This window comes from Spinacia oleracea, chromosome 2, assembly GCF_020520425.1.
Source record: "Spinacia oleracea cultivar Varoflay chromosome 2, BTI_SOV_V1, whole genome shotgun sequence".
In the NCBI taxonomy this organism is placed as follows: Eukaryota; Viridiplantae; Streptophyta; class Magnoliopsida; order Caryophyllales; family Amaranthaceae; genus Spinacia; species Spinacia oleracea.
This window is the reverse complement of record NC_079488.1, coordinates 78,076,493-78,201,056: the sequence shown is the minus strand read 5'-3', so window position 1 is coordinate 78,201,056 and position 124,564 is coordinate 78,076,493. Positions and strand designations below refer to the sequence as shown.

General features: G+C 37.1%; 7 protein-coding genes across 17 annotated transcripts; 3 read left to right on the top strand and 4 right to left on the bottom strand.

Annotated features, from left to right (window-relative positions):
- The first annotated feature begins 12,737 nt into the window (after positions 1–12,737).
- LOC110780090 (deSI-like protein At4g17486) lies at positions 12,738–17,009 on the top strand. 3 transcript variants are annotated; one of them, XM_056837091.1, is made up of 4 exons: positions 12,738–13,105; positions 14,920–15,207; positions 16,118–16,198; positions 16,565–17,009. In XM_056837091.1, the coding sequence occupies exons 1-4, from the start codon at positions 12,970–12,972 to the stop codon at positions 16,696–16,698; spliced, it is 639 nt and encodes a 212-aa protein (XP_056693069.1). In that variant the 5' UTR covers positions 12,738–12,969; the 3' UTR covers positions 16,699–17,009. The 3 variants fall into 3 exon arrangements, with proteins under 3 accessions (XP_056693069.1, XP_021840214.1, XP_021840213.1); XM_021984522.2 differs by having other exon boundaries at positions 16,515–16,655; XM_021984521.2 differs by having other exon boundaries at positions 12,740–13,105; positions 16,562–17,009.
- A 2,474-nt stretch (positions 17,010–19,483) lies between these two features.
- Positions 19,484–50,962, bottom strand: LOC130467941 (DNA repair protein rhp57-like). 5 transcript variants are annotated; one of them, XR_008928059.1, is made up of 3 exons: positions 50,571–50,962; positions 24,348–24,450; positions 19,484–19,783 (listed from the first exon to the last, which is right to left on the bottom strand). XR_008928059.1 is itself a non-coding variant. In XM_056837089.1 (2 exons), exons 1-2 carry the CDS (start codon positions 50,805–50,807, stop codon positions 19,775–19,777), a joined length of 246 nt encoding a protein of 81 aa, XP_056693067.1. In that variant the 5' UTR covers positions 50,808–50,958; the 3' UTR covers positions 19,484–19,774. The 5 variants fall into 5 exon arrangements, 1 of the variants encoding a protein (XP_056693067.1); XR_008928057.1 differs by lacking the exons at positions 19,484–19,783; positions 24,348–24,450 and adding exons at positions 24,465–27,704; positions 28,010–28,109 and having other exon boundaries at positions 50,571–50,960; XM_056837089.1 differs by lacking the exon at positions 24,348–24,450 and having other exon boundaries at positions 50,571–50,958.
- Positions 50,963–52,841: 1,879 nt separating this feature from the next.
- On the bottom strand, positions 52,842–58,692 carry LOC110800704 (uncharacterized). Of its 2 annotated transcripts, none has more exons than XM_022006015.2 (10): positions 58,572–58,692; positions 58,158–58,213; positions 57,385–57,511; positions 57,019–57,055; positions 56,858–56,927; positions 55,968–56,072; positions 53,915–54,065; positions 53,735–53,814; positions 53,267–53,360; positions 52,842–53,172 (listed from the first exon to the last, which is right to left on the bottom strand). In XM_022006015.2, exons 1-10 carry the CDS (start codon positions 58,661–58,663, stop codon positions 53,094–53,096), a joined length of 891 nt encoding a protein of 296 aa, XP_021861707.2. In that variant the 5' UTR covers positions 58,664–58,692; the 3' UTR covers positions 52,842–53,093. The 2 variants fall into 2 exon arrangements, with proteins under 2 accessions (XP_021861707.2, XP_021861708.2); XM_022006016.2 differs by having other exon boundaries at positions 57,385–57,499; positions 58,572–58,688.
- A 5,471-nt stretch (positions 58,693–64,163) lies between these two features.
- Positions 64,164–68,536, bottom strand: LOC110800709 (probable receptor-like protein kinase At5g20050). The gene is made up of 2 exons (XM_022006021.2): positions 65,886–68,536; positions 64,164–64,530 (listed from the first exon to the last, which is right to left on the bottom strand). Exon 1 carries the CDS (start codon positions 67,278–67,280, stop codon positions 65,934–65,936), a length of 1,347 nt encoding a protein of 448 aa, XP_021861713.1. The 5' UTR covers positions 67,281–68,536; the 3' UTR covers positions 64,164–64,530; positions 65,886–65,933.
- Positions 66,980–72,331, bottom strand: LOC110800707 (probable receptor-like protein kinase At5g20050). 3 transcript variants are annotated; one of them, XR_008928055.1, is made up of 3 exons: positions 72,163–72,331; positions 68,980–70,758; positions 66,980–67,119 (listed from the first exon to the last, which is right to left on the bottom strand). XR_008928055.1 is itself a non-coding variant. In XM_056837087.1 (2 exons), exon 2 carries the CDS (start codon positions 70,348–70,350, stop codon positions 69,034–69,036), a length of 1,317 nt encoding a protein of 438 aa, XP_056693065.1. In that variant the 5' UTR covers positions 70,351–70,961; positions 72,163–72,330; the 3' UTR covers positions 68,687–69,033. The 3 variants fall into 3 exon arrangements, 2 of the variants coding, with proteins under 2 accessions (XP_056693065.1, XP_056693064.1); XM_056837087.1 differs by lacking the exon at positions 66,980–67,119 and having other exon boundaries at positions 68,687–70,961; positions 72,163–72,330; XM_056837086.1 differs by lacking the exon at positions 66,980–67,119 and having other exon boundaries at positions 68,687–70,464; positions 72,163–72,330.
- Positions 72,332–73,271: 940 nt separating this feature from the next.
- Positions 73,272–74,412, top strand: LOC130467019 (uncharacterized mitochondrial protein AtMg00810-like). Its single transcript, XM_056835525.1, has 2 exons — positions 73,272–73,774; positions 73,963–74,412. The coding sequence occupies exons 1-2, from the start codon at positions 73,504–73,506 to the stop codon at positions 74,052–74,054; spliced, it is 363 nt and encodes a 120-aa protein (XP_056691503.1). The 5' UTR covers positions 73,272–73,503; the 3' UTR covers positions 74,055–74,412.
- Positions 74,413–92,381: 17,969 nt separating this feature from the next.
- Positions 92,382–98,836, top strand: LOC110800706 (protein arginine N-methyltransferase PRMT10). Of its 2 annotated transcripts, none has more exons than XM_022006017.2 (8): positions 92,382–92,682; positions 93,308–93,500; positions 93,586–93,691; positions 95,275–95,464; positions 97,039–97,224; positions 97,323–97,406; positions 98,083–98,312; positions 98,416–98,836. In XM_022006017.2, exons 1-7 carry the CDS (start codon positions 92,479–92,481, stop codon positions 98,257–98,259), a joined length of 1,140 nt encoding a protein of 379 aa, XP_021861709.1. In that variant the 5' UTR covers positions 92,382–92,478; the 3' UTR covers positions 98,260–98,312; positions 98,416–98,836. The 2 variants fall into 2 exon arrangements, with proteins under 2 accessions (XP_021861709.1, XP_021861710.1); XM_022006018.2 differs by lacking the exon at positions 98,416–98,836 and adding an exon at positions 97,897–98,006 and having other exon boundaries at positions 98,083–98,283.
- Positions 98,837–124,564: the final 25,728 nt, after the last annotated feature.

The following is a 124,564-nucleotide window of genomic DNA, read 5'->3' as shown; positions in this document are numbered from 1 at the left end:
TATTTATATATCTAAATTGTTTTAATCACAAAGCTCATAATTTTAATTTTAAACGGTTGAGATTTAATACAATTATGGTGACTACCATTTTATTGTAGCAATTGAAAAATCTTCCGTTAATTAATGTCAATCTCACATTAATTTTATAATTTATATGGCTCTTACAGTTTCAACTTGTTTTTCTTTATCTTTATTTTCCTTACAAAGTTTTTAAATTTATTCATCTTGGTACAATACTCTGGTCTCTGGACGTCAAGAATCTTGGCTTCACGGTTTGACTGGATAATTGGTTGGAGAATATGGTCCAAGAATCTCTTAATAAAGCCTTGTTTTTTATGAAAACAAAATATGTTGACTTTCATTGTAACAATGGATAGAGTCAATGCGACGAAAAAAGGCTTTCAACTGTCATATTTGAAGCCTCCGACTATTCTTGATCCCTCAACTAAAAAAGTTATATCTCAAACATGATTCATCTTGATATGTACGCAAAACTCATAAGAAACATAGTTTACTTTCTTAATCTAATCGACTAAAGTGTCAATCCGATATATTGGAGAGGATAAATATGATAGAAATTTGAGGACGGACGCGGAAGTTTTGATGGACCTCAATTATATAACAAAATTGTATTTTCATCATTGATTACATTAATAAGAATTGTACAACAATATTTTCGAGAGCTCATGCCTCTCGCTTATCTCTTTGGTAGAACCCTTGTTTCTACTTTCTAGCGCTCATATTCCGTGGGAGCTCTCTTGATTAGCCCACCTCTCAATTTATGCACATACAACTTATTTATAGTGGTTGTATCATAGTTTCTAGATTTTTCTACACTTGTCATTTATCTAGATTTTTCTTAGGATAATTCTAGACATTTCCTAAGATTATTCTAGACTATAATTTACAATCATATTTCTAGATTTTTCTACACAATACATTTCACTATTATATTTTTACAAGTGTATTATCTAGATTTTTCTAGATTAATATTTTAACACTCCCCCTTAATCTTGAAAAATCTTGTACTCCAAAATGTTTATCTTTCAAAAATCTCGTTGATGCACTTGTCACCAACCACCAAACGATATAAACGTTTGAGTTCCAATGTTGGCACCCGTGTTACCAACCTTCATCTTCTCGATATGTTTTATTAGTCTTGATCATCTTCTCTTTGGAATCCATGTTACCCACTATCCCACTGATGCACATGTCACCAGTCATTTCCTGAAATTTTTCTTCAAATTTATTTTGTTATTGGTGCTCATGTCACCAACCATACCAACAATTTTCTTCTTCTTCACATCTTGCAGATTTTCAACTCTTTGTGTTGGTATCCTTGTTACCAACTTGCTCCAATGTCATTTGTTTCTCCAGATTTTTCTTTTGTTGTGGTGCTCATGTCACCACCCATCACTGCTAATGCCCGTGTCATTAGCATCCTTCAAATACTTTCTTCTTCAAAACATATTGTTAGGTTATGATACATATGACAATACATAAATCATGCGGAAAAACCATAAAGTCAGGAAAGCATATTATTTACACATAATCATTTAGCATAGTATAGATGCATACACTTTGTAGCGTGACTTCCCTAGCTGCGCCCGAACCGAACAAGAACAAGTCTTTAGGACTCCAAGTGTCGCCCCTCCGTAGATAGTCCACAGTACGTCCGGATCCGCCTCAAGATTGACCAACTAGAATCGCCCTTAAGGTGCTTAGGAATTTTCGGCTATTAGTGCAAGAGAGTGGCTGAATTTTCTTTCAAAAACTTACCCTTTGAATACTACAATCGTGCGTATAAATTATGACCCTAGGCCTTTATTTATAGAGGTTTGGAAAGGGAATTGGAATCCTAGTAGGATACGATATAATTAAACTTAGAATCCTACAAGGACTCTAATTAAATAATCCTAATAGGAATAGGAATTTAATCACACACCAAATCCTAATAGATTTAGGAATTGTGCATGGACACAAGCACACACACGCACAGAGCCACGAGGGCGCCCGCACGCGTGCGCTCGGCCCACGCAGCCCACGCTGGGCAGTCTTGCCTTGGCGCGCTGGGCCTGCCTTGCGGTTGGCCTGGCGCTGCCTTGGGCTGGGCGTGCGCGCGTCCTTGCTTGCTGGGCGATGGCCTGGCTTCGTGCTGGGCCTTCGTCCGGCAGGTCTCGTCCGATGCTTATTCGTACGATACGCTTCCGATTAAATTCCCGGTTCCGGAATTGATTTCCGATATGAACAATATTTAATATTTCCGATTCCGGAATTAATTTCCGTTTCGAACAAATATTTAATATTTCCGTTTCCGAAATTATTTTCCGATTCCGATAATATTTCCGATTCTGACAATATTTCCGTTTCCGGCAATATTTCCCATTCCGGTAATATTTCTATTTTCGAAAATATTTTCCGATACGTACCATGTTTCCGTTTCCGGCAACATCTACGACTTGGATAATATTTATATTTCCGATACGATCCATATTTCCGTTTCCGGCAATATCATCGTTTCCGGAGTATTCATTTCTTGCTTGTGACGATCTCAGCTCCCACTGAAACCAAGATCCGTCGATTCCGAATATCCATAGATAGAGTATTTAATGCCATTAAATATTTGATCCGTTTACGTACTATTTGTGTGACCCTACGGGTTCAGTCAAGAGTAAGCTGTGGATTAATATCATTAATTCCACTTGAACTGAAGCGGCCTCTAGCTAGGCATTCAGCTCACTTGATCTCACTGAATTATTAACTTGTTAATTAATACTGAACCGCATTTATTAGACTTAACATTGAATGCATACTTGGACCAAGGGCATTATTTCCTTCAGTCTCCCACTTGTCCTTAGGGACAAGTGTGCATTTCCTAATTCCTTTGTCGCTCGATGCTTGCTCTTGAACATAAGGTAAGAGTTGTCATCCTTATTATGTCCAGAGGTGTTTGTCGGTTTCAGAGTTCAACTGATCAAATAAGCAGATAATCATAGCCTATGATTCATCTGAGCACGGCCATGCATTTCACAGTTTCTAGCTCTCCGAGTGGCCTTGTACAACTTTTAAGCATCTCATCCCGATTTATGGGAGGACAATCCCAATCTTGCGATCTTGAGATTAGACTTCGTTTGATAGGTGATTACCTGAGCGTTGCCTTTATAACCTCCTTTTACGGTGCGACGGTTGGTCAACGTCAAAGCAACCAGTTCTCAAACAAGTAATCTCAAATTACTCAGGTATTGAGGATTTAGTGTCTAATAATTTTAATGAAATTTACTTATGACAGATTTTCATCTCTTACAGTAAAGTTTCATAGGTCTGCTCGATACTAGTCTTCCCAAAGTAAGTATCTATGCAAATGATTATGACATTGCCATGTCCACATAGTTCAAGAAACAGAACTACTAGTCATCTTGCATTCTAGTCGTCTAAAGTTTTCTATTCGTCCAATTTTATAGAAAACTCCGACCAGGGACCATTTTCAACTTTTGACATTCAAGTTCACTTGATAGACATTTCTTAGTCACAGGACTGGTCCTGACAGTCTATCTTGAATATATCGTCTAATTGAAGGGACTCATCATTTAATAAACCACAAATTAAATGGAAAAATGAATTCTATTCATTTATTGTGAATGATTAACCAATAATGTTTTACAAAGATTTAAACTCTAAAACTTTAAAACATTAAATAAGGATATCAAAGCCATTCTCCAATATGCTTGATTCCCATAGCTGCAGTGTGCGAGTTGTGCTTCGCCTGCGGCAGAGGTTTAGTCAATGGATCTGATATGTTGTCATCAGTTCCAATCTTGCTTATCTCGACTTCTTTTCTTTCAACGAACTCTCGTAGAAGGTGAAATCTACGAAGTACATGCTTGACTCTTTGGTGGTGTCTAGGCTCCTTTGCTGTGCAATAGCTCCGTTATTATCGCAATACAGGGCTATTTGTCCTTTAATGGAGGGGAATACACCTAGTTCACCTATGAACTTCCTCAGCCATATAGCTTCCTTTGCTGCTTCATGTGCAGCAATGTACTCCGCTTCAGTTGTAGAATCCGCAATGGTGCTTTGCTTAGCACTTTTCCAGCTTACTGCACCTCCGTTGAGGCAGAAGACAAACCCAGACTGTGATCTGAAATCATCTTTGTCGGTTTGGAAACTTGCGTCCGTATAGCCTTTAACAATTAATTCATCATCTCCACCATAGACCAGGAAGTCATCTTTGTGCCTTTTCAGGTACTTCAGAATATTCTTGGCAGCAGTCTAATGTGCCTCTCCTGGGTCTGACTGGTATCTGCTCGTAGCACTGAGTGCGTACGCAACATCCGGGCGTGTACATATCATAGCATACATTATTGAACCAATCAATGATGCATATGGAATCCCATTCATTCGTCTACGCTCATCAAGTGTTTTTGGGCACTGAGTCTTGCTTAGAGTTATTCCATGAGACATGGGTAGGTAGCCTCGCTTGGAGTCTGCCATCTTGAACCTATCAAGCACCTTATTGATATAAGTGCTTTGACTAAGTCCAATCATCTTTTTAGATCTATCTCTGTAAATCTTGATGCCCAATATGTACTGTGCTTCTCCTAGATCCTTCATCGAAAAACATTTCCCAAGCCAAATCTTGACAGAGTTCAACATAGGAATGTCATTTCCGATAAGTAATATGTCGTCGACATATAATACTAGGAAAGCAATTTTGCTCCACTAACATTCTTGTATACACAAGATTCGTCTGCGTTTTTGATGAAACCAAAGTCACTGACTGCTTCATCAAAACATATATTCCATCTCTTGGATGCCTGCTTCAATCCGTAGATTGATTTCTTTAGCTTGCATACCTTTTTAGCATTCTTTGGATCCTCAAAACCTTCAGGCTGTGTCATGAACACAGTTTCTGTTAAAACGCCGTTTAAGAAAGCGGTTTTGACATCCATCTGCCATATTTCGTAATCGTAATATGCAGCGATTGCTAACATTATCCGAATGGACTTTAGCATTGCAACTGGTGAAAAGGTATCGTAATCCACACCGTGGACTTGCCTGTAACCTTTTGCAACCAATCTAGCTTTGTAAACTTCAAGTTTCCCATCCTTGTCCTTTTTCAGTTTGAAAACCCATTTTCTTCCAATGGCTTGGTAGCCATCTGGCAAATCGACCAAATCCCATACTTGGTTTTCAGACATGGAGTCTAATTCAGATTGCATGGCTTCTTGCCATTGCTTGGAGCTAGGGCTCGCCATAGCTTGTTTGTAAGTAGCAGGTTCATCACTTTCAAGTAATAGAACGTCATAGCTCTCGTTCGTTAAAATACCTAAGTACCTTTCCGGTTGAGATCTATATCTTTGCGATCTACGCGGGGTAACATTTCTAGATTGGCCATGATTCTCACCAGATTCTTCTAAAGATCTCTCAGTTTCATCCTGAATGTCATCTTGAGCATTCTCTAGAGTTTGTTGTTCGACTCGAATTTCTTCAAGGTCTACTTTTCTCCCACTTGTCATTTTGGAAATGTGATTCTTCTCCAAAAAGACACCATCTCGAGCAACAAACACCTTGTTCTCAGATGTATTGTAGAAGTAATACCCCTTTGTTTCCTTTGGATAGCCCACAAGGATACATTTGTCAGATTTCGGATGAAGTTTGTCTGAAATTAATTGTTTGACGTATACTTCACATCCCCAAATCTTAAGAAAAGACACATTTGGAGGCTTTCCAAACCATAACTCATATGGAGTCTTTTCGACAACTTTAGACGGAGCTCTATTTATAGTGAGTGCAGCTGTATTTAGTGCATGTCCCCAAAATTCTATTGGAAGTTCGGCCTGACCCATCATTGACCTGACCATGTCTAGCAAGGTTTTGTTCCTCCGTTCCGACACACCATTCCATTGTGGTGTTCCAGGAGGAGTCAATTCTGACAGAATTCCACATTCTTTCAGATGGTCATCAAATTCATAGCTCAGATATTCACCGCCTCTATCAGACCGCAGTGCCTTAATCTTCTTGCCTAATTGATTCTCTACTTCACTCTGAAATTCCTTGAATTTGTCAAAGGATTCAGACTTATGCTTCATTAGGTAGACATAACCATATCTACTGAAGTCATCAGTGAAAGTGATAAAGTAGCTGAAACCACCTCTAGCATTTGTACTCATTGGTCCACATACATCTGTATGGATTAAACCCAATAGTTCAGTTGCTCTTTCTCCAACTTTAGAGAAAGGTTGCTTTGTCATTTTGCCAAGTAAACATGATTCGCATTTACCATAATCCTCTAAGTCAAATGGTTCTAGAATTCCTTCCTTCTGAAGTCTTTCTAAGCGTTTCAAGTTTATATGGCCTAATCGACAATGCCACAGATAGGTGAGATCTGAATCATCCTTTTTGGCCTTTTTGGTATTTATGTTATAAACTTGTTTGTCGTCATCTAATAAATAAAGTCCATTGACTAATCTAGCAGATCCATAAAACATCTCTTTAAAATAAAACGAACAACTATTGTCTTTTATTAAAAAGGAAAATCCCTTAGCATCTAAGCAAGAAACTGAAATGATGTTTTTAGTAAGACTTGGAACATGGAAACATTCTTCCAGTTCCAAAACTAGCCCGGAGGGCAACGACAAATAATAAGTTCCTACAGCTAATGCAGCAATCCGTGCTCCATTTCCCACTCGTAGGTCGACTTCACCCTTGCTTAACTTTCTACTTCTTCTTAGTCCCTGTGGATTGGAACATAAGTGTGAGCCACAACCTGTATCTAATACCCAAGAAGTTGAATTAGCAAGTATACAGTCTATAACGAAAATACCTGAAGATGGAACGACTGTTCCGTTCTTCTGATCTTCCTTTAGCTTCAAGCAATTTCTCTTCCAATGCCCCTTCTTCTTGCAGTAGAAGCATTCAGATTCAGAAGTGGGTTGACTGACCTTCCTCTTTTCAGACTTGGCGCCAGTTTGCTTAGTTGGGCTGGCCTTGTTGCCACCTTTCTTAGCATTCCTCTTCTTTCCAGATTTCTTGAACTTGCCCCCACGCACCATAAGCACATCTTGCTTATCACTTTTGAGCGTCTTTTCAGCGGTCTTTAGCATACCGTGAAGCTCAGTGAGCGTTTTGTCCAGACTATTCATACTGTATTTCAGTTTGAACTGATCATACCCGTTATGAAGAGAATGGAGGATGGTGTCTACAGCCATTTCCTGAGAGAATTGCTGATACAGCCGACTCATATTCCCAATGAGTCCAATCATTTTGAGAACATGTGGACTTACGGGCTCGCCTTTCTTAAGCTTGGTCTCAAGAATTTGCCTATGAGTCTCGAATCTTTTGACTCGAGCCAGATTTTGGAACATGTTCTTTAACTCACTGATGATCGTGAAAGCATCTGAGTTGATGAACGTTTTCTGCAGATCTGCACTCATGGTGGCGAGCATTAGACATTTCACATCCTTGTTGGCATCAATCCAACGATTGAGGGCTGCCTGAGTGACCCCGTCGCCTGCGGCTTCGGGCATCGCCTCTTCCAGGACATACTCCTTTTCTTCCTGCATAAGAACTATTTGCAAGTTCCTTTGCCAGTCAAGGAAGTTTTTCCCGCTCAACTTCTCCTTTTCGAGAATTGATCGAATGTTGAATGAATTGTTGTTTGCCATAATTAAAACTACAATTGAAAAGAATAAACAAATAAATAACCATTCACAGTTTCTCTTAATAAACTTAAATTCTAGCATACATGCATAATTCAATGTTCATTAAGCATTTTATTCAAGTTATGTGTTCCGGCAGGTGTGAATAAAATGATTCCAAGATCCTAAAATCCATTGAAGAATTAAGCACAGTTTGTCGACTTAATCCTAAAACATTTTAGGTAAGCAAAAGCCTTTTGCTAATAGTCTAGAAACTATTCTTGGTTGATAGGCACGTCTAAGAACTTATTAGGTAAACCTATCGATTTTGCCACGACATAAAAGGACTCCTTACTTATATCGTTGAGTTTCACCAAAACTAACATGTACTCACAATTATTTGTGTACCTTGCCCCTTTAGGACCAATAAGTAACACCTCGCTGAGCGAAAACTATTACTAGATTGATGTAAAGGATATCCAAGCAAGTGTATATTTTGGCATGGCACCTTTTAACTCAATTTTTAAGTTTGGAACTTAAGGCTCTTACTATGTTGGTTAGATTTTAAGTGAACTAAAATCCTTAATCATGCAACATAATCAAGCCGTAATCTCATGCATAATTAAGACATATTTAAAGCAATAAATAACTTAAAGCATGCATAAGATAAATGTGATCTAGTATGGCCCGACTTCATCTTGAAGCTTCAACTTCAAAGTCCGTCTCGAAAATCTCCGTGGGAGGCACCATTTTCTTCAAATAGGATAAGCTATAATTAAACTAATTACAACTATTTGATGGTACGCATACCATATTTGAATTGAAAAACAATTTTGGTACTTTAGACCAATTACATTCAAATTAATGGTACGCAGACCATATTTTCTGTCCTATTTGGGCCATACTAGTCACTTCATAACCTGCAAAACAGTATATATACAATATATACCATTCACCCATTCATTATCATGAATGGCCCACATAGCTGGTTAGTAAAACACATTATGCATCACATAAACATTTGCAGCAATTAATCAAGGGCACCAATAATCTACAAATTATTCAGTCCTTATTAATTCTAATCAAGTTGTTTTAACCTTAAGTATTTGTAGACCTAATCAAGAGTTTATGACTAAAAGGGCTCCCACTTAAACCAATAAATTCATATGATTTACTAATTTTAAACATAAAAATGTATTTCTAGTCTAACCGGAAACATACAAATTTAATTAAAATTTAAAGCTCATATAAATTTATAATTGAATCCGCTTATTTAATTTATTTTTCAGTCGTATTTAAATTAATTCATGATTTTAATTTTAGTAAAAGAATTAAAATAAATGAAATTTATTATAATTATAATATTCAAAATTAAAATCCAAGAAAACAATTTAAATTATTAATTTTAAAATTAATTAAAATTACGTAAACTGAAAATTTCAAATTAAAATTTAAAACTCGACAATCATGACATGACGAGCACTTGGGCTTGCGCCCAAGCCCCGTCGAGTGCACGACCCATCGATGTCCATAACACAATGTCGCAGCAGCCACGCGCAAGGCAGCAAGGCAAGCCACGCTTGCGCGCAGCCTGCCTGCCCATAGCATCGCAGCAGCTACGATGCTCCTCGCTCGCTCGCTCGCTCGCTCGAGGCCACGCGTTGTGGTGCGCAGAGTAGCGATCGCTGGGAGACCAGCTCTCGCTCGCTCGCGCGCCCACAGCGTGCCATGGCTTCGCCCCATCGCCCATCGCGCACAGCGTTCGACACAAGGCAGGGCTGCTACCTTGTGCTCGCGCGCCATCGCCTTGCTCGTTGCATTCGTACCGCGTGGGCGACGAGCTCCCTTGCTCGTCGTCGCACGCCCGCACTATACAACACCCCTTAAGGGTAACACGTAGCGTCCATTGCTTTGTGCGTGCAAGTTTTATGAGCGATTGCATAAAAATTAAAAAATTTGAATTCAAAATTATTGACGAATTAATAAAACATATTAATTTCATAATTTTAGGGCGAAAAATCGAAAATTTATTAATTAATTGATTTCCGATTAAATGGATTCAAGTCTAGGTCATAAAAATTTAAAATTTAACACAAATTTACAATTTTTATGGTGTTTTTTAATCATAGGTATCTAATTAAATTATTAACTAATTATGAAAATCAAATTAATTCTAAATTATTCCAATTTTCAACAAATTAATCATAATTACAAATTAGATTGCATAATTAACAAGGCTAGGCATTCAAACTTGTTAAACATATACAGTAGGTCAATCAAAAATTCAAGATTTATCAACAAGAATCGCAAATATTTAATTTAACATCTTAAATTTACGAAATTTTGCGTTCGAAAAACTAAAACCTCCGAAAAGTCATAGTTAGGCTTCGAATTTGAGAATTCTGGGTTCGGCCGAAAATTACTATTTTTGTCAAAAATTTAGAATGCCTTTTACACGCGGAATTGACACAAAATCACTCGATTTGGATGAGTAACAAAGAAACTGCCGAAAAACTGCGTACATATAATTAAATAAACGCAATTTGCAATTAATTAACAATTACGAAAATTAATCACCCCTTGTAATTCTTGCAAATTTGTAATATTTAACCATGTTTATGCAATTTAGATTATGAAAATAATAAGAGGCTCGTGATACCACTGTTAGGTTATGATACATATGACAATACATAAATCATGCGGAAAAACCATAAAGCCAGGAAAGCATATTATTTACACATAATCATTTAGCATAGTATAGATTCATACACTTTGTAGCGTGCCTTCCCTAGCTGCGCCCGAACCGAACAAGAACAAGTCTTTAGGACTCCAAGTGTCGCCCCTCCGTAGATAGTCCACAGTACGTCCGGATCCGCCTCAAGATTGACCAACTAGAATCGCCCTTAAGGTGCTTAGGAATTTTCGGCTATTAGTGCAAGAGAGTGGCTGAATTTTCTTTCAAAAACTTACCCTTTGAATACTACAATCGTGCGTATAAATTATGACCCTAGGCCTTTATTTATAGAGGTTTGGAAAGGGAATTGGAATCCTAGTAGGATACGATATAATTAAACTTAGAATCCTACAAGGACTCTAATTAAATAATCCTAATAGGAATAGGAATTTAATCACACACCAAATCCTAATAGATTTAGGAATTGTGCATGGACACAAGCACACACACGCACAGAGCCACGAGGGCGCCCGCACGCGTGCGCTCGGCCCACGCAGCCCACGCTGGGCAGTCTTGCCTTGGCGCGCTGGGCCTGCCTTGCGGTTGGCCTGGCGCTGCCTTGGGCTGGGCGTGCGCGCGTCCTTGCTTGCTGGGCGATGGCCTGGCTTCGTGCTGGGCCTTCGTCCGGCAGGTCTCGTCCGATGCTTATTCGTACGATACGCTTCCGATTAAATTCCCGGTTCCGGAATTGATTTCCGATACGAACAATATTTAATATTTCCGTTTCCGGAATTAATTTCCGTTTCGAACAAATATTTAATATTTCCGTTTCCGGAATTATTTTCCGATTCCGATAATATTTCCGATTCTGACAATATTTCCGTTTCCGGCAATATTTCCTATTCCGGCAATATTTCCATTTTCGAAAATATTTTCCTATACGTACCATGTTTCCGTTTCCGGCAACATCTACGACTTGGATAATATTTATATTTCCGATACGATCCATATTTCCGTTTCCGGCAATATCATCGTTTCCGGAGTATTTATTTCTTGCTTGTGACGATCTCAGCTCCCACTGAAACCAAGATCCGTCGATTCCGAATATCCATAGATAGAGTATTTAATGCCATTAAATATTTGATCCGTTTACGTACTATTTGTGTGACCCTACGGGTTCAGTCAAGAGTAAGCTGTGGATTAATATCATTAATTCCACTTGAACTGAAGCGGCCTCTAGCTAGGCATTCAGCTCACTTGATCTCACTGAATTATTAACTTGTTAATTAATACTGAACCGCATTTATTAGACTTAACATTGAATGCATACTTGGACCAAGGGCATTATTTCCTTCACATATTTTCTTCAATTCTTTCATCTTCCTTATTTTTATCATCCACTTTTATGTTCTCCATTTTCCTCCATAAATTTATTTCTTCTAGTTTAATTTCTCCATCTTTGTTATCTTCTTTAAGAAATTTTAGATTTAGAACTCACCTCTTTTCTCTTCCATATTTTCTTCAAATCTTGTAGCCTTTCATGTCTTGGGTCTTCGATCTTCAATGTAATCATTTTTTCAGCTCTGATACCATGATAGAAATTTGAGGACGCACGCGAAAGTTTTGATGTACCTCAAATCCTCAATTATATAACAAAATTGTATTTTCATCATTGATTACATTAATAAGAATTGTACAACAATATTTTCGAGAGCTCATGCCTCTCGCTTATCTCTTTGGTAGAACCCTTGTTTCTACTTTCTAGCGCTCATATTCCGTGGGAGCTCTCTTGATTAGCCCACCTCTCAATTTATGCACATACAACCTATTTATAGTGGTTGTATCATAGTTTCTAGATTTTTCTACACTTGTCATTTATCTAGATTTTTCTAACTAGATTTTTCTTAGGATAATTCTAGACATTTTCTAAGATTATTCTAGACTATAATTTACAATCATATTTCTAGACTTTTCTACACAATACATTTCATTATTATATTTTTACAAGTGTATTATCTAGATTTTTATAGATTAATATTTTAACAAAATAAATACGGCATATACCAAATTTCTACGCAACATGTGTAATATGTCAATCATGAAGCCTCTCGTCATCTTTGAGTCGTGAACCTAATTTTTATTTTTATTGAGTCGGGAACATTTTTTTTGGTCATGAACATATATGCTTCTAAATTCTAATGCTTAAACTCTTAACTAAACTTATTAGCCTTAAACCTAAAATTATAAACGGTTACTTATGTTCGGTTTGGAGACATCATCCTAACATATGATTGTATTACCATAATACCACTGGGCTCATTATATTTTTGGCTGGCACTTGGCACTTGGAAACCACTGTGTGTCTGGGTCCCAGAATAATATCCAAGCACGTTCAAGTATTCCTTCTACATTTTTACTACAATAGACTCCTAAATTTGACATTTTTATTTTGTCTAATCTCATTTTTTTTGGGAAGAACGAGCTTATCTCTCTCCTCCACATCCAGCAGCAGGGCTCATCTCAGAAGCTCTGTTTTGTTACTGTGTGTACGGGGATTTGCAGAAATCTGCATCCCCAGAAATCAAAGTTTTGTTCTTGGAGGAGGGTTTCATTATATTTTCTGAGGAATATTATAGGGAAAAGGGGGAAATTCAAAAAATGGGGAATGAAGAATCATCGGCGGCTAAAAATGGAGAAATTGAAACCGATGTGGTGATGAATGTGTATGACCTCACCCCTCTTAATCAATACACCTACTGGTTCGGTTTTGGAATTTTTCATTCTGGCATTGAAGGTTATTTCTTGTTTTTTTTTGCTTTAATTATTTGATATTTTCCTTGATTTCATTTGCTATTAAAATAAACAAATTTACTTCTCTCTATTTTTGTTGTCTCGATTGATTGTTTATGTGTTTGATCTGGGGTTTTTTTCCTTCTAGAATATGATGATTTGTTTCTCTCTAACAAATAATGGTCGTTAGGTTATTGCTTGAGAGGGGCCTTGATTTGGTTTTTGGCGAAATTGGTATTTCAGTTAGTTGAATTTTCCTGTTATGCTGTTAAGTTAATCTGTAGTTGAAGAGGACCTTAGTATTGTAAAAATTGTTGGGCAGTTATACATTTGAGTATTGATAAAATCATAAGATCATTCACTAACTTTTTAAGGGTGAAGCTCGAGCTCGCCACCGGATGAATATATTCAGATAATAGTAAGTCAGTCATTAGATGATGATTATGTAGTGATGTGTGCTAAAATGACCTAATGTTGGTGCTATAGTGAGATGGCACACTGTATAATCTTGAAGTTGTTTAGGCAGTGGAGAATAAAATATGTGTATTCTGGTTACAATGGGCCAAAATTAGGAATAGTTGTAGGTCAAGAGTTACAATAATTTGCTTAAAGTGAGTGAATTTCGCATTGGGAACCATGGATTAGAACCAGGACCTCCATAGTCTGTAAATCCAAGTTGGGGTCAAGAGTGAATCGAAGTTGGTGAGCGCTCTCTTTTACTCATTTCTGCATAATGAAACGGACACATTTTCAGGCAATGATGGTTGGAATTTACAGTCATTACACTGGAGATTAGCTATGAATCTATGATTGTGAGAGTGGCATATTGGTACTGGAGGTTTGGCTGAATTTTTTTGACCTGGAGAGCAAGTTGTCAGTATTTTTCTTTCATGTGGATCACTTATGTGAGAACCTGGGGCTGGATATTTTGGTGATATGAAGAAAAAAGAAAATTTGTTTTAGGCAAAAAATGAGTTGTGCATATGTGTCATCCCTGTTCCATATTTACACTTTGACATGACGGAGCCGACCCAGCCATCTCTCTTTAAGGTCATATAAGGAATATTGAGAACCTTCAAGAATGCTACGTATATAACTTGTAACTATGATTAGTGGTCCAGAAATGGAAAATAATTATTAAGAGTTAAATTCTACTTATTACTAGCAATTAGCCACTACTTCCCTTGTGTGGTCTCACCTGCTGATTCTTCCTATAACTATCAAAAACTTCTATGATACCATGAAATAACAGTACATTTTTAGAAGGGGGGAAGCAGTGCAATGACTGTAAAGGTTGGTGTATTTGGATTGATTTTTGTATTTAGAATACGAGTCTTCAAGCAAGATTTAATGGGGTCTAGAATACTTATGCTTACATTTTAAATGCTCTTACTTTATTAAGCTAGATTCATAATAAGATGATTTTCCTTGGACGTTGATGTTTTCTAGGTTTAATTGATTGATATCAGTGTATTAAAGGTGAACGGGTCTATTGACCTCATGGCACTAAACAAGGTGATTTTTGCAATTATTTTGGATGAAGAGAGTATATAATATGGTATAAATGATTGCATTACTATGATAACCGAATTTCTAGCTTGAGGTGATGATTACTGATTACGGGTAAATGTTCTTTGTATGAACTGTTTTTTTTTGGGAAGTGTGCACTTTGCTTTGCCTTGGAAAACACCTTCATCTCTTGCCTTATGCGTAGACCCCTATCACCTAAAATTGCTTTATGTCTTCTAAGTCATTGATTTATACCTTCCTTTAACTACCTCTAAATCAAACCCCAATTTGTGCATCCCCATACAACAGTTCATGGCATGGAGTACGGATTTGGAGCCCATGATTTCCCAGCAAGTGGGGTATTTGAAGTTGATCCAAGGAGCTGTCCAGGTTTTATTTACAGATGTTCTATTCCATTAGGTCGGACGAGTATGTCCCAATCAGAGTTTCGGTCTTTCATTGAACGAGTTGCCTCTGAGTATCATGGAGATACTTACCATCTCATCACCAAGAATTGCAACCATTTCACAGACGACCTCTCCTTTAGATTGACTGGAAAAAAGATCCCTGGATGGGTCAACCGTCTTGCCCGAACCGGTATGCCCTGACCTTTCTTTGTGTATTTGGTGAATTGGCCTTTCTCTTTTTATTTTTAGCTAAAGCATCTCATGTTGGAAAGTACTGTTTAGCTGCTGAAAGGTCTTTCATTTCGTGCATGCTTTTCTGATTAGGTCTTGATGTTTATGTTGCACAAACCATTTTGTTCTCCAAGAAAACTCTGTTATAAGGGTATCTCATGTTTTAACAATATGTTTCTATATCCTGTACAATTTTGGTTTTTTTTAATAGAAGTATAGGACTCATTTCTCTTGATGGCCTCTTGCAAATCACAAGTTGGACATGTGCTGTTTAGTTGTTGTATCACTTATTTTTCCAAAAAGTGGCCAACTTGAAGAATGTCTCGTTTGGCTCAGCTGCTAGCAATATGGAATGAGTTATGTGACAAGTGATACATACATATACTTCATATTGGGCTGTTTCATATCCATACATGCTGAAGTTTTGGTTTAGTTTCTGATGTCTCCATTTTTTGCTGCAATAACACGAACGACCACTGAGCCTTGACCAACTAGGTGAAGGTTCCAAATATAAAAACCTCGTCCTCAAGCTGTAAAGTAGAGCCTTCCATCTTCAACTTGGTGCTGAAAGTTTTTTGGGGGGTGAGAGTTTGAAACTGTTTATGAAACTTTTTTTTTGTTTAGAGTAACAGAAGATTATTTTTGGACGTACAGAAATGGTTAATAAGAATATTATTTTGGGACAGAGGGATTATTTACTATGAATAGTTATGCGGTTTATGCCATCTGCTTGAGGCAGGAGTAGTGGGACCCTCACTCTGGGGGAATTGGAGGAAATGGTCATATTTGGGATGAGCTTTGCACTTTCTACTCTTCGTTGAACAGCCATGTCTGAGCAACACTAACAAAATGCATTGGCTTGATTTCAGGTGCTGTGTGTAGCTGTCTGCTTCCTGAAAGCCTGCAAACTACAACTGTTAAACATTTGCCTGAGTACCATGAATGCATGGGTAAGTATTAAACTACATCCTTTGTTCTCTTGTTCTAGTTATAGTTATAGCTTTTCTGGATTAAAACTACTCCTTCGTTTGGTTTGTGATCTTTGAGGAATTTTGCTACAACACCATAATTATGTTTCACTATATTAATTTTAATACCATACCAATGTAATCTGTCTTTGGCTGTCGGAAAAAAAAATGAATATTTACCATTTAAGGGTAGTAACTAGTATTGGAAAGTTCAAATTTTAACTTCGTACAGTATAAATAGTGGCCGGTTAGTTTGGAACGAATTAAAGTAGTATTATGGTGTATTTTTTTGGGACAGAGGTTTTATTATTTATACTTGAGCCTTATGGGTTAATATGAATTTAGAAGATGGAATGGAATCATCGTCAGCAGACAGTCCTCGTGAGCACACTGAAAGCGAAGATACAGATCAAGATAAACTTCTGCTACAATCTCCGAGACCTGGATGTGGTGATGTTGCTTTTATAAGGGAAGCAGAATAACAGAGGTGCAACCGTTCTGTTAGCTTCTTGGATGTTCAGTAGACGAGTTCTTGCTAGCAAAGAGACCTCTAGTTGAGGAGCTCATTTAGTCCCACGATGTTCATTGATTCCTCGATTTCCTTCCCTTTTTGTATATTTTTGGCCTCTGCCTTGTTGTTGGAATTCAGTGAGTTGTATCATTGTGTATTTGTGATTTCATTATCTCATTGTATTAGTGATTTTCCTAAAGCTAATGATATTGATGGGCATACAAATGTTCTAATTGTATTATATTGTTCCGAGAGCTTTATGAACTTTTGCCCTTTATGTGACTCGTAATGATTTCAATCGATGTTTTTACTTTTTTGCGCATGATCTCCGAGTCTTTCACAATTGTTGAAGAAGTCGTTGAGTTTTTTTTTTTACACCTGAATTACTGAGCTAGGGTACATTACTGACTTTAGAATGGCCCCTCCATCTCTAAAGTAACATGTTACGTTTGAGACCAAAATTTGCCCCTTTGATAAAATTTGCAAGGGTGCATGCCGTATTGCTGTCATCTCTCTGCACCATCCCCAATGCGCGTATGGTGCAGGGGGATGCACGTACATTTACATGCACCTGCACCAAAACGCATAAATATTAAAACAAAAATAAAGCAAAAAACGAAAAAGAACGTAATAAACTAAACAAAAAGAACATAATAGGGTTAACGAAAAGAACATTAACCAAAACCTGAAAAACCACTAATGTTAACATACCAAAGAAAAGGTACAAAAATGAAAAGAACATATTCTCTATTGATAACCTATACAAAGAACAACTATTTTTCAAAAAGAACATCATGTGAAAATGCAATAGAAAAACAACATAATAAAAAATTAAGTATCGATAATATTATAAAAAATTAAAGAAAAAAGGGTAAAGAAGTTAAAAAGAACACAAAATAATTAAAGAACAACAACTTTTTCATAAAACACAAAGAACAAAATCAAAAGAATAAGAAAATAACAAAAACTCAAAATAAAAAAAATAAAAAAAAGGACAACAAAAAAAGGAAAAAATAATAACACACATGATAAAGAACAACATTTTCTCTTTCCTTATCAAACAAAAGAACATAATGAAAAGGACGAAAAGAACAACAGTTCTATGTTCTTTTATTAGTTGTATTTGTTCTTTTCAAACCATTTAGTGTTCTAATTAAAAAGACAAAAACGATAATATTTGGATGCACTTAAAACTAGATCTATATTTTTATTTAAAGGTATTTTTGTTCTTATCCCACACATCAGATCTTTGTTCTTTTATTAAATGTTATTTGTTATATTCAAACGATTTTATGTTCTAATTAAAAAGACGAAACAACGATTTTTTGATGCACTTAAAACTAAATCTATATTTTTTAGAGTATTTTTGTTCTTTTGCCACGAATCAGATTATGTTCTTTTTTAAGTGTTATTTGTTCTTTTCAAACCATTAATTATATGTTCTATTAAAATGAACGACAAAATTTTGAAGAACTTTAAACCAGATCTATGGTGTTTTTAATTTATTATTGTTCTTTTCCTATGCTTTATGTGTTCTTATTAAGAAAAGAAGACGAGACTGCAATGAAGTTGTTGAACTTAAAACCAGATCTACAATGTTGTTATATTCATTTACAAGTGTAGTTTGTTCTTTTAATAAATTGTGTTTTGATGGCTTAGGACTTAAAATCATAAAACTGTTCCTTTTAAAATCTTTTTTTTTCTTTTAATAAAAAAAAGTACAATAATTGTGTTACGAGTTAAAATAATATACTTCCTCCGTTCCGGAAATATTGCACCATTTGTTTTTTTACACTATTCACACTACGACTTTGCCCATTTTTAATGATTCGTACATAAGGAAATTTTAGTCACGTGGGGTCATGTTAGATTCGTATTGATATATATTTTCCAAATATTATTTTTTTTTATAATTTTACTTGCACACGATGTGAGATATTAAGAGTCAAAGTAAGGCTTAGAGGAGTAAAAGTCAACCATTGTGCGATATTTCCAGAAAGGAGGAAGTATATGTTCTTTTAAAAGTTGTTTTTGTACTATTAGTATAATTTATTTATTTTTTGAATTAAAAATGTGTTTTAATTTTATAAAAATAATCATTAACTATATCAAAAAAAAAATTCTAAAAATTTAAAAGAACAAACTATGTTGATTTTAAAGAACAAACTATGTTGATTTAAAAGAACAAACTATGTTGATGACACAATAAAAGTAAATTTATGAAAAGAACATCACAATTTGAAAAGAACATAAGAGGAAAGAACAAGGAAGCGTACCTTAAACACTTGATCAACATTTATCAGGAGCATCAATATCTTTTAATAAATCTTCAAAAACTGATCTCAATCCTCGGAAAATATCATGCTTTCCTATGATTCTATTGCTTCGAAAACTAGCCAAATTGAACTAGTATTTTTCTTAATTCACTCATTTTCAACTAAGGAGAAACATTCAGAAGGAATTTTAGAGAGAGAATAAGGAGAAAATGTATTTTTTTTAATCTTTCACTCACTATCTCACTCTTTCTCTCTCAAAAAATCTCTCTTATGTTGAGAGAATATAATCTTCTCCTATTTCTCTCTCTAAAATGTATTTCTAAAATTCTAAAATGACAAATGGTTATGAATCATAAGTAAAATATATATATATATATATATATATATATATATATATATATATATATATATATATATATATATATATATATATATATATATATATATATAGTTTTTCCTTTCTCCTTCTCTGTTCTTCTTTGATTCTAATTCCTATATATAGTTGCTGAAAATAGAAAGTGAAAAAATAGGAATTAGAATCAAAGAAGAACAGAGAAGGAAAAAGGAAAAATTCTTAAAGAGTGCATAATAAGAATTGTGCACGTGTTTTTATTTTGTTCGTTTAACATAATATTATAAAAAGAACAAATGAAAAGGCTAAAAGAACAAATAGAGAGACTAAAAGAACAAGTCACGTACCTTGTCCCACAATAACACATGATTCTGAATCATCATCAGCATCATTATGTTATGAATTATCGAGCACATTATTCATAATATCTGAAAAAATAATAAGTTAAACATGTATAATAACAAGAAAAAGAATGCAATCAATAGAACAAAGGACAAAAAAAGAGTAACACGAAAAATAACACAATAAAATAAAAAGAACAACGTATGAAATGCAAATGAAATTGAAAATAATAAAAAAGAAGAACACAATAAAATGAAAGAACAAATTATGTTGCGCAAAAGGTCTATTTTTCTACTATACTGAAAATGTTCTTTTAATACGATCCTATGTTCTTTAAATACGTTAAACTGTTCTTTTCTGGAGAAAAAAAAAAATCATAATTACATAATCAAAATCTTCAAAATCAACGATTTCAATGAAATCAGCGTGTTATTACATATTTTGATTCATTAAAATCATCAAAATCATCAAAGCACGATTATTACAAAATCGAAATCATCAAAATAGTCAAAATCATCAAAAACACGATTATTACAAAATCAAAATCATCAAAACATACAATTTATTATTACAAAATTGAAAAATTACCTCCCATAATCTGATTATGAGCTTCAAAATTCAGATTTGAAGAAGAAGAATCAATTTAATTTGATGTTGAAGCAGAAAAATCAACGAATTTTTGGGAATTTTCATTACTTTCTCTCGCTAAAAACCATTTTACAAAACCTAGTTCACACTTTCTCTCTCCTCTTCACTATTTGAATTCAAAACATAAAATCCAGAAGAATATATATCGCAAGAATAACAGTGAATCAAATAAAAATGCGAAAAACATAGCTGAAAAAAAGAGCCTTTGATGTTCTTTTGTTCAAGGGAATTGTTCTTTTGTTCAAGGGAATTGCTCTTTTTTTCCCGGGATATAATGAAACACGCGTGTTTTGTGTATTTTTTATGTCGTTTTGTTCCCGGTGCACCTAAAGAACGGTGCACACGCATGCACCATCAAATTTGCGCACCATCGCAGGCAACGTAGGGGTGGCTAGACATTGTCGTACACCGTCGCAACATCATGGGCCATGGGGTGTGCTAATAGCTGTCAAAAACTGACCCGACCTAAGAAACCGGCTTGAACCGTCCAATATTTTTAAGGACCCGGACCCCACCCGAGACCCGAAATGTTGTTAAAAATAGGAAACCCGCAACCCAACCGTATCCAACCCGTTAAAATCGATGTCCAATTTTCTCTCGTTATGACCCGAACCCGAATCCAGCACCCAACCAAAATATAACCGATAACAAAACTGAGTCAATTGACCCGACCGAAAAATGACCTGAACCCAATTCAACACCCGACCCAATGTGAACTCGAAATCGATTATAACCCGATGAAACCTGTTATTGACCCAACTCGTGACAACCCGTTACCTGATTTTACGCGAGCTGTTGACAATCCGTTTTGCTATTGACCTAACTAAATAATAACTTAAATCAAGTTAATATTTTTTTGTAATAACAAAATCCAAAACAAGTGAAAAGCGTTAAACCAAATTTAACCAAATTTATAAAATTTACTTATAAGGTTAAAACTTGACTAGACCTGATAGTTATCAGACCTGGTTTTAACCCGTTTCCGATAGTGAACCCGATCTGAATTTAACCGACTTGATAATTATCCGATCCGAACTTGACCCGAACCCGAAATTTACTGCTACAATCTGACTCAAATCCGACTATTTAAGACCCAAACCCGAAATTGTACCCGACTAGAAAAAGACCCGACCCGAATCCGACCTATACCGAAATGAATAAATAACCTGACATGACCCGACAAATAATCAACCTGACCGAACCCGACCTACACCCTAGTGATAAAATGACCCGGCCATATCATGACTCGATACCCGAAATGACCAGACCCGAACTCGACTTGAGTAACCGTTTTGACAGCTCTAAGTGCCATGGGTTGCATGCTTGCATGAGGTAGGCTACCCCTATAGAGGATTATTTTGAATTTACCAGAATTTCTAGTGAACACCCAGCTTATAGTAATGTAATATTGGGGTGTAACTTAGGGTCCCATGATTTTGGGCTAATGAAGATGATGGTCAGACCAAAATTTGGGTTTGAGGCCCAAAAATATGGACTGGTGCAACATCACTTCAAGTTTGGTGGTGCACCTGAAGGTTTTAGAATTCACCGATGAAGTCTTGAGCATTCTGAAGGTTGGCCAATTTATTTGTACCCAATAAATAGTTTGGTGGTGCACCTGAAGGTTTTAGAATTCACCGATGAAGTCTGTTAATACTTTACAAGAAGTCTAGTCGTTTTTTCTCTCTCTCTTCCTCCTTCAAAACCCTAATTTTCTAGGGGCTACCACCAACCATTAGGTTGATGGTAAGCCCCTTTTTTCTTGTTTTTCCTTGTTTTTTATTTCATGTTCGTAATAAAACTCCATTCTCTCCCTTTTGGAGAGCCTTTTATTGGGTTATCTGTACCCATTTATTGGGTTTTATCTCTCTCCTTGTAAGAGTTTGGGGCCATGTTTTTAATTTCACAGGAAAAATTAATTTGTTGATGAAGATTCGTGCGGTAATACAACAGATGTCATTCCTACGGCTACAATCAATTGAATCGAATTTAATTCAATACCAAAGCTACAACAGATCGAAAGACCCCCTCGTTGAAGGCTGTATCAAACAACGATGTGAAATAGGGTATTCATCAATGTAAGATCTAATCTACAACGATCGTGGTTTTGCCGGATTAGAATTTCGTTTGATCCAAATTGTTTTGTATTGGTTTGTTTTGATTTCTATTGTAGATGTCGTATGACTATTTTATTAATGAACTATTTTTTACCTTCAAAAAAAAAAAAAAAAAAAAAAAAGTCTTGAGCATTCTACCTTGGTTTTGTGTGGTTCTAGCAAGGGAAGTGTCTAGAACCCGTTGTACAAATTTTAGAAAGCTTCGGTGTACTCTAGAAGCCTACTTGTATGTACAAGTTTCTTCGGAGGTGGGAAAATTTTAGAGAGGTGTAGGCATTTCTTTGTAAGTAGCTTGTAGAATATTCTAGAGTATACTCCCTCCGTCCCGGAATACTCGACCCGGTTTGACCGGCACAGAGTTTAAGGGACTTGAATTGACTTATTTATTTTAATAGGTAGTAGTTGATAGTGGGGTATTATTTTAATGTAGTTAGTGGGAGGTGGGTTAAGAGATGGGGTTGGGGGAGAGTAGGGGTTGAATTTTTAATTATTTTTTGTATGGAGTAGGGGGTAGGTGTGTTAATAGGGGTGAAGTGAGAAATAATATAATATTGTTAGAATATTTCCATTTTTAGAAACAGGTCAAGTATTAAGGGACGGCCCGATAAGGAAAACAGGTCAAGTATTCCGGGACAGAGGGAGTAATGTTCTAGGTATTTGGGTGCCTATAAATAGATTGGCCAATTTATTTGTACAAATCAACCAACACACTTTGTAATCATTCTCAAAAAATACAAAAACCTTTCCGAAATACTCTTGCTTACAAATTTTCTTAATTACTTTGTGATTTTGGTAGCACACTTAGCATTAGGAATATCAATGGATTGAACTTGGGTCGGAGGGAGCGAGACCCTAGTCCGATCCGAATAATAATCGGACCCAAAATATGGATCCGATTCCGAATCATAAAAGTCCAAATCCGATCTGATTGTTCCAAATGGAAATCTGAATCCGACCCGTTGTGATGGAGCTCCGTTTAAGTCTGAATCAACCTCTGTTAAATATTTTGCTAGTCACTAACCCAAGCCTCAAGGGAGTACGAAAGAGAAACTAAAGCCAAAAAAATTCCATAAAAGGAGTATAATTAAAATTGAAATTATAGAGTTTACGCATCTAGAAACCTTTGGAAATATCCAAAAGTTTACACATCAAAGAATTAACTCCAAATTAACAATCAAACAAACATTAAACAAATAAATCTAATTTTGTAAATGTACTATAATTCTACAGACTAACTTCTAAAACTATATTGGATTACTTAATAATTATAAATAAATCTAACCAATTTCTAATCCGGAAAAAAATGAGTAGAGATGAGGGGAAACAGAGCTTGGATTCTTCAGATATTCATGAATTCTCCATTATTCATTCCAAAAAATGGGTTATGCCTCTGGATCTGTATCAAACACCTTATGAACGACTCATAGTTTCTCTTTAAATGAAAAACAATTATTATTTTGTGATGTATGAGTTTTTGAAATACTACTACTTAGAGAGACAGAGATTTCAGAAGAGGAAAAGATAGGTGTGAGCAGTAAAATGTAGAAATAACTTAGCAGGTATTGTGGATATAATTTACGAGTGTTTTATTATATTTAGGAAACAAGTGTTTGTTTTCCGATACAAGTTATTCTCTTGCCTAATTCATGTGTAATTAGGTATCTTGTAGAACTCAACTACCATAGCTATAAATATTGTAATGCTTTCGCAAATTAATTCAAGTCAATTGACATAATTCTCTGAAGTTTATCATGGTATCACAACCAATGGTTAATTGTGTTAGGTTATGATACATATAAAGCATATATATTTCATGCGGAAAACCATAAAGCCAGGAATCCAAATTAATTGCCATATAACAATTAGCATAATTTAGGATGCATACATTTGTAGCGTGCCCTCCCTAGCTGCTCCCGAACCGAACAAGAACAAGTTTAGACTCCAAGTGTAGTCCCTCCGTAGATAGTCCACAGCACGTTCGGATCCGCCTTAGATTTAATTAACTAGAATTCAACCTAAGGTTTTAAGTTATTCGAATATAATTTGTGGCAAATTATTAACTTTAGTTTTAACCTTAAAACTATATGAATACTTGAATTGATTGATTATAAATTGTGAATGCCATCACCTATTTATAGGGTAGGATTATCGGAACTAGAAACCTACTAGGATTCTATTAATGTAATATTATTAGAATTAGATATCAATTAAAACTATTAAGTTAATATTTAATTCAACAACTAACTCTAGTAGTTTTAGGAAATTAATCTTTAATCTAATCCTAATCGCTTAAGGATTCGATGCATGCACAAACTCAACGCACACACGCACGCACATCCCACGAGGGGCGCTGGGAGCGCGCACGGAGAGGGCTCGGCCCAGCAACTGCTCGCAGCCCACTAAGGGCGCGCGCTCTGCTGGCCTCGCTAGGCCTGGCCTTGCGCTTTGCTTGGCTAGGCCTTGCGGTGCTGGCGGGCTGCCTTGCTGCCTTGCGCGCATGGGCTTTGCTAGGCGCAGGCCTGGCTTCGTGCTGGGCCTTGCGTCTAGCAAGCTCGTCCGATGTTTATTTCGTACGACGCACTTCCGATTAATTTTCTGATTCCGGAATTCATTTCCGATTCGAACAATATTTAATATTTTCGATTTCGGAATTAATTTCCGTTTCGAACAAATATTTAATATTTCCGATTCCGGAATTATTTTCCGATTCCGATAATATTTCCGATTCCGACAATATTTCCGTTTCCGGCAATATTTCCGATTCCGGCAATATTTCCATTTCCAATAATATTGTCCGATACGTACCATGTTTCCGTTTCCGGCAACATCTACGACTTGGATAATATTTATATTTCCGATACGATCCATATTTCCGTTTCCGGCAATATCATCGTTTCCGGAGTATTCATAATTTGCCTTTTGACGATTTCAGCTCCCACTGGAACCGAGATCCGTCGATTCCGAATATCCATAAATGGAGTATTTAATTCACTTAAATACTTGATCCGTTCACGTACTATTTGTGTGACCCTACAGGTTCAGTCAAGAGTTAGCTGTGGATTAATATTATTAATTCCACTTGAACTGAAGCGGCCTCTAGCTAGGCATACAGTTCACTTGATCTCACTGAATTATTAACTTGTATAATTAATTAATACTGAACCGCATTTATTAGACTTAGCATTGAATGCATACTTGGACCAAGGGCATTATTTCCTTCAGTCTCCCACTTGTCCTTAGGGACAAGTGTGCATTTCCTAATTCCTTTGTCGCTTGATGCTTGCTCATGAACATAAGGTAAGAGTAGTCATCCTTATTATGTCCAGAGATATTTCTCGGTTTCATAGTTCAAATGATCAAATAAACAGATAATCATAGCCTATGATTCATCCGAGCACGGTCATGCATTTTATAGTTTCTAGCTCTCCGAGTGTCGTTGTACAACTTTTGGCATCTCATCATGATTTATGGGAGGACAATCTCAATCTTGTGATCTTGAGGTTAGACTTCATTTGATAGGTGATTACCCGAGTGTTGCCGTTATAGTCTCCTTTACGGTGCGATGCTTGACAACGTCAAAATAACCAGTTCTCAAACAAGTAATCTCAAATCACTCAGGTATTGAGGATTAGTGTCTAATAATATAATGAAATTAATTATGGCAGATTTTCATCTCTTACAGTAAAGTTTCACAGGTCTATCCGATACTAATCTTATCAAGTAAGTATTTATGAAAATGATTGAGACATTTCCATGTCCACATAGTTCAAGAAACAGATCTACTAGTTATCTTGAATTCTAGTCGTCTAGCGTTTTCTATGCGTCCACCTTTATAGAAAACTTCCGACCAGGGGCCATTTTCAAATTTTGATATTCAAGTTCACTTGATAGACATTTCTTAGTCACAGTCCTGACAGTCTATCTTGAATATATTGTCAAATTGAAAGGACTCATCATTAAATACTAAACCAAGATTAAATGGAATATGAAAATGCATTTCATATATGATAAATGTTCAACCCGAATGTTTTTCAACCATGGGCCTCCAGCCCATCTTTAAAAAAACTAATGGAATTCAAAGCTATGCTTGATTTCCAGTGCCATAATGTGAGTGTTTCTTCTCACTTGTACGTTGCATATGTTTAGTTATCATGCTTTGCCAATCTTAATATCCTTTTAATCGAATGTCTTTTGAGATAGGATGATAAGATCCTTTGAGTATGTTTATTTTGTGATCTAGTCTTTCTTGCTTCAATAGTGGTTCTACGCATTTTGCAATGAAGAACCATCAAGTCAGCAGACATGTGTTCCACATAAGTTAAGTGAAAAAATCTTTAACATAAACAACTCCCTTTAATTGCTTCTTAGGCAATAAGTACTTTACTTCACCTGTATAGGTTGCTAATGATGCTGTGTTTGGATTTACTTATCCAAGCAGTTCACAGATATGTGGAAAACTTTCCAGCTATATCTTAGAACGTAGAAATTAATATTTAATTTCCCACGCAACAACTCATGGTTTTCAATCCATGTTGCCATTTCAAAACACGATGCACATAGCCCGTCCTTGCCAATGGTTAACTCCAAAGGGATCTTGCTTGATCCTTTGCCAGTGTTTATGCGTGTAGCATCAATATTAGCATATCTTCATTTCCTTGAATCAAGAACTATTCCTATTTACCTTTTCAAGTACCATAGGATTTTTCTTGATCTCAATCTAGTTGATCTTTACTTTAAACAATACAGACTGGTATATGTTCGTTATGCCTAAGGCCATACGATACCTTTTTGGCAATTCGCATATTATATCATACATGATAAATTCTTTAGCGGAATTATTCTCAATTGAATTTTATTCATGTTACTTTAGCTCATCCAGTTTCAGTAGATACTGAATCCAGCTAAATTCTTTGAGATATAATATAATTTAATTTAACCTTACATCATTTACAGTATGGCAATAACATAACGCAATAACCTTACATAATTTCATTTAACCTTACATCATTTCAAATTCAGGCCGGGTTGGTGTTCGTTCTCAACGTAGTACGATATAAATTAGTAGTCTACGATCCCTGCCTCCGTTATAGTGAACTTACAAGCATCAACTTTCAGGTCTTAAGAGAATATGATATTAAAGGTTCTTGACCAATCCCGTGTGCTTGAGTTGAGGGTCATAGAAACGAATAGCATGTTCCATATGTACTTGGACCATGTCGCACCAAGAGAAGGCTTCAATTTTCTACCAGATGAGATTATATACGTCAATAAGGATGTGTCCTCATATGGGAACAAACCGACAACATCATTTACTACAATAAGATCGATGTTATACTTGACGAAAATTTTCACTAACCCATAACCCACTGCCCGTAAAAGTTATGTTCTTTTAAAATTCCCTTCACGCGTGTTTCGAAAATGTGACATACAAATATCACATATTGAGTCAACGACAACCACTCGCGTGTAGCAACAAGTGTTTAGCGATATCTCAATGATCGTCACTACCCAATCAAGGATCTAGGGTAGTTGATGAAGGGATTTTACCTCCTTTATTACTATGTGATCCAAGGGGTTTTCACTAGGGTTTTGATGTGCATCCAAAATATAAGGCATTAACTCCAACGACCTTGTAATAGGGGCAGACCTGGTGAACAAAAAATATCGTGACACATAAGCTAACTTAGTACAATGAGGTGTAAATTGACAAATAAGCTAAAACAAATAGTGACATATAAGCTAACTTAGGAACAATATAGTAACATAACATCTAAATGAAAATCAAAGTTCTTGATGTCAAGTTCTTTTTACAATTTAAATTTAGTCTTAGATCTTGTTTGCTTAAAATTATAAATTTGATAAACCCTAGAATTTTCCAAAATTTGATTTTGAGTATGTTAAACCCTATAAATTTTCGATTTATTAAATTACTGGTCGGATTAAGTAATTGATGATGAATGATGTTCAAAAATATAGATTGTTAAACTAAAATTATGTAGAACGTGAATTATGCATTTGGTTAAACCCTAGAATTTCCCCCAAAATGATTTTTCCCCAAATTGATTTAGAATTTGGGTTAAACCCTGGAATCTCAAACCCCCCCCCCCCAACCCAAATTGGTTTTTCCCCAAAATATAGAGCACTAACTCCAACAACCTTGTAACAAGGGACGTACCTGGTGACTAAAAAATATCGTGACACATAAGCTAACTTAGTATCAATAAGGTGTAAATTGACAAATTCAAGGAAATATGTCCTTCACCCAATTTGCATTAGTCTAATACCAAGGTTCAGATTAATTACGAACAATTAATTCAGTGAGATCAAGTGATAGGAACAGTTGGCTAGAGAAATTCTTCCGATCAGTGAGTTCTAATCTATATTAGGCTCACAGCTTACTCTTGATGTTAGGTTATGATACATATGACAATTCATAAATCATGAGGAAAAACCATAAAGCCAGGAAAGCATATTATATTCACATAATCATTTAGCATAGAATTGATGCATACATGTTGTAGCGTGCCTTCCCTAGCTGCGCCCGAACCGAACAAGAACAAGTCTTTAGGACTCCAAATGTCGTCCCTCCGTAGATAGTCCACAGTACGTCCGGATCCGCCTCAAGTTAGACCAACTAGAATCGCCCTTAAGGTTACTAGGAATTTCGGCTAGTGTTCGCAAGTGTATGGTTAATTTTATTTCAAAAACTTACCCTTTGAATACTTCAATCGTCACTGCAAATAATGACCCTAGGCCCTTATTTATAGAGGTATGGAAAAGGAACTGGAATCCTATTAGGATACTAATTAGTTAAACTAGAATCCTAGGAGGACTCTAATTAATTAATATTTATCCTTTTAGGATTAGGAATTTAATCATCAAACAAACCCTATACAATTTAGGTTTCGTATGTGAACACAAACTGTACACGAGCATGACCCACGAGCGTGCAGGCCATGCCCGCGCACAGCCCACACGGCCGCTCAGCCCACGCGAGCCGCAAGCCCACGCGAGCAGCACCACAGCTCGCAGCCCATTGTTGCGCGCGCTGCGCGCGCTGCCATGGCCTGCTGGGCCTGGCCTTGCGCTGGGCCTGGCGTGGCCTTGGCTGTTCGTGTGGCGCGCTTGGCTTGCTGGGCGATGGCCTGGCTTTGTGCTGGGCCCTCGTCCGGCAGGCCTCGTCCGATGCTTATTCGTACGATACGCTAGCTTCCGATTAAATTCCCGGTTCCGGAATTCATTTCCGATACGAACAATATTTAATATTTCCGATTCCGGAATTAATTTCCGTTTCGAACAAATATTTAATATTTCCGTTTCCGGAATTATTTTCCGATTCCGATAATATTTCCGATTCAGGCAATATTTCCGTTTCCGGCAATATTTCCGATTCCGGCAATATTTCCATTTCCGATAATATTTTCCGGTACGTACCATGTTTCCGTTTCCGGCAACATCTACGACTTGGATAATATTTATATTTCCGATACGATCCATATTTCCGTTTCCGGCAATATCATCGTTTCCGGAGTATTCATTTCTTGCTTGTGACGATCTCAGCTCCCACTGAAACCAAGATCCGTCGATTCCGAATATCCATAGATAGAGTATTTAATGCCATTAAATACTTGATCCGTTTACGTACTATTTGTGTGACCCTACGGGTTCAGTCAAGAGTAAGCTGTGGATTAATATCATTAATTCCACTTGAACTGAAGCGGCCTCTAGCTAGGCATTCAGCTCACTTGATCTTACTGAATTATTAACTTGTTAATTAATACTGAACCGCACTTATTAGACTTAAAATAGAATGCATACTTGGACCAAGGGCATTATTTCCTTCACTTGACTGAACCTATAAGGTCGCACCTTTGGCATGTAACAGATCACCGGAATAAATGAATAGGAAATTCATTTAATAGCTTTTCAGGAATTAGTTCGAAAAATTTAAATATACGATACGACGTTGGATCGGAATCGTATATCGTATTGCGTATATTTGTAAGCTAGGCTAAATGAATAGTCGTATATGCACGACATTGGATCGTCAAAGCACTATAAGATAATTAATCGCCGGAAGGCATTAGACGCAAATACGAGAAGGCAACACTGCCGGCCCAACGAGCCAAGCGCGCAAGCACACAAGGCCTGTCGAGGCGCAGCAGCGTGCCAGCGCCAAGCAAGGCCCATTCCCTCGGCTGGGCGCGCGCAGGGACAAGCAGCAGAAACAACGCACACGGCAAGGCCCATGGCCAAGCTCATGTGGTTGTGTGCTCGTGGGCTTGTGCGAGCAATGCTGGCCAGCTCTTGGCCTTAGTGCCTTGGCCGGTTGGTGTTATAACCTTAGGGTTATAACACCAATCCACCCTTATGTTTTCCACACACTTTTGCCTAATCAGTTTTAACCTAAACAAAAGAGAAAACCTGAACTATCTTTGTGCAAACTGTTCTTCAATTTCCAAAAGCAAATATCTTGAGTGACTTCTAAGCCATCGATCTCAAGACGGATCTAAACGTGTCGGTGAACCAAGTAGAAGAACGACATATGGAGTTCTTGTTCGTATTCGTGATACGTTGAATCTAGGGAAAACACGCTACAAACGTAAGTTTGCTTGATCTGTACTTTATACATGATTCCTGCCTTTGGGGTTGTTCCGCTATGTTAATATGTATTTAACTGTAAACCCCTACAATGGTATCATGAGCAACATGTATTTAAAGTACTTATTGGCATGTTATTACGTTTGTGATTATTGTCGAATTTTTCTGAATTTTTGGAAATTTTCTGGATTATTGGATAAGTCGTAGAAAGTATTCTGAATTCGTAAAATGTCGGAAATTCGATTTTTCTGACCCTAATCTGATTGAAAACGGCGTTTTAAGATCAACTCATGAGAACATAATCGCAAAAACAGTCCCCTAAGTTCGAGTTTTTGGGCGTTTTTGTTAATTATTGAATTAAATCGTTAAAAATGGAAACGTTTTCAATTAATTGCTCGAGCTAATGAACTCGGAATTATTTGAAATTTTTCCCTACTTTTTTTGGGTGTATTATAGACTTATGGTAATTTTTTCTTCTTCCATGAATATTAAGTATAAACCCTAATTTGATTTTTACCTAATTTAATGAATTTTAGATCGTAAATCAATTTTGTTAATTATTTAGATCTGAAAATTTATTCAGGTGAGAAGGGGAATATGATTTCATGTTTACATGGAAAATTTAAAAATTCATGGATTAAAATTTTGATTGGATTCGTTAATTTTAATCATCACCTAAACCAAATTTGATAAAAATCTAATTTTAAATGTTTAGAACGATTTAAAGTTTTGGATTTGATTATCAAAATCATTCAAATTTTTGTTGATATTTACCGTACATTAAATTTGAATAATTTTTAGCCATGATTTATTAATATCTCAAATTGGATTGTTTGCAATATAATGAAATCATTCAAAACGTTATTTTTCGTAATTAAAACGATTAATTTTGTTAATATTATGAAAAATAATTTTCGTGCAATTTCGTTTCGGATATTTAAGATCGGACAACAAGCCACTTGCACGAAGCAAGGGTTGATGCCCGTGTGCGAGATGAAAGGGAAGCACGCACAACAAGGCAGCATGGGCACTGGCCTTGTGTGCGGTGCGATGCCTGCAGCAAGCAAGGCAGTGGGTGCGCGCTGAGCTGAAAGCTCACGGCACGCCACAAGCCAAGGCCAGCAGCGCTGGGCCGAGGCATTGAGCAGCGACGAGAGCAGCATGCAGCGGGCATGGGCGACGAGCCTATGCGCTACTGCGATGCTTCGTGCCTGCGCGCTAGGCTTGCGCCCTCGCGTGGGTGCGATGCTACGATGGCACTGCGCGTCGTTGGGCTGGGAACTCGTCTAGCCCAAATTTTGGGCTTTGGGCTTAATTTTGCACGAAGGGGCTAACGGTGGACTTTTTGATTATTTTATTTTATTTGACTTTGGGGGGCCGTAAGTTTAAATATTTAAAATTAAATTCTCAAATTAAAATATTGGTTTAAGTGGGAGCCTTTTAAATGAAATTATTTAAAACAATTAATTTTAATTATTTTTCGTAGGGCACCATTATTTTAATTAAATTAAATTTTGATTAGAATAATTCTAAGGATTAATAATTCAGAATTTATTAATCTTTTAGGACGCGTTTTACGTGAAAGTGATTTTTAAATAAATCATGTAAATACTTGCATATTTATTTGGGTCATTCGTTTTAGGACACGAATGGATGAATGCATAGAAATTATTTTATGTATTGCAGGTACTGAAGGTGACTAGTATGACCAATCTAGGATAGTTAAATACGGTCTGCGTACCGTTTTTTCTTTGAATACCATTGAAGTTTTGATGTAATTAAGTTATTATTTCAAGTTCTTCTAGGATATTTAAAATTTAAGTTAGCTGTTGAATAGAGTTCAAGACGATGCCAAGCTAACAAGGTGAAGGGAAGATTGCATGCTTCAAGACCAAGTTTTTTGGGCCATACTAGTTCACCAAAGTTATTTATGCACTTATATATATTGAATGAATGTATATTATGCATGAATGTTGTTTGTATGTTTGATTAGATTTAGTTCACTAAATAATCAAACCAACATAGAAACAATTAGGTCCAAAGTAATATTGAGTTTATAATTGCCTTCCAAATCAAGCACTTACAAAAATCTAAGACCTAAGGTAGTAGGTTTCCGCCAAAGCGAGGTGCTATTTTAGTATACTTAGATGGTAAGGTATCCCAAAGGAACACGTTGATTGTGGTTTTAACTCAAACAACAATGGCATATGTTGTGGCAAAGGGATAAATTATGGTATTACTTTATTAACCAAGAGTAATTTGGAGATTACTAGCAATTGATTTTTGCTTACCTAGAATCTTAAAATACTTAAGACAAGCCAAAGCATGCTTAAGAATTTAGGACTTTTAGGGTCTTGGAATCGTTTCATTCATTATGGACCATGTTTTATTTTGCATGAATGAAATGTTTGATAGCTTTAATGATTGCATGATTGCTTTTATTTCAAAGTTATTAAAGGATTATGAATGGTTATTTATTGCGAATTCTTTTCAAATGTAGTAATCAAATGGCCGCAAAAATTAACAACTCATTCAACTTGCGTTCAATTCTCGACAAAGAGAAGTTGAATGGAAATAACTTCCTCGATTGGCAAAGGAACATGCAAATAGTTCTAATGCATGAGTAAAAGGAGTATGTCCTTGAGGATGAGTTACCGGAGGCCGCTGGGCCGGAGGTAACTCAAGCTTCCCTTAACCGTTGGATCCAGGCCAACAGGGATGTCAAATGTGTGATGCTTGCATCCATGAATCCTGAACTTCAGAAAACGTTCATTAATTCAGATTCTTATCAAATCATCTCGGAGTTGAAGAACATGTTTTAGGATCAGGCCAGAATCAAAAGATTCGAGACTCAGAGGTTGATCCTTGAGACTAAGCTCAAGAAAGGAGAACTAGTGGGCCCGCATGTTCTTAAAATAATTGGATTGTTTGAGAACATGAGAGCTCTAGATTCTAATGTCTCAAATGAAATGGCCATTGACATCATTCTCCATTCGCTTTATAGTGGATATGATCAGTTCAAGTTGAATTACAACATAAACAGTATGGAGAAAACTCTTACTGAGCTTCACGGTATGCTGAAACCCGCTGAAAAGACACACAAGCAAGAGAATAAGCAAGACATTCTTATGGTGCGTAAGGGTAAGGGTTTCAAGAAATCTAGCAAGGGAAAGGGAAAGAAGGGTAAGGGCAAGGCTTCGCCCACACCTAAGTCCAACGACATCAGTTCTGGTAAACAGAAAAAGGTGACTCGTTCTCCTGCCGACTCTGAATGCTTCTACTGCAAGAAGAAGGGGCATTGGAAGAGGGATTGCTTGAAGAAAAGGGAAGATGAGAAGAACGGGAATGTTGCTTCTACTTCAGGCATGTATGTTTTATATTGTAATCTAGCAAATTCTACTTCTTGGGTATTAGATACTGGTTGTGGCTCACACTTATGTTCCAACTCGTAGGGACTAAGGAGAATTAGAAAGCTTGATAAAGGCGAGATGGATCTACGCGTGGGAAATGGAGCACGGATTGTTGCATTAGCCATAGGATCTTATTTTATATCTTTGCCTAGTGGTTTTGTTTTGGAACTAGAAAATTGTTACTATGTTCCTAGTATCACCAGAAACATCATTTTTGTTTCAAGTTTGGATTCTAAAGGTTTTAGTTTTCAATTTAAAGACAATAGTTGTTTTTTTTCTTTGAATGGAATTTTTTATGGTTCAGCAACAAGAAAATGGTCTATATGTGCTAGATACAAGCAAACAAATCTATAACATAAATACCAAAAAGGCTAAAACTGGTGATTACGATCTCACATATATGTGGCATTGTCGATTAGGCCATATAAACACAAAACGCATGGAAAGACTTCAAAAGAAGGGAATTCTAGAATAATTCAACTTAGAGAAGATTGATCAATGCGGATCTTGTTTACTTGGAAAAATGACAAAGCGACCTTTCTCAAGGTGGGAGAAAGAGCAAGCGAACTACTAGAGTATGCATACGGACGTGTGTGGGCCTATGAGTACGAAAGATAGAGGTGATTTCAGCTACTTCCTCCGTTCTTATTTACATGAATCAATTGGGTTTTGGACACTATTCACACAAGTTCCTTTGACTTCCTTTTGTGGTTGGTACTTAAGAAAAAACATAGTCGTGTGGGGTCTTGTTGGATTCGTCTCGGCAAATATTTTTTAAATATCAAATTTTTATGATTTTTTCTTATCCATAATTGGAGATATTAAGGTTTGAAATCGCGCATTTGCAAACGTGCCTAAATAATTGTGTCATTTAAAAAAGAACAGAGGAAGTATTTCATAACTTTTACAGACGATTTCAGTAGATATGGCTATATTTACTTAATGAAACACAAGTCTGAATCGTTGGAGATATTCCGAGAATTTCAAAATGAAGTAGAGAATCAACATGGAAAGAAAATAAAAGCTCTAAGATCAGATCGAGGAGGTGAATATCTTAGCCACGAGTTTGATGACCATCTAAAAGAATGCGGTATTCTTTCTGAATTGACTACTCCGGGGGACACCTCAATGGAATGGAGTGTCGGAACGGAGGAACATGACCTTACTTGATATGGTCAGGTCAATGATGGGTCAAGCCGAACTTCATTTACAATTTTGGGGACATGCGTTGCAAACAGCAGTACTCACACTGAATCGTGCTCCGTCAAAAGCTGTTGAAAAGACTCCATACGAATTATGGACTGGGAAACTTCCAAAGTTGTCTTTTCTAAAGATTTGGGGTTGCGAAGCATATGTTAGGCGATTAATTTCGGACAATCTTGCACCAAAATCTGACAAATGTTTCTTCGTTGGGTATCCAAAAGAAACTAAGGGGTATTACTTCTACTACAAGTCAGAGAACAAGGTATTTGTTGCTCGTGACGGTGTCTTTTTGGAAAGAAATCACATTTCCAAATTGACAAGTGGGAGAATAATAGATCTCAAAGAGATTCGAGACGAACAACGAACCAAGAACTCTTTAGAATCAGTTCAAGGTGAAGAACCTCCAAGGCCTTCAAAAGAGCCAGTAAGAGTAGTTCCTCAAGACGTTGTTGCCCCTCGTAGGTCACATAGAACTAAGGTTTAGCCGGATAGATGGACATGTGTCCTCTTGACTGAAAACTTAGAAATTCTCATATTAGATAGTGATGAACCTATGTCCTACAAGCAAGCTATAACGAGCCCAAGCTCCTTAAAATGGTTAGAGGCCATGAAATCTGAAATAGACTCCATGTCTGAAAATCAAGTCTGGGATTTGGTTGATTTGTCGGATGGGTTTACACATATCGGATGAAAATGGGTCTTCAAATTTAAGAAAGACAAAGATGGAATTGTATACATATACAAGGATAGATTGGTAGCAAAAGGTTACAGGAAAGTTCATGGCGTTGACTACGATGAAACCTTTTCTCCAGTTGCTATGCTTAAGTCTATTCGGATAATCCTTGCGATTGTCGCGTTTCATGACTATGAAATATGGAAAATGGATGTCAAAACTGCCTTCTTGAAGATAATGTGTTCATGACACAGCCGAAGGGTTTTGTTGATCCAAAGAATCAAGGAAAGGTGTGCAAGCTTAAGAAATCCATTTATGGATTAAAGCAAGCATCGAGGAGTTGGAATATACTATTTGATGAAGCAGTCAATGAATTTGGCTTCATCAAGAATCAGGACGAATCTTGTGTATACAAGAAATCCAGTGGGAGTAAAATTGCATTCCTAGTCTTGTATGTAGACGACATACTTCTTATTGGAAACGACATTCCTATGCTGGAGTATGTAAAGACTTGTATTGGAAAGTGTTTCTCAATTAAAGACTTCGGAGAGGCACAATACATATTGCGCATCAAGATCTATAGGGATAGATCTAAGAGAATGATTGGACTAAGCCATAGCACTTACATTAACAAAGTGCTAGCTAGGTTCAGTATGATGGAAGCCAAGAGAGGCCATCTACCCATGTCACATGGCATATATCTAAGCAAGACTCAGGGTCCCAAGACATCTGATGAGCGTAGAAAGATGAGTGGAATTTCATACGCTTCGACTATTGGATCCATTATGTATGCTATGATTTGTACAAGGTCGGATGTTTTGTTCGCACTCAGTGCAACGAGTAGGTACCAGTCAGACCCAGGTGAGGCGCATTGGACAGCTGCCAAGAATATCCTAAAGTACCTAAAAAGGACAAAGGATCAGTTTCTGGTCTATGGTGGTACAAACGAGTTGATTGTTAAGGGTTATACGGACGCAAGCTTTCAAACTGACAGAGATGATTTCAGATCACAGTCTGGTTTTGTGTTCTGCCTTAATGGTGGAGCAGTAAGCTGGAAAAGTGCTAAGCAAATCGTTATTGCGGATTCTATAATTGAAGCCGAGTACATTGATGCCTCAGAAGCAGCAAAGGAAGCTATTTGGATTCGGAATTTCATCGAAGAACTTGGGGTTGTCCCCTCCATTAAAGGACCAATGGCTTTGTATTGCGACAATAGTGGAGCCATTGTCCAGGCAAAGGAGCCTAGGTGTAGACACCTACTTTTGTCCCCATTCCCGAAAGGGAAGGTTCGATGATGAGAACATAAATCTCCACTTGTCAACGCATCTCCTATAAAATAACGACTCTCAATCACCCTTTCATTTCAGCCAAAGTTACTATTTATAGAAACCTGCTAAGAATAGTAACTGTCGTAAAAGGTAGTTGTTAAAAGTGGCAAAGTCATAAAAGATAGAAACCTGTCAGAATTAGGTGTTGCACTCCAACATAAATCCTAAAAGAGATAGAATTTGCATTCCTGGTATAATTCGAAAATAAGAGTTACGTATTAATTAAATTCCTAACGAACCTAGAGTTCGTAACGGGCCCAGACGCATTCCTTCATAAAGTTAATACGCACTAAAAGACTCGGATAAATCTCAAAAGCTCCGTGTTCTAAGAGACCAAATCTGACAAAGAACTCGGCCCATATCCCATTTTCAACGCCTGGATCTGGGCGCCGAAATCTTCGGCGCCCAGACCTGGGCGCTGAAAATGCCTGGGGCTGTTTTATCTCCGGATTCTTTTTGGATTCGTATCTTAAAATCTATCTTTCCATACCCCCTTTTCCTATAAATACAGTCTCAAAACCGACGTGAAAGGAACAAGACAATTCCATAACCTGAGTATTGACTCTAGCCTTAAGCCTAAGCCTCACGCTGCGAAATTGATCCAGCGTTCTGTCGCAATCGACCCAAAAGTCAAACAGAACGCATCCTGCCCCTTGTAGCTTGATGAATTAAGCCTAAATACTGGAACATTGCTTAGAAACCCGAGATTCGTTCAATAAAATGAGAAATAGCAAAGCCAAGTGGTTAGTTTTCTGAGAACCACAACGCACCTCTCAAGGGTGCGTTGTAATGTGTCCCTCATATGATTTAATCGCTTTCATCACCCTTTTATAAAATTGTCAAACTATTAATTTGATTGATCTATCACGCCTAATAAGATAATACCTTGGACAATTGAATTATCATGCTAGGTACCTTAAATCAATCTAAATAAGATAATCACGATCGATTTAGTGTTATGTGTTGCATATTGCTAAAATCAATTCAGAATAGTTTAATAGTTTAACGCATGCCCCTTCAATTATTTATGCTGATCTAGTAAGGATAACCTGCCTCTGGAGTATTATCGATGAGCACTCCTCTCGGTAGCTACAGTCCCCCGAACTCTCAATCTCTGCCCTGCGGGTGTACGTTGAGCGATCCCCACACCAGGGATCACAAGGGAACCTATGGCCGTCGTGGTGAAACATAATTACACTCCCTTTATGTCACGGTAACCGGGTTTTGTCAGTTTTTCTCATTGTCATTAAAAACTGAATGGAGAATCCTATATTGCTAGTCGATTGGGTGTAAACTCACAGGAAATCCAATTACACTTGATCTGACAACGTCACGCCCATGAGGGACGAGGTCACGCATTAGCCTCGTGCTTTTTCAACCCCCTCACAGTGGCGACTCTGCTGGGGATGTTACCGAAGGGTGAAACGATCCTACCCCGCGTTTATTTCCCTATCAAGTTGGGACGACCTGAAAATCAGCATATTAATGTGAACGGACAGAACCGCATAACGAATCTTGGCTCCCTTGGCATGTTTCATCTCGGGAGTTGGGAATAAGGATACCCATCGCCACCCGTGGGGTGCATACGCTTCGAATGTTGTCCACTCGGCACTTTCGCTAGTAGTACACCTATCCCAAACCCAATCGCTCGCCCATTAGGTCCCTCTCATTGGTGCATGCCCCCTTGTCTTACATCGTGATTGGCCTCTTGGGACGAAATTCGCTCGTGAATGCACTACCTCGACCGGGGCATGTGTTGGATCGACGATAGAAGCGGTACCAAGCCGGCGCAAATATTACCCATAGAAGCCTATCATAAACTACGTGACATATTATTTTGCTTCATGTTGTAATGTTAGTTATGTGTAGCGAATTATGTGATTGTGTGTGACAAATAATGCTAGAAAACCAACGACCCTAAAAATTGCCCAAACATTCATAAACACCAATTGGCCAAGGAGTTATACCAAAATACGTGTTCCGCAGCCCCGGGCGATCGCCACAAAAATAAGCGACGCCCAGGACAGCCTGTAACGGATCCCACAAACGCTGCACAACGCGTAAAGGACATTATTAGGCGAGCACGCAAAATTAATTCGTTTATACGAAAAAAGGATACGCGAACAGAATACGAGTACCAGTCAGGGACGCATTTTCAGCGCCCCTGGCTGGGCGCCAATCATTTTCAACGCCCAGAGCTGGGCGCTGAAGTTGCTGCCTGGCCTTTTGGTCAGGCACAGCAGCCTCGGTACCCGCGCATAAAATATACGTAGCAATAAAAAAAATTCGTAACAAATTTGCTACGAGGACGTATGAAAAAAGGCACTCGATTCTAAGAACGACTTATAAAATAAATAACTCCTTGTGTCGTTGTTAGGCTTCCTATAACGACTATGTTCGGCACTAAAACCAAGCATGCTGATTAAAATAACCTTGAATGTCACATGGGCAAAGTATTCAAAAAATGATGTTCAAATAAAGTTTTCAAGGAAAAATACTGTTCAAATATAAAAAATAAATAAATCCGAGTCTAGACTAGGCTATGCCAAAGTGCAATCTAAATCCTAAGTCTTAGTTGTCTTATACATAGAATCGGTCCTAATGCTTGGTGTCGTTCTGCAAGTTAAAAGGTTAAACCATATTGAGTCTCCCTTCCTAACATTTAAATCAATAAGCACCCATATGTAATTGTCATCCCTCGCTAAGAATCTACGGCCTCAATACTCTCTCTCACCAATAAAAAGAATATATTATGTAATTCAAGTATTTGCAAAATGGAAACAGTCACATTCTGAAAATCATTCCTCCATAGTCGCACAACCCCCAAAGTGAGCCTAAGGTGTCAATACCATTGGCATAAAAAAAATTAATGGCCTCAAGGCTTATGATCACATTGGGTCACGACTATCATAGTCCTCTCGAGCCACTCGCTCCTTGAAGTACTCCTAAGTACGGACTAAAAGATTTTCCATGAATGCAACATGACGAACCATGAAAATACCCAAATCGGCATGCCATAAGGCTACCATTGGGGTAAAGCAATACACACCAAGAGGCCGCACTAATGATTCTAGTCTTGCAAAAATGAAAATTCGATCTCCCCAACTAACTACCTTGCCAACATTAAGCAAAATGACGCATGACAAATGAACACCCAAGGGTTAAAATCTAAAGTGTCAACCAACGAAAGTTATGGTCCAATTAGCCTAAGTCTGAAAGTCGCTTGGTCAAGTATTATAGGCTTACGCCGCGTCATTATTTTGAGTCTAGGCCACCTCCTTGTATTCATACACGGGTTATAATCAGAAAAATTAAAGAAAGTTCGAGTCTAAATCACAACTTCCAATTAAATCCCGGAAACTGGAATATGAAAAGAAGAAAAAAAAAAATTCGATGTAATTCTTTCGTTAAATTTCAATAAAGTAAAAACAACATTTTGAATCTACGCTATTTGCACATTTTAAGAAACGACTAAATACGCTTGCAAAGTAAGACAATTTAAAGGTCCACCCTAGGCCTACTAAAATTAAAGGTCCACTATAGGCCTACCAAACGAGGCTCACTCAGTCTCGCCTCGTGACTCAAAGACCACAACCATCTACCTTTTAGCCCAAATAAAAAGGAGGAGAAATCCCAAGCGAAAAAAAGAAAAAAGAGAAAAGGAAAAGGGAGAGCGAAAAGAGCGAGCCATGAAATACTTAGCCCGTACCTCCCAAAGTGCGAAATTTACCCAAGTAAACGAAGGAAAAGAATTGAGTCAACCAATCCAAATCATACCACAAAACTACAGAAAAGTTCTACGATCTTCTACCCTTTCCAATCCTCATGCTTGACTAATACCTATACAAATTATCCTATCTCATTCAACCCATCTTTCAAGCCATCTTGAGTCATGAATAAAAAAAACAAGACAAATGAAAAGTACATTCTACGCTTAACGTGAAAAAAAAAAAAAAGAAAAAAAAAAAAAAAACTTTGCAAAGCGCCTTTAAAGTTCGTCTAAAAAGAAAAAGAAGCATTTAGCGCACAAAAAAGATTCGCAAATATTTGGCACAAAACGAAAAGGAGCAGCACAAAAAGGCAGCCCAGAACACATTTTCAGCGCCCAGACCTGGGCGCCAAAAATAATAACGCCCAGCCCTGGGCTCCGTTCTTGCTTATCACTTTTCAACTCCCAATTCCTAAAAGTGTTCGTACATTTTCCTATATACATGCGGAAGAATAACGAACACTTGGGGGTAGAAGATCATATAAAATACGCAAAATACGCACGCTCCAAAATTTTAGTACCCTTATTTCACCCTATTTCAAACATTACGATTCCACTCGAACGTACTTGTTTAAAAATCGGCATTCTAAGAAACCATTTTCTGGCTAAGAACTACGCAAGACCTGATTCCAAATTAAATCTATTTAAGGCGGATACGTAGGCAATCCATGATTCGGTCCAACCAATTTGCAAAGATGTTAAAGTCTATAGAATAACAAGAATAAAAAATAGAGTCCCTTATTGAAATTTAATTACTTGCAATCCAAATCGAAAGAAAAATTTAAGTCAAAAGAAGAATCCAAGTCATCAAGATGCCAAAACGAGCACACATCGAAAAATAATAAGGGCACGTACCCTTGCCAGAAGGAGCACTCACACTCCTAGGCACTTAGCAAATACTCAAAAGATCGCTTTGCCTCAATTGAATGGGGGCTAGCGCGAGCGTCCATGACCTCTAAAGTACTCGACTTGACCCTCCCTAAAGCAAAGTAACTCACTTAAAGACCTTCTTTCACCACTAGACACAGTCATAATCGCCAACAAGTAGTAAAGGCAGTAAGCTTGCAATAAAGAGGATTGTTCTACGGCATCGCCCCATCGTTCCTTCGAACTCGGGGCACCCGTTCATGGTAATTCAAATGCTTGCGAATCCCCTTTGAAAAAAATCAGACATTGTCAATAGGACTTGTCACTTAACCAAGGCTCACCCTACTCAGGCATATGACACGGGCATCTAAAATCGAAATCTGAAAGCATCATTAATGAGAAGACATAATAGCAACTGGGGGCTAAAAATTGAAATGAAAGAGCCAGGGAAAGAACTAAGTATACCTTGACCTTTTGTGCAGACATACACCAAGTAAATCTAAGTCAATTTGAAAGCGGTTTATATTCCCGCAATTCTGGAAAAGATGGCCCTAAAAGCCTAAAGCATGTGCCACACGGGCACAAGTAATATCTTGACGCCTGCACCCTGGCTTCCAGCAAATCCTTAGACAGCATTCCGAAAAACGTAACAGTATTTTGATTCACTCATGTAATCCTGTACGACCCTTCTATAAGTCAACTTACTTAGGACATCTCGGATTGTACACAGTAGGACTCGGATTTCAAATAATTTTCAAAGACTTCTTCGAACATAATAAAGTGTCGTTGGTTTAAGCTAAGTATGCGTTTATCTCGATGTTGCAAGTGAGTCAAAAAGATTTTCTAAATATGATTATGGGTAAAGAAAGGCACCTAGCTTTTGGTCAAGGCACACTTCAACATGTGACTACCTTGACCATGGCAATGTCGCACAATACGACATTTACAAGAGAAGTAGTAATCACTACTCGAACGTACCTCGCACTAAACGAGTCTGGTTCAAACTATTCATGATCCATGTCACCATGCAAAGCATTATAGCACCAAGCCAATCCCGTAGCTACAATTGGGGGCTTGAGAAAAACACTTTAAAAATGCTCGAAATGACGATTTTATCGCAAATTCTCGACGCTAATGCTATACACAAGTCATAGGGGCACAATCCTAAGGTTTGATCGTGTAAAACGAACCTTAGAATGGTTACAACCCCTCCCAAATTCTAAGCGCTACTTAGAATATATAAAGTCACCCCACTAACAAGGGTAACTGAAAATCGCGAGTCACCAAAACTCCGATCAAACTACTGCACATAACGCTCACCCTACAAGCGCCCGTTACACAGTCTACGTCGTTCCAAAGCAAAAGCGAAAGAAAAATCAAGGATAAAAAAAAGAAAAAAAAAAGAAAGAAACATCTATGAATCCTCGCATCGAACGAAGTAATAAGCTGTGCACACGCAGAAGGTGCTACACTTGTTCGAGTACCTGAACGAGGGGTGATGAAGTACTCCAATGCAAAAAATAATAATGATATCCCAACACCTGGAGGAATGTTCTAAGACACGCTGTTAGGCCACACAAGCCTACGTCGCACCATAAGTTCAACCATCCCACGGTACAAGTCTAAAAAAAAGAGTAAGGGATATTGCACTAATGCGGGCACGACCAAGAGTATGAGGCAAAGACTGCTTATCGCCCAAATTCAAAATGCAAGCCACACGACTTCTACATTAAGGATTAAAGGTAGCAAAACATTACCTACCACGGAAGGGATAGCTCGCACCTACACGAGCGGAACCCCAAGGAATCTTTCTCGAAAGAACCTACAAAAATCGTACGCCAAAAGGAAGCATCCCAACATGCATGCTTGGGGGCTCCAAGCTATGAAACGACCATAGCAAAAAAAAAAAAAGTCTCAAAGCAAATGTTTGAAAGGGCACGATGCCTGAGCCCACTTCATGAATGGGCCTGAACCCTATCAAGCTTCTAAGAAAACTATTCAACATCCGTCATTGCTCAAAAAAAAATGATTCAAGCGAACTGATTAATGGACCGCACGCAACGGCCATTCTATGAACGCTCGTTCGCACATACGTCTCATCATCCTAAGTATCGAACATTCACGAACGCGTTCAAAAGAAAAAATATACGTTCAAAATAACAACAAGAGCGATTAAAGTCTTACGCCTCAAGGTATGTTCCTCGGGCCATATAGACGCGGCCAACTATTGCAATAACTGCACGCCTTAAATTAAGAGTGAGAGTTCCTTTAAATAATCGCCCCAAAGCGACAAACACCGTAGTCCACCAATCGGCTACGGCTTCTCGAGAAATCATCACGATCACTCAACTCATTGTGATCTCCAATAAAATTCTACGTTCCAAAAATAAAGAAAAACAAAAGAGAAGAGAATACGTAGAATTTCCAAGTGAAATAAGCGAACGGAAAAGAGGCAGATCTGCCCAATAATCAACTCCAACGCCAAATAGCTAGGCGTTATTGTAATCCCACGCCTGACTTTGGGCGTTGAAAATGAATCCCACAATCGTTCTAAGCCAAGAAATGGCGAACGAATAAGGAAATAATAAACACCGTTGGTCCACTATTAGGCTACGGTTTCTCGAGAAATAATTGTTATTCACCAATCAACGGTGATCTCAAATGAACGGCTCGTTCCAAAAATAGAATCTCTAGACGAAAAAAAAACGAACGAACAAGAGGCCAACTGTGTCATCAAAAGACCAGCCCAAACAATATTTTCAACGCCCCACCCGGGCGTGAATTATTTCTAACGCCCAGGCTTGGGCACCGAAAATGAGCCCAGGCCCAAAAGAAGCCCTGACTTCTATAGGGTCCTGTCGTATCCATTCGACTCGAAAATTACCGATTTCTTTACTGAAAGTCGCACCTCACGGCTTTGTTAAGAGTAGCACACCACTACAAAGATCGCTCGCACTTACGAGCACGATCCCAAACACGATCAAGGACATTACAAAATGTGTATCCCCAAGGAACCTCTTTGACAAGAAATGACCGTCAAGCACGAATGCTTGGGGGCTCGAAAGAAAATATATATTTCAAAAGAGAGTATGCAAAGTTAAAACAATATTCCCAGACTACGTTGTACGAAGTCCCGTGTTTGGATAATCTCGAAAGATAAAACCGGATTACGACCTCAAGACAAAGGTCGCCGTTGATACTTATACATAGTCCCCTAATCAAGGACCCATGTAGTGGCAAAATTGAGCCGTAAAGACTAGCTCAAAACCATGAAAGATGATGACCACAAGACAATGGTCCGTCTAAAGCACGTTGTTAACCCACATTCAGGTTGCAACTAAATCCGAGCATCCCTCGAAAGAATTCGCTCTTACAAGAATGAATAAAAAGAAATTCTCAAAAGAAATCACAAGAACAAATAAAATAGGGACTTGCCCACCTCAATCGGGCAAGATCGCGGCACGCGAGTCCCAAATCGAAAAGACGAATTCAGGTTCGCTCATCTCCAGCGGGCGGGGCGTCCACCCTTAGCGGACAGGGCTCGCCCACCTTCAGTGGGCGGGGTCTGCGTCACTAGCCGCACAGGTCCTCAGTTTTCGAAAATGAAAAGGAAATAAAATCTTCAAAAACAAAAACAGGCTCGCCATCTTCACCCGGCGGGGTCTACGTCACAAACCGCGTAGGTCCTTATTTTAAAAACATCAAAACAGATTCGTCCACTCCTATCGGACAGGGCGTCCACCCTCAGAGGACAGGCTCGCCCACCTTCAGCGGGCGGGGTCTGCCCTACTAACCGCGCAGGTCCTTAGTCGCTGCAGCGATAACTTTTTCCGGTTTATCCTTTTCCAAAAATCAAAGGATGGTTTCCCTTTTCCAAAAATCAAAGGATGGTTTCCCTTTTCCAAAAATCAAAGGATGGTTTCCCTTTTCCAAAACTCAAAGGATTGGTTTTCCGCTTTTCCAAAAAAAGAGCGATGTGCTGGATTTTCCTTCGTTTTATGTCCTATAAAAACAAGGGGTTTTCTCGTTTAGCTAACCCTGAAAATGAGAGTCTTTAAAAACGTTTTACCTCGTAATTGGGCTTGGCCAGGCCTAGTTACACTTTATAGCTTTGATTTCGAAAACATCTTAGATACTTCCAATGACAAAGTGAGGGAGTTTCTATACTATCAGTTAACAAATTCCAATGACACGTGAGGAATGTGTTAACACTTCAAGTGATGACCCTTAAGTCAAATGTTATCACTCGGGGGATCGTGAGACCCTCGCAAAACAGGTCACCTACGCCATGGCTTGTATGACGCACTCCGTCTAGTACTTTGACCATCGTCTCATCTCGAGACTCAGTCAAAGTGGGGGCTAACTGTAGACACCTACTTTTGTCCCCATTCCCGAAAAGGAAGGTTCGATGATGAGAACATAAATCTCCACTTGGCAACGCATCTCCTATAAAATAACGAATCTCAATCACCCTTTCATTTCAGCCAAAGTTACTATTTATAGAAACCTGCTAAGAATAGTAACTGCCGTAAAAGGTAGTTGTTAAAAGTGGCAAAGTCATAAAAGATAGAAACCTGTCAGAATTAGGTGTTGCACTCCAACATAAATCCTAAAAGAGATAGAATTTGCATTCCTGGTATAATTCGAAAATAAGAGTTACGTATTAATTAAATTCCTAACGAACCTAGAGTTCGTAACGGGCCCAGACGCATTCCGTCATAAAGTTAATACGCACTAAAAGACTCGGATAAATCTCAAAAGCTCCGTGTTCTAAGAGACCAAATCTGACAAAGAACTCGGCCCAGATCCCATTTTCAACGCCTGGATCTGGGCGCCGAAATCTTCGGCGCCCAGACCTGGGCGCTGAAAATGCCTGGGGCCGTTTTATCTCAGGATTCTTTTTGGATTCGTATCTTAAAATCTATCTTTCCACACCCCCTTTTCCTATAAATACAGCCTCAAAACTGACGTGAAAGGAACAAGACAATTCCATAACCTGAGTATTGACTCTAGCCTTAAGCCTAAGCCTCACGCTGCGAAATTGATCCAACGTTCTGTCGCAATCGACCCAAAAGTCGAACAGAACGCATCCTGCCCCTTGTAGCTTGATGAATTAAGCCTAAATACTGGAACATTGCTTAGAAACCCGAGATTCGTTAAATAAAAGGAGAAATAGCAAAGCTAAGTGGTTAGTTTTCTGAGAACCACAACGCACCTCTCAAGGGTGCGTTGTAATGTGTCTCTCATATGATTTAATCGCTTTCATCACCCTTTTATAAAATTGTCAAACTATTAATTTGATTGATCTATCACGCCTAATAAGATAATACCTTGGACAATTGAATTATCATGCTAGGTACCTTAAATCAATCTAAATAAGATAATCACGATCGATTTAGTGTTATGTGTTGCATATTGCTAAAATCAATTCAGAATAGTTTAATAGTTTAACGCATGCCCCTTCAATTATTTATGCTGAGCTAGTAAGGATAACCTGCCTCTGGAGTATTATCGATGAGCACTCCTCTCGGTAGCTACAGTCCCCCAAACTCTCAATCTCTGCCCTGCGGGTGTACGTTGAGCGATCCCCACACCAGGGATCACAAGGGAACCTATGGCCGTCGTGGTCGAACATAATTGCACTCCCTTTATGTCACGATAATCGGGTTTTGTCAGTTTTTCTCATTGTCGTTAAAAACTGAATGGCGACTCCTATATTGCTAGTCGATTGGGTGTAAACTCACAGGAAATCCAATTACACTTGATCTGACAACGTCACGCCCATGAGGGATGAGGTCACGCATTAGCCTCGTGCTTTTTCGACCCCCTCACACTAGGAGCCACCAGAAGTCCAAGCACGTACTGCGGAAATTTCACATATTTCGAGAAATCGTTGAAAGGAAAGAAATCGAGATTTGCAAGGTTGGAACCGACGACAACGTCGCGGATCCATTGACTAAATCGTTGCCACAAGTGAAACACAACGCACATGTAGCAACCATGGGAATCAATCATGTTGGAGAATTGCTTTGATTTTCTAAGTTTTGTTTTAGAACATCTGTTAGATATTTGTTTAAAACAATTGGTTTAACCATTTCATATTTATGAAATTCTTTATTTCATATTCATTTAATTTTGGTTTAGTATTAAATGAAAAGTCCAAGTGATTAAAAACATTCAAATGGGATGTCAAGATGGATTCTTTGACAAAGAAACACCCATAAGTGAACTTGAATATTGAAGTCACAAAGGATCCCTAATCCAGGTCATTGAAAGGTTGGACGACCAATGACTAATGAATATTAGATTACAAGTAGATTTATAGTTCAGTTTCTTGAACTAGATGGACATGTTATGTCAGAAATCTTTTGCATAGATACTTATTGGATCTTGTATCAGATTGACCATTAGAACACTTTAAGAGATTAAAGTCATGTCATAAGTAGTTCTCATTAATGGTGATTAGAACCATTCCTCAAAACATGAGTAATTATGATTGCTCGTTTGAATATTAGTTCGCTTTGATGCTCGCTAAATGTCGCACCGTAAAAGGAGACTATAAAAGAAGTTATTGGGCCTACTATGAATCAAAGTGACATAGATTGCAAGATTGGATTGTCCTCCTATCCTTGATAGGATATGGTGTTGTTGTGTAACAAGGCCTCGGAGAGTTAGATACTATGAAAATGCATGGCCATGCTCAGAATGGTTAAGGCTTAACCTTCTGCAAAAGTTTAACAGTTGAACTCAGTAATCCGAGAAACACTTCTGGACCTAATAAGGATGGCTTGGATCTTACCTTATGTTCAGCAAGTAACACTAAGCGACAAAGGAATGTGAATGCACACTTGTCTGAATGACAAGTGGGAGACTGAAGGAAATATGTCCTTCACCCAAGGTGCATTAGTCTAATACCAAGGTTCAGATTAATTACGAACAATTAATTCAGTGAGATCAAGTGATCGGAACAGCTGGCTGGAGCAATGCTTCCGATCAGTGAGTTCTAATCTATATTAGGCTCACAACTTACTCTTGACTGAACCTATAAGGTCACACCATTGGCATGTAACAGAGCACTGGATTAAATGAATCGGAAATTCATTTAATAGCTTTTCGGGAATTAGTTCGGAAAACATAAATATACGATATGACGTTGGATCGGAATCATATATCGTATTGCGTATATTCGTAAGCTAGGCGAAACGAATAATCGTGTATGCACGACATTGGATCGTCAAATCACTATACGATAAATAATCGTCGGAAGGCATTAGACGCAAATACGAGAAGGCAACACTGCCGGCCCAACGAGCCAAGCGCACAAGCACGCAAGGCCCGTCGAGGCGCAGCTGCGTGCCAGCGCCAAGAAAGGCCCATGCCCTTGGCTGGGAGCGCGCGGGGACAAGCAGCAGCAACAGCGCACACGACAAGGCCCACGACCCAGCTCGTGTGGCTGTGTAGCTCTTGGGCTTGTGCGAGCAATGTTGGTCGGCTCTTGGCCTTAGTTCCTTGGCCGGTTAATGTTATGACCTTAGGGTTATAACACCAATCCACCCTTATGTTTTCCTCACACTTTTGCGTAATCATTTTTAACCTAAACAAAAGAGAAAACCTAAACTCTCTTTGTGCCTCCATTACAAACTGTTCTTCCCCAAAGCAAATATCTTGAGTGACTTCTAAGCCATCGATCTCAAGACGGATCTGAACGTGTCGGTGAACCAAGTAGAGGAACGATATCTGGAGTTCTTGTTCGTGTTCGTGATACGTTGAATCTAGGGAAAACACGCTACAAACGTAAGTCTGCTTGATTTGTACATGATTCTTGGCTTTGGGGTTGTTCCGCTATGTTAATATGTATTTAACAGTAAACCCCTACACAAATAAGCTAAAACAAATCGTGTCATATAAGCTAACTTAGTAATAATATCGTAACACAGCATCTAGAAGTACGCAACCTTACCCCTGCAATTGTAGAAAGGTTGTTTTCAATTGACCCAAAAGCGATTACGGGACGACCATCTTCTACTGATGGAAAGGAAGCGAAGAGGTTTTAAGAGCCATTTTAATTTATAATCTAGACATTACATTCCTAAACTATAATAACGTCACTATAAACCTATAATAGACATAGGACTCTTAACATTTTTTGTTCCTAAACTAACACACTCTAGTTTCCTAAACATACTAGAACCCTAGATATACCATAACGTACTCTAACAAATAAACAACTTCAATAAGCAAGCCATAGGGGACTGACCTGGTGAGTGGATGTAGATTGAGGATGCATAGAGTCCTCCCAGTGAAGGGGGAGTTGAGTTGCTAGTAGTGATTGTAGAAAAAATTGAGTTTTTCCAGTCTCATTTTCCACGCATATTTCTGTCACTTTCCCGGTTTTAAATCCTCCCTGCAAAACTGTGTCTATTGCATTGCACCTAGTTGCAGTGTTTTTAGAGTTATTACTAGAGTCAGGCGCTTGGTTTAGAGCTTGTAACATGATTGTTTCACTGAAAATATAAAATGATGGAAGAAGTGGGAGTATGAAGAGGATGAAGCCAGCCGAGGGTTCAATTATTGGTGTGGTTTGGGGTGGGAGGACTAGTCAATATACAAACATGTGAATTTTCTTTATCGTCCTTATCTTTGCAGGGTGATCAGACTTACCGATCAATGTGCATAAAAAACATAAAAGTTACAAGTATTTATCAATTAGTAGATAGATAGTATATAAAATTCATAAATGGTTACTCTGCTACTAAATAATTAACTGAGTATCCTGTTACAATTACAATCATGGAAAAATAAAACTAGTGTCCTTGAGTGCTGCCATACCAACTTGAATAAAGATCACCTCGCGGTGACATGTGTTGGGCCATGTTTCTTTGAGAGGAAGAAGAGGGAGTGTAGTTGCTTTGAATGAACCCTTAACTTCCACCGTAGTTGCTTTGATTGAATCTTTGAATTCCAACGTAGTTGCATTGATTGAACCCTTGACTTCCACCATAGTTGCCTGGACTGAACCCTTGAGTCCTTGACTTCGACCGTTGTGGCTTTGATTCAACCCTTGACTTCCACCGTTGGGGCCATGATTTCTTAAAGGATAAGGATTGAATGCTTGAGGTGCAGCTGTTCCTACGATGTTGCTTTGATTAACCCTTGACTTCTTAAATGTTAAGGATTGGAGCCACGAGGAGGTGCAGTCGTGCCAGGGTTAATGCTGGTATGTTGAAAATGCGGCGTTGAATGGCCAAGGATGACAAGTATTGGTGCCTTAATGATATCTATGTCTTGGTTTGAACATGTGTTGATTCCTCGGGCATAGTATGATACCTTTATGCCCTCGTAGTCCCTCACCACATCTTTCCTCCATCGTCTCAGCACGTATTTCTCAGGGATGAAATCTATATCCTCCACCTCAATAACGCACATTATGTGCCAGCACAAAATCCCAACAAAGTCAAAAAGTTTGCCCTCGCAGCTTAGTTCTCCTTTGGTTTTGTCTACCATCACCACATACTTCTTCCACCTTTTCCTCCATATGGGGGATACCAACTTTTCTTCAGCTGAGTAATTATTAACTGTTCCTAGGTTGTCGTTCCTGTGGACATTAGTGTGTATCATGTCATTACCCTCTTCCTTCACCCGCGTAAACTTCTTAGTTGTGTAAGCCTTATGAAATACATATTCGGCAAGTACTTTCTTGTTAACATGACGACATTCGTAGACTGATTTATAGTCTAACTTCGCCTCTTTTTCAGCTTTAATCTTGTTATATGAATAGTGTCAAAGTCCAAGTACCTCAGTACAGAATTTGGTTTCAAGCCAAGTACTTCAAAAGACAGAGTATTATAAATAACCAAAGAATGTTGTTTCTGTAGACCAAAGGAAGACTAGAGGAGGAGGGACCAAAGGAGAAGTGGGGAAGGCCAAGAGACCACCGAAGATCGGGCAGGTTGTTGTGATGGTAGGGGAAGTAACAACTACTACTAGTAAGAAATTGATTCAGGGACTCGCATGTTATTCTGATGATATTGAGCTGCATCCTACTGATAAAATCAAACTTTATTGTTTTTATAACCCAAAAAAAAAATTGTATTTCAGGGCATAGAGATTTTATGATTTGTTAGTCAAGTAATATTATTGATTAAATTACGAATTTCATGTTCAAGTTCCGAAACTTTTTAGTTTTGATTGAAATACCAAGTATATGTTCAAGTTCTGAAACTTTTTAGTTGTGATTACTTTGGTAATCTGTTATTCCACCTTCTACAACCTCCATTTTTATTTAGTCAATTTATGTTGAGTTTGAAGGAAAGTTGAATGTGCACCAAAGAAAAATGAGGCAAGTTGCAATTCTTAATTGATTGTTTGTTTGTTTTTCAATCTCATATACAAGGTGGATAAGCTTCTTTTCTTGTTCAGAATCTCATCCCTAAAGATCTCTCTTTAAAGAATTAAAGATTGTTAGTAAGATTGAAAAAAAGGTGATGATTGAGCAATTTATACATAAATTATTGAGCAATTTCACATCTTTTTCTCCACCCACAAAAAAATGCATCACTAAATTATCATATAAGCTAACAAATCAAAGTGCAAATTTGGTTAGTTCACCAACACCGTCGGTCCAGATACAAACTAACATGTAAAACAATCAAAACAGAGAAAACATGGGTAAAACTCTGAAGCTAACACCTATGATCTCTCACTGTAAAAGAGTAAAATGAAATCCCCCGATCTTTTATCAGTTTCCCATGCCCGCTGCGTTGGGCATGCTAAGTGCTCATTAACCATCAAGATTCAATTTTGTTTTGAGCCAACTACAAATATCTTGCATCTCTTCAGGGTGTGTGTAATGGCCAAGCCTGCAAGTCAAAGCCAACAAAATGTGGAGTTTTAAAAGGCAAAATATAGCCACCTAAAGACGACAAAAGGGTTGCACGAAAAATGTATCTATACCCAGCATATGACTTGAATGTGACGTCACCAAAGCCACTAGAAGCCAACGCTTTCGAAGACTTCTCTCCGAACTTGTATTGAACAACATCGTCAGCTGCAATTACAAAATGCTTTGCGTTTATAGTTTCTAAAAGTGTTGGTGTAATCCATGAAGGAAGGAATAAAGCAAGCAAATAAAGTATTCATAGGTACGATCAATAGATGCATTGGTAGAGCTGTCTTGTAACGGTTTCTAGTCTCTTCGCCCTAAGGCTCCTAGCTTTAGCTATTACATCCCTTAAGCATAGCTTTAGCGTGTAAACAAAAGCTTCTCTTTAGCGAGTCAACTTCCTTGAATTGATGATGTCTGAATTGGGTTTTCCACAATGGGATTGTTCTATTCACAAGATCATTTAGAATTCTTGATACTCCAAACTTTTGTTAGCATAATCTTTTTTCTTAACCCAAACTTTCAAATCTAAATCATACCTTTGCCGTGACAAAGCAATATAGGTAAAGATGCAGCACGATTTGGAGCCTCGTTAGCAGATAGCTTGTTGCTCAAGCTCCTGAGAAAATGTCCAAATGAGGATTAGAACTGTAGGAAGTGAGAAAAATCATCAAAAACGAGAGGAACGGGGGAAAAGGTGTATGTAGAAGAAGCCAAACTTAGCACAAGGAAGCCAGCCACTTAGCCCAACAACTGCACTTAGATTGACTGGAAACTCGTTTCCATTAGAATATTTTCCAGACACGTGACACATAGCAGTATGGAGGGCGGCTGCTGCACCCATACTGAAGCCACCAACAGCAAGTTTAACTGCATTATCAAACATCATGCACATTAAACTACAGTTCAAAAACTTGTGCAGTCATGCTACTTATTTGCAAAAGCCAGCTGTATCACATATTCACATTGTCAGTTCACATGCCTTTTTTTTACGGAGTAGTTTCTTAGGGGATGGCGGGAGGATATAAGTATATAACATCAACCAAAGAACGAAGGAAAATAGATACTATGTCTACCCAAAATTAACGGTTAGGGTTTAGGGTTGGCATACTGTTGTAGAGTGTCTCGGAAAATCTATCACATGATTTTGACTTTCTCATTCTATCTTCACTTGAAAGGAAAACTCATACCAAATCCCATCAAATGTTAAAGGAAGCCTTACATCTCAAGTGTTGTTTAGTTTCTGAACTTAGTTGGAACAGTTTTAATGATTGTAAAAGAACACAAACACAAACGCAAATGTGAGCACATTAGCTCAGCAAAGGGGATTTAGAGATTTTAGACAGTAATGAGAAGGAATCTCTTACAGAAGAATTGCATTCACCAATGAACAAGGTATTGCCTAATCTTCACTAATCACAATTAACAACAGAAAGGATCTTAAAAAATGGCAGAGGAAAGTACACTGCAATATGTTTACTATTGTTCCCACTATCATGCTCTATTAAGGCAATGACTAAGGGTTCTTCCCAGTTTTCACGAGGAATAACAATGGATCCAACCTAAGAATAAAAGTAAAACTGACACTATTATATTCTGATTAACAGAAAACTGGCGAAGGCCTACGACTCCAGTTAGAAATGCTGTAATACCAAGTACCAAAACTAGCGGAAACCAGTTATATAACTGACTACAGCGACAAGCCGACAAATGTGGATAGAGTTTAACTATTAGTTTTTGAGAACGAAAGGTCATAACATAAATTTCAATACTTTGAAAATAGTTTTGAAACAAATTTCAAATACTGGAATGATGGAATCTGATGAGGTGATTTTGTGATGAAACACAAAAATCCTCTTCCTAAGGTTTTGTCACCAGATTCTATTATTTTCCCATCTCACTCTTTCCTTACTCTCTCCCCACCGATAGCCAGCTGATTCAACTATCCACTCCCATGGCTCTAATAGGTGTTTTTCCTCCATTAGTTATTTCATCAAAATAAAACTAAAAATCAATGCTTTTGCAAGAAAATATTTTAAGCTAATCTGGTGGGCTAACACAGGTCACAATTTGGCTAAGTATCCTACAAAGAGACTCCCGAAAGCCAGAAATATCAAAGGATTGACCAGCGTAACTTAATTCCATAGTTAGCGGCAATGCGAAGAAATGACGCTTTGAGGCCTTTATCCATCTGTTAGAGTGGAGGTTCGGTACATGTACGGATGTACCTTCTCAAATCCTGCAAATAAAAGGAATCTATATCAAGAGATGGCGGTTGTATCAAAATGCCATTTGTTTCTCCGACAACATTTGACCCACCGCCATTCAGGTCAATCAACCAAACTAAGAGACTAGAGAGGCATATTTCTCAAATTCTAATCCAGAATACTGCATGCAAGGATGGTTCATACAAGTCCAAACAGCTAGCATGTTAATCTGCCACCACTAAACACCACCAAAAGATGATTAAACTGTGTGTCAATTAATCTCAGCAAGAATTCAGCAGCGACATTAATGTTCTTGACAATTTCGCCATGTTGATTAATAAAATCTCCAGTCACACAGACAGCTCTTGGATTCCAAGAGAACTGTGGCAAAGTGAGAAAAAAAATCCCATTCGTATGCTTAAACTTCTTTTAGAAGTACAGGCTCCCAAATTGCCTATGATTATGAAACCTAATAATAATAGTCATCCTTTGATCATCTAAATGATACAGACAAGCAGCTAAAAACATGTCAGTGAAATATACAAATAAGGAGAGAGGAACTTACTGTCAGTGGGCTCAGTAGACAGTAAATTTACCACATGCGCTACTGTAGCATCCAGTCCCTCCTGATCATCTGGAGCATCTTCAGATAGCTCTTGTACATCAAACCCTGATTTAATTCGCATTGCAACCGACTATGTCAGCATTCAAAACTGCAAAGTTTCAGCTCTGGTACATAAAAGCTAATTCCCAGTTTTATTATGAAATTAAATTGACATATCAAATATAGAGAGAATTACACAAAGTGGGAGCATGCACATAAGCCCCCATTGTGCACAACTAGACAAGGTAAAAGACCTTGTTCAACCCACTTCACAACATATTTGACCATAAAATCCCAGATATACTAGAAACAGATACACACTTCGGACACTGAAAAATATAGCAATTTTATTTTTGGCATGTCATCAATGCATTGAAGATGGATTACAACATCTTATAATTAAAAAAGGTAAGTAATACATATTCAGATTCTCTGGAGCAGTATATAGCAATTCCTCATCATGAAAATCAGTTATTTATGTCTTATTCTAACAAATAAGTATACCTGATTGATTATGTTCAACATGTTAAGAAAGTAGCACTCACACACTAAAGCACATTACATAAACCACCAACAAGGCCTGCAAGTGCATATGACCATAGCATCATATGCGCATATATAAAGTCCTCATCCCCTGGGGAACTCAAATACACTACATGTCTATACATATAGATAATTAAATAAGGAATACATATCCTTCTCCAACCAAAAGCCTTCAAAATGATTTTCCAAATGCAATTACATAATCCATCTAGATTTCTGCAAAGAACGATTTCTCAGAGCTTGATAACAGCTCGAAAAGCTATTGCACATAGGAAAAACATTAAGTACGATCAGGGTGACCAACTCACAAGCAGTAGAAGGAAAGCCACCAAATAAACTAATGGGCCGTGAAGGAGCAGTTGGACATATCCATTTAATCTGCATTACAGAAAAGTACAACAGAAAAAAATTAGAAGATAACTAGAAAAGTGAACGTAACATAAAATCATGTTCAAATTCAAATTCTCACATTAGGCAAAGGAATTGTCTCCAAAATTTGAAACCAGCTGCCAAAAAGAAATAAATAACAAAGTTAAGCAATTTTTCATCATCTAGAACATGATAACTAGTTAACTGATCACAACAACCAGTATGACAACTAAGCCACCCCCCAAAAAGACAAGAGAGGAAAAATTACACCATATAGTGCTGATAGCTTGGATTTCTTTTCTAATTAATCCAAATAGTTAAAAAGAAAAAAAAATCGAGTGGAAGCAAATTCTGCCAGTAGAGCAATTAGGGTATATAAAAATAAGAGAAATCTGAAAACTTACAAAAGAAAAACAAATGATAACAGCTAGAAGCAACAAGATATCATCATATGTAATAGAATTACCTTCCCCCATTATCACCAAGGCCATGCAGCCAAACTACAGTTGTCTGGTGCTTGCCTTTGGGCCTAACCACATAAGTCCGTCCAAACTCGTATGCCTTTCTTGCAGCATTTCCACCTAAAAATTGAACTAACAGAAAATCAAGTAGATAACTACAAGAACTTAGCTAATCCTGGAGAAAATTGAAATTTTCAAGACTAACTTTGTCTAATATGATAACTTAAACCACCACCAGTTCTCAATCTTCTCATCTCAGCCGCTCAAAGCTGGATGATTCAAAAGCTGATTCAAAAGCTCACTCTACGTTTGGTAAACATGACTGATAGTTTTATACAACAAAAACACCAGCTCTGATTCATCATTCTCGAAAAATTTCCATGTATTTGGGAGACACCCTTTAATTCTTACTAAAATGAGAAGATCACCCATTCACCCACACGAGTATACTAATTTTAACTTTTAAGACAATATTCAATAGTGAGGTACTTTACGGATTTTATCACTTGGGTTGGCTTCACTAAAGTTCCACTTCAAAATCCAAATGTCAATATTCAGTCCTCCTAACCCCCAAAATCCACATGTTCAAAAATTCCCCCAATAGTCGGATGAAATAATACTATATAAAACTATCCCCAATTCCATTTCCATAAATAAAGCATAAAATCAGCTGTAGTGGCAAAGTGGCAATAGGTTGCATTACATAATTATTAATATTAAACTCTAAAAACTAAAATCATCACAAGAATTGGAATGAGAAAGTGGCAAAGCAACTAACCTGAACCAGCAGAAGCGCCACTGAAGCTCATACTTGCAAAAAAAAGTTTGCAGATTCTGCAGTATTAAACCAAAATAAATTAAAAATCCAGTAAATTGAAAGCAATACTAGGACATCAATGCAACAATCTCGGTAGTCAACGATGAAAATACTGGTATTTCTGCCATTCAAATAAAAAATAAAAAGATTGAACTTTCTAGGGAAAAAATCGGGAAAATCTAGTGGATGGCATATCCAGATTGAGTAAATTCCAGGAAATGAGATTAAAAAAAAGTGTCAATTTTTGCAGACGCAATCGAATCAAAAGAGATCAAAATTGAAATTGAATGATGAAGATCGTGGTATGATTAATCGAAAGAAGAGAAATGCAGAAATTAGGGTTTAAACGACGATTTTAGTGGTGGGGGGAACAACCTGATGAAAGGAAGGACGGAGAAACGGAGAGCCGAGAGTTGAAGAAGAACGTAATGTGTGTGTGTGAGGTGAGACAATTTCTGGCGTGGCATCCGTTCGTGTGTGCTTGTCCTTTTATAACGTCCACTTTTATTCCCTGTTCAACGGATATCCACTCAGTTTTCGTTTCCGCGCACGTATTCTTATTTACAAGATGTGTACAATAAATATTGTATATTAAAGTAGAGTTAATTCAAAATACTTCCTCCGTCTCGGAATAGTCGACCCGGTTTGACCGGCACAGAGTTTAAGGGACTTAAATTGACTTATTTAATTTAATAGGTAGTAGTTGATATTGGGGTATTATTTTAATGTAGTTAGTGGGAAATGTGTTAAGGGGTGGGGTGGGGTTGGGGGAGAGTAGGAGTTGAATTTTTAATTATTTTTTGTATGGAGTAAGGGGTAGGTGGGTTAATAGGGGTGGAGTGAGAAATAATATAATATTGTTAGAATATTTCCATTTTTAGAAACAGGTCAAGTATTAAGGGACGGCCCGATAAGGAAAACAGGTCAAGTATTCCGGGACGGAGGGAGTAATTACAAGTTATTCTTTATGTATAAATTATCTATTTTATGGTGATAATGTTTTTTATTTTAATTAAAATATTTCTTCAAAATAACTAAGGGGGCGTTTGGTTGGGGGGTTTCAACAAAGGGAAAGGGAATCAACTGCCTTGATTCCCTTTGTTGTTGTTTGATAGACCAATTCAATCATTCCCTTTACCCTCATGATTCCCCCATTTCCCTCTACTTTGATTCTCCACCCTACCCCAAGGAATCATCCTTACCCCCAAACTCTTCTTCATCCAACCAACTTAACTACCAACCGGACAACCAGACCACCACCTAACTCACTGCTCAAACCACCCACGCCGCCCCACCAGACCACCGACCACCACCTAACCCACTGCTCCAACCACCGGCGCTACCCCACCAGACCACCGACCACCACCCAACCCCTACCAGAACCACAGATCAACACCGAAATCACCCTAGCACCACTGAAACCAACAATTCTACCCCCGAAATTCACCCCAACCACCCTAAAAATAAACCCTAAACTTGCCGGAAACCATCTCAATCACCTCTAACGTAATTCTAACCTCGTGAAATCGCATAACTACCCAAACTACAACCTCAATCATAAAAAGTTCCACAAAATAATAGATCCAACGGAATTGAAATTAAAGGAAAAGAGAGAGGAGGAACGAATAGCGATGGCTGGGGAAGTAGAGGCGGCGAAGGATAGGAAGCAGCGCCGCACAAAAGGACTAAGGGAGGGCAACGCCGCTGCGCAAAAGGTAGATCGAGGCGACAGAGGACAACGGAGCGCGGAGGGAGTTCTTGAAGAGGAGGGAGACGGCAAAGAAGGGAGGCGGCAGGAGATGGGAGGTGGTGGTGGTAGATAGAAGGAAAGGGGTGTGGGAGTAGTACGACTTTCTTTTGATTTTTACAAAACAAACAACTCATGACTAGAAAGGGTATGTCATTCCATTCTCCTTCTTTCCCTTTCTTTATGTCATTCCCTTTCCCCTTTGCGAACCAAACGCACCCTAAGTGGTGTTTGGTTGAACAATTTGGAATGGTTGGGACGGAGACAATGAGACATGGAGCTAGAATACATTCAATCCTCTTTATTGTTTGGTAAGACATTTATACTATTATTAAATCTCCAAGGCAAGTAATATCACGTTGCCATGTGTCATTGTGATTTGACAAGTGAAATGATGATGTAGCATGTCATGTGCACACAAGCATTACTCAAATTTATGATCACAAAAAATGTTAGTATCAACGTACGAACCCATGACCTCTAATTCATAATGTAAAGTTTTAACCATCTCCATAACATATGACTTTAAAGTAATTAAAAAAGGCAAAATTTATTCTTAATAAATATCAAAACTTTAACGCCCAATATTTATTTGAATAATAATTAACTTATTATAAATTCGTTACTTAATCTTTCTCAATTACTCATATCATACTTTTGAAAAAAAAAGTTGAATATCACACCAATTTGTACTTCTTTAGCTATTACAATTGTGTGTTTTTCCAAAAGTATATATTTTTGTTATTTAATTTATAATAATTAATACTTTAAGAAATTTATTATGTTTATATTTTACTGAATTATTAAAAAAAAAAAGAGGAAACTTTATGTTTTACCACCTAAAAAAATCCTGATTTGTGTTTTACCAACTAAAAATCTCAAACTTTAGCACCTAAATAAAATAAAATAATCATTTTACCACCTTTTAACGGCAAAGTTAACGACACCGTTAGTGAATCTCACAAATTGAGCTTCCCCAATTCTTTATCCAGTTTATGCGATTTTGTTCTTTACGTACTCCTCCTTCTCATTCAATTCTTTAACTTATTCTTTACTCCTCTTCCATTCTCACCACCCATTTTTGCACTTCAAATCTCCAAATTAATAAATCATATATGAATTTTACTATATATACAGTTTAAAAATAAAATTGGTTAACCGACAATCGGTAAACTAAATTTTTCAGTAATTTACATTTTTGGATAAAACTTTAGTTTATGTACTATTTTATGTATAAATTAGAAACTTTTTAAGTTACAATTGTACATTGAGTCAAAATACATTTTGAAGGGAAAAAACGCATTTGATTAGCTAAAAGAAGCGCAACAATATTTTTTTTCCTACTATTTTCTCTATTAATTTAATAGTTTTATGTTTATAATGAGTAATGATGAAAAAAAAATTATTATCATAAGTTGTTACTCAAGTACATAAATTTAGGCATTAATAAAATTTTATACATACATAAACATAAATTTGGGCATTAAATGTTATACGCATATAAGAATGAATTTTCTCTTTTTAATGGTTTTAAAATCATAAGTTGTATTGTTGGAGTAATGGATAAAATTTTGCATTAACATATGAGAGATCATGAGTTCGAGGATGCATAACAACATTTTTTTAATGATGAGAGAATAAGAAATTAACGTGTGTCTATGACATGGTGTGATGACGCCATGTCACTTGCCAAGTTATCGCTAGATATAGATGTCATGCTAGCCGTTGAAGTGGGTTCAATGACGATTTAGTTAACTTTGCTATTAAAATGTGGTAAAACGATTTTTTTTTTTAATTTTTAGGTGGTAAAATAAATGTTTGAGATTTTTAGGTGGCAAAACACAAATTTGGAATTTTCTTAGGTGGTAAAACACAAAAAAATAAATCCTAGAAAAAAATAAATTTTTATACGGAGTACCAATCAAGTAAGACTTGAAAAAAATAAAGTATACGAACTTAAGGATTATTATGGAAACCCTCATATATTTAGAGGACATTATGTAATATGACAATTAAATAAAATACATAATGTAATGCAAGGAAAACAATCATTAACCGGACAAGACCGAATAACAAAAACAATAAAATTCGGGGCGTCGCCCGGGTCACTAACTAGTTTTGGTATGGAACCTCATACCTAAGGGTTCTAATTCCACCCCATCCCCATGCAATCTCATACCCACCTCACCCCTAGGATTCATAATCCATTCGACCCAAGATACAAACTCTAATAAAAGAAGAGGAGAGAGATATACGACAACTCAACAAGGTTGACGTCGCCTCACTACTTTGGATTTGAGCGGCAACTCTCCTTCTCCGGCAACCTTGACCGACAACATGTGGGTGATGCTCGTTATTTTTTTCCAGATATCGATTGTTGGCTTGGTTTGGTTAGCTGATCGACTTGTTGTGAGAACTATTATTATTGGTGATTTGGTGAAGTATTTTTCATTTCTTCCTTCTAGATGCATATTCCAACAATTGAATTTGAATTTTCTTCCTTATTGCTTCCTCTATTACATGAAGGTCGCTTCTTTCTTTCTTCTGTTCTAAGGGTTTGATTGACTCTCCCTTTTTATTTTTTTTGTTTTTGAGATTTTTAATTTTGTGATTTTATTATTTTTTTATCTACAATATACAAAAGATATGTTATGTTTGGATATCTATTACTAGATATTCAATTCAAAAAATAAGCCAAACATTATAAATATGATATAGAATCAATTCCAAAATTAAACCAAACAACTTCAAGCTGGTATGGGAATTTGAACCCCCATGGTATGAGGTTCCATTAGGGATGGCAATATTAAATGTATATCTATTAATCCGATCCACCCACAATTATTAAATGGATAGATACCTGAACTAAACGGATGAGATGCGGGTGACGGATGAAGCGGGTGACTAATCGGATCGGATATAGATGATGATCTCTCCATCCGTTAATCATCTATTCACCCGAACAAACTTTTTCAAACTATGTAAATCAAAAATTTTCAATGACTACCTTTGCTCTCTATGCTCCCGGACACTAACTTAAAAAAAAAAAAAAAAAGAGTTTACTATAAAAATAGTTGGGAAAATTCTCGATATAATTTTTTGGTATGCCAAAAGTTATTGACTGCTTTTTTGGATTAGACCAGTTGTTTTTAACTAATTGTGACAAGCCCTTGTTCAATACATTAAACAACTTAATTTGACTAGTAAGTAGTGTGTGGCTCGGGCGATGCCCTGATTACTACATTGAATAGTTAAAATTTTAGATTTTTCTTGAGTAAAATATTTGATAAGATATATGTATAGCATTAAGTGAAAGCATTCATCAAGTTCGTCAACTACACAAACACACTAAGTCATTTATCATGAGAAATAATTTTTCCATTGCATCGTCTTACAATTTATAATTTGTTTTCTAGTGGAAATAAGTGATTCAAAATTAACAAACACCAAATTAGACATGTGCAGTCATGCAAGGCATTTCTATAGTTGATGCTTATGAGACTTATGACATCATGCTTATTCATGGTTGTCCTAATTATTTAATTATTGTTTTTTTCCAAAATAGTCAATAGAAAATAAGAAGTCACATAAAAGTTTAGTTGTTGTAAACTTCATGTTAACATTCATTTATAAATTAATGTGAAGAGATATACCATAAATGGTTGTTGGTTAAGATGATAATGAGAGTTATCTTCCACACTTGAGGTCAGGGGTTCAAACCCCATTGTACGTATTGATTTTTGGTTGTCCATGATATGACATATCATTTGGTGAGTGGATGATGTGGCGCAAAGGGAAGAGTACTATGTGCCACATGGGCATTTTTCTCAACGCCTTTTAATATATTAGTATAGATAATTTGTTTTTTTTTTTAATCTCATACTTGATTCCATGATCTGGTCGATGAGGTCACAATATCATATACTTCATCTGTCATAAATACTCACAACGTTTGACATTTTTACAATATTTACATATTTCACTTTGACTATTGTTGGTGATTTATATGTCAAATAAAATATAGTTATGTGGGATCTTGTTAGATTCGGCTCAAAACGTATTTTCAAAATATCAACTTTTTATAATTTTTGCTTAGAGAGAATTTGAGATATTGACGATCTAAATTGTACATTGGCATACGTGAAAGTGACAAACGTTGCAAGTATTTATGAACGGAGGAAGTACTTGTTTACACAATTTCTAGCAAATTGGTGTCAAAACAATAATTATTCTAGCAAGAAACTCTATTGATTTCTTGATTAAGTCATGAATGAATAATGGAGTACAAATTTTGCCAAAAAACAAATTTCTTTAAGATCTAATTACATTAGGTTATGTCAAACTTACACCACTATTGTGACTCAATTGAAGTAAAAAAATCTAAATGTACAAAGAAAATATAAAAATATCAGGTAAATGTATAACAAAAAACACATTAATCAATATTGTGATCAATGTTCAAGGAAAGAAGTAACAATATGCTTTACGGTGATGAAAATCTGAGATCCACCCCGAAACTTTTAGGGCTACATCAAGAAAAGTAACGACATCCTGATAAACGTATTAGCACCATCTGAACAGCATCACCTAGATACAAAACCAAAAATTTCGACATTAAAATTTCTTCGATCTATATTAAGGAGTACAATAAAACAATAATTAGCCAATTTCCTGAGGAGAAATTATAACAATATACCAATAACTGAAATCTGAATGTTTCGATAAAGAAAAGTTATCCAAGTATCCAACTAATGAACTTTGAAATAATTAAGAATCCAAATTCTATTGCGCTACTTGTTCATAACAGAGTTTGATTAACCCAAGTTCATATAATTTCATCAAAATTGCTACAACTTTTTTCTCGTCGTTCCTTTTCTAGTTTCTTGTGACTTTGTTCTAGGGTGATACCTTAGAGTTACACACCATGACGAACAGCGATAAAACACTCCTAGCAGTCCTAGACTCCTAGGGATCGACATAATCCCCGGGCAACTTTTGTTACTTTCACGGCCCGTTTGATAGTCGGTAATAAATGGCAGGAATGGGAATAAATCCTAGTGTTATTTGGCAAAAAATTAACATCATGAAGCCCATGGTAATGAAATTTTGTCTCAAGCTTGGTGTTTTTTTTCATAGATTTGCATTCCCATCCAGTACCACTCCCCATATGGTAATGGATGGTAATGGAAATTTATAAAGAAAAAGGATAATTTTAAGTGAATTAGCATTACCATGGAAATGGATGTTGATTTTCCGTACAAATTTACATACAAATTCATTCCCATTGACACCATTTATGGCCGGATACCAAACGGGCCGTCAGTATATGTAAGGGTATTTAAGGTCAAAAGAAGCAAGGGATAGTATTCAGTATATGTAAGGGTTATGTAAACACTAAACAGTATTCTCAAGCTACAATAATCAACTCAACTTGTAAAATGTTCTTCCTTACAAGGAAGTAGGAAGCCACTAAATGGCATATTCTGTATCATTACAGTTATTATGAAGTTTGTATTTAACAGCTGACTTTTGGGAATGAAAAATAAGAAAAACTAGCTGTCATACTAACTGAGTCAAGGACTTTATATATATGGTATGATGTAAGCCAAGGACCAAAGAATTTCTTGTCAACACAAAGTGCTAATAAAGAATGATTAATATGGATTCCCCTCCAACCGTGAATCCAACTTCTCATATTCTTCCCCTTTTTGCGTATCTTTCTGAAAAACTGTCTGTTACTGCTGTTCAGTATCAGATATTCAGATCCGTGACTCGACAATAACAGATGCTACAATCATATCATATCCTATATGATATCTCAAGTTTAGATTCCTCTCATTACTTATAAGACATTATGCAACAATCATAACAAATGTGTGGAAGTGGAATTAATAAAGAACCTAAACATTAAGAGTTAAACACAGATAAACAGAAGATAATACCTTTTTAAGCTGCATATGAGTCGAGTTTCTGCACCAAATCCTGATTAGTTATCTCCCAGACAAAAGTGTACCAGCCCCATCCTCAAATGCTGATGAGCTAGCAGCTGGATTGCAATCTGATAGTACTACTCCAGTAGCCTTTAGCCTGCACTTACCAGGGCCGACTTTATCCGTGTCAATGGATAACAGATCAACAATTATCATTTCAGTTTCCGGTGGCTCGTCCACGTGCATATGTCCTTCAAGCATATCAACCACTTGAGCCATTGTAGGCCTACGCCTGACCTTCTCTTGAATGCACCATAATGCTGTATACACCAATGTCCTTACCTGTCTCTCATCAATATGCCTTCCTTCTAATAGTCTCTGATCAACCACTGACATAAATTTCCCTTCTTTTGACTTTTCCACCACAATTTTTGGAAAATACTCATATTTTCTAAGGGATCTATCCTTGCTATCATCAATCACACGCATGTTTCTCCTCCCTCCGATCATCTCAAGAAGCACCAATCCGTAACTATAAACATCGGACTTTGCAGATATCCCGTTTTCTAAAAGCCACTCAGGTGCCAAGTATCCCATAGTCCCCCGTATATTAGTAACTATCCTGCTCTCACCTCTTCCCATCAATTTCGCCAGCCCAAAATCTGACACGACTGCTCGATAATTATCATCCAGCAATATATTCTCGGGTTTTACATCAAGGTGTAAGATTCTTGACCGGCAATCATGGTGCAAGTAAGAAAGAGCCTTAGCCACATCGATTGCAACACCGTATCTCAAATGCCACGGAAGACAACCCGCGGGTCGGTTTCTCTTGTCTCTTCTCGGGAAAATCCAACCATCCAACGATCCATTTTGAATGAACTCATAAACAAGAAACCGTGGCCCCCCAGGAACAATGCAATAACCATACATTCTTACTAAGTTAATGTGCTGCACACTTCCAATTGCAGCAACTTCTGAGAGAAATTCTTTCTCCCCACGTTCTTGACCTTCTATCCGCTTCACAGCAACACAGGTACCATCACCTAGGATTCCTTTGAAAACGCTTCCAGATGCCCCCCGACCAATCAATGCATTGAAATTGTCGGTAGCCAACTCGAGCTCTTTCTGACGGAACTTTGTAGGAACACCTGCCACTTTTCTGAGGAAGCTGCAGGGGACTGAAAGTTCCCTGGACATCACATGTTTCTGTGGCAAGATAAGAGCTGCTCCCTTGGACCTGCGCCTGATTAACCATATGAAGATAGCAAAAATAACTATAATACAACCAGAAAATATAGAAAAGAATTGCCATGAAGATCCAAGATACAGAGCAGATACAGTAATCAAGGAGATGAGAGTCACCACCAGTACCAATGCAAGTATCTTAGATCTCTTGTCATCCATCGTAAACTCGAAGCTATAATCAGATTTATTTTCAGGAAGAAAGTAATCTTCCTTCTCCTGTCCTCATATTTTGACAGACAATTAAAACAAGTACAACCATATTATACAATACAATGTTGTACAAGTCAATGATACATATTCTTCCCTTGTATCAGCTCCTTTGATCCAATCTCTTTAGCAATAACTCAAACATCCACATCAATCCCATTAATTTTGTTTATTATTTAAGTTGTTGTTGATGGAAATATTCCGCAGCGTAAACTTCAAATATTGGGGCAAGTTGACCTAGTCAATCCACATAGTGCAAGTCATGAATAGTAATTGCATACGAGTAAGATCCAACTCATCCAAAATCAATACCGTTCTATATCTTTATGATACTGAAAGATCTCCAACTAATAATCAAATGCAATGCCGTCTTCATAAAAAAAGGACAATGATCATGCTAACAAATAAGTCATCGCCAACCTAAATCAAGGCAAACATACCAAATATGGAAAGAAAAAAAAAGTGAACAAAGAGAGAAGAATTTATCCTGTCACCTCTCACTTTCCCCTCTCGTAGTCAATGCTTCTTCTGCTTCTAATCTAGACTACCCGGACATGAAGACGCTTCAAGTAAGATTAATAAAAAGTCAAGAAAACTCCCTGAAAATTGGGTGATTCAACTCATACTTATATTAGAGCCCGAACAACATGGGCCGTAATTAGCACACACTTTGACTTAAGTGCAGCACAAAAAAAATCTCAGTTTGAGCATCATTACCTATACATGCCGTTGAAACACAGCACATACAATCTATTACGTCGTGTACCGAGTCTGAAATGATAAAAACCTAGCAACAGTATTATTTTTTTCTCAGTCCGTGTGCTACCATATTGAATTCTAAGACAAGGGTGTCACTGAAGTACAAACTAACGCAACGAACACACCCCAAAGCTGATTGCTCAGATAATCCAGGTTCATACCCAAAGAGAGACCGGTTCCAGTATCAGTGCCTCAAACAAGCATTCAAAGGGGATAAAGATTGAAATCTTGTTATTGTTACCATCACAAAACCACGTCTTCCTCTAACCAAAGTAAAATTATAAAATCTGCAAAATGCCTTTGAAATTTATATGATTGCAGCAGTGCAGTTGAGCCTCGTGCCCTTGTCACAATAACATTAGCATTAACACCAGTCTGAATCAACATGTATACGTTAGGAAATGTATACAAAGACTAATTAGGTACATTTTCTAAATCTACAAGACTACAAGTTATCATTCCATTACATACCTATTAAAGAGGGAATTAACTTCTGATACGCTTCTTTGGCCAAGTTTGGATAATGGATGAAATTCACAAGACAACTTGACAATAAACATAAATTTTGAACTAAAATGTACATGTATAATCCATGTATATAAAAGATTTCAAATTTCTGTTTTTTCTTGTGAGAGAGAAGCCTTTACAATTCATTAAATAAACAAGCAGTACCTTCTGTACTGAAACATTCCCTTTTTCGGGACGAAAAGGAATTTATTGTAAACAGTAATGAGAAAGGTATAATGTTTCGCGGGATAAGTGAAACATCAGCTCTAGATTACTGTTAGCAAGAAAATGTTGATGAGATTCAGAGTAAAAGAGGAAAAAAACAAACAAAGACAGGGAATGAAAAAAAAGATTTAACAAAAAAGAAAATAGTTAAAATATTTACCCAATGCAATTCCTAAGCTACTTGTATGACAAAACTTGGTTATAAGCTCGGCTCTCAATTGCACATTAATGATGTTGTAGCAGCCGTTGGAGCTTTACCGTTGGGAGGTTGAGAAATTTGCAAAGCTGTAGCCATTATGTTATTCCGGCCTTGCGTCTTTTCTGCCTTAATCAACAAAAGATCGTGGAAGAACATTTCGGTTTCAGGGGGCTCATCTACAGGCAAACGACCTTCAAGCATGTTAACCACCTGACCCATATTAGGCCTAATATTAACCTTCTCCTGAATGCACCACAGGGCTATGTAGACCAGTCGTCTAACCTCCTTTTCATCAATACTTGTTCCTTCTTCCAACAGTCTTTTATCAACCACTTCCATGATCTTCCCTGCTTTCATTTTCTCAAAGACAATTTTTGGAAAATAATCCCATAATTTCATATCAGGCATTGTGGACTTTCCTTTACCATCTCTATCAGACAACATAAGGGTGTTCCTCCGGCCTCCAATCATTTCGAGAAGCAACATTCCATAGCTGTATACATCAGTTTTTGCAGAAACTCCTTTCTCTAGAATCCACTCAGGAGCCAAGTACCCTCTAGTACCACGGATTCTTGTAACAACCATACTTTCATCCTTACCCATCAACTTTGCTAGCCCAAAGTCTGACACGAGTGCTCGATAATTATCATCAAGAAGTATGTTTTCCGGCTTAACATCGAGGTGCAAAATCCTTGACTGACAATCATTATGGAGGTAATTGAGAGCCCTGGCCACATCGATGGCAACCTGATGCCTTAGTTTCCAAGGCAAGCAACCACCTGGCTGCTGGATTTTCTTGTGTTCCTGAGTGAAAATCCAGCGATCCAATGAGCCATGTCGGACAAACTCATAAACAAGGAAGCGCGGTCCTTTTGGAATGATGCAATAACCATACAGGCGTACAAGGTTCGTGTGCTGCACACACCCAATTGCAGCCACTTCAGTTCGGAATTCCCTTTCTCCCCTTTCCTGGCCTTCAATCCGCTTCACAGCAATAGAAGTCCCATCCTTGAGCATTCCTTTAAAGACACACCCTGATCCTCCTTGGCCCACAATCAAGCTGAAATTCTCTGTTGCCAGCATGAGTTCTTCATGAAGGAACTTTGTTGCAAGCCCTGACTCTTTCTCAAAACTAGAAAGTTCCTTATTCTTGGACAGCTTCTCTTGTTGGATAAAAACCCATATTATGACGCCATAGGCCACAATTATAGCAATTCCAAGAACAGTGAAGAAAATCCAGGTTGTTTTCAAGAAAACAACAGCAACAATGACCAAGATGAGAATGGCAGTAAGCAACGAAAAAGCAAGCAGCCTCATTTTCTGCTCTTCCATAGTTGCTAAAACAGCACTCTCAAAATTTTCTCTGGAAGTTGAACGCTTACTTTGGCATCGTACAGACTATAAACGAAGCAAGCTCCCAAGTTTCCATCTTACAAAGATTTGATCCTAGAACGAAGTTTACCAATCATTTCAGGTTTTAAATAAGACCTTTTTCTGTCAAAACAAGGAAACAAGGAGAGAAGATACTAGTAGATATTCCACTTGGTTTATGCCTTTTCACGGCATTCAGAAGATTGAGTCATGCTCAAGGGGATACCTAAATCTTGTCTTGTAGCTGTGACAAGCTCATCAGATAATATTTAACTAGTTTCCTCTAACCAAAACATGCCTTAGTCCATCTTCTAATGTCCAAGATTCTCAAAAATTATCCTTATTCTTCCTTCTAAGCATTCTAATTAGCTGCCATGAGTCAATCAAACATATGACATCAGGTAGAGGTTTGACCATTCACTTAATGCAGAGAGATATAAACAAAAGAATATGATTCATGGCACCAACCACATTGACTTGATCAAATTAACAACCTTATCTCGCATAAAGAACTATTTCTCACAATTAAATCATGCAGGCATTTGTGTCCAGATACCTAGATTTACCAGGACCTAGTTAAAACACATCAAGCATTAGTCATCTTGTTGAGTATACATTGTAGAATAAAGTTCTATATGGCTTAAGAGTCTTATACTGGTTGAAGTTAAGATGTTTTTTCAGATCAAAGTAACTGACATGATCTACTCTAAACTTCCCCTGATATGGTGCAAGGGGGGGAAAGGATATGTAACCGCTCATGTGGATGGAGACAAGTTGAACATGTTACAAATTATTATTGGTAAAATAAAAAAATTGGTTGGCATAAAACTAGTTAGTACTCAGTAGTGGGTCAGTAATCTAAACACACCATCAAGTGTATATGCTCCTGTAAACCCGATTTCTTCATATCATTTTTAACACCATCCATCCAAGTCATGTGCGGCCTCCCTGGGCATTTTGTAAAATACCCATAAACACAAATTTCAAATTCGAGCTTATCACTTCTAAAATCCTGAAATCGCACCTCCCATTTCTTCCCAAAATACCCTTATTTGGTCCGAGAAAACCTCATTCAACCCCTAATATACCAAAACTTCCAGAAAATGCCATCGGATCCAGACACAATGCTAGCCTGCTCGGGTTGTACCTCTTCCTTCCCCGCCCAACCACGCCACACACCATAGACATTTAGTTTATTAATAATGTGGACCATGTGGTAAGTGATGGACTGATGAGTGATGATAATACTCAGAGAAGTCTAAATTCTAAACCATCCTAGCATAATGGCATCCAAATACCCCCAATAAAATTTCTTAATCTTAATTTTCCTAAAATGCAATATGATTGGGGCAAATCTTGAGATGGGCAATTGAATTCATCAACAGTCACAACTTTCAGAAAATTTAGTCTTTTCTTTGCTTCTCTAAATTCTATCTGTCCCATTCCCATTCTTCTTCTTAGTTGTTCAAATCCTTGACCTAACCCTAGCTGATTATTGATTAACATATAGTACAAGTATTTATTATTCCTCCCACCCTAATTTAATTTAAGTATTTCTCGCAAATAAAACCCAACATTTGACTTCTTCCTGGCACAAATTCATAGTGAAATAAGAACAACAAACAAAAATTGAATGAAATAATACAATTTTAAAGTTTTAAAAAAAGGCATTGTATACAATTGTTGTTGAATTTTACGCGAATTTTATTGTAAATTTACAATTGCCATTTGAAAATGGAAGATTAAGAAGAAAAAAAAAGTAAGAATTTTTACCTGATAGTAACAGCCTAAGCTGCTGCACAACAAGCGCAAATGTGACGAGCTTGTAAAAATCGGAACTTTTGTAGAATGTTCATTTTTGCATTTATGATTTCGAATGTTCTACTCATCCACATGCTTGAATGTTTACGAATCTTCCGTACTATTGAAAATGAAATATTTGCTCGGTACGGACAATATCCTTTTCCTTCCTTTACTAAACTAGTTGTTGGACCGCAAGATATCAAAATCAAATGGCAAAACGAACTAAACAAATAGATAGAACAATTAATATAACAATAAGCTATTAGTTGAGTTTCAAGAGTCCTATTTGCAAAAGGCATTAGTAAAGAACATATATGTAGCATATAGCTACTTATTCTTATAGAAATTCTCAAAACTAAAGAAATTTTATACACAACAATTAGTTCGTGGTATACTAAACAAATGGAAAGGTTTACTGACGTTCCAAAATGCTCTTCTGCTTCTTCATGAACAAATGTCTTGAGGCGCAATTGCAGAACAATGTTCCTAGAAAGAGTCGTCGCTAGGTTAATTTTGATTAGGAAGTAGAACGTGCCTAGTGTTTCGAGCACATCTTTGAAGTCGTTTTGATCAACCTGACAATAGACATGCTTCACCAGTTGGTAAGTATATCACAAAATTAAATTTTAGAAGTAAATTGAAAGTATAAGTTCGAGAATAGGTTAGAGGGCAGATCTTGTATATTCTAAATATTTTTTTAGAATTTTTAGAGAACGTGTTAAAAAGGCATTGTGTCGGTATGCCAGTTCCATCACAGAATCGAAGTTCAAAGTATCTTCCCTTTCTTATGTCTTGTGTGGGTTGACAAGTTTTAAAGGTTCTTTTTAATTGCTTGAGAAATAATTGTTTTTGGATAAATAATAGCATACTAAAAGCTCTTATCCTAACTTAAACTGGTATCCCTATACCCCCCCGCCCCCCCCCCCCCCCCCCCCCCTAATTTTTAGATCATATCACAGTGAGATGAGATTATACACTTCCTTAATTTGTTCCCAAAGGAGTTTCAATATATCTGTTTTCAGGGATTCCAACGAATATATACCAAACTATAATTTCATTCCTTTCTATCTCTCCCTCTCCTTCCCAATCCCCTTATCTTCTTCTCTATTTGTGTTTTATGGTTTGTGAATTCTGAAAGGTTTCTTCAGAATTGCCTATGCGTTTTGGTTATGTATGCATTGAGGTTGCGAGGAGTGATTCAGGATTATTTTTGTGTCAACGGAAGTATACTCTTGATATTATTTCGGAAGCAGGTTTTGCGGCTTTACCATTGAACAAAATCATCGTCTTGGCCTAGCTGATGGGTCGTTAATGAAGGAGCCTGAGGCTTACCGCCGGCTTGTAGGCCGCCTGGTCTATTTAGTTGTGACTCTTCCGGACCTTGCTTATTCGGTCTATATCTTATCACAATTCATGCAGGAGCCTCGAGTTGACCATTGGGATGCAACATTGAGAGTTGTTCGGTACTTGAAGGGTACACCAGGGCAGGGTATCCTATTACGTGCTGATAGTAATTTAACTTTGCAAGGATGGTGCGACTCAGATTGGGCAGTGTGTCCCATCACTCGTCGTTCTTTAACAGGTTGGTTTGTGTTTTTAGGTCATTCGCCTATTTCATGGAAGACAAAAAAAACCAACACACTGTTTCTCGCTCTTCCGCAGAGGCAGAATATCGCTCCATGGCCGCGATTACATGTGAATATGGTTAAAGGGATTGTTGTTGAGTTTAGGAGTTCATCATCCTAAAGTTATTCCATTATTTTGTGACAGTTAGTCCGCTTTGCACATGGCTAAGAATCCGATTTTTCATGAGCGCACAAAGCACATTGAGGTTGATTGTCATTTTGTTCGTGATGCTATAGTAGATGGTGTAATTGAACCATCTTATGTATCCACTTCCTCACAGCTCGCTGACATGTTTACTAAAGCTCTTGGGAAGCAACAATTTGATTTTCTTTTTTCCAAGTTGGGCATTTTTAATCCCCACACATGCTCCAACTTGAGGGAGGGTGTTACGAAAATTAAATGTTATACCTAATTAATTAAGAAAGTAATAATGTTCTAGCTGTTATGTAAGTTACAAAGTATTAAAAGTATTAATGTTGTAGTTGTTACGTAAGTTAGAAAGTATTAGGAAGGTTAGTGGGTTTAGGAAACTCTTTGATTTTCTTATCCTAGTTGTTTCGTACGCCCTGCTTGGAAATTGTGGGTGTATAAATACTCTTGTTCATAAATCACTACTGATATCTCATCAAACAATGACCCAAAATGCTTAAAAGTTAAGCTTATATATGTAAAAGTTATCTATTTTTAAGTGATAAATTTTTTCATTTTAGTAAAACTTATTTCTTCAAAATCACTAATAATATATAAAATTAATCATTTAACCCTTTAAAATATTTATCTATCAATTTTTTTTTACTAATATAAAAGTTAATCAAAACTAGATTAAAGTTACAAAGAAAAGGGTTAAAGTTATATTGCTCCCATAAGTCCTTACAAGAAAAGGCTATGATGAAAAAGTAGTTATCACATTGGTTGACTCAAATTGATTAAGAAGGTGCAACTCAATTAGTTATTTACGTCCCCATGAGATTGTGTCTATTATATACTTTTTTTAATTAACGTTTTCAAAACATTCATATTCCTATTAATTTGCATTTTTTTGGTCACTTACATTCGTTGATATCATCACTTTTAGAAAATGCAAGTTTTATGACTATTGATAATTTTCTCTGCTTAATTTTTATGACTTTGAAGAGCACGTATTCTTTATAGAATATTAAAAGCCACGACCTGATCGAAAGTATGTTCTATACTTCATCTGCATTGAAATGTTAAGTTCTTTAAATGGATTTTAGTTATTTTCTTTGTGCTATTTGTTTGGCGCGTATGTTTCATGTCCTTATGTAGTGTTCCCATCATTTATCATACTTGCATACACTCTTGAAAGTGAAAGTTTAAAAGATAATATACCCCATCTCCTTGTAAAATTTTGGCTCAAGTCTTATCCTATTTTCTCTACAAGGCAAACAAATAAAGATGCAGCGAGGGAGTATGCTTTAATAATGTAGTTCCCTGATTCATATTTTATTATCTCTTTGATTGATGATACTACATATTACACTTTAAAATAAGAAAATAACAAAGATATCGATAGAAGGATTATGCTTCTCTTTGAGTGCAAGATATACACGAACAATGTGAAATTAAGTAACAACAACCTTATAAGATGATGAATTTTATTTTTAAAATTCTTTAAAGTTGTGATTAATTTGACATAGGTACGTAACATATAACATTTCATGTAGGACAAGACCATGATGGTCTCTCTTGTAGCCGAGAAAACAAAGTAATGGGAAATATTCAAGAAGATTACTATCATTAGACAGTAGGCACTGATGATTTAGTTTCATAATATGTAAGTACATAATGGGTATTTTAATTCAATTTTTACCCATTTAATTCAATATCAATACCTAGTCAATACCTAGTATTTAAAAAAAAAACCAACTCCAATTTAAGGACACGTAAGCAACGTTATTTTGAAGACACACATGGCGGACACATAATCATCATGCATTTTACTTTGCCATGTGTCATTACCTTATTCCAATCCTTTTTACTAAGCCACGTGCATGTACAATAACCACATTGTTCAATGCTTCCACCTTTTCATCTTCCTTCAATATTGAATGCATAACTTCAATGTTACAGAAATATGAAAAGAAAAAAACTTCAATGTTACAACTTTAATGATTCCACCTTTTCATCTTTCTTCAATATGAATTGAAAATTCAACATGTTATAAAAAACAACCAATGAGCCATTTAATACATAATTGAAACGACATCGGGTTTTAATGGATTTTGCAGTTAAGTGCTCGGTATTTATCAGACCACATCCAATCTTTCATTTTCTTTTCAATTACGTTCCCTATTCTATGATCTTCATCCTCTTTTAATTTTGTAATTTAAGACGATTACATAGTTATATATTCATTTTGGTTTGCTTATAATTATCCCATCTACATCACATGTAAGCATAACTCCGATCTGTAAATTTTTTGTTGTTTTGACCTCAGGTATTATCCAATAATTCGTGTATACTCAAGATGGTTAAGAATTACTCTGTAATTTTTTTCGGTTCTTGAACTCATTATAACCAAAGTATTTCCCTAATTCGTTCACTGTAACGTTTTTTATTTGCTCATTTAAACGGTTCAATCTTCAATCATTTGATTACTGCATCAATTTTGCGAAAAATCGGGCAAAATTGCCTTCAAAAAATTTCTTCTTACTGCGTTACATCCTTTAAAATTTGGTAATTTGTGTTCTATTTGTTGTATAATTTTTACAGGGTAATAAGTTCAAATTTACCAGAGTAATCATTTTTTTCCCATTCAATGATGGTATATAATTTTAATATTTTCCCTGATTATGTTATACTTTGTATTGAATTGTTTTATGTTTTTACCAAGTTAGAAATTTCTTATGAGAACATTTTTGTGTAAATTTATGGGAATTGATAATAATTTCAATATTGTGGAAATTATATATGTAGTACGACTTATTTAAAAAGTTTTACTTTTCTTATGAGAATTTAGGTTCACGGTCAACAGTACTTCAACGAACAAAAATAGTGGTCCCTTCCTTTAGAATTATAGGTGACGGCGTGACGTGTTAGTACATTCAAACAGTCAACAATACTTCAATTAACAAAAATAGTGTTCTCTTTCTTTAGAGTTATAGGTGACGGGATGACGTGTTAGTACATACTCCGTACTCTGCAAATGAGTTTTAGATGGAAGATCTATTTGAAAGAAATAGTGTATCTATGGAGTAAATTCTATCCGTTTGTTACCAAAAACAAGGAAAAAGAATCCTGACACCAATGAACACCCCTAGTAGTACTGGACTAAGTTTTCAATCGTGGTACAATTACCGACTTCCCCTATTACTCAGTAATTAGTGCAGTATCAGCTAATGCATCTACAACTAGTCAACTAAAATAGAGATGACTTTTGAACTTCTATGACTTTGAAGAGCACGTATTCTTTATAAAATATTAAAAGCCATGACCTGATCGAAAGTATGTTCTATACTTCATCTGCATTGAATACTTTGTGTTAAGTTCTAGTTATTTTCTTTGTGCTATTTGTTTGGCGCGTATGTTTCATGTCCTTATGTAGTGTTCCCATCATTTATATTACTTGCACACACTTCTGAAAGTGAAAGTTTAAAAGACAATATACCCCATCTCATTGTGAAATTTTGGCTCAAGTCTTATCCTATTTTCTCTACAAGGCAAACAAATAAAGATGTAGCGAGGGAGTATGCTTTAATAATGTACGTAGTTCCCTGATTAATATTTTATTATCTCTTTGATTGATAATACTACATATTACACTTTAAAAGTAGAAAATAACAAAGATATCGATAGAAGGATTATGCTTCTCTTTGAGTGCAAGATATACACGAACAATGTGAAATTAAGTAACAACAACCTTATAAGATGATGAATTTTATTTTAAAAATTCTTTAAAGTTGTGATTAATTTGATATAGGTACGTAACATATAACATTTCATGTAGGACAAGACCATGGTGGTCTCTCTTATAGCCGAGAAAACAAAGCAATGGGAAAAATTCAAGAAGATTACTATCACTAGACAGTAGGCACCAATGATTTAGTTTCATAATATGTAAGTACCTGAATGGGTATTTTAATTCAATTTCTACCCATTTAATTCAATATCAATACCTAGTCAATACCTAGTATTTAAAAAAGAAAACCAACTCCAATTTAGGGACACGTAAGCAACGTTATTTTGAAGACACATGGCGGACACATAATCATCATGCATTTTACTTTGCTATGTGTCATTACCTTATTCCAATCCTTTTTACTAAGCCACGTGCATGTACAATCACCACATTGTTCAATGCTTCCACCTTTTCATCTTCCTTCAATATTGAATGCATAACTTCAATGTTACAGAAATATGAAAAGAAAAAAACTTCAATGTTACAACTTTAATGAATCCACCTTTTCATCTTTCTTCAATATGAATTAAAACGGAAATATGTTTTAAAAAACAACCAATGAGCCATTTAATACTTCCTCCATTTTTTATTATTGCACCATCTACATTGGGCACAAGGATTAAGAAATGAGATAAAAGTTGAGAAATTTACAAAAATACCCATGTGATTAAGTACAAATTTTGATGTAAAGAACAAGTCCCCACTACACATATAAGGATAAAAATGTCAATTTATAGGGTAAACTTACTAAAAAAGGAAATGGTGCAATTAATATGCAACTTCCTAAAAAGGAAAATGGTGCAATAATAAAAAAAATGGAGGAAGTACATAATTGAAACGACATCAGGTTTTGATGGATTTTGCAGTTAAATGCTCGGTATTTATCAGACCACATCTAATCTTTTATTTTGTTTTCAATTACGTTCTCTATTCTATGATCTTCATCCTCTTTTAATTTTCAATTAATATGCAACTTCCTAAAAAGGAAAATGGTGCAATAATAAAAAAAAATGGAGGAAGTACATAATTGAAACGACATCAGGTTTTAATGGATTTTGCAGTTAAATGCTCGGTATTTATCAGACCACATCTAATCTTTTATTTTGTTTTCAATTACGTTCTCTATTCTATGATCTTCATCCTCTTTTAATTTTGTACTTTAAGACGATTACATGGTTATATATTCATTTTGGTTTGCTTATAATTATCCCATCTACATCACATGTAAGCATAACTCCGATCTGTAAATTTTTGGTTGTTTGGCCTCAGGTGTTATCCAATAATTCGTGTATACTCGAGATGGTTAAGAATTACTCTGTAATTTTTTCGGTTCTTGAACTCATTATAACAAAGGTATTTCCCTAATTCGTTCACTGTAACTTTTTATCATTTGCTTATTTAAATGGTTCAATCTTCAATCATTTGATTACTGCATCAATTTTGCTAAAAATCGGGCAAAATTGCCGAACATTCTTCAAAAAAAATCTTCTTACTGCGTTACATCCTTTAAATTTTGGTAATTTGTGTTCTATTTGTTGTGTAATTTTTACAGGGTAATAAGTTCAGCTTTACCAGAGTAATCATTTTTTTCCCATTCAAGGATGGTATATAATTTTAATATTTTCCCTGATTATGTTATACTTTGTATTGAATTGTTTTATGTTTTTACCAAGTTAGAAATTTCTTATGAGCAAATTTTTGTGTAAATTTATGGGAATTATTTATAATTTCAATATTGTGGAAATTATATATGCAGTACGACTTATTTTAGTTATTTTCTTTGTGCTATTTGTTTGGCGCGTATGTTTCATGTCCTTATGTAATGTTCCCATCATTTATCATACTTGCATACACTCCTGAAAGTAAAAGTTTAAAAGATAATATAAACAAATAAAGATGTAGCGAGGGAGTATGCTTTAATAATGTAGTTCCCTGGTTAATATTTTATTATCTCTTTGATTGATAATACTACATATTACACTTTAAAAGTAGAAAATAACAAAGATATCGATAGAAGGATTATGCTTCTCTTTGAGTGCAAGATATACACGAACAATGTGAAATTAAGTAACAACAACCTTATAAGATGATGAATTTTATTTTTAAAATTCTTTAAAGTTGTGATTAATTTGACATAGGTACGTAACATATAACATTTCATGTAGGACAAGACCATGATGGTCTCTCTTGTAGCCGAGAAAACAAAGTAATGGGAAATATTCAAGAAGATTACTATCATTAGACAGTAGGCACTGATGATTTAGTTTCATAATATGTAAGTACATAATGGGTATTTTAATTCAATTTTTACCCATTTAATTCAATATCAATACCTAGTCAATACCTAGTATTTAAAAAAGAAAACCAACTCCAATTTAAGGACACGTAAGCAACGTTATTTTGAAGACACACATGGCGGACACATAATCATCATGCATTTTACTTTGCCATGTGTCATTACCTTATTCCAATCCTTTTTACTAAGCCACGTGCATGTACAATAACCACATTGTTCAATGCTTCCACCTTTTCATCTTCCTTCAATATTGAATGCATAACTTCAATGTTACAGAAATATGAAAAGAAAAAAACTTCAATGTTACAACTTTAATGATTCCACCTTTTCATCTTTCTTCAATATGAATTGAAAATTCAACATGTTATAAAAAACAACCAATGAGCCATTTAATACATAATTGAAACGACATCGGGTTTTAATGGATTTTGCAGTTAAGTGCTCGGTATTTATCAGACCACATCCAATCTTTCATTTTCTTTTCAATTACGTTCCCTATTCTATGATCTTCATCCTCTTTTAATTTTGTAATTTAAGACGATTACATAGTTATATATTCATTTTGGTTTGCTTATAATTATCCCATCTACATCACATGTAAGCATAACTCCGATCTGTAAATTTTTTGTTGTTTTGACCTCAGGTATTATCCAATAATTCGTGTATACTCAAGATGGTTAAGAATTACTCTGTAATTTTTTTCGGTTCTTGAACTCATTATAACCAAAGTATTTCCCTAATTCGTTCACTGTAACGTTTTTTATTTGCTCATTTAAACGGTTCAATCTTCAATCATTTGATTACTGCATCAATTTTGCTAAAAATCGGGCAAAATTACCGAACATTCTTCAAAAAATTCTTCTTACTGCGTTACATCCTTTAAAATTTGGTAATTTGTGTTCTATTTGTTGTGTAATTTTTACAGGGTAATAAGTTCAACTTTACCAGAGTAATCATTTTTTTCCCATTCAAGGGTGGTATATAATTGGAAAAATTGATATTATCGGTCCCAACTATGGCCGATTTACTTTAAAAGGTCCCAACTTTTGATTATGTCAGGGTGGTCCCAACTATAGAGAGTGTTTTCCAAAAATGGTCCCTTAGTTAAAATTAAGTGCTAAATAACAAACACTCATATCTCTCGTGCAATAATCATATTTTTTAATTAAATGAAGTAAATGGAACAGTATGATATGCTTAAATCAACTTAATTAATAGTTTAATAAACCAAAGGACCATTCTTGGAAAACACACCTTAAAGTTGAGACCACTCTAGAATAATCAAAAGTTGGGACCTTTAAAAGTTAAACGGCCATAGTTGGAACTGTCAATATCAATTTTTCCTATATAATTTTAATATTTTCCCTGATTATGTTATAATTTGTATTGAATTGTTTTATGTTTTTACCAAGTTAGAAATTTCTTATGAGTACATTTTTGTGTAAATTTATGGGAATTATTAATAATTTCAATATTGTGGAAATTATATATGCAGTACGACTTATTTAAAAAGTTTTACTTTTCTTATGAGAATTTAGGTTCACGATCAACAATACTTCAACTAACAAAAATAGTGGTCCCTTCCTTTAGAGTTATAGGTGACCGTGTGACGTGTTAGTACATTCAACCAGTCAACAATACTTCAACTAACAAAAATAGTGGTCCCTTCCTTTAGAGTTATAGGGGACGGCGTGACGTGTTAGTACATACTCCGTACTCTGCAAATGGATTTTAGATGGAAGATCTGTTTGAAAGAAATAGTGTATCTATGGAGTACATTCTATCCGTTTATTACCAAAAACAAGGAAAAAGAATCCTGACACCAATGAACACCCCTAGTAGTACTGGACTAAGTACTCAATCGTGATACAATTACCGACTTCCCCTATTACTCAGTAATCAGTACAGTATCAGCTAATGCATCTACAACTAGTCAACTAAAATAGAGATGACTTTTGAACTTCTATGACTTTGAAGAGCGCGTATTCTTTATAGAATATAAAAGCCATGACCTGATCGAAAGTATGTTCTATACTACATCTGCATTGAATACTTTGTGTACGTGTATTTAAATTTTTATGTTTTGTATATGCAGTTTTAAATTTTCTACTTATCTATCTATTACATTATACTAAAACAGACACCAGGAAGTGACAAGCAATATTTTCCAGCAAATTGAAACATGGAATCTACCAATTTCGAAGAAGAATGATAACTCGATCTGCACCCAAAAAATGGTAATACATCAAATACAAACCTTTTCCAACACATCAAGTACTACAGGTCTACGGCTACAGGTACATCAACTAAGCACTGCAGATACATCAACTTAACATTGTAGATACATCAACTAAGAATTACAGATACATCAACTGATTAAGGATCACAGATACATCAAAAATTAATTACAAATACATCAAAAATCTATTGTGGATACACTAAATATTATGGGTAAGTTTCAACCATCCTTCGTCTCGTCTTCCACATTATATTTCTCTCTCATTTACAAGAATTGTGACAACAAAAAAGTTACAATTGAAATATAAAATTTACTCTACGAATTGATTGAATTTTCTGGGCGACATTATTAAGCTCCACAACAACAAAAAGTAGATAGGGAAGACAGAAACAGAGAGATAAATGGGAGGAAAACAAATGGGTTTGGAAAACAGAAATCATAGTGAAATAAATCAGAGGAAGACAAATGGTTTTGGAGTTTGCATCAACATCATTTAAATTGACAGTGAATTAAGAGGGAGAGGTGAGAGAGAGAAAAAAAAAGGGAGGTTCAATCACGTGGAAGTGACAGTGGATGACCATCGAGGGCTTCTCAATAATTAGCAGATTTAACGTCCTCTGTTAGATAAGCAATCCAACGGTTCAAAATGCTTCAATATATATATACATATATATATATACATATATATATATACATATATATATATATATATATATATATACATATATATATATATATATATATATATACATATATATATATATATATATATATGTGTGTGTATATATATGATATGTCAGTAGTAGTAGAAGATTTAGATAATATTTTAGTCAAATCGTCATATCAATAATAATAAAAAATTATTCAAAATAGGTAAAAATAACTATTAAGCCTATCAAATATTTTGGTCAAACTATCATATTAAAAATATATAATATATAATACGTTGTAGGATAGTTTCAAATTAATTTTAAAAATCATACGTAGTAGGAAGGAAATTGCATATTAGATTATTAAATGAATATGTTCATGATTTATTAACTATGCATTAACTTTAATGGATAAATATTTTAGTTAAATATTTTACATAAAAGATTGTCGCATAATAATTTTAGAATATCCGGGCATGCACGAGACCTAATCTTGTACTCCCTCCGTCCCTTAATACTCGACCTGTTTTGACCGGACACGCTTGCCAATGCACAACTTTGACCGCAAATTTCTTTAACTACATATTATAAAAATTTATGAAAATATTAATATTTTGAAAATATATATTAAGATGAAGCCAACAATATATTATATACTAACATTTTTTTTCATATACCAGAAATAAAATAGAGTCAAAGTGAATTATGTGAATAGTGAAAAAAATCAAAATGGGTCGAGTATTAAGGGACAGAGGGAGTACTTGATATAGTCTTTTAATTAGACTGATTTAGGTTGTGTTGTTACGTCGCAGCTTTTGGAATGAGTAAAACTCTTGATATGAAGTCGCTTTTACGAAGCCCTCTGAATTGAGGTTTTTCTTTTTTTGTTGTTGTTGTTGTTGTTGATGATGATGATGTTGTTGTGTGTGAGAGAGGTTGAGGTTTTTCCCCACAAATGACATTCCACGGTGATTGCAAGAATATTAAAGAAAAACTAGCTTTTGATCCCGTTCATAGAACTGACAGTTATATAGTGGTTGTTCAGATATGTCTTTTGAAGTTTTAATTAGTGAGTACTTGCGATTTTTGGTAATATATGAATTAAATAGAGGTATAATTTGAAGGTTGGAAAAATATAAAATTATATGTTGAATAAATATTGGATGTTAAAGGGGTGGAGTGGAAGAGACTAACGAGTATATTAGACTATTAAAAACTTGATGTTGAACAAGGAAAATGGAGTGGAAGAGGCATTAGAAGTTGTAAATCATAGAAACAATAAAGAAAAATTGAAAAAAAAAAATGATGGATGAAAGGAGAGATGCCACATGACTTATAATAATGAGATGCCACATGGCTTCTAATAACTTATGGTGTTCCTTTTTAAATATCAGGTATAGATGTCATTAAATTAATTTAGATAAGGATAATTAAAACTAATGAGACTTTTTTTTTTGAACTTATTTTCATTATTTTGGTTATCTTAGTTCAATAAGGGTCCAATAAGTTCAGCTCAATTTTCATTTCAGTTCAGTCAAGTTCTGTTTAGTTCAATTTAACCTATATTTTTGTTATGTTTAGTTCTTTCAATTTAACAATACAAGCCAGTTTGGTTCAGTTCAATTTAACAATATAATTCAATTTAATTAGCTGAGTTCAATATATCACTATAATTCAGTTAGTTAATTCAATTTAACATTAATTCGTATGTTTTAGTTGATTCAGTTTAATTCAATTTAACATTACTTTGTATGATTCAGTGCGTTGATTCAGTTTTATTCAGTTCATTGCAAATGAACACGACCTCAAGAGGTTGTTTGATTAACTAAAATTGATGGAATGGTATGAAGTTTCATGACATGAATGTATGGGTTAAAAAATGCATGCTACTCTTTATATGTTTGGTTCAAATGTGAATTTAATTTTATACTCCCTCCGTTCTTTAATGTTCTTCCCGCTTGCAATCGCGGAGGGGATTAAGAAAAATAGATTTTTGGTATTATTGAGTGTAAGAGTAATGATTGAGTGTAAGAGATTCTACTTTTTGGAATAAATGAGAGCGAGAGAGAATCATAAAGAAAGAAAGGAAAGAGAGATTTTTATTAAAATAATCATAAAATAAGGTAGGTGAATGAATTGGGGTTGTGAATGAATTGGGGGTTGTGAATGAATTAAACTAGTTTTTAACTCGTCCGATGTACGAGTTCACTCTTACTTCAAAAATTTGGTTCAAATTTTCTTTGTACACGTAAAAGGAGAGAAAGAATGAGAAATAAAAACATTGAATAATGGTTGATGATGGGTTTGTTAAATACAAATTATTCAATTGGAGTAGGAATGTGAGCTACTAAAAATAAGAATGTAATTAAATAAACTATTACGAAGTACTCCGTATTTAATCAATACCTAGTATTTAAAAAACATAACCATCTCCATTTCAAGGACACATAAGCTACATCATTTTGAAGACATGTGGCGGACACGTAAGCAATAACATTTTGAAGACACGTGGCCTTCAATCCTCCCTTTCAGCTTCTATAACCTCCAAATTTAATTCAATTTAATTAAATGAATTAATTTCTTCAATACCTAATCTTCTCTTCTTCTCCCTCCACCTTCCCTTCTAATGTAACTGAAATGAGTTTGTCATTTAACTCATGAAATCCCCTACAAATTCAACATCCCTTATAAGTACCTCACTTTCAGATACTCACTTGGATTGCATTTCTCATCCCAAACTATCAAGGCACAATTGAACGTTGTCGACTGCCTCAAGATCTATGGTGACTTTCTATCTCTTTCACTCAATTTTAAGTTGAGTTCCATTTATATGTATATATGAGCTGTTGATAGTTGATAATTATTATTGAAATCAATGTGCAGAATTCAACAATAAGATATTCTATCAAAGGATTGGATTATAAGGTGAAAAGGGACCATGTTAAGAAAGGGGGTGATGAGAGACTATTTTAAATTTTTGGAAAATGGTTTCAGTTATGAGAGACTATTTTCTACAATTTTAGACAGCAAAATTATTGATCCGTCTTAGATGAAACCATTCTTTTGCGGGTTTAAATTGGCATTCTCTTTGTAAATATATGCATTCGTTTAGATTATTATAATAGCAGCTTGTGCAATTGTGCTTAATGTAACTTATCATTTGTTTTGTTGGAAAAATTGTAGTTTCTCCCTAAAAAAAATAATTTCAAGTTTCAAGTGAGTAAAAGCCCGTGCGAAGAACGGGCCTAAAAGCTAGTTAAGATGAATCTATACTAATATATTAAAAGGCGTTGTGAAAAACGTATATGTGCCACGTAGTACTCCTCTCATTATGCCACATCATCCACTCACCAAGTGTTATGTCATGGACAACCAAAAATCAATATAAGAAGGTTCGAACACCAGACCTCAAGTGGGGATGGTAACTCTCTTTACCATCTTAACCAACCACCAATTGTGGTTTATCTCTTCATATAATTTATAAATAAATGATAACGTGAAGTCTAAAACAAATAAATTTTATGTGACTTTTTTAATTTCTATGGACTATTGAAAAAAAAAAATTAAAGCATTATGTCAACCACGAAGAACCATGATATCATAAGTTTCATAAGCATCAACTATAGGATTGTCATACATACCTGCATATATATCTAATTTGGTGTTTATTAATTTGACACACTTAGTTCTACGAGAAAACAAATTATACAAATTGTAAGATGATATGATTGAAAACTTACTTGCCATGACAGATTACGAACTTAACATATATTTTTAATTCTATAGAATACAAGTATTTTAATCAAATATTGACCTTAAGAAAAATCTAAAATTTTAATTAGTCAATGTAGCAACCGGGGCATCGACCGGGCCACACACTAGTTTATAAGGAAATGCATGATGGTTTTAAGGGGGGGGGGGGGAGGGAATGCCAGGGGAGAGGGGACATGTGGCATCATGATAACAAACTATTGTGTTTTAAAATATTAGTATAGATAATGTGTTGGGGAAATCAATGAGAATAATTGGGTAGGTGGATGAAATAAAGGTAGAACTAGCATTTGAGCCCCGTGCAATGCACGAGAGCATTTTTAAGGTGTTATACGAACTTGTATTGCTCAACATACAATATTTTTAGGTATTATGATATAAATATATAATTAAATAGAACCACATTAATAAATTAATCTAACAACATTTAGAAGGAACAATCAACGATAGTGATATATAATATGATGTCAATAGAAAAACAAACGGTTAATAAAATAATCATAATACATTGACGAAAAATCAAACTTAGCCATAAAAATAAAATAAAAAAAGAATAGACACACAAAGTAAAATACACATTAACTCTGAAAATGGAATGATGATATAGAGTGATTGTGTAAGTGATACAACGTAAATGATTGTTAGTCAAATTATTTATAAGAGGATGCATGGAAGATGAGAGGTTGATGAAGAAGGTGTTTAGTTTATTATGATTTAATTTGAGTTAATTTTTTTTTAAAACTATTAACTCATACGTAGTAAATACTAATGTTTATTGTTATTGTTATGGAATATTAATAACAAAGTAAGTTAGCTCATTAAGTTTTGATTATTTATTTTTAGTGGTGTATTTTAAGTGTTTTTATGGGAATTCTTTTGGGTTTTCCTTCTTTTAATACAAGTACACATTAATATTAATGTCTTTTTAGTTTTTTATTTTAATTATGGAAAAAAAAGAAAAAAAAAATGAGAGATTGATGAGGTGAGGACACATGTCTCCTTATCACCTATGGTTTTAGTTTTTAAATACTAGGTATAAATATGGTAGGAAACTAGTTTTAACCTCGTGCGATGCACAATTTTTGTTTTGTTTTTAATTTTAATTCTATCAAATGACCAAAAATTTATACACAGAAATGAAAGGGGAAGATACATACTTCGTACAACAATTAGTCGATATCAGATATGGGGTAAAACTTAGAGTTTAAGCATCGCTATATTATCAATACATATTAATACATATATCATCATTATCTTATCAATTAACTCCAACAACTCATGACCTTTACATTGAAATTCCTTTTATGTCATCTCTATTTCTTACCTCACTTGTACCTGTCACTATTTCACTTGGCCCTTTGTATAAATAGTTGAAGAGATACTTATTTGCTTTCGTTTCATCACACTTCTCAGCATCTTTATTCAGTAACAACCTATTATGAGCGTTGTCAATATTCTTTTCCAACGACATCACCTGCTGAATCTTGAAGTATGTAACACAATCAAACCTACACAAAATTTAGTTAATATCATCTCACAAAATTGCAACATTAAGATCCCCATGTTTCAACCTTCTCATACCGAATTTGTATTGCTTATTTAACCAGAGGAAACTGACAAAAGGAGTCTAAAGATCTATGTATTTAATTAATTTAATGTCCTTCGCTTTTCTATTTCAAGATGATTTTTAAAATTTAAACTTTGATCCATTTAAAATAAATGCAGAACAAAACATCAAGGTAGAACTCCCTTTAATTCTCGAATATATTTTAAATGCAGAACAAACATCAAGGTAAAACACCCTTTAATTCTTGAACCTATTTCAAATTGTTAAAAAAAAGGAAAATTTCAAGCTATGAAATGACCAGCAAGTTGAAAGAGAAAAAAATAAAACTGATTCCTTTAATTCTAACTCCCCACAAAATAAAGATCGAAGAAACTTGAAGATCAAAAGAGACTTATTTTTCACTTATCTAAGTTTTTACTTATTTTTCAGGTATCCAAGTTTTTAGTGGTTGCGAATGATGATTTGTAAGCAGACTGTCATGTGAAGCAATTGATCCGAACATAGAAATATATCAATTAAGGTCGTAATTTTCTTTGAATCATACATAGTATAATCCCAAATTTCGTGCATGCAAATCAGAAACCGAAATTTCTATAATTCGAAATTCAATCAAACTTAGAAAAAACAAATAAACCACAAACTTAAATACCCAATACAACAAATTAATAGATGCCTCAAACAAACCATGGAAAATAAAAAATTGCTAATAGAATAATGGTAACCGGTATCAAATATCAAAATAATTACGTAATAACATTCCTAAAAATCAAAAAAAAATTAAATAACACGATTAATACAAAATGTAAGCATGTTACCAATATATTTTACAAAGTATTTAATAATAGAAAATTTAAAGAAAATCTAGAGTGCCACTTACAAAATTGTTGAGTCTGTAGAACACGGTTTGCACTCTGGAAAAGTTAATTCAATTACAGAGATTTCGAAAATACGTACTGGGATTAGTTTATAAGATTCCTTAAATTCATCTGAAAGTTTAAAACAACATAAATTCACAAATCTAATTAATTGAACTCAAAATCCAAGCGAACGCGTAGGAGAAGGAAAAAAAAGGACCCATGGTTCCAGATAGCAAATTGAACATTTCCAACAGAAAAAATAGAATTCGTGATAAGATTGGAAAACTATGAAAATGACAATTTAAATGCCGGATTTAAGTGGTACATGTCAAATAAATTACTCATAATAATCAACAGAATTGCATAAAACAATAGAGGAAGGAATATAACCAAAAAAAATTAGATCAGAAGATAAAACTGTTTTAAAAATTCCTAATTTGTAATTGAAAAAAACCAGAAATAATAATATCAACAATTGTTTACTCCTAAGTTGATTATTCAATCGAAAATATAAAAGAACCGTTCTAAGAGTTTGATTTGGAATAATGTATTTTGATTCTTGATAAACTTTGAGAGGGATGACCTTAGTAAAAAAAAAAAAGGAATTTGAGGGGTTAGTTTTGGGGAAAGTGAAGAGATTTTATTATGTGGATATGAGATGTAACTGCAACTTGACGGAAAAGTAAAATCTTAGTTACACCATTGTAATCTAGATTTTAAATTTGAAGAATAATTAAATAAAGTTGCATAATCAATCAGAGAAACATATCTTGATTTTGCCAAACTAATAATGAAATTTAGCGAATTTGCATACAATTTTTCTAAAACAAACTCGAAAGCAGAAGGAAGATAATGGGGGTGTTTGGTTAGGAGAGATTTGAGAAAAAAAATAGCTTTTTGGGGTGAATTAGAGGTTTGACCTTTAGAAAAAGCTAATTGGGAGTGTTTGGTTAGGAGAGGATTGGAAGAGAGTTTTGGGGTGAAAAGGCTAATTTTGAAAAAGCTCAATATACGAGCCTTTTGCAATTAGAGGTTTGAGAAAGTGGATGAAAATGACTATTTTGTCCTACTATTGCCTATAAGTACAACCACTATCAACCTTGGTACCCTACATATTCTTCTCTTAAAAACATTACTCACACTTTCTCATTTCACCTTATTTAGTAGATTCGTTTTTTGTTGTAATAAATTTTATATTAGTACTTTGAAGCAATTAAAGTATATTGCAATCATGCTTGAAATATCATTAATTAGTAATATTTCTCTATTTGAAAAATATATATTATTAAAAAAATTAAATTAAGAATCATTTTTTTAAAAAAATAAATTTATTTTATTTAGTCAATGTTTATTAGAAAAATATAAAGAGAAAAAAATTAACACAATAAACTATTTGTCTAATATTAAGAGCAAGATTAGCGCTAGTATAAGCTAAGACTTCCACATCATATTTTTATTAATTTTTATTTATTTTCAAATTCTCAGATTCTTGTTGAGACCCTTTGAGACTTACTTAATTTTTCCACTTCACCCTCGTACTCATTCAAGACTCCTCAAACTTAAGAAAATAATAAAATAATAAAATAATAATAATAATTAAGATTGAATTTACTGTTTAAACGTCTTAAGTAGAGTCTTGAAATTCCAAGACTCGTGCTCAGACTTTTGTCATACTCTTCTACTTAAATGGGAGGTCTTAGGTTAATACTCAAAAAGATCACTGCTCAGACTATTGCTCAGACTAGCGCTAATCTTGCTCTAATAAGAAACAAAGTATGTCAATTTCCTTAATGGTCATTTTACATATTAAACAGCTAACATCTATCAGCTAATTTACCAAACACTCTTTTACACAAACAACTAATGCAACCAGCTAATGCAAACAGCTAACCGCTAACAGTTAGACCATCTATCAACTAACAGTTAACAGCTCCTAACCAAACAGGTGCAATATTAAAGATCGAAGAGAATTGTAGATAGTTGTTTTTAAAGTTGAATTGCATATGAAGTATTCTGTTTTCTGGGCAAGAGAATATAATGAAACAAGATGAAAGTCTCTCAAACGACGTGACAGATAGAAGAAACAATTTTTATTTTTATTTTTATAATAAAATACACGAATTTGTAAAGAGAAGCCACGTGGCACTCTAAATTTCTTTTAAATTGGCCTGCTATTAAATAGTAGAATAGATTAAATAGTAGAATGAGGGTATTTTGGGGATAAAATATGGCAAAAATAGTGCAGATTCCAATTGGGAAGAACAATTAGGAACGCCAAAAATAGAAACGGGAAGAACATTTAGAAAAGGAGGGAGTAAGATATTATTGAATGTAGAAGGAATGAAGTTAGAATTACAAGGGAGGTACATTACCTAATCTAACATGTCCAAACATGTCAATTCGAATAAGTACAACTCAAGGCTAGTGAGTTTAAAAAAAAAAGTTACATTCAAGACAAATATGTTATCAATTCGACCAATCAATTCGTATTAGTTAAAGAAAATTAAATTAGGATATACTATAATTCAAATTAATTTAGATGGTTAAATATATACCTTAGAAAAATGCACCCGGTTTTGCAAATGTATGCTTAATCGTTTGAGATACTTTTTAATAGCTCGGTTCGTCTCATAAGCAAAAATCAGTTGAAGAGAATCGGGACGAAAATTTGCCAATTACTACCTAGGTTGTTAGAGAGTATGTCCATTACTACCCACCATTCTAACAATTTATGTCAAATGCTACGTTAATCCATATTTTTACCAATTAGTCTACTACTGACATCATAATTAATTCTTAACTAGTCTTCTGGCCCGTGCAAGGCACGAGTTTTACATACGACATAGGGAAATGTAGTAAACCCAAAAGTGTTAAATTACATAATTATAATAAATCTGAAGAAATATGTGAAAATCACTAAATTTAATTTGTTTGGCTAATTATTGTGGAAAATGTAAGATGGAGTACTACACAATTTTCCCTTGTTTAAATTTATTTTCTTTGGTTTTTTCTATCACTTCTGGTGAAAAAAGTATGAAAATAAACAGACAAAATATAACTACTCCGAAATTTATTTTCACACATTTTATTTTCCTCACTTTTCCATATAAATGAACGAACAAATTAAAATTAAGAAATTATTTTACACACTTTATCCGTTTATAATTTGATTTCATTTTCAGAGAAAAAGATAAAGATACAACAGGACCCACATAAAATCACCTTGAGGAATTAAAGAGTATAAAACCCTTTGCCCTAAATTTCTCTACCCCCTCCCCTCCTCCAGTCTCCCTCTAATTTTCTCTCTCTTCAGTCCTCCGCACCTCCACTAGACTCCACCAAGAAGCGAAGAGAGAAAAAGATGGGAAGCCCATTTGCAAATGGCGGCGGAGAGCGAGGACTCGGCGGCGCAGCCAATGGCTCGGTGGACAAAGGGGTGGATTACGCCAACTACTTCTGCACTTACTCTTACTTGTACCACCAGAAAGAAATGCTCTCTGATCGTGTCAGAATGGATGCTTACTACAACTCCATCTTCCAGAACACACACCACTTTCAAGGAAAGGTTTATCTCTTCTCTTTCTTTACTAAGTTAATGTCTTTATCAAAGTTTCCAATTTCTTGTTGCAATTTTTGGGTTTATGGTGCTTTTTTCGGGACCCAATGCGTCAAAATTTGTACAATTTTGATTGGTAATTGGGGCTTGTTTGGGTTAAAATCTTGGATTTCTGTTTTTGATGTCATTTTGTTAGTTAAGAGCTGCTTGTTGGCGCACGTTGTTTGCTGTGAATTTTCTGATCATGTTGGTTTTGTGGATTTCTGCTGTAAGGCTTTTATAGTTGTATGTATGAAGTATTACTGAGTATTTTCGAAACGTCTCGAAAAACGTTTCCTGTCTTTACATGGAATTGAGAGATAGAGAGAGTATAACAATGATAGTTTTACGACATTACTCGGAATTGATAGATGTAGAGTGTGAACTGTGAAGATTGTATTTCACTATTTCTTTTTTATAAATGGTATTTTTGCAAGGGAATTCATGTCATATCCTTAGTTATTAGGGTTTGGGATGATGTGACGACCATTTCCTAATGGAGTTATCATCTTTTTCAGTGATTGGCTTTTGATTGCTCATTGAGGTTTGGTCCTGTTCTGATTTCTGTTATCTGTTTGTGTTTGTGTGGAAAAAGACTGTGTTGGATGTAGGAACTGGTAGTGGTATTCTTGCAATTTGGTCAGCACAAGCGGGTGCAAGAAAGGTCTATGCAGTGGAAGCTACAAAGATGTCTGAGCATGCTCGTCTTCTTGTTAAAGCGAATGGCCTTGAGGATGTTGTTGAAGTCATTGAGGGTTCCATGGAAGATATAACTCTTCCGGAAAAAGGTTTTTATTACTTCTTACTCTGGTTTCTATCCCTTCAGTTGTAATCAGTGAAATTTTGTAACCCTTGATGCTATTGGCTGAACAGTTGATGTAATTATATCTGAGTGGATGGGATACTTCCTACTGCGCGAGTCCATGTTTGATTCTGTGATATGTGCACGAGATCGATGGCTGAAGCCAACTGGAGTTATGTAAGTCATATATAAGTTTATGGCGTTTTCTTTCCGATTCCAATCTCTTTGCTTATGTGTAGTCTGGAAATTCCTTCTTCTTTTATTATTTGTAGAGAATTGTAAGGGGCTGGCTTTATTAACCGAGAATACATTGAAATGTATTGGCCCTGCCTTAATATCCTTGTTACTTTTTTTAATGGAACTGTAGAAGTGAAAGAAGTAAGTTTGGGTTATTTTGACATTTTACTACCAGTGTTACTTTTTGAACATGAAACAAAAAGGATTAGGATTTTAAATTAGTGACTCTTTTGAATGGTCACTTATATTCCTTTATGTTATTGCGAGGGGTTATGGGGGCTGAACTAGGATGCCAGGACATACCTTTGAAACAACTGCTAAATAGTCTTAGGGGACAAGGATGTTGTTCCCTTGGTTTGCATAGAGATCCCATATAACTTTTTCTGTTATTAAATTCAAAGAAACTTACCCGTGGGAGCCACACCCAGACTATCAAATTTCTTAGTTGTCTAACGTAATCAAGGCTTTAACACCGGGTATAATATTTTGAGAAATTGTTGACTTGAAGTTCCACCTTGAGCACTTTGTGTAAGGGTTATTTGGTGAGGTAAATATGTTTTGGTAATATTTCAATATGAAGTTGAAATTAGGTGTAATTTTAAGTATCACTGTTGCAAACTTGCAACTAATAAGCTGTTTTCTCTCTAATGTCCATTTCCTCTCTATGACTCTGTAACAATCAAATAACATATGGTTTAGGATAGCATTTATAATTTCTTTGCTCAACTGATAGACCAGTATGCAGAAGACAAACTAGTTGAGGTTTGAAAATGTAAATGAAAGTAATCTAGTGGATGTGGCATTGCTTGTTAGGTGAGAGAAGGCTATTAGTTAGGATGCATGGCCTTGGTAAAATCTCTGGTGAAGGGAACAGTCCAAGAAGTGATTGTTTCATCCATTGTAGACAACTTTGATGCTTGTTAGCTTTTTGCTTGAGATAAATTGTTGCAACTTCGGTAGTATGATAAAGTGACGACTTAAGAATTAAGATGGTAGATGGTTGGACCTTTAGGAAATTCACATACTGAATTTGGAGTAAGTTCGAAACTTCAAATGCCTTTCCGTTAGAAGTTATCGATGAGCCAACTGGTACCTTAAGGTCTTAGTGTCTTACCAAGCAGATTTAAGGTTTTGGTGCTTGAAGCAACCTGAATATTTTCTCAGGTCAATTTTATGTTTTTTTTGCTGACAGATGAAGTAGAAGAAGTTAGTTGCTTCGATTTTTTGGGAATTTTAGCAAGCTTTTTGCTGTATGGTTTATGAGAAGTAATTGACACTTATTGATAGTTGTTTCTCATTTGATGGCTTCTATTCCAGGACTGCCCCTTTATCAAAGGGGAAGGATATGTAGAAATGTATTTAACTATTTAGAAGCTGAAAATAGGGCGATGCTTCAGATCACATTGTTGTGCATTTAATAGTATCTTGTAGACGCCTCTCCTCAGATAGATTGTTCCTATTTGGTGTCATGACATTGTAATGACACATCTGTTAAATAACTGGAGGAAATTTGGGACATGCAGGTATCCAAGTCATGCACGCATATGGTTGGCTCCTATAAAGTCTCACTTGATAGATCAGAAAAGGGATCACTTTGATGGAGGTATGGAAGAATGGCATGGTTTTGTTGATGATACTAAGAACTCCTATGGTGTAGATATGAGTATTCTCACAGAGTCCTTCACTGAGGAGCAGAAGAAATATTACCTACAGGTCAGTGCTCATTTTTTGCCCTTAATTGCAATAGAGCAATGATAAAAAAATACTATGATGTTTTCCTTTTTGAGATTTGTTTCTCTTCTACTCTGTTTGGAATTTTTTTCTTTCTCTTCAAACCCTGTTAACAATTTCGTGTATGGGTTCAGCATCTCATTTTACAGATCTGTTGGCTAATTTACATCTTTCTAAAAGTGTATGTTCAGGAAATTAAACTTCATTAAATTTATAGTGAGGGTTTTCTGTATTTTCACCCCGACAAGTACTTTTTTGGCGTCTGTGAATGTGTGCATATCTTATTTTTTTGTGAAAGGTGTATGTGCGTGTATGTTTGCTTGAACGCTTTCTCTCCTTCTTTATTATAGCTTCATGTCAAGTTGTTTTTGTACGCTTTTGTGTGTTCTTGGGGGCACAATCTTGGCTTCTTTCCAACTTTTTTGCAACTTCCCAAAGAAGTACGATGTGAATAAAAGAGAACAGATGAAGTACAATACACACCCTTATGTTTTGTTTAGGTGCTGTTCGGCACCACAGTTGTTTCTTGTTTTTCCGTTTTTTACCCCAAAGAAAAAACCAAAACCTGTTCGGCTAAATGGTTTAATAAAACAAATAACTGGTGGTTTTCAGGAAACAAAAACGATAAAGTAGAAACTACAAAGAGTGGTTTTAGAAAATTAGTTTTTAAAAACACGCATCATCTCTGACATTCATCTCAATGCCTCTCATTTATATCTCCTCCAGAAAATTAGTTTTCAAAAACACGCATGATCTCACTCATTCGTCTCTATGCCTCTCATTTATATCTCCTCCAGAATCACAATTACCCAAAATTCAATTCAGACGACATAGATCACTCCGTCTTGTGAGGAGGCGACGCCGGCTACTCATCTATCAGTTATAGAACTTGGGTGGATAAGTCCATTACCAAAAATTCAATTCGCACTGTTTGAAGTAATAATCCCCAAAACTCAATCACATCTACCAAACCAGACAACAACACAAACAAAAGAAAATCAACCCCAACAATGGATGAATCCCATAAAAGAGATTACATGCATCCTATTAGTACATACTCCGTATACACCACCACGGCTCCGCCGCCTTCTGCACCACCTAACCGTAGCCGATACCACCCACACCTGCGAACACCATCCAGGTTCCACCTCAGTGATAATGGTGGTTGGAAGCTTGGAACGACAAGAAGATACAGATGGTGAAATTTATCATTTTTATTTGAATATTTTAAGTTGTGATACTTTATCTAGGTAAGGATGATAAATAACATGAGAGGAAAAAAATGGTGGTATTAGATTAAGATTTGATTTGATAGGAAGCCATGGCTATAATTTGGGCGAGAAAAAAGAACGAAGGTAACAAGTGAAAATGAACATGACAGAGTATCCCCTATGAAAACAAAATGTTGTTTTAAATCAGTTTTATAAAAAATAAAAAATAAAACTCAAATCAGCTTTCAGTTTTTAAAAAACGAAAAACTCAAAACAGGAAATAATACCGAACAGACCCTTAGCTTTTATTATATATTTTATTGAAGTCGGCAGTTATGATTTCAGACTTCATTGTGGAACAACCTTCGTCCTGAACAAGTCATCGGGACAGCTGCCATCATCAAGGAGATGGATTGTTTAACTGCTACAGTTGATGATATTCTTGTCATTAAAACTCAATTTTTCTCATCAATCTTGGAGGAGGATACAAGGTTCTCTGGGTTTGGAGGCTGGTTTGATGTTCATTTCCGAGTAAGTTGAACTTTTCTATGTCCATAGCATGCTTGATATTTGCTAAGAATTTCCTTGATTATTTATTTCCTTGATTATTTATTATTCTGGTATCTCAGGGAAGAAGCGAAAGTCCAGCTAAATGTGAGATTGAGCTGTCAACAGCCCCCAGCGTTGAAAATGGCACGCATTGGGGTCAGCAAGTAAGTAGAGCACATACAAATACAGCATGTTGGAACTTTGTTTATACTTGTATTATTAAGAACGTAGAATAGACTGCCATATTTTTAACTCTAGGCAGTGATTAATCCTTGATAGTAATCTTCATCTTCATGTCCTTAATAGCAAGAAATGTTATTGATTCTGGGGATGGGTATCACTTTTTAACTTTCATTAAAGAAAGTACAGAGTAGATAGAAAGAAGAGAATACATTTAGTTGGCTTTCATGTGTTATTTTTGCTGTCAAAGTGATACTTATATATAGGTAAGACAACTACGATGACCTTCAGGAAGTAGAAAACTTCAGCAGCAGTTGAATACCATTCTCAACTTGCAGATATTTTTGTTAAGTTTTTATTTGAAATTAGGATAGCTGTACATTAAGTGGTCTTGCATGGAAATATATTGTATGTGATCCTCCCTATATTCTGAAATAAATGCCAACTTGTTACTTCAAATGTTGTGATTCGCAGCGTGTACGCCGTGTAGTAAATCACAAATGTTAAAATAGGCAAATATTTTATGATGGGATAAATCAGGGACCATGTGGATGAAATCTATCGTCGATTGCCGAATTCTCATGGTATGCTTGATAATGATACTAAATGATGTCATTGCAAGTTGGCCACTGTTGTGATATATTTTTGGGTCAATCTCAGGTCTTTCTCTTAAATTCTCCTATTCGTAGCAACAAAGGAGACAATATGAGTATTTCCTTTGTGATGAACCGTTCTAAAGAAAACCATCGACTGTTAGAAGCTGAGTTTGGGTGTGAGTTCAAACTAGCGTCTGGCCAGCCGCTTCAGCCATTCAGGAAGAAGTTCTTCATAGAGTGAGGAAGAAAACTAATGAAGCATTCTTCTCTGGAGTCTTACTACAGCAAAATATGGTATGGTTTCAGCATTGCAGCTTTTCTCGATTCAGAAACATTTAGCTGTATAAAAACATTGTGAAAATTATGTTTTTCATAATCTTTTGCTTTGTTTCCCCAGAGCTGCTATGACTCAGAAGACATAAAGCAGAAGTCTGGTACGCTGTTGAAACTTGTCAGGATATGGTCAAGTCTATTTGGATGTGGTGACCCTTCTTTAAACGTACTCTCGAGCTTTTTCTGCTGGTTTAATTGTCGGATATACCAATTTCTGTGTTAACCTGAATGACTACAAGGATCTTACTTTGGTACGACAAATGGGTTTGAGTTCATCTGTATTGACTGAAACAGAGCTCATGGCGAGGCAAATATGATTTTGACGTTGAATGATGTAATACGTAACAGTAGAAAATAGTGGTGAAATGAACAAATATTTATTGATGTTTCCAGTAATTTTGCATTTGTTTTTGTTGATTTTTTTTCCTTCAGAACTTTTGCAATTCCTAGGGTCATCATTATATACTGATGAATGTTCCTCTGTACCAGTTTGCCACTATTGATGCTCTTGTTGACATTTTTACCTCTTAAAAAACCTCCAGTCTTAGAATAACTACTTATCAAACTCCAAATTTTTCGAGAAATCAGGTTGATTTGCTGTGACTAGTATATAAAATCTGTTCAGCCACTAATAAGAAAGAGAATGATAAGAACGCTGGTGTAAAAAACCGATATTGACTGGTCCATATGATTAAAACACTTAATGATGATTGATTAATTGTACGAAGCATATAATCTTTCAAAATCATAAAACCATGTCGATATGATATAACAAGCTGGCCTTTGTGATATGTACTACAATTATGGTGTGATCCTATTCACCTGATTTTTACTTATTTTTTCCAATCTGATTTAATAAGTGATTTTCACTTATTTTTTATGATCTGGTTTAATAAGTGAAAATAAGGTGAATATAAGTATTAATACTCTTATGATGCAATGTTAATTAAATTAAGAGAACGTTTAGAATGGTCTTTTATCTTACCTTCTCAAAAAAATAAATAAAATAAATTCAAAGTTGTAATCTTCAAAAGCATTATCATGTAGATTATTTACAACAGGCTGGATTTAGCAAGTACTCCGTAGCAACGTTACGTGAATGCAACTAAAAATCGTGTGTACAGCGTTAATGTAACTTAACTGAATGAGTGAATGTTAGTTAATCCAATTAGATTTCCCTCCAAAACCAGTTGTTCCGGTGTTGTAAAGGTGGAAACAATGGGCTTCGAATGAAGGCCCTTTCGTATGTGTTGAAGATCTTGCTTGCTTGAATGAGTCGAGTCCGAATTCACCTGCACAAGAGTAAAGTCACTAGCCTCGGGGGTGTTTCCGAGGAAAGCCCATCCGATGCCTAAGTAAGAACGATGCTCGGATTCTAGAGAGAAGTTCTCTAGAAGAGTAGTCTTAAGGCGATAAATTGGACGTACCTTGAGGTGTGAGCCTTGACGGCCTATTTATAGTGTTTGCATAATAAATGCCCATAGGTCATTTATTGCTATTGGGCCTTGGGCCTTAATGGATGGCTGAACAACCATTGTGGTAGGTTTGATGCTGTTGTTGAGAGCCATTGGGCTTTGGACTTAGTGACCCAATTGAATATCAATTGGAAGCCCAAACAACATGCCCCCCAAACCCGGTCCATTTAGAATTAAATGGGTGGGTTTCCAGCTGTCAGAAGTCCAAAAGTTCCCTCTCTTTTTGAAAAGGGATGATTTGCATTGATGACAAGTGTTGGGACTTGTATTGTGTCATGGAGATCGTGGGTTGAAAAGAAGTTGGTGCGCCTTTTCTCCCTATAAATACTGGGCGCAAAGCTTCCTTCAAACCTTTACTTTCTCTCTCTTTTACACAAACTTCCTCTCTTTTTCCGGTGATCGCAGTTTTCGAGTTTCTTCAGATCTACGGAATTCAGTCAGCTTTTAACTTCGGGAACTTGTGTCGTTCGCTTTGTCGGCGAATTCCGCTTCGGAAAAAGGTAACTTGTTTCTGAATTTTCCTTACTTTTTCGTTCTTTCCTCTACTCCTCAATCTAAACCCTAGACCGAGAATTTGCAACCATGGCGAAGAATAAGGGCAAGAGTAAGTTCGTCGTTGGCTCTTCTAGTGAGAGGGAGGATGTGCCTTCGGGAAGGGTACAGAAAACTTCGAGGGGCTGGCCTTCGGAGAAGCCGATGGAGAAACGCTCGACTGGTTGGGACGCCTCCAAAGATGGCGCTGTTGGAGGGTCTGGTGTGTCTGAAAGCGCTGCTTCTGGTAAGAAGGCTGGTTCTTCGGGTGTCCGCCGTCCTTACCCTGAGTTTCCAGTTCATTGGACTGAAGCTGATCCGAAGGGTAAGTATGCTCCGATTTTGCATGAGACCACCAAGATTGATGGTCCGTTGGAGAAATCAGTCAGTGGTGACTGGTTAGTGGAGGCGAAGCTGGGGAACTATCATCGGAAGGCCGAGGAGCTATACAGAATCCAGCATGCCTTGGGGTACTGGTGTGAACTTCCCGACCAGGAGCGTCCTCGGGTGACTCATCCGCCGAAGGGGTTCATCTCTGTGTACACTCATCACTTGGAGAATGGCCTCCGCTTTCCCTTGGATTCGTTCATTTCCGAGCTCCTGGTGTCGTACAACATCAGTTTGGCCCAACTTACACCCAAGTCTATGAGGCACATCATCGGATTTAGATGGGTGTGCAACTTCGTTAACTTTCCCTGTTCTGTCTCCGTTTTTAAGGATCTCCACGATCTGTCTTTCAATCATGCTTCCAAGGGTGATGGGTATGGTTGGTGGACCATCATCAACAAAAAGTCCCGAAGGAGAGGGGAGCCGAACTACATTACGACATACCCTTACCTCAGCTCCGACCATAAATGGAAGACGGAGTGGTTGCTTGTTCGCGTGCCGACGGATCCGAAGCACCCCAATTTCTATCGCCCTCCAAAGTGGTTCGTGATGCCTGATCCTGATATGGGGGGGGGGGGGTGGCTGCTCCGGATCAGAACCATCAGCACTACGTGGATCTCCTCCAGTGGTTTTTGGCTCGGGAGGATAACTATAAACTGCCGTCTAGCTGGCTCCCGAACCTTAACTACATCTTGCGGGAGGACATTCTTGCTGTCGCCGGTCTCAGCAGGATTTTTGACAGGGGTAGGTGTCTTTCGGCTGGGACCGTGTTTCAGTGAGTTTGTCCTCCTCTTTTTCCTTCGTTTTATTGATTCGTTTTGTAATTTTGTTTTTGCAGAGTACGGCTTTAGCTGTCTTGATCCTGAGATTTTGGGCATTTCTTTGGATCTGCGAACTATTCACGACTCGGCTCCTGATTACAAGTTCGGGAAAGAGAATCCTCGTAATCCTCGTCTGAAGGATTACGTGTTGTCTCCTTCGGGTGTTGCTCGGATATCCGAAGTTCGAGCCGATCCGTGGGATTCTGCCTCCTCTCCCGAAGCTGTTCCAGTGAAGTGCTTCCTCTTTTAAGGACAACTTCGGATCCAGTGAGTGTTTCTATCGGATTGGTTTTTATTTGTCTTTACTTCTTCTTTGGTTGGCCGTCGGCTAACGTCTTGGTCCTGGACCATCTTTTTAGGGTCCTGGGACTGACGCTATGCCGCGCGCCGTTCCTTCGGTTTCATCCCCGGCTCGGATAGATATCTCTTTATCTAGGAACCGGGTACTTCGCCTTTTTTCTTTATTTCCTCTTTTGTCTTCCTCTGAATTTATTGATCCTTGGTCTTCTTTTCTTAGGATCAAAGGAAAAGGAAGGGTAGCACCCTTCTGAAGTCTTCTGCGCGTCCGAAGAAGGCGGAGGTTTCTCAGCCCTCGAAGAAGGTATTTGCTCTGACTTAGGAGCTTTCTTGTAGTCCGTCTTTTTCTTTTCCGAAGCTGATCCTTGAATGCTTGTTTTGTAGGAAACAGCTTTGGAAGACATGCCTCCTCCTAAGAACCTTCTTCACTTCATGCCCTTGCCAGGGAAGAAGTTAAAGAGTGTGGTGGTTGCGGAACCGCCGCCCGTGGATCAACCGTTGGCTGAGGAAGATACCATCCCCTCTCCGCTGAAGCCGTCTACTGCTTTAGGGGTCGAGATCCAGGATATCACCAAGGTGGTGGAGGCGATCGAGACCGACTCTGTTCCTGGCTCGGATGTCCCTATCGTGGCCGAGGAGAAAGAGGAATCTGCTGACGTTCCTCTCGAAAGAGAGAGAAGTCCAGATAAGGAGATGGTGGATCTTACGGGCCCTGATGTTGAGATCCCCGAGGCTGAGAAGGATGTCCCTTCTGCTGAGGAAGAGCAGCCCGAACAGGGTCTGACGAGGAAGAGGCGCCACTCAACTTTGGGTTCTACTTCGACCTCGGCCCTGGATAGGTTGATCCATGCTGACCCTTGCTCGGATGTTCCGCTGAAACGAATCCCCGAGGAAGTAAGGGAGGCGATGGCTCGCTTTGCTAGGGCTCCGGTTTTGGGGGAGAATCCCCTGGCTCACGTGGGTTCTTTGGTGGGTCCCGAAGCTGCTCGGGAGAATCTACTTCGGGCCAATCCGCAGTGGAGGGTTCCTGGAGCTGAAGAGAGGAATCCGGCTATGATGGCCCAGTACTACCTGAATGAGGTAAGTGTTGGATTTCTTTTTGATTTGTCTCTCTGTTTTATGCTTTTCCTACTTTTGCTTATCCTTTCTTCGCTCCCAGGCTGTCTTCTAGTCCTCGTTCGCTTCCGAGTGCAGCTCGGTTGAGGAGAGACAACTGAAGAAATATCAGAAGGCTTATGCTCGTGATATTCCTATCTTGGACCAGAAGGCTGGGCAGCTCTTCTCCGAGCTTGTGGAAGTCAAGCAACTGTATCTTAAGTACAGTCGCGAGGCTAGAGTTATTGCTGAGGAGATCGGGACCGAAGTTGGTAAGCTCACCTTCCGAGTCGAAGAGGATGCTGAAAAAATAGCTTCCTTCGACAAGGAGAAGAAGGACATGGCCGCCAAGTTTGCGAGCGAACTTGAAGAAAAAGACAGACTTCTCAAGGAGATGACGTCTAAATTTGAGGCGGCTTATAAGGTGAGCAAGGATGCGGAGGCGAGGCTTCAGCAGTTTGTCAAGAATCGGGAGATGATTCAGAATCAAGCTGACAAGGTGCCTGTTCTTCAGCTTAAGATCCGAGAGAAGGATGAGACCATTCGGAAGCTGGAGCAAGACCGAGCTGACCTCTATACTTCTGATCAGTGTAGAGAGCAGTATTGGAATGGTATCCTGGGTGCTCGGCGCATGTTTGCGAAGCACATGCCTCATTTCCCTTGGAATGAGAAAGTTCCTCTCTGGATGCGGGCTCAGGATCACTTGGTGGAATGTCAGGCTGATCGAGACGAAGCTGAAGCTGAACGCCAAGCTGCTCTTGCAGAGGCTCGGGCCCAGAAGGCGATTTTCGAAGGTGATACTACTGCTGGGGGTTCTTCGAAGGATGCTCCCCTAGGGGCTGTTCCTGAGACTCCCAAGAGTTAGGGATTCGGGCAGTCGTCTTCTTCAGAGTCGGTCGGTTCCAGTTGAGGACTTCCGAATGTGTGCTTGCCCTTCCCCCTTTTGCCTCGGCGTGGCGTTGTACTTGTTTCTTTTTGCTTTTTAGTACTTCGGTAGGCCGGTATTGTCTGTTGATGGGTGCCGATTTTAACTGTTTCATTTTGTTTTCAATTTTTGAGGGTCCTCGGGTGTGTCCCGAGTTGTTTGATGTATTTGTACTTCCCCCGAATATTGAATAAAAAATGAATGTTCGTTACTTGGCCGCTTCTTTTCAACTTTTTGCACTTTCCGAAGTTTTAAGTCTGCCTTTGAGTCTGTAATTCTCGAGCTTTTCTTTTCTTCGCGGACTTGTTGAGAAATCCTTTGATTTCTGTGAGTTCTTCAAATCCGTAGATCTGCTAAGAGACTCTTTAATTTTACGAGTTCTTCCAATCCGTAGATCTGCTAAGAGACTCTTTAATTTTACGAGTTCTTCAAATCCGTAGATCTGCTAAGAGACTCTTTAATTTTGCGAGTTCTTCCAATCCGTAGATCTGCTAAGAGACTCTTTAATTTTGTGAGTTCTTCAAATCCATAGATCTGCTAAGAGACTCTTTAATTTTTAGACTCTTCAGATCCGTCGATCTGCTAAGAGGTCTGAATTGTTCTTCCGATCTCTTGTGGTTCGGAAACCTGGGAAAGAGATCGCTAGCCTGCCTCTTAGTTATGACTTTGGCGATCCGGGGATCTGAGCCGAAGTTTTATAACTTGATTTGAGCGACTGTTTGTTGCGAACAAGTTTTATCGAGGTATCGCGAATCCGAGGATTCTGGACGATTCCCCGAAGTGCGTGATTTGGTCATTTCTTGCATTTTATCAAGGAATGGGCAAAGTCAACCTGTTTTTAGTCTCGGATTGATCAGATCCGAGGCAACATGCATATAAAAGGACAATGAATTTTAAAATATAGAGATAGGTTTAATGAAACGCATGGTGCCACAAAAGGCTTTCCTCTTCTCATTAAACAACTTACTTGGCTTACAGAGAGGTCATACAAAATATTTCTTGAGAACATCGGTATTCCAATGGTTCTTCAAGATTGTTCCATCTAACTGTTTCAGCATAAAAGTGCCTGGCCTTTTTTCAGAATGGATGATGTATGGTCCTTCCCATGTGGCTGAGAGTTTGCCATGGATCCGTCCTTTCTGAACCGAGGCGGCGTTTCTGAGTACTAGATCGCCGACTTTTAGGGGTCTGGCGTTGACTCTTCGATTGTAATGCTTGTTGACCCTCTGCAAATAAGCTGCGTTGAGTTTCCTTGCATCATTCCGAGCTTCATCCAGTAGGTCGAGAGCTTCAGACAGAAGTTGATCGTAGCTTTCTCCTTGGAGTCCATCATATCTGTTGTATGCCTGGATCCTCAAGCTTTCTGTTCCGATTTCCACAGGGATGACAGCCTCGGATCCGTATACTAGGTGGAACGGTGTTTGCCCAGTAGCTTTTTTCTCGGTGGTCCGAAGGGACCATAACGTTCTGGGTAGCTCTTCTAACCACTTGTTTTTGTCATCCTCGACTCTTTTCTTGAGTGCGTTGAGGATGAGTTTGTTTGCAGCTTCAGCTTGCCCGTTGCTTTGTGGGTGGCAAACCGCCGAGTAAGCTAGGTGTATGCCGAATTGTTTGCACCATTTTTGCAGCGGGGTGTTGTCGAACTGTTTCCCGTAGTCGAAGACCATTAGTCTTGGTATGCCGAACCTTGTGATGATGTTCTGCCATATGAACTTGCGGACCTGAGGTTCGGTGATGGAGGAGACAGCTTCGGCTTCGATCTATTTGCTAAAGTAGTCGACTCCTACAATCAACCACTTCTTCTGGTTCGTAGCTGAGGGGAAGGGACCAATGATGTCTAACCCCCACTGTGCGAATGGTAAGGGATATAGTGTTGATTGTAGAGTTTGGGCTGGTTGATGGATAGCTGGTGCGAACTTTTGGCATTTCTCGCATTTCCTTGCCATCTGCTTTGCTTCGGAAACCATAGTGGGCCACCAGTATCCGGCCCGAAGGGCTTTGTGTGCCAACGTCCTGCCTCCGATGTGGTTTCCGCATATTCCGAGGTGAATTTCCCTTAGGATATAGTCAGCGTCGGTTGGACCCACACATTTTAGCAGTGGAGCGGAGAATGATTTCCTCATGAGCTCTCCTTCGGCGTCGATGATGAACCACTTGTTGAATCTCTTCAGCTTTCTCGCCTGTAGCTTATCTTCGGGAAGTTCTCCCCTTTCTTTGTATGCAATTACTGCGTCCATCCAGCTAGGTTCAGTACGTAAATTGCATACTGTGGGGGGTGGCAAGTCAATGCTTCTCTCTTGGTGAACCTCCACGTGGACCGACCTGTTTAGGTCGATGAGTGTTGAGCTTGCGAGTTTTGACAGTGCGTCAGCTTGCGTGTTTTGTCCTCGGGGAATGAGGATGACTTCAAAGGATCTTAACTTTGACGTTAAGGATTTAATTTTCGCTAAGTAAGCTGTCATGCTAGGCCACTTGGCCTCATACTCCCCTCGGATCTGGTTGGCTACAAGCTGGGAATCAGTTTTGAGACAAACATGCTCGGCCTCCAGGGATAAGCAAAGCTCTATCCCTGCGATTGCGGCCTCATATTCGGCCTCATTGTTAGTTGCTTTGAATCAGAACTTCAATGCATACTCTATGCTTTTCCCTGTTGGGGGGATTAATACAACTCCTACTCCTGAGCCGTTTACTGTGGAAGATCCGTCAGTGAAGACCTCCCAAGTGCTTTTCATATCATCCAACATTTCTTGGTATGAGCACTCGGCCAAGAAGTCTGCCAGTGCCTGTGCCTTGATGGCTGTCCTCGGCTGATATTTGATGCCGAACTCTGATAGCTCGAAGGCCCAGGCAGCCAATCTTCCTGACCTCTCTATTTTGTCGAGTACTTTCTCGAGTGGTTGGTCGGTCAGTACTGTTATCTGATGGGAGTCGAAGTATGGCCTCAGTTTTCGTGCAGCTACCACCACTGCATATGCAACTTTCTCGATGAGCGGGTACCGAGTTTCGGCCCCTGTGAGTGTTCGGCTGGTGAAGTAGATTGGCTGTTGCTTCTTCTCTTCTTCCCGAAGAAGCACTGCACTGACGGTTCCAGGGCTGACTGCGACTTATAGATATAGGGTTTCCCCTTCCTTTGGTCTGGCCAGTGTCGGCAGTTGGGCTAGGTGGGCTCTGAGCTATTGAAAAGCCTCTTTTTGCTCTTGCTCCCATATCAGCTCGGGGTCCACTTTCCTCGGGACCCCCTTTTTCTTGATTGGTTCTGCTTCTCCCCCGGGGAGGCTCTTTGGTTTTAGCGCTTTGAAGAAAGGGGCTCCCTTATCCGAGGCTTTTGATATGAACCTTGTTAGTGCGGCTAACCTGCCGGTTAGCCTCTGCACGTCTCTCTTGGTCCTCGGCTCGGGTAGATCCAATGCTGCTTGGACTTTGTCCGGGTTCGCATCGATTCCTCTTTCGCTCACCATGAATCCGAGGAACTTCCCTGACTTCACCCCGAAGACACATTTTTTCGGGTTCAGCTTCATGCTGTATTTCCTCAGATTTCCGAAGGTCTCGGCCAAGTCCTTGACATGGTCTTCCTCCTTGATGCTTTTTACGATGGAGTCATCCACATAGACCACGACGTTCCTCCCTTTCTAGTCGGCGAAGACGTGATCAACTAGCCTCTGGTAGGTAGCGCCGGCATTTTTCAAGCCGAAGGGCATCATTTTGTAGTTGAACACTCCTGCACTCGTGATGAATGCTGTCTTCGCCCTGTCGTCGGGGTGCATGAACACTTTATGGTAACCTAAGAAGGCATCCATGAAGCTGAGCAGTGCATGGCCGCTGGTAGAGTCGACCAATTGGTCTATCCTCGGCAGGGGATAGCAGTCTTTGGGGCATGCTCGGTTCAGATCTGTGAAATCCACGCACATTCGCCAAGAGCCGTTTGCTTTCTTGACCATCACCACGCTGGCCAACCAATTTTGGGTACATGCATGGCTCGATGAATCCAGCTTCCTGCAACTTTTTCACCTCTTCGGCGATGGCTTTGTTTTTCTCCGAGGAGTAATTCCTCTTCTTCTGTTTGACTGGCCGAGCTTCAGCGTTGACGTCCAGCTTGTGATAAATCAACTTCGGATTTATCCCTGCCATATCTGCTGCTGACCATGCAAAAATGTCTTTGTGATCCCTGAGCAGTTGGATCAAATCGATTCGGAGCCCCGAGCTTAGGCCCTTGCCTATTCGGACGCTCCTGTCTGAATCCTCTTTGAGGAAGATATCCTCCATTTCTTGATCTGGCTCGGGAGATAGGGTTTCGGGGCGGGCATCAATCTCCGCGGGAGATAAGCTGCTCGTGCCTGCTTTTCTCCTCTTTGCCTCGTTCTCCTCTCCTGGAGCATCTTTCTTTTCTCCCTCAGGCTCGGAACCGTCTCCTAATTTAGGCTTTCGGATGGCGGTGTGGCAGGTTCTTCTTGCAACCTCTTGATCACCTCTAATTCATTCGACGTATCCTGCGTCCGAGACGTATATCATCAGCTGATGGTACGTGGATGGGACTGCTTGAATCTTGTGAATCATGATTCTTCCCATGATTACGTTGTATACTGAGTCGCAATCCATCACTAAGAATTCTTCTCGAAGGGTTTTTGCTGCTTGACCTTCGCCTACTGTGACTGGTAGGGTGATCTTTCCGCGAGGGATAGCTGCGGATCCGTTGAATCCGATCAGGGGGTAGCTGACTTTCGTCAATGCTTCCTCTGACTCCTCGAGGATCAGTTGCTCGAAGCAATTTCTGAAGACGATGTTGACGGCACTTCCTCCGTCGACCAACACTCAGTGTACGTTGTGGTTATTGAGGTCCATGGAAATGACCAAAGGATCGTTATGTTTGTACTGGACCCCGAAGCAATCATCGGCAGTGAAGGTCATGTTTGGGGAGTGTGGTTGGTTATCTCCCACTGCGCTGAAGTTGACTCGATGGGAGAGAGCTCTTAGGTGTTTCTTGCTGGCCTGGCCAGACCTCTGTCCCCCGAACACCACTAGGATGTCATTCTTCTTGTGCCTTGTTTCTTCGTAAACCCTTTTCTGGGGTTGCTCGTGTTGTTTGCCGCTTGCGGCCTTTTCTTTTTCCTCCCTTCGGTCTAACAAGTATTGTTTCAGGTAACCTCGGCGAACGAGGTCCTCAATGTTGTCTTTCAGCGAGTTGCATTCTTCAGTGTGATGACCGAAGTCATCATGAAACTCGCACCATTTGTTCTTGTTTCTCCGAGCTGGGTTGGACTTGAGCTTCCCTGGTAGCTTCCATTTCTCATCATTTCTGTTGAGGCTAAAGATTTCCTTTCGGGGCAGAGTTAGTGGAGTGTAGTTAGCGTATTTGGGTTGAAGTTCACCCCTTCTCCCGTCTTTCTTCGGGATCATATCCCTAACTCCTACTTTCTCCTTCCCTTTCCTTGAGCTGCCCTCGGGCTTGCTCTGGACATTTTTTGTGTCTCTCGGATCCGACGATCCTTTCAACCTTGCAGCAGCTTTGTTGAACTCTTCGGTTCTAATGAATGCATCAGCCATTTGGAGCACGTCGGCTATTTTGGAGGGGTTTTTCATTGAGGGTTTGTCACGGAATTTTCCTTCCTGGAGCGCGTGCTTCAAAGCGAAAATGGCCACGTCTGGCTGCAAGTTTGGTATGTTTGTTGATTCCTTCATGAATCTGGCCATGAATTCTCTTAGACTTTCGTCTCTTTCTTGTTGGATTGAGGTTAGTTCTGCGGTGGTTCGTTCGGGGCGATTGTTGCTCACGAACTGCGTGCAGAATCTCTTTTTCAACTTCTTCCAGCTTTTGATCGATCCCTTCGGCAGCGATCTAAACCACTCTCCCGCCACTCCGGTTAGCGTGGTTGGGAAATATTTACACCAACATGCTTCGGAGTAGGGGCTCAAGAACATTTGCTGCTCGTAGGAGATGATATGATCCCTCGGATCTGTGGTTCCGCTATATGTCAGGTGTGCTGGCAGCCTCACCTTAGGGATTTCTTCCATGATCAGCTCGTCCGAGAAAGGGGATGACGTGGGAGTCATGATTCTTTTCCCGAGTCTAGCCCTGATGCCTTCGTTTGCCGAGGTTCTGTGATTAGAACGCTCGGGCGTACGATGGGGGCTAGGGGTTCGATCATGCCTCATGTCTCTTCTTCTTTCTCGGCTACTGACCTCGGGCCGTTCGCCGGATCTACTTGATTCGCCTACCCCGAGTCTCGAATGGATCGAAGGTCTTAACCTTGAATGGACCGAGGGCCTCAACCTGCTGAGCACCGAGTTTCGGATCCGAGTGTTACGAGTAGTCGATTCGCTTTGGAGAGCTGTTGGAGTAGGCGTTGGTCTTGCAAACCAATCTGGTTGTTGTTGTGCTCTTTTTTGGGTGTCCCACATGCTTTCCATCCATCTCGACGTCAGGTGTGTTCCTGTCAAGGGAGGGAGCTCTCGTTCGGGTCTGGACACCTCTACACTGGGCGGCTCGTTCAGCCGTCGCCTAGTCCTCCTCTCCTCTCTACGGTCTTTTGCCAATCCTTGCTGCTTCTCATTGAAGAGGAAGTTTTGCATGATGGTCATGGCCGCAGTGAGTTCTTCCCTAGTTGGAATCGGAGGTCCTGCGTTTGTGGCGGTCGTAGCTCTGCTTGGCTGTGACCTCGCCACTGATTGAGGGTGCCCTTCTTCGTCAGATTCTGAATCTGACCGCACTATCATATCGTCATCATTGTTGTTGACAGCATCATTAACCATTTTGCAGAAAGAGGTGGTTAATGTCTTTCAAAGGCTTTGAAGTGTTCCTCCCCACAAACGGCGCCAAATTGTTCCGGTGTTGTAAAGGTGGAAACAATGGGCTTCGAATGAAGACCCTTTCGTATGTGTTGAAGATCTTGTTTGCTTGAATGAGTCGAGTCCGAATTCACCTGCACAAGAGTAAAGTCACTAGCCTCGGGGGTTTTTCCGAGGAAAGCCCCTCCGATGCCTAAGTAAGAACGATGCTCGGATTCTAGAGAGAAGTTCTCTAGAAGAGTAGTCTTAAGGCGATAAATTGGACGTACCTTGAGGTGTGAGCCTTGGCGGCCTATTTATAGTGTTTGCATAATAAATGCCCATAGGTCATTTATTGCTATTGGGCCTTGGGCCTTAATGGATGGCTGAACAGCCATTGTGGTAGGTTTGATGCTGTTGTTGAGAGCCATTGGGCTTTGGACTTAGTGGCCCAATTGAATATCAATTGGGAGCCCAAACACCAGTTATAAATATGATTCATCCATCCAACTGAACAACTGATCAACTGATCACCACTAACAAAAAGAAACCAAAGGACGAAAATGAGTGAGGGTCGGCTAACAAATTAAAGTGTGCGGTTTTCATGACCATGGCTATACTTTTCATGGCCTTTGCCGTCTCAGCTGCCCGATCTCTGGCTGATGTACCTGGAAATGGCCGTCAGGGTGGTGGTCGAGATTCCGCTTTGCTAGAAACGAGACTGGGTGAATTTAAAACGCAACTGGGTGGCAACATTGAAATTGGCTTAGGCGATTAATATCATTCAAGTATAAAGTATTTATCATCACATTGGTTTGTATCCATTTCGTGTTTTATTGTTTACAAGCAAAGAGGTTTGATTTGCAGGTTATTGTTTTCAACTTAATTTCACACCCATAACAATGCACATTTCCTATCATTAATATTTCTAACACTAATTACATTACATATTCATAAAAAAAGTTATAAAAGTTTGAATGAATGTAGGTTTTTTTGAAGTAATGACACCTACAATCACCAATTGGTAAAAAGTACACCCGGTTGTATGTAGCTCTACATGCAACCGGATAGTTTTGATTTTTAACCCCTCAAAAAGCACAATTTTATAGTTTAAATCACATTTGTATAGGTTAAAATACATTTTTAAAGCTTAAAAGCACATATATTTCAAAAAAACACATTGTTAGTACAAAAGAACATACGAGCGCGAAGAATTTGAGATGATATGTAAACTGATGTTAGTTGCTCACCTTTTAAGTTTAGTTTTTTTCCCAATTGGAAGAAGATATTTAATATCATAATATTTGAAAAACATATGTGCATTAAAATTGTAAAAATGTATTTTTAAACTGAAAATGTGCTTTTAAAACTGGAAAATGTGCTTTTTTTTGAGGGATTAGAAAATACAAAACGATCCGGTTGCATGTAGAGTTACATACAACCGGGTGTACCTAGTAATTTGTGTACAATCACCACGAACAATTGGAAACCTACAGTTCAACCCCCTCCGTTGCTAAATAAATTAAATAATTGCACTATTTTGACTACTTTGAACACTATTCACTTATTTTGTTTTGACCATGATTTCTGCTAATAAAAAAAAACAAATATTGGAGTATTGGGTTTGTTTCTATGTATATTTTTAATGCATAACTTTTTATGATTTTTATTAATACATAATTATAAAATTTGATGGTCAAAATTTGCTTTGGCAAAGCTAAAAGTCAAAATATTACGACTATTTTGAAACGTACGATGTATTATGTTTAGTGAGTAACTCTCTTTTGTCTTGCATCGTAAACTGGAACTACTTCTATTGGAGGGGATCCAATAGAACTAATCCTAGCATGAAGAAAATATATAAATGTCCATAGGACCCTATTAGAATACGCCTTGAATCAGTTAGATCCCCTTTCAAACAACCCAATACGGGAATCTTATTATTCGGCCAAGTAATAATTAATAGCTGCATAGGTATGTTTCTATCTCTAGATGCATAGGAGCTAAAACACACTACATATATAACATACCCATTTTTCTCTCTCCTCTAACCTCTCACCATTTTCTCTCTCATCAAAATCTCCACATTCTCTCTCATCAAACTACTGTTTTCCCTCAAAAAAAAAAAAAACTATAGTTTTCTCTCATCAAATTACATATTTCTCTCTCTTTAAACCTCCAATTTCACTCCGATGGATTCCACGGTGATGGTTACTCATGCGATTCCAGAGAATTTCTGGTCGAATACGTTGAATTTCTGGTCGGATCTGTCGATTTTTTGATCAATTCCGCAAATTTTGGATCGGATCCGTCGAATATCTCTCTCCTCTCTTTACGCTAATCCATGTTTCTTTGTAAAAATTTCGTGAGTTTCCTTTGTAAATCGATCTTTAATTTGCAGTTACTCGATGTGCATTTGCTGCGAATTCGTGTTTAATAATTTGCTAGTTTCGTCACCAAATTTGATTGTGATCTTAATTTACATATTTTCGTTAATTGATTTCGTGGTTGTAGAAAATTAAAATACGTAGATGTTCATTTTTTTGAACAACAATTTTATGCTCCGATTTTAGATCTATCGTCGTGCATGTTTAATTTATAAAGTTCGATGTTCAGAATTGTAGAATTAACTACATTTGGTAACTTGATATTGTTGTTGTTGTTGGTAATGTGGTTGGGAATGTTGTTCTTGGTGGTTGCGGTAGTTATTGCTGAATATTAATTCTGAATTTGTTATGTTCAGTTTATAATTTATCGTTTTCAACTTATAAAAAGATGATGTTCACAAATGGCAACACTTTTGTGTGATGTTCAGTTTTTCAACTCTCGTGTTCAACCAGGAGCGGATCTAGAAATTTATATATGGGGGTCCAAAAAGTTTATGATTTTCTTTCCTTTTAGTGGGTGTTGTTCCTATGTTTTGGTTGATGACACACACATATTGCAAACTTCCTGATTATGGTTGCCAATGACTTTGGACAGGTAAATGCCCAAGTTTCTATTAGGATAGGAACTTGAATCAAATGGTGAAGTTCCTGGTATACACTTGGGACAGTCACTAGAGTTCCAGAGCTGGAAGTTGTACCTGTTCCAGTTTGAAGTCACAAGAGGAGCAACACAGTTACATATCAAGAGTTCCTAATACTCACAAGAACTATTGCAGACTCATGGCCACGAGTTCCTATTTAAACATAAGAGGAACTCATTAATGTTCCTGTGCTGGAACAAGTGAAGCTTCAGAGTTGAATGCCTCACCAAAGGAAAGACATATACGTCTAGGTAGTTTATCTTGCTTAGTTTATATGTAATATATTAATATGTTAAGTGGTATATAAGGAACTAGAGGAACTTGGATTACTCGTGTGTTTTTGTCAAAATATCAAGCAACACAGTTTTAAGGAAAATACTTTAAATATAATATCTTTTCATATTTAATAAAAATTAGATTTTTATCACAATTAAATAAAAATAGTTTTTATCTTCCTAAAACTTCTCCTAAATATTTTGACAAAATAAAGAAACATTCTTTTCAAAACAAACAGTGACTGACATAGTCTTAGACACGTCCAGCAGTTGAGGAAGTTGTGTGGGAAGTGGTCTCCCCTTGTTCCTCAAGTCTAGGGACGTGACAATCAAAGTGTCAGTTGTTGGCAGTTGAGTTTTCGAAGGAAACAAACCCTAAGGACAAAATTCTATATAAGGCAAAGAAGTTTTCTGAAACAAAATACACAAACTTTCTAAGAGCTCTTGCTTTCCTAAAACGCATTGTCAAAGATTTTCTAAAAACAGTTTGTGTCCTAGTTAATCCTAAGTTCCTAAGTGCCATATATACACTAAAGCATCATTAATATCTAGAGTTATCCAAACACGATTTGTATTTTGTATTAATAAGGATAGAGTTATCCTGTTGAGACTCAGAGTTTAAGTCTGAGAGAGAGAAGTGAAAGAGCTGTAATCAGAGTAGATTACTGTGAGGAACACAAGTTTGAGAGGAACTTGTGTTGGAGAGATTATTGTAATCGAGGCATTACTATAATAAAAGGAATTCTCTTCTTGATTAGTGTCAAGAAGTTTTCACAATTATTGTTATTGTCTTCTCTATTCTCAGTTCCTTGATTGTTTCTTAGTTCCGCAAGAAACTTTACCAAAGTTCCAACTACAATTCACCCCCCCCTCTTGTGCGTGTTCCTACTGGAATAACAGTTGGTATCAGAGCCAGTACTCACTAAAAACACAGGAAACCCTGTTTGAGTCAAGTTCCTGAAAGTATGAACTCACAAGAGAAACTGGAAGAAGGTTACTCGACACAAAGGCCACCTATGTTCAATGGCAAGTTCTACTCATACTAGAAGAATAGAATGGAGATATTCATCAAAGCTGAAAATTACCAAGTTTGGCGTGTAATTGAAGTTGGAGACTTCGAGGTAACAAAGACCAATGCTGAAAACGAGGTAGTTCCTAAACCAATGTCTGAATTTTCTAAAGAAGACTTTGATAAATATGAGATGAATGCCATGGCTGTCAAAATCTTGCATTGTGGGCTTGGACCTCATGAACACAACAGAGTCATGGGGTGCAAGAACGCAAAACAGATTTGGGAACTACTTCAAGTAACCCACGAAGGAACTAATGAAGTTAAGTGTTCCAAAATTGACCTTTTGATGTCTAAATATGAAAGATTTGAAATGCTTCCAAAAGAAACTATTCAAGAAATGTTCACTAGATTTACTAACATAACCAATGAATTAGTTTCTCTTGGTAGAATCATTCCCACAGATGAACAGGTAAGAAAAATACTAAGAAGCATGCCACAAGATGATCGTTGGAGAACAAAGGTCACTGCATTGTTTGAGACCAAGGACTTTACCAAGTTCAACATTGAACAACTTGCTGGTTCCTTGATGACACACGAATTACATCTTGGAGCTGCTGTTCCTGAGAGCTCTAGAAATCGAGGACTTGCTCTAAAGGCTGAGGAACTCGATGAATCTGAACCAGATGAAGAAGAGGCTGCCATGCTGGTTAGAAGAATGAGAAAACTCTATAGGAATTTCAAACCAGGAAACCAGAAAGGAAGGAACTTTGCTAAGAAAATCACTAGTTCCAAAACTGAGCAAGGTTGCTTCAAATGTGGAGAAACTGATCATCAAATTCGTGAATGCCCTCTGTGGGAGAACGACAAGACCAGAGGAAAAGGGAAGGAACAGGTCAAAGATCGCTTTAACAAGTCTACCTTCAACAGGCCAAACTTCAAGAAGGCCATGATAGCTGCATGGGGCGAAGCAACAGACTCAGAAGACGATGAGGAACAACCAAATGAAGAAACTGCAAATCTCTGCCTTATGGCTAGAACAGAAGGAACTGATCAAGTTCCATCAGAAGAAGTAAGTCCCCCCACTCTTCAGTGTCTCTCAAAATCAAAACTAATTGAACTGTTGCTAGAAACTCTAGATGATTACAAAAAGCTAAGTATGTTAAAAGCACAAAGTGATAGAGCCTTGGAACTCAGTAAAGACCATATAAATTATCTGAACAATATTAGATCTGATGTTCAAGGCAGGTTCTTTGAATTACTAGATAGAAATACCTCTATTAATGAGTCATTCGAAAAAAATTAGAAATGAAAACATCCTTCTACAAGTACAACTCAGTCAATATAAGACGTTTAATCTAAGTTTAGATCCTACAAAGTCCTTGGAGATCAACATGGGAGTTTTTAACATCGACTTAGAAAATTTAAACAAAGATCTGATCACCACAAAGGAACAGAAAGAGAAATTAGAAAGGGAACTATCCATGGCCAGGGCACAGAGACAACCACCTAAAGTTCCTCCCAAATGGATTGAGAATGCTCAATCTAAGAAAACAGAAGGATTGGGCTTTAACCATAAAACTAGTCATAAGAAAAAGTATGTGGATCTTCCTAGTGTAAAAGTCTGTTTCTCATGTGGAAGCGGAAGTCACATAAGTACTGAGTGTTCCAAGATGAGGGAACAGGATCAAAGAAACATAAATTATGTAAAGCAAAAATGGGTCAAGAAGTCTGAAGTTATAGTTGAAAAGGAACTCGAGGAAACCCGAGTTCCTGTAACTAACCTTTGATCTCTTTTCAGATTCTAGTGAAGGGGAACAACTCGTGGTATCTCGACAGCGGGTGTTCCAAACACATGACAGGAGACAAATCTAAATTCCTCTCACTAGAAGCCTACAATGGAGGAACTGTGACCTTCGGAGACAACATGAAAGGAGAAATTGTTGGAATTGGAAAAGTTGGAAGGTCAAGTTCCTATGCCATTGAAAATGTATTTTTAGTCGAGGGTTTGATGCACAGTCTACTAAGCATCTCTCAATTTTGTGACAAAGGAAACTCTGTAAGTTTTACTTCTGAAAATTGTCAAATCATAAATAATAACACTGGGAAGGTTATTTTGGAAGGAACTCGTAAAGGGAACACATATTCTGTGGATCTCAATACAGTTCCCAGGAACAATCTAACCTGCCTCAGTGCCTTTGAAGAAGATTCCCTACTATGGCACAGGAGGTTTGGACATGCTAGTTTCTCTCTACTTGACAAACTAAGATCAAAGGAACTGGTTCGAGGACTCCCCTCAATCAAGTTCCTAACTGATAAAGTGTGTGATGCATGTGCAAAAGGCAAGCATGTCCGAAGTTCCTTTAAACCTAAGAAATTGGTAAGCACCACAAAACCATTGGAACTCATCCATATGGACTTATGTGGCCCAATGAGAATTCAAAGCAGAAGTGGGAAAAAATATATATATTAGTTATTGTTGATGATTACTCTCGCTTTACTTGGGTCATATTTCTAACAAGCAAGGATGAAACGTTTGATGAGTTTGTTGCATTTTCAAAGAAAATTCAGAAAACCACAGGTCATCAACTGATCCATATAAGATCAGATCATGGAACAGAATTTGAAAATTACAAATTCGATGAATACTGCAAAGAACAAGGTATGGACCACAATTTCTCAGCTCCCAGAACTCCACAACAAAATGGAGTTGTTGAGAGGAAAAATAGAACCTTAGAGGACATGGCAAGAACCATGTTAATAGCCAGTTCCCTGCCTAGGAACTTCTGGGTTGAAGCAGTCAATACTGCTTGTTATATTATAAATAGAGTTATGATTCGAGCAATCCTAAACAAAACCCCCTATGAGCTACTAAAAGGTATAAAACCCAACATCTCTTACTTTAGAGCCTTTGGTAGCAAATGTTTTGTCCACAACAATGGAAAAAGGAACTTGGGGAAGTTTGATGAAAGAAGCGATGAGGCAGTGTTCCTAGGATATGCCTTAAATAGCAAGGCTTACAGAGTTTATAACAAAAGATCTATGTGTGTTGAGGAAAGTGTACATATAATATTTGATGAATCTAACAAAACTGATATAGTACAGGAACAAGAATTTTTCGAGATTGGTTTATCTCGTGCTGCAGAAAATGATGAGGAGTTCCAACCAAGCAAACACACAGCCAGAGGAACTACTCAACAAAATCAAGAAGTTACCGTACTAGTGGAACAAGCAGAAAACCAAGAAGATCCAGAAACAACACCAGAGGAACCCCACAATGACCAACAGGGAACTCAGGTCATAGAAGGAACTGACGAAAATGCCACAACACCAGTAGCTCAATTTCAACCTAAACCTTGGAAGCATCAAAAGTCCCACCCAATGGAACTCATTATGAGTGACATCAGAAAAGGAACTCAGACAAGGTCACAACTAAGGAACTTTTGCGCATTCCACGCGTTCCTCTCCATATTTGAGCCAAGAAATCACACTGAGGCTCTGGAGGACACTGACTGGATCATAGCCATGCAAGAAGAATTAAATGAATTCAAAAGAAACAAAGTATGGCACTTGGAACCTAAACCAAAGCACCAGAAGGTGATAGGGCTGAAATGGGTGTTCCGGAACAAGAAAGATGAACATGCAACAATCATAAGGAACAAAGCAAGGTTAGTGGTCAAAGGTTATAACCAACAGGAAGGTATTGACTTTGAAGAAACATTTGCACCTGTTGCTAGATTAGAAGCCATTAGAATCTTAATTGCTTTTGCTGCTTTCATGGGTTTTAAACTTTATCAAATGGATGTTAAATGTGCTTTCTTAAACGGTTTCTTAGAGGAAGATGTTTATGTGGAACAGCCCCCTGGATTTGAAAATCCCGAATTTCCAAATCATATTTACAAATTAGATAAGGCTCTCTATGGACTAAAACAAGCCCCTAGATCTTGGTACGAGAGATTATCAAAGTTCCTCCTTCAAAATGATTTTAAAAGAGGTAGAATAGACAAAACCTTATTCTTAAAATCTAGAGGAACTGACTTGTTAGTAGTTCAAATTTATGTTGATGATATATTATTTGGAGCAACTAATGAAAATTTGTGCAAGGATTTTGCAAGCTTGATGAGCAGTGAATTTGAAATGAGCATGATGGGGGAACTCAATTTCTTCCTTGGTTTACAAATCAAGCAAACTGAGGAAGGAATCATGATACACCAACAAAAGTATGTGAAGGAACTCCTAAAGAAATATGAGCTAGAATCAGCCAAAGTAAATCACACTCCCATGAGAACTGCTACCAGATTAGACACTGATCCAAATGGGAAAAGTGTGAATCAAACGAAATACAGAGGTATGATTGGATCACTATTATATTTAACAGCCAGTAGACCCGACATTTCTTTTAGTGTAGGACTATGTGCAAGATTTCAATCAAATCCAAAGGAGTCCCATCTAACTGCGGTAAAAAGAATACTAAGATATCTCAAAGGAACTGATGACCTATGCCTATACTATCCAAGAAGTGGATCTTTCGAGCTAAGAGGATATGCGGATGCTGATTATGCAGGTGACTTAGTGAACAGAAAAAGCACATCAAGTATGGTACAGTTCCTAGGTCCATGCATGGTTTCTTGGGGTTCCAAGAAACAGAACACTGTTGCTCTATCCACAGCTGAAGCTGAGTATGTAGCTGCTGCAGCTTGTTGCTCACAAATTCTATGGATAAAACAACAGCTAAGAGATTTTGGTATTATCTATGATTGTGTTCCTATCTATTGTGATAACACTAGTGCTATTTGTATTTCAAAAGATCCGGTTCATCATTCCCGGGTCAAACACATCCACATTAGACACCATTTCCTTAAAGATAATGTTGAGAAAGGTTTGATCAAATTAGACTTTTGCCAAACTGATCACCAAATTGCTGATATTTTAACTAAGCCCTTGAACAGAGAGAAACATGAGAAAATGAGGATGGAACTCGGAATGATCAAGCTAAGGTAATTGCTAAATTGAAGTTCCTCTAAGGCAAAAGCAAAAATCTTGGTACATATAGACTATTACAAACACAAAATCTTGTGTGCAAACATAGTTGAAGCTTACCATCGTGGCAAATACACTCACGCTCCAAATGAGCAAGGTAAGCAGTTCCCTTCAAACTAGTTAAGTCAGAGATACGAAATTGAGCAAGTCAAAGTCAAACACAGTTTAAATTTAATTTATTTCCACATTCTCCTTTTGTTTTTATTTATTTATTTTTTTCAAAACCGAATACCCATATTCAAAGAATGTTTAGAACGGTTCCATTGGCAATAAATAGGAGAAACTCTTCCCTTTCCACATTCAATCCATGCAACCCCCTTTCTCTCTCTCCCACACGCCTTCTCCACTGACACCACCTCTCCTTTCACCTATAAAAACCTTCACCATGGTTCTCACAAGCAACAACACTGATCTCACTTCCCTCAAACGAAAGAGAAATCCTTCATCTCCAGTTCCCATGGATACCTCACCCATTCAATCGCCAATTCCTCTTCGATCCCACAATCCAATACTCGCAATCACTCAGGGGGAACCAATCGACACTGACATCGAAATGAAATCCCCAATTTCAAACCCTAGATCCTCCACAAGAAAATCCAAAAAACGACGAGTGGAAGCTTCTGGTGAAAACATCGAGGAAACAGAGGAGAATGCTCAAACTCAGGGGGAAGCAAAAGGGTCCAAGAAACTCACTGCAAAGGAAAACAACCTGGTCGAGGGGTTTGCAATCAACTCAACATGGTGTGAAGCCACGAAATTTAAAGAGTTGATGGAAATCCTTGAACAACAAAAATGGGTAAGTCTGTTGAGTACCTATGCCAAATCACCCTTAATTCCTGAAGCTATGAAAGAATTCTGCAAGAACTTTGCATGTGTTGATAATGTATGTTCAAGTAAAGTGAATGGAACTCGCATCGAATTTGATGCCTCTTATCTGGAACAGCTGTTTGGTACACCCAATAGGGGTTTTGATATGTGGCTCAAAGGTCAAATCACAGTGACCATCGATAATGTAGATGAGAAAGATATAGTTGGTTCCATTGGAGGAGATTCTAAAGTATCCACCTCCACCTCACACAACTGCTTTTCACCTCTTCAAAAATTACTGTTTAATATTGTGTGGAGAGGTGTAGTTCCTCGAACTCAGAAAAGGAACATAGCAAGTCTGTTTGATGCATGTCTCATGTATTGTCTTGAAAGGAAAATTCCCATAAACTTTCCTGCAATCATGATCAAACACTTATCCACCTGTATCCCCAAATTCAAAATTCCATACTCCTCCCTTCTCACAGAAATCTTCAAAAGCTTCTCAGTTGACCTTAGCCCATACTTTGTGATTCCCTTAAAATCAACCCAAATCCTTCAACTTGAAATGCTCCATCTATTAAATCTTAAAGTGGTTCAGGGCAAAGTCATTAGGGCTGGAAAGGAAGAGAAACAAGATGAGGAAGATCAGGAGGGAACTGTAGTTAAAGAAGAAGTGGAAGAGGAGGAGGAACTCGAACAAATAGAGGTACCTTTATCTCGAGGGAACAGGAAGAGTGTAGGATCCCAAGGGAAAAGAAAGAGCTTGAGGGTGGCAATGAAGGAGAACAAGAAAAGAGGGCCTGTCTTCATGGAAATAAATGAGGAAGGGGAAGTCAAGGAAATGCCCATAGAGGAGGATGCTGTTCCACTGAATCAAGAGGAACTGAGGAAAAGGACACCCAGATCCTCCAAAAAGTCCAAAGCTCGTCGTGTTCCATCTGAACAGGAACATGTTCAAGATCATGGGGGTGCCTGGAACACAAAGGATGATCAGATATTGGAGCTGAAGGCAACAGTTGCTCGTCTGGTGGAACTGCAGGAGGGAACAGATCACAGGATCAGCTCAATGCAGGCCCACATAGGTGCATTGGTTACCAGTGTCAAGACTCTCCAAACCACTCTTCACCACTACTCAGAACAAGCCAATGCAACTCGTGCCACAATCCTCACCAAGATCAATAATCTGGAATCTTTTGAGGAGACTGTGATAGAAGAAACTGCTGGTTCTGGTTCCCCATCCCAAGCCTAATCACCCTATCCCATGTTTCTTTTATCTTTTGCCATGGAACAATCTTTTTAATTTACTTTTGGTCTGTATAATTTTCAAACTTGGGTATTTGTTCCATCTTATTTTGACTTGCTTGGTTACACCTATCTGTGCTTTCTAGTTTTGATCATTACTGCTTACTTTCAATTTATTGTGTGAGTTGGTTTAATACTTTGAGGCTAGCTTAACTTTCCAAACGTTGATCGTGGGGCACTGTGTTTGGAATGGCTATATTTCGTGCTATGCTTTTTGTTGATGTCAACAGGGGGAAGTCAAGAGTGCAAACTTCCAAGGTACACTCAATCCCAGTTCCTGCATCAATCTCTCTGTATCTCTCTGTAAGTTTATTTTTTTTTCTTCTTTTTTTCTTTCTCTTTTGTTTTTCAATTTTTGTGTTCTGTTTCACAGTAGTCTGCATAAGTTCCTGTTTGTGCTTCCTCTCATTTGTAAAAAGTTTGCAAGTGTTGTCATCACCAAAAAGGGGGAATATTGTTGTTCCTATGTTTTGGTTGATGACACACACATATTGCAAACTTCCTGATTATGGTTGCCAATGACTTTGGACAGGTAAATGCCCAAGTTTCTATTAGGATAGGAACTTGAATCAAATGGTGAAGTTCCTGGTATACACTTGGGACAGTCACTAGAGTTCCAGAGCTGGAAGTTGTACCTGTTCCAGTTTGAAGTCACAAGAGGAGCAACACAGTTACATATCAAGAGTTCCTAATACTCACAAGAACTATTGCAGACTCATCGCCACGAGTTCCTATTTAAACATAAGAGGAACTCATTAATGTTCCTGTGCTGGAACAAGTGAAGCTTCAGAGTTGAATGCCTCACCAAAGGAAAGACATATACGTCTAGGTAGTTTATCTTGCTTAGTTTATATGTAATATATTAATATGTTAAGTGGTATATAAGGAACTAGAGGAACTTGGATTACTCGTGTGTTTTTGTCAAAATATCAAGCAACACAGTTTTAAGGAAAATACTTTAAATATAATATCTTTTCATATTTAATAAAAATTAGATTTTTATCACAATTAAATAAAAATAGTTTTTATCTTCCTAAAACTTCTCCTAAATATTTTGACAAAATAAAGAAACATTCTTTTCAAAACAAACAGTGACTGACATAGTCTTAGACACGTCCAGCAGTTGAGGAAGTTGTGTGGGAAGTGGTCTCCCCTTGTTCCTCAAGTCTAGGGACGTGACAATCAAAGTGTCAGTTGTTGGCAGTTGAGTTTTCGAAGGAAACAAACCCTAAGGACAAAATTCTATATAAGGCAAAGAAGTTTTCTGAAACAAAATACACAAACTTTCTAAGAGCTCTTGCTTTCCTAAAACGCATTGTCAAAGATTTTCTAAAAACAGTTTGTGTCCTAGTTAATCCTAAGTTCCTAAGTGCCATATATACACTAAAGCATCATTAATATCTAGAGTTATCCAAACACGATTTGTATTTTGTATTAGTAAGGATAGAGTTATCCTGTTGAGACTCAGAGTTTAAGTCTGAGAGAGAGAAGTGAAAGAGCTGTAATCAGAGTAGATTACTGTGAGGAACACAAGTTTGAGAGGAACTTGTGTTGGAGAGATTATTGTAATCGAGGCATTACTATAATAAAAGGAATTCTCTTCTTGATTAGTGTCAAGAAGTTTTCACAATTATTGTTATTGTCTTCTCTATTCTCAGTTCCTTGATTGTTTCTTAGTTCCGCAAGAAACTTTACCAAAGTTCCAACTACAATTCACCCCCCCCCCCTCTTGTGCGTGTTCCTACTGGAATAACAGTGGGTTAAAGCTGAAAAGTAAATAGTCGAAATATTATAAACGCCGTAATAAAAAATGTCTAGAACTTAAGAACTTTGATTTTAGGCTTTTATAACAATAAAACTCAATATCTAGTCCAAATTACTACAAAAACTTGGGGGGATTTCCATTTAAAATGAAAAAACAAGTTTTTCATACTTTGAAGGAGAATTACTTTATTACAATAATTGTCACTCACTTGTGGGGCATTATAAATCTATATACGAAGTAATTAATTAGACCTCTAAAAAGTTCAAATTAACATGCAACTATAAGTCTATAAAAGTGAAGTATTACATACATTACTAGAATTGTATCTTATGGAAATTTCAAAACCTTTTTGAAGAAAAAATAACACTACTACGGAGTATTTATTTTTTGTGCTTTTATAAAGTAAAAATCAATATAGAAATAAAGACAATAAAATGTGACGAAGAAAAAACGACTTATTAGTAAGGAAAAAAAAAAGAATTTAGAGGATCAACGAATGACAAATAAAAGATAAAAAAATCGTAATTAATGTCCTTTTGTGAGGATCCGAACCTAGATTGCCTAGGTAGAATATTAATCAAGCAACCATTAAACCAAACGTATTTCATTTTAATTATTGTAGATTAATTACATACATGTTAACAATTTTAAGTGTAATTACTTACCTTAATATAGTATAACAATTTTTTTGGAA

Excerpts from the sequence above, each read along its gene's own strand:
- LOC110780090 (XM_021984521.2), top strand. The coding sequence starts at position 12,970 with ATGGGGAATGAAGAATCATCGGCGGCTAAAAATGGAGAAATTGAAACC. Across the intron at positions 13,106-14,919 it reads TTTTCATTCTGGCATTGAAG|TTCATGGCATGGAGTACGGA; the intron begins GTTATTTCTTGT and ends CCCATACAACAG. Across the intron at positions 15,208-16,117 it reads CAACCGTCTTGCCCGAACCG|GTGCTGTGTGTAGCTGTCTG; the intron begins GTATGCCCTGAC and ends GCTTGATTTCAG.
- LOC130467941 (XM_056837089.1), bottom strand. The coding sequence starts at position 50,807 with ATGTTACAAGCTCTAAACCAAGCGCCTGACTCTAGTAATAACTCTAAA.
- LOC110800704 (XM_022006015.2), bottom strand. The coding sequence starts at position 58,663 with ATGCCACGCCAGAAATTGTCTCACCTCACACACACACATTACGTTCTT. Across the intron at positions 57,512-58,157 it reads TGGCGCTTCTGCTGGTTCAG|TTCAATTTTTAGGTGGAAAT; the intron begins GTTAGTTGCTTT and ends ATTTTCTGTTAG. Across the intron at positions 57,056-57,384 it reads CTTGGTGATAATGGGGGAAG|CTGGTTTCAAATTTTGGAGA; the intron begins GTAATTCTATTA and ends TCTTTTTGGCAG.
- LOC110800709 (XM_022006021.2), bottom strand. The coding sequence starts at position 67,280 with ATGGATGACAAGAGATCTAAGATACTTGCATTGGTACTGGTGGTGACT.
- LOC110800707 (XM_056837087.1), bottom strand. The coding sequence starts at position 70,350 with ATGGAAGAGCAGAAAATGAGGCTGCTTGCTTTTTCGTTGCTTACTGCC.
- LOC130467019 (XM_056835525.1), top strand. The coding sequence starts at position 73,504 with ATGAAGGAGCCTGAGGCTTACCGCCGGCTTGTAGGCCGCCTGGTCTAT. Across the intron at positions 73,775-73,962 it reads CACTCGTCGTTCTTTAACAG|TTAGTCCGCTTTGCACATGG; the intron begins GTTGGTTTGTGT and ends ATTTTGTGACAG.
- LOC110800706 (XM_022006017.2), top strand. The coding sequence starts at position 92,479 with ATGGGAAGCCCATTTGCAAATGGCGGCGGAGAGCGAGGACTCGGCGGC. Across the intron at positions 92,683-93,307 it reads CACACCACTTTCAAGGAAAG|ACTGTGTTGGATGTAGGAAC; the intron begins GTTTATCTCTTC and ends GTGTGGAAAAAG. Across the intron at positions 95,465-97,038 it reads AGAAGAAATATTACCTACAG|ACTTCATTGTGGAACAACCT; the intron begins GTCAGTGCTCAT and ends TTATGATTTCAG.